This window comes from Equus quagga, chromosome 3 (assembly GCF_021613505.1).
Source record: "Equus quagga isolate Etosha38 chromosome 3, UCLA_HA_Equagga_1.0, whole genome shotgun sequence".
In the NCBI taxonomy this organism is placed as follows: Eukaryota; Metazoa; Chordata; class Mammalia; order Perissodactyla; family Equidae; genus Equus; species Equus quagga.
Genome location: NC_060269.1, coordinates 8401504 through 8545682, shown reverse-complemented (window position 1 = coordinate 8545682; position 144179 = coordinate 8401504). Strand labels below are relative to the sequence as shown.

Below are 144179 nucleotides of genomic sequence, written 5' to 3'. Positions count from 1 at the left end.
AGAAAGCTGTTCAACAAGAAGTGAATTGAAATTGTAGTAATGAATCATATTTTAGATCTACATATTTCAATGTGATAGGCAAAGCTGTAAATTATTAAGTATCAGGCTACATACTGGACTATTTCAAGCGTTTTGCATCAATGCACTCCTTTGCTGCTCACAACAAACCATAGAGTAGATACTCTTATGACCCCATTTTACAGATGTGAAAACTGGAACAGATGATATGATTAATTTGTCCAAGGTCACATAGCTATAAAGCAGTAGAATTAGGGTATGAATGCAAGAAAGTCTGCACAGGAGTATGTACACATTCTTAACCACTCTTGCAAATTCCCAATACTTAATCCATATTGGTGAATCAATGTGTCAAATAGATATTGGAGTTGGGGACATCATTGTGTGACATAATCCTTAATTCTTCCTTTCTCTCTGAAGCACACTTATGCTGTCTGGCCGCCGTGAAGGGCCAGGACTTTTCTTGGACTCCTCCATTCTCCTTACACAACCCCAGGCCATAAATACTGAGAATTTTCACCACAGAATTATCAGCTAGAAAGTTTTGGCTGACAATGATAATCCACCATCTTGCTATAACATCCGATCAGCTGTCAAGAGTCAGGGTCCTTCTGGTTTTAAGATTCCCTTTTATTATTAATAAGATCAGAAGCAGCTTCCCTGGGATGTTCTTTTACATGCTCATAAAGGCCTGCACGCTTTTTAAATTTTCTACTTCATTTCTCATCAGGATAATTTGCCCTTATAAAATTGAAATGTTCATAATTAGAAGCTGCCATACCTTGATACACTGAGATATCCCACAGGCATTCTGAAGTTGCATAAATGACTCTGGCACATGGTTTGTGGAGTACTGTAAGGACGTCTCCTGCATATTTCTATAAAACTCTCCTGGATTCTTTGGTGTGCAGGGGATTCAACCTAACAGAGTCGTGTTCCATGTACACTATTCAATGCTGACGTTTAAACACAGAGTGAAATAATCTGGCATTTTGTTAACTAAGAGAACCCAAAACATAATGTGTACTTTTACTCTTCAGAACCCAGGTACCAAAAGCTGGCCTTTCAACTGGGTTAATTATTATCTCTAAACCCACCTAAAAGACAAATGCAGAGGCATGATTTATTTAACGACCCATTCATATGCTATACTAATGCCAAAATACCAGTGATTTGCTTTGGGATTGTCTCTTTAGTCTCTGTTCTAAACACTCTTAGTTGAAAAGCATCTTCCCTGTGTTCTTTAACAAGGATTGAGCAGAAAGCCAGTTATTACCTGCTATCCTCGATGGAATTCTGTCTAATTGCATTTTGAAATTAACTACTAATGAAATGTGCAAATATACGGAGAGGCCTGGAAACAGAAGAAAAATTAAAACTGGGAGGATTTCTCTAAAGGAATGAAGAAAATACGAAAAGTAAGTGCACTCCAGAGGATTATATAAATAAAATATCACATAGTACAATATGAAACAAATGGTTTATGACCAAATTGAATAATATTCAATGGAATTTAGACCATTGCAAAATAGGAAATGCTTTTTTTACAAAGGATTTTTTCTTACTCTTTCACTGTTCCTTCATTTATAAAGCAATAAAAAAATCATCACAAGCACTGCTTAATGATTAAGATGACCTGGGGAGCTGCTGAGCTCCTGTGGGACAACAGACAATTGCAAAGGAAGAGCCCGGAGAGAGTCACAAGGAAGGGAACAAATCAGATGTGTGAAAGTGATTAAAACACGACGATTTGCGGCAAACCACAATACTCAAAAGTCAAGTGTTGAAAACTTAGTTGATCTCTGAGGGACGTTCCTGACCATTTCTCTAAAATCTTTAAGTTTAAAGAAATTATTTGAGTATTGTGGTTTGCCGCAAATCGTCGTGTTTTAATCACTTTCACACATCTGATTTCATAAGGAAGTTATCAGAATGTCCATTTGGCCTATTGAACTCTTTTATGATGTCAATTCTAAGATGCTTTTTTACATTTAAAAATTCCCCCTTCTGGGGCCAGCCCCGTGGCTGAGTGGTTAAGTTCACCCGCTCCGCTTTGGTGGCCCAGAGTTTCACCGATTCGGGTCCTGGGCACGGACATGGCACCACTCATCAGGCCACACTGAGGCGGTGTCCCACATAGCACAACCAGAGACACTCACAACTAGAATATACAACTGTGTACTGGGGAGCTTTGGGGAGAATAAAAAAGAAAAAAAAAGATTGGCAACAGTTGTTAGCTCAGGGCCAATCTTTAAAAAAACAGAAAACTCCCCCTTCTGTTATTTCATTGATTATGCTTTCTGTTCTGTATGCTTTACAATAGAATCCTGACAAATTATCATTCTTTTCAGATTTTTAGAAAAAATTTTGAATAGTAATATTAGTGAAAAAACCCCACAACTAGTTTTAAATGATTCTTTTTTTTTTTTTTTTTTTAAAGATTTGCACCTAGGCTAACAACTGTTGCCAATCTTCCTTTTTTTTTTTTCCCTGCTTTATTTCCCAAACCCCCCCAGTACATAGTTGTATATCTTAGTTGCAGGTCCTTCTAGTTGTGGGATGTGGGACGCCGCCTCAACGTGGCCTGACGAGTGGTGCCATGTCCGCGCCCAGGATCCGAACCCTGGGCCACCACAGCGGAACGCACGATTAACCACTTGGCTAGGGAGCTGGTCCCCCTAAAATAATTCTTACACACAGATTCGTTTTCATTAATATTTCTGGAAAAATAAGGTGATGCATGTCAATAAGCAAAGACTGGCTTTTGAGAACAATGAATTTTTTAAAATTTTTATAACACTTTCCCCTAAATAAAATCAATGCTATGTGGGACGCCGCCTTGACAAAACACCATTCTAGAACATTCATTCACTCAACACTCATTAAATGTTATTGGGTACCAACTACGTGCAAGGAACTCTTCTAGGTACTGGATGAACAAGACAGAGCCCCTGCTCTAGAGGAAATTACACTCTAGTGAGGGGACACTGAAAAAAAATACAACAAATAAATATAGAATATATTAGTGGTGCTAAGTGGTAAGAGAAAACTAAAAGAGAGAAGACAAGGAGTGCTTGTGGTGTGAGAGGCAGAGGAGTCATCTCTGAAAGGTGACATTTGAGCAGGCCCCTGAGTAAAAGGATTAGGCTATGTGTATCTGGAAAGTAAGCTATGGAGGGAGCTATAGATACCTGGAAGCAGAACATTCCAGGGAAAGGGGATAGCACGGGATCTGAGCAGAAACATGCTTGGTGTGTCTACAGAAGGCAAGTGTAGTTAAGCAGTGTGAAGGAGGATGCATTAGTTTGCTAGGGTTGTCATAACAAAGTACCCCCGAGTGGGTGGCTCTAACAACAGAAATTTATTTTCTCACAGCTCTGCAGGCTGTAAGTCCTAGATCAGGGTGTCAGCAGGGTTGGTTTCTTCTGAGGGTCTCTCTCCTTGGCTTGTAGATGGCTACTTTCTCACTGTGTCCTCACATGGTCTTTCCTCTGTGTGTGTCTGTGTCGTGACCTCCTCTTCTTGTACAGACACCAGTCATACTGGATTAACACCCGCCCTAGTGACCTCATTTAACTTAATTACCTATACTAAGGCCCTGTCTCCAAATGTGGTCATGTTCTGAGGTCCCGGGGATGAGGACTTGGACATGCAGATTTGAGGGAGACAAAATTCAGCCCACAACGGAGGGGGAGAGAAGAGCTGCTTTTGTCTGTTTGTGGTTTTGTTGTGGGGGTGTGTGTGTGTTGGTTTTGCTTTTGTTTTGCTTTCAAGTGATTATAGTGAGTCCAAGAGGCAAAGGAAGGAGAAGTGGGAGAGCAACTTTGGACAAGTCTTTCACAGAGTCTTGCTGCACAGTGGACCAAAAAAATGGGACAGTAACCTAAAGGCACATGACAAGAAGGGGAGAGCTTTTGTCTGCTCTGATTGAGAAAGAGAAGCGATAACTGTAGGGAAAAAAGTCTTTCGTACACAAGATGGCTGTGGGATTCACGAAGTGTTTAGACTTAAATAGGAAGATGAACAAGTGATTCCTTCTCAGTTCCTGCGTTCTTGGGCTTCTCCATCTGTTTAAATGCATCTCTATCTTCTATTGTCTCATGTTTTAAAATGTTAAAAAACACAATAATTTAAAAAAAATAAACCAAAAAATGCAAAGAAGAAAGGAAGACAGGAAGGGAGAGAAGTTGGTTGTTTACTGATTTATGAAGTAGAACTTTTGTCTTACAGTTGCCCCAATGAGTCTTAGGAAAGGAACTGTATTTGGAAACTACCTGTTGGTGGGAGTAGAGCTGGGATTCTGAAGACCAGAACCAGCCAGAACAAAGGATTTAGAGAAAAGGAGTAACTACTATTAGAAAACAAAGGGAGAGGGTCCTTGCAGATTAGAGAAGAGCAGAAACTGGCCACATGAAGGTGGGAGGATAAGAACCTTCAGTGGCGAGGGAGCCAGAAGGCAGCTTTTGATGAACAGAGAAGACGTAATACAAGATTTAAATTGTTTTTTTACTTCTTCTGGCCAAGATAGATTAACAGGGACCAGACTTACTCTCCTACCAAAAACAGTGAAAGAACTGGACAAAATAGAAGAAACAAAGATTTTTCAGGGAGTGCGGCACAGTGATCCATGAAAAAGAAGAAGCAAATGAAGTCAGCCCTTATGATTACCCTGGTTATTGACTGTAGAGGACTTTGAGGTGGCAGCCCAGGGAACAGGAGTCCAAGCAGTCCCCAAAGACACCGGTAGGAAGAGACAGAGTCGGGAGTCCAGAAAGGCCACACCAGCATTTGCAAGCAGAGCACTGGAGAGGAGAAAGCGCCAATGGACTCCCTGAAGAGCACGTGCTCATGAGCAAACCACACGCAGCCGGGGAAAGAACCACCAAAACCAACAATCACCAGAGCTCGCACAGGGCCTGGAATGGTTTCTATTCTCACTAGTCAGATGGGAAAAGCCTCCTAATTCATAGGGCACCAGGTAGAGCACCTAAATGGTACAGCAAAATTATCTCTAGACTAAAGGTGGCTCTTGGTCCCACTTTATAAAACAAACGAGCAAGAAAGCAAGCCTCAAAAAGATCAAACTGTTTCCACCTAACTTCGCTCCATCCTAGATCAAAGCTCAGAACAGCCAAGGGAAAATTCTCAGTGTCTGCCATCCAATCAAAAATCACCAGCCATGCAGAAAACTGGGAAACTACAACCCTTAATGAAGAGAAAAACATTCTGTCAATAGATTCACACTCAAAAATAACAGACATGATAGATAAGTGATCATAGACTAGGACATTAACTGAGTTATTATAACTTTTGTGGATTACAAGTGAAAAAGAGTAAAGATGAAGCATGTTAACTAGAGACAACAGAGAGATTAAAAAAGATCCAAATCAAATTTGTAGAGAAGAGAAAGACATCATCTGAGAGAAAAATATGTTACATGGGATTAATATGGGATTAAACACAGATTAGAAACTACAGAAGAAATGATTACTCAACTTTAAGACAAAGCAGTAGAAACTATTCCAAATGAAGCACAGAGAGAAAAAAAGACTGAAACAACAAGAAAAGAGCAGTGATCTGTGGGGCCACTCTAAGTAGCCTAATGTACATGTAATTCAAGTCCCCAAAGGAAGGGGAAGGGTGGAGATAATAGGGACCAAAACACACTAAGCAGTAATGGCTGAATATTTTTGAAATTAAATGAAAGTACAATCCACAGATCTTAAGAAGCCCAATAAATTTCAAGCACAAGATGTGAAGAAAACCATACCAAACTACATCAAAATCAAATTGCTTAAAAACAGATATAAAAAGAAAGCAGCCAGAAGGAATAAAAGACATATCATTTACAGAGGAACGAATAACCAAAGATTTCATGTCAGAACAAAGAAAGGGAAAAACACAGGAGAGCTCTATCTTTAAACTGTTGAAAGATAAAAAATTTCAACCAAAATTCTATACTTGGTAAAAGTTATTTCCAAAAAAGGTGAAAAAAAGACTTTTCTAGATATACAGAAGCTTAATAGACCTGCACTTTATTTTATAATAAATAATATACTATATATAATAAATATATAATATAATAATAAATATATATAATAAATAATATACTATACAATATATTATTTTATAATTTAATAATATTTACTATTTTATATTTTTTATATATATATATATATATATATATATACACACACACACACATAAAATCCTTCAGGCAGAAGAAAGATGATAATAGATGAAAGTCTGGGTGCTGAGGATTGTAGAGCAGCAGAAATGGTAAAAATGTGGGAAAATATAAAGGACAAATTTATTTTTATTGAATTTAAAAAATAATTAAAGTTTTAAAGAAAAATAATAACAATGTATTTAGGGGTTTATAACCATCTGTAGAAGTAAAATACACTTACAGTACTACAAAAAAGCCAGCTGTGACCTCTGGTCTTCTGCATAATCTGGTTTACCTTCTGACTCTTTGTTGCGCTCGTCTGTCATATTTATGCCATTCTTTTGTCAATTATATAAAAAGGAAAAAATGTGTTCATACAAGATCATTTCCACACATATTTAACTTTATTGAAAATCTAGGAGTGAGTGAGTGGGTTTTGAGATGTGGTCCCACGGGGTAGTCACAAACAGCAAAACAGCTTTTGTTTCTTTTTCTTTTACAGTTTTATTGACGTATAGTTGACATAAAAAACTGTACATATGTAAAGTGTACAGTTTTATGAGTTTTGACATGAGTATACTCCCATGAAACCATCCCCACAATCGAGACAAGGAGCACATTCAGAGAACAGATCAGGCTGTGCAGGAGTCCGGAAGGCAGCCCTTGCAACTGATCTGTGAATGTGCAGAAAACAGGAGAATTAAGAGTCTGTAACAAATTTTCCAAGATATTAAGGAAAATGTGGCCTTCAACTGACCAACAGATTATTTGAAATAGACTTCAGTTGTTTCCTATGTTTTTCTTTTCAATAAGAAAGAGAATTTTCTCCCAGTTGTCAAATATTGTGAAGGGTCTGAGAATTTATCCCGCTTGTAAGCTAACAAGTCAGCCTGCTGGAATTTCAAGGACATTGGCAGAAGACTTGAGCCTTTGGGGTCAGCGACAAAGACTTGATTACTCAAGACGCTGTAAGCATCACAAGCAACAGCAGATTTCATAGCAGTCCCTGAGTCCCAGTTTCCAGAGGGTGATATGAAGGCTGAATACCACCTGCACACACTGTGGGTTGCAACTCGGGAGAGACACCCTGAGCTTAGGGAGCTCAAATCTTTTATCATGAGCAGGAAGCAAGCCTGCCCTCTGCTCCAGAGGAAGACACTATCTCTGTCTTCCAAGCTATTGCTATACAAACATCCTTATAGAGTCTAGAACAACGGGTAGTTAGTGCCTCTGCTCACAAGATGTTCAGAAATGTGAGACAACCATATCATCCCCCAACAATATCCACCCCTCACTTCTACATCCTCTTGACTTCTGGTGAAATTTTTCATGAGTACACCATTGCATCGGCCACTCCGATTAATCTGACCCAGAGGGGCTGGTACCAAATCCATTAATTTGTTCCACATAACATATAATTAGAGCCTCTATCACAGGAGGAGAACAATCAAGGGCCTTAACCAAGCCCTTGGGGTCGTAAAGGCCAAAGAGCTTAGCAAATTCCATAAGTTCTTGGAGTCTATCTTAGAAAGTGTATGAGTCAGCTAGGGCTGCCAAAACAAAATACAACAGACCGGATGTCTTACAAAACAGAAATTGATTTCCTCACAGTTCTTGAGGCTAGAAGTCCAAGATCAAGGTGTTGGCAGATTTTGTTTCTTCTGAAGTCTCTCTCCTTGGTTGGCACCTTCTCACTGTATCCTTATGGCCTTTCATCTGAGCCTGCACATCCTTGGTGTCTCTCTCTCTTCTTATAAGGACCACTCATATTGGATAAGGGCCTCACCTTAATGGCTTCATTTTAACTTAGTCACTTCTCTAAATATCTCATCTCCAAATACAGTCACATTCTAAGGTACTGGGGCTTAGGGGTTCAACCTACGAATGGAGTGGGACAAGGGGGGCCACAATTCAGCCCATAACAGAAAATAAGGTGGGTTTCTCTTTAACTTTCTGTATTGACCTTTCCACTTGTCCTGAGGCATTAATCCAGCTACAGCAGGATGTATTAGTGATTCTAGCCAATACAGGCCAACAAGGGTAATTCCATCATCTATAGCAATTCTGGCCAGTGAGGTGAGGCTAACCTGAATGACTTCCAAGGCTTCAGCTGAAGCCAGGCACAGATTTCTTAGCACTTTTTCTTTTCTTTTTTTCCCAGCTTAATTGAGATATAATTCACATATAACATTGTGTAAATGTAAGGTGTACAACTTGTTGAATTGATACTTAAATATTGCAAAATGATTACCAGCATAGCCTTAGCTAACATGTCCAGCATGTCAAATAATTAGTATTTCTTTCTTGTAATGAGAACTTTTAAGATTTACTCTCTTAGTAACTTTCAAGTATGTAATATATTATTGTTAACTATGATCGCCATGCTGTGCATTAGATCTCCAGAACTTATTCATCTTGTAACTGGAAGTTTGTACCTTTTGACTCTAACTCCCAGTTTCCCACCCCCTCCAGCCCCTGGAAACCACCATTCTACTCTGTTTCTGAAGACAAGAAATAACAAGTGTTGGCAAGGTTGTGGATGAAAAGGAACGCTTGTGCACTGTTGGTGGGAATGCAAATTGGTGCAGCCACTATGGAAAATAGTATGGAGGTTCTTCAGAAAATTAAAAATAGAACTAACATATGATTCAGCAACCCTACTTCTGGATATACATCCAAAGGGAATGATTTTGAAGAGATAGCTGCACTCCCTTGTTCCTTATAGTGTTATTCACAAAAGCCAAGATGTGTAACAATGTGTCTGTCAACAGATGAATGGATAAAGAAAATATGGTATACATATGGTATATATATATCTCTATATATATATAGAGAGAGAGATATAAAATGGAATATTACTCATTTATGAGAAAGAAGGAAATGCTGCCATTGGCAACAAGATGGATGGACTTTGAGGGCATAAGTCAGATGAGACAGATACTGTCTGACCTCACTTACATGTAGAATCTCAGTTCTTTTTCTAACTGGATGACTCACATCACAGGGATAACTGCCAACAGGATACGTGTAAAATAATGAGTCAGTTAACCCTCCAGGAAGCTCCCCAGAGAAAGCGACAGAACTCTCACTTTGGAGAGAACCCCACAGTCATCTGAGGACTACCTGATCTACTGATGGTGTTTCCTTAAATGCTGGAAGGTCTCAGATCACAACCTCAAAGGTATAAGTAGCTGTGCTTTCAAGAGGGAGGCAAATTAATACCTGACTTCCACACAAGAAGTTCAGCCCCAGAGACACACGTGGTGCCCCTGGAAAGAAAGTGTTTACGACTCTTGGGCCCTACATCAGTTTGGGGAGCACAGGTTGACAGTGCCTCTAATGTGACCTCATAACCAGCATGTGGGCCTTAGGGTTCCCAATTTAGTTCCAACAACTGAATCCAGTCCTTTTTTTTTTTTGGAGGTGTTGTGTGAAAGCACTCAGTCCAATCTGTGATTTTGCCCTTCACCACCAGCTGGGTGGAATTTGTGTGCCCCACAGAATGACTGCGCAACTGCTACAGGACTGGGGCTGGAACAGCTATCTGGAGGCCCCCGTAGGTGTTTTGCATGGAAGGTTCGGGAACTGGGACCATTCTCTGCTATTTCCGATAAGTTTCTTAGTAAGATTAAGGGAACTGGATTAAGAGGAATCAGATTGTAGTCAGAGTTGTCTGGCAGAGGACAGCTGACCCAGTGGTAAGTTAAACATTATTACAACCATTTGGGGGAGGCTCGTTAGGTCATTTCTCCTTTGTGATAAAGGCTCTGGGACTGATTCTAAAAGAGAGAAGATCATCAGTGTCCTGCCCTCTCCTGGACCATCGAGGGATGGAGGAATTCCATTTCCAGGCGCCAAGGTTATTGTTCTTCCACTGCCACAAAATCGATGCATCCCATTCCAGTAGCTATAACTTTACCTTTTTCCAGTCGTTCCCTAATCATGCCTAGACCCTTCATCTACAAGAGTCAGGCCACGAGGGACAAGAGCATGCCTATAGAACTCACAGTGACCCCATTATGCCCCTTCCTTTGGCCCTGATGAGCCTCTGGAGAAGAACACAGCCAGCAGAAATAATCAACCAAGTATCATTCTTTTTATGACCGAGGACCGTGTCAGTCCCACAGAAGAAGGCAGACGGCTCACCCAGCATTAAGTGTGAATACTCCAGCCCCCTTTCGGCCAAGCTATACCTGGAAATCGTACCAATCAAGTCAACCTGGGGCTGCAATTAAGGGAAAGAAAGAAGCATCACGTCCAGGAAAGGTCAGGTTGGAATCCCAAATTTTCAAAATTGTTTATAGAACCCTCCTCCATTCATCCTGGTCATTCTCCACTCTGTTAGTTTGCTAAGGCTGCCGTATGAATGATCACAAACCTAGTGGTTTAAAACAGCAGAAATGTATTCTCTCATGGTTATGGAGGCTAAAAGTCTGAAGTTAAGATGTCAGCAGGGCCATGCTCCCTCTGAAGGATCTAGGGGAAAATCCTTCCTTGCCTCTTCCAGCTTCTGTTGGCTCCTGGCATTCCCTGGCTTGTGGCAGCATAGCTCCACTCTCTGCTGCCACCTTCGCATGGCTGTCTTCCCTGTGTGTCTCTCTGTGTCCGAATATCCCTCTCCTTTCTCTTATAAAGACACCAGTCATTGACTGTAGGGCCTACTCTAAATTCAGAATTATTTCATCTCAAGATCTGTAATTATATCTGTAAAGACTCTTTTTTCTAAGGTCACATTTTGAGGTTCCAGATAGATGTGAATTTTTAAGGGACACAATTCAACCCAATGTGCCTAGGAAGTGTGCAAGAGAAGATAACCCTTTCTAGGAATAGCCACATTCAGGACCCAAACTGCCTCACAGATACATGGACCAGGAGGAGGTAAGAGGTAAAATCAGAATACATTTTGAGCCAATTTTTGAAGAGGTCAGTTAAATTATACCACTTTAACTTAACCATTGGTGAGCCAGGCTCAGGCGTTTAGAGGAAACTGTGAATTGAGGGCCCCATTGAGCCAGTGACTTTGCTTCAAGAGTCTGAGTAGGCGTAAGCTTTCTCCTAAAGGGATAGTTGTCACTTTTTAATATAAAGCTGAGATGTCCCTGGAGCCAGGCCAGCTGCGGTCTTGGCCATTGCATTTCCACTTGACAAGAGAGGTGTATTGGTCCCTTCCCACCCTGTCAGTCAGAGGCTAGTTTATGCCTGCCAAAGTGAGACATCAGACCAGAGAGTCATGAGGCCTCCCTGGATCCGGCATTCAATTTCTATAAGACCACAGTAGCAAGCTAATAGCTGCTTTTTGAGAGATGGTGACCTGGTAGCCATGTCTTGGAGGTGAAAAATACAAAACCCCAAGGGATGCCTCTGGATGAAGGCTGTTTCCCATTGCTAGAGGCAAAATCAGCACAATAATCAGTCACAGACGCTAGTAGCCGAAAGGGATCACTTGCTCGTGGGGGCCCAAAGGTATTAACGTTTCTCTATGAGCAGCTCTCACTGCCTGGGGCCCTCCTCTCTGGCACCTGGGGAACAGGGATCTATGAGCACATAGCACATTAATCACTGCCATACATTCAGATAGGAATCTACAGCAACAGAACACTGACTTGGCCCCATAGAACAAGACCCACAAAGTCACGTTACCTTCCTATCACTACTGTGGAACTTGCCCAGACCCCATCAGCTGGATTTGGATGCCCCTGCTGACGTGGGACAGGATAGGATGGAGGTTTGATTGTCTGTCTCCACAAATCTATAAAAGTTGGAGTTCCTCCTGTTTGTGAAGCTCCCCAGCAGACTCAGACAGCTGCATATTGCCTCTGAAACCCTTTAGGGACAGGGAGACCTTGGATCATCGTTCTCCCTAAGTAGCTGAGATCAGGTAAAGGAGAAGGCCAGGGGATGGGAGACGTGGAGGGAGAAAGTGGCTCCGCACAAGCAAGCAAGGCATATTTGTATTCACTCTCACGCAGGGCAGCGGCTGCTCACAGATCCATCAAACAGGCTTCTAGTGTTTGCATTCCACTCAAAGCCCTGTATCAGGAAGCAAGGTCGTCGTTACTGGTACCAGGTATTTAGATTTGAGGACCCTTGCCTAAGCAGCCACAGCCACTTTGCTTTCTGGCTGGGGCCACTGGTTTGTGCCCTGTGGCTGACTTGGGCTTGACTCAAACGGTGTCAACTCTTGTCAAGGACTCCATCCAAACCAGGGCTTTTGCTGCCACATTGTCGTGATAACATCTCTCGAGTTTTCATTCATTTTAACATAAGGGATAAGGGAAGTTTGTAGGGCTGCAGATCTGACCACAAGAATCTACCTAGATTCTTTTGGATCAGGTACTCACTTCCCAGTGGTTCACTTTCATCAGCTTTATAAGCCCAATTCAAGGAAGTAAGAGCCCAATTACTACTCGACACCTCATTTATGATTTCCCGTGGGAGTTGACCTAGCTCATAGAAATCTTACCAAGAACACTAAAACTCCCTTATAACAGCCACAACCTATTGCAAAAAAATTCTGAGAACTTATGCTACTGGCTCTGAATAGATCTAAATTTGGCAGGATACACGGTGTCACAACACAGCCCAGCTCTTGCCATTCTTCCTTGACAAGCATTGCATGCCTGCTCCTCATCTCCCAGGTGAACCAATGAAAGTTATAATGATTTGCCAGGTTTTTGACAAGAGAGGTCATGAATTTCCCTCCTGTTGCACTCAGTGTAGGTACACGTCAGATAACTTCTCTGAAAGCGTCTGTATTTGTCAGGGTTCTCCTGAGAACTAGAACCAACAAGTGTGGGTGTGTGTGTGTATATATACACGTATATCACTTCTCTCTGTTTCAGAGAGAGACTTATTTTAAGGAATTGGCTCATGGGATTGTGGGGATAGCAAATCTGAAATCTGCAGGGCAGGTCGGCAGGCTAGAGACCCAGGGAAGAGATGATGTTGTAGTCTTGAGTTCAAAGGCATCTGTAGGCAGAATTCCTTGTTCCCTGGGGGACCTCAGTCTTTTCTCTTAAGGCCTTCAACTGATTGGATGAGGCCCACCCACATTATAGAGGGCAATCTGCTTTACTCAAAATTTACTGATTTAAATGTTAATCACATCTAAAAAATACCTTTGCAGCAACATCTGGACTGGTAGCTGATCAGACAACTGGGCACCACGGCCTAGCTAAGTTGACACATAAAATTAAGCATCACAGGGGCAGAACCTTCTGCCTACCCATGAAGAAGCTTTGAACTGGTTGTTACAGTAGGGCAGAACTGAGACTGTCCACCAGATTGATGTGGAAGTCTTCCCACTCAGAGGAGAGTTAACAAGCACAAAGACACGATTTGGTCTGCAATGAACTTCCCGAATTCCTCCTTATAATCAACCAATAAAGTAGAGGATCATGCCACACCACTTGGCCAAGACATTTGCTAGAGATTCCTATGGATTTCTCTCAAATCTCATTAATCGGCCCACGTGGCCCTCATCCTTCTTCCAGAAAGCCACATCTCTATAAGCACCCCATCTTCACCATCCAAACTGTCAAAAACTCTGAAAGCCATGAGACTTTATCTTACGTGCAAGTTGACAAGTTAGCTTGCTACAGTTTGAGGGGAGAAAAAAGGACTTTACTGCTCATGGCAGCATCTTAGTCCATTCAGGCTGCTATATGACAAATACCACAGGCTGAGAGGCTTATAAATGACATCAATTTGTTTCTTACAGTTCTGGATTTTGGGAAGGTCAAGATCAAGGCAGATTTACTGACTGGTGAGGACTCGCTTCCTGTTTCATGGCTGTCTTCTCTCTGTATCCTCACATGGCAGGAGGATCAAGGGAGCTCTCTGGGGTCTCTTTACAAGGGCACTAATCCCATTCGTGAGGGCTCCTCTCTCATGACCTGATCACCTCCCAAAGGTCCCACCTCCAAATGTCATCGCACTGATGATTAGATTTCAACACATGAATTTTAGAGGGACGCAAACATCCAGTCTGTAGCACGCAAGTAGGCAGCATAGTAACATATTTGTGCAGCTTCCTCGAGCCCCAGTTCCCACAAGGTAATGAGTGTAGGCGCAGGCAACAACTGCATATGCAGTGGCTTGCATTGTAGGAGCGAAACCTTTAGTTCAGAGAACCTGAATCTTTTATAATGAGCAGTAAACACATCTCCCTTTTACTCAAGAGAGAGACACTATCTCTGTCTTCTAAGACTCACAAGACATGCGAAAAATGCAAGAGACCCACAGAGAATGGTCTTCAGCACCAATGAACAACCTGGACTTTATTTCTTCCCAAAGGTGGGCTATTTTTTCATGACTTTTTCTTCTTGAAGTAAATGTATTTGTAAGCCATCTTGGGAAAGAGTGCCTGTCATGGGCAAAAATGATAGATTTTCTTTCAATGAGTCTACAGTGTGTTAAGGATATAGTATATCAGGTCAAATTGGAAACTGACTTTTTTACTACATGATGAGTATGAAGAACCAGTGAGTGAGCTCAAGCACAGGGGAGAAATGGAATGTGTGAGGCAGATGAACAAGCAAACAATAGACAATAAAACTTTGTGAGGGAGTGAAGATTCAGACTCAAATGTGTCAGAACGTACAGAATTTAAGCCATGACACATAAAGTGGGGAATGAACTCTACCAAACATCTGAGGAAAAATAACATGTATTTGTCATTAGTCATTTGAAAGAAAGATCAATTGTTTCTCTTTCTAAAAATGGAGCTTGTTTTCTATAACTAAATGACACTTGACCTCTGAATTTGGTTGTAATAGGACAGTTTATGAAATACTTCAGCAGTTCAGTCCTGGCTTGAGTTTCATATTATTATTTTAAAATCTAATACATCTGCTGAAACAATAACTAAAAATGAGATACCAAAATATTCCCTCTTGTTCCACTAAAGTTTCTTTTTTAAACATATACATATACACTCACACTTTAATATGCACATTCTTGGTACAATTTACAACACTGAGAAAGAACATTAATTAAAATTAATTTATATTTTATTAATGTAAAATAGCAATGAAATATAAATAAATATTAATGACACATTGGAAGAGGATCTTTTTTTTGCCTTTGATCCTTCCTTCCACCTTCTAAAGCAGACAGAGTAAATACCATTTTTTTGAGAAAATGAAACTGAGATCCAGAGTGGCTAACCAGGTCTAATTTCTCTACCAGTTAATCCAATGTTCCAGTCACTATATTAAGATCCTGGAAAATCAATTTATAATCTCACCAGTTTCAGAGGATAAGTTACTAAACATTGATATATACATCAAATGATTATATCACTGATCATATACAGATACATGGTTATTGCATTAGCCCCGCGACAGCTGGGTCAAATGTACAAGGACCGTGAAAAACCTGTCTCACATTAGTGCTTTATGGACCATGAAAATGCAAACACAAGTATATTTTTAGGAATGAATACCTCACAGCAATTTCACCAGCCCACATAGAAAACATTTTTTGGTAAACATTTACTTTTACATTACAAAAACTAGTAAACACCTTTGCCGTAAATTATGAAGTAGAATTTTCTCAAGAACTTCAAAATGAATGTTTTCTATATATTTTTATTTTATAAAACACACAAACATTAACTCTGTCTGTGATCTGATTTTTTTTAATTCCGTGCTTAAAAACATTTACTTTTACTTGTTATTTCACTACTTATGTTTCTCAAGACTATTTTGTGTCAACTCCGCTTTTTTGAGTAAAAATCTAAAGAAATAATTACAAACGTTAAGCTGAATTTACCTTTATTTTTTAGATTCAGTACCCTGTTGCCTTAGAGAGGTCATTACATCTCCTAAATTCATTACTGATGCTTATGCCACCTTCATTTCTTTAAAGCATAGTTTTGGACGTGTTACTGCCCTGCTTTTAAACTTCGAATGGTCCAAAGTCATACACACACACACACACACACTTTTTGTTTTTGTTTTGTTTTGTCGTTTAATTTGGTATAACGCCTTTGCTCTCTCACGTGGTTCATTAAGAATCACTTCAGCAAGGATGGATGATAATGTTTTAGGTCAAAGGATTCCTGCCCTATGTGACCGATCAGCCTTCATGGTGGGCCTCTTGCCTCAATGTAAAGGTTTGCTTAAAGCCTTTTAACCAGAAAACTCTGCTGATCCCACTCCTTGACATCAGTTTTATTCCGAGTGGGACAATACTTCACAGAATCTGGCACAGCACCTCCCCACCCATTATTAATAAAGGAGAAGAAGGAATAGAGAAAGTAGAAAGGAGACAAGGAGAATGAAAGGGATGCCTGACACATCGTTCAGAGACCTTAAAGGCATTGAACCAAGGCAATAGAAAGTCTTCTTAAAAGCTCAAAGCTGCTGGAAGACCTAAGGAGGGAAGTCTCCTTCAACTTTTGGTGGACGAACCTCTCCTTGTTTTGTCAGCCAGCCAACCTTATACCTCTTAACATTTTAAAATCTGTCCACGCCTTCAGGAGTAAGCATCACCGTCCGGAAAAAAGATCACCACTGCTGCCCATTGCCCTCCGGAGCCCACCTCCTCTAGTGGGGTGTGGAGCCATAGCTAATCCATGAGTGAAAACATAATGATCACACTACCGAAAAGAGCAATCTGATCTATAAAAAGTTCCAGGCAGGGCTGCAAAGATGCAGTTGCATTGACTTTGAAGAAGGCAGTTACTGTATTTTCCATCAAGTGCCATTAGAAGATGCTAAAATTGAGCAAGCATTTCTGCAGTACATCATGAATGTAATAGGTCCTATAAATTTAGCAGAGCATAAGCAATATCGGCTAGACGAAAGACCAAATGTTACCCAATTTAACTACATAAAAATATATATGCCATATTTAATCTGTTAACAATTACCATAAAAATTATTCCAACAAAAAAACATCTATTTTTTGTGGTACTGTAGCTTTGCTTTGTTTTGTTTCTTTTATGGTATTACCACCCAGTCAATTTTAGCTAAGTTACTCTTTTATTTCACAACATACTACATAATTGTTCAAAGGTTTTTCTTAAAATTAATAGTATATAGTAGATATCTGGAGGAGCACTGAGTTGACCATTCATTTTAATAACAAAATAAACTCCTTGAAATATAGTTTTAAATTATAAAATACGTGCTGTCCTTAGAATGTACAATATATTTTGAATGTTAAAGTGTTTCTATTGCTAAAGAATAAATCATTCTACTGACTTTATAATACCATGGATATTTACATACTTAAAATAACAGTTATTGCTTTCTCCAAATGCAGTTTCCACAGAAACAGTACACTTTACTTATTAGACAAAGAAGGACCAAAATTCACTCTGCTACACTAAGTCCTTTTAACCTCTGATTTCACTGAATTCACATTTATGTTAAATGCATTTCAACATTTAATACATTTTGTTTTGAGATCATAAAATAATTTCATATTTTCTTGACAATATATTTAGAATATTTACAACATCTTTAACATGTATACACATTTTTCATACATATTTTCACAAATACACATAGAGGAAGTAGGTTAGATAGGGACAGACATAGGTAATAATGATATGCTTTCCAAGTCTCTTAGCTGCTTTCTAAGAATACGACACTTTTAGAAATGCATTAATGTAAAAACGCAGTGGTTTTGTTCTGCATATTTGAAGAGCTGAGGTTTTAAGTAATAAAGATATTTTTAGGTGATAGGCAAGCTAAAGTTAGAGTACTTGAGTGTACCAATTCTCAATGAATGACATCGAATTCATCAGTGCTAAAGTGACGAATGTAGAAATGACTGATAAATATTTGTGACCTGGAAAAAGTGAAGGTAGGGAAGACATGGAAGCAGCATACTTCATGATATTTTTTTAAATGGCGCTTTGAGTTCCTTTTTTTTTTTATGCTATGACACATCAAGTGTTTACTTGATCACCTGGAAAGGGTTAAGTCAGAGTGAAATCAAACTAACTGTTAAAATCTGTAATATACATTGTTTATGAATATTCAGATGCATTTATCTCCATTCAATCATCAGTCCTTAGTCCAAGCAAAGCTCAGATTATCAATTTTTCACAGATGGAACCACCCTTCCTTTTTGGCATTCTGTACCTGAATGAATAAGCATCCTGCACTGGAAACAGAGCAGTAAAATAAACAGAAATAGTGATGTAATTTACCTTCTGTCCTAAACACCAATACTTATTAGGAAATGGTTCGGTAGCCAAAAGAAATCTTTGTTTATTTTTAATTTGGTCTTGGTATGAAGTTAAGTAAGAAAAGTGTGTGTATTTGATCAAAAGAATACAAAGCCAAGTTTTTAAGTGTGACAATGTGTAGCTTATCAGTTCCCCTAGGTTAGGAAAAATGGCAAACTATTTAAACTTACAGAAGAATTGGTTCAGGCAAGGCATTAGAATAAATGTCTTGATTATGAGAGTTGTTGAATAGCAAATTCAGGAATAAAGGAAATCATGGAAATGTTGCTACCCTAAAGAGAGGAGCCAAAGGTACAAACGTGCATTAAGCGAAGTCTGTCTGTGCACCACACGTGTACTTCCATCCTTGACCCTCATTTTTCTATCCCAACCACTTGCGTTTCCCCACGGCTTCCCCATGAGACTCCACCAAGCAACATACACTGATGGAATCCACATCCCTAATCCATGGGGTGCTATTCTCCAATCAAATTTAACATCTGGTGAACCGTTCCCTAAGCTTACTCTCCAATTAGAGTGGGTTAATCAGAAAAATACACTAATGATTGCTGATTGCTTCAAACATATTTTGAACTGTTGGACTATGGAAAGAAAAAAAGACAATCTTCTTTCCTTTGGTAAGTGTTCAAGTCTCCCTTTAGATACTTTGATTCTCATAAAAATCCTGTTGTCTGATTTGAATTATCCCTAAACTGCGAAAGACTCAGTTTTGAATGAGATGTTGCTTGTATGCTGGTTGGACTTCTAAAACAGCAAACAATATTAATAGTAAGATGTTTTGTACCAACTCACTAAATAGTAGCCTAAATTCATCATTCTTTACGAATGTCCAGGGACTATAATAGATCTGAGATTTGATAAAACACACATGTTTTAAAATAGGAAGAAATTAGCAAAATACTTGGCCAGATTTTGTTATTTTGCTTTATTGGGTGATGCTATAAAAAAAATTATGGTTTTCATTGTGGAATTAGAAAATGTCCAAAATGATCCAATTTTCATAAGATCCGACAATTTGAAGTCATAAATCAGGCCAAAGAGATTATTTCCTATAAGCACTTTCATAGAAAAAAATTGAAAAATCATATTAGAAAAGACAGGGAGATTTCTATAACAGAAACATAAAACTTTACTTATTGTCTCATTTTATCTTCAAAGGAATAAAAGCAGATTGAATGAAAAGTGGACTGAATAAAAAGTAAAATAAAATATATTGAATAAAAGCAAACCCCATTTATAGGAACTCTAGTCCCTGCCCTGAAATAAAAATCTCAGCAAAGAGTCCACACAAGCACAAGTGTTGGCTTCCACATGTTTCCAAGTTACTAATAAGTTATGCCACTACCTGACATCTGCTTAAATAATTCATGCACAAACAAAGAGGGAATAATCAAAGTCCAAAATTCATTTAGTCAGAATTTTTAAAAAACACATGGGAGAAAAACCAAAATTGATCTCTGATCTTGACCTTAGCATCTGCCTATCTCTTCTCTCCCCTCTCTGGATGTGTATTCCCTCCCCTTCAGAATTTGTCACTTACCTCATCAACCCTTCTCTACCTGTAAGTCTGCCACAAGAGCATCTGGCTCCCAGACAAACCAGAACAGTGCTCCAGTCCTGAGCATCAGCCTGTTGGGGATATCTAGCTCACAGAGCTGCTGGATTTCAGGATTTGGTTGCACACTGTCCACTCCAGATTGCCTCTCTTTGAGAGTTGGTGGTTCCAACGGTTAAAGTTTCCACCTCCTTTTGTGGGCTTAAGCACCCATGCTTCTCAATCATTTCCCTAAGCTCTGTCACTTTTGATAGAGACTTTTTACCACAGCTGGAGTTTCAATCTCGTGGTGCCCTGAAAGGCTGAACAGAATAGTTCCTACCATGTGTGGCCAAGGATACCAGAGTCTGAGCAGGAAGAGAGAGGATCCAGCATCTGTGGTGACCTACTACTTTCTGGGAACAGTCCTGGGCTCTCTATATGGCTTTCACTCAAAGCAACACGGTGAGTTATGATTCTTATTCCTTTTCAGTTTAAGAAATCAGGACTCAAAACAATAAAGTTTGCCTACTTTATGCTGCTAAACTGTCCATTGGAAAACAGAGGTTCTAGTTTTGCCTCTGCCACTGGGTGACTTTGGTCAACTCATTTAACTTCCTTAGTCCTCAACAGCCACATCTGTAAAGCACTGTCATCATATTGGGCTGATATATTGGAGACCTCATTATCTCTCAAATTTTCTGAAACTGTATAGAAAAAATTTAATTCTGTGCTCAAGATTGTGAAAGCTTGATGATGAGTAATGGGAGTTCATTATACTGTTCTCTCCTTTTTTATATAATTAAAATTTGCCAAAATAAAAAGTTTTTTAAATGGAGTTGCTCTTCACTAAAACACATAAATTAACAGTAATTTGGAAATTATCTTCATCTTCATATTTATTTTTCAAATGAAATAGATATGTAAAAACAGCTACTGATGGTATTTGAGTTTTTCCATCTGTTCCACATTTTGTAAACCAAAATCCTTCCATAATAAAACCAAACAAGAATATTCTTCTTCATTAAAAACAGCCCCAAATTTTCTTTGTCTTCAACGTTGCAGTTTTCCCTGAGGGGATGCGCAAGCCTTTAATTCCTGCAGGAGCCCGTTCCGGCGTAACTAAACTCTGTTTTATTTACAATTCTGCCAGATCTTGCCCAAATTCCTTTCTTTAAGGGGTGCACTTACTGGACAAGAGTTCTGTGTTCCAACACACACTTTCACCCCAAGTATGGGTGAGTAGAGTTTGAGTCACTGAGAGCTGGAAAATCCACTCTGCAAACCACACCATTTCTGTTAGGGTAAGCAATGTTCACCAAAAATGCTTAAGCAAGTCAACTGAATGACGAGCAACAATTTCCCACATTACCAGGCACAGAACAATGCAATGGTCTTTTTTTAAAGATCAGCATAAGAACAGTAACAATTATCCCACTTAAATATTATTCATTCAAATAAGGAATGCTGGGATGCTTAAAATATCAAGAACTAGCAAAACTCAACCAGATGTTTTATCATGGGTGATTTCATTCGTTTTTTGTAGTCCAAAGTCCCTGAACCAACGAAGGAAGAAATAAATGTTTTTAAGTTTTAAAATGTTTCCTTTAAATTTTCGTTTAGTTGTTACTCTTAAATTATCATATACAAATTCAGAAAAGAATGAGTCTTGCCAATCTTAGGACTATCTTTCTTCTGGAATGTCAATTCCCCTGCACTATTCAGAATTTGATGTGTGGGAAACAACATTTGATTGGTGAGGGGCTTTCTTTGAAGTGAAAAAGTAAAGAAATACTTCTTTATATGTCTTAAAATATTTGTAATCTCAAATCAATTTATTATTTACAGCTTATTTCTGATTCAGAAATAATTGTACATTAGACTTCAGATATATGATTTTGGTATTTCAAAATCTATTAGCTCAAAACCCCACCCAGGAGCTGGCCTGGTAGCATAGTGGTTAAGTTTGGTGCACTCAACTTCGATGGCCAAGGTTTGCAGGTTTGGATCCCAGGTGCAGACCCACAGTCCTCATCAAGCCATGCTGTGGTGGTGACCCACATACAAAGAAATAGAGGAAGATGAATACAGACGTCAGCTCAGGGACACTCTTCTTCAAGCAAAAAGAGGAAGATTGGCAACAGGTGTTACCTCAGGGCCAATCATCCTCACCAAAGAAAAAAACCCACCCAGAAACATAAGATAGAACAGACAGAACAGGAATGACACCTCCATTCCACAGCCACTTGGTTGGCACCAGCTCCCTCCAACACGTAAATGTAAAACACACATCTTTGGACATAAAAACAAAAATTAGTCAGAAGTACTCTAGTGTAGAAGCAAACAAATGGTTTTAAGAACAGCTGTTGCTGCTGCAAGGAGGGTAAATATTTGATTACATGACACAGAAAACAATAACAAACGAATATAGTTTAAGAAATGGCTGGGATGGGCATAAGGTACTTCCAAGTGGCATCCCCAAATATACTCATCCCACGAACGGAGAGAACAGAAATAATCTCTTGTCAATACTTAAGAGAAAAGACACAGATAAGAGCAGTTTTTAATGGAGAAGGGTTTCAGTCGAATGGTGTTTACCCACACAATAAGATATTAGAAATTAGAGCATTATTTTATTTGTTTATTTTTGCATCTTTAGACCTGGATGCTGCAAAAAGAAGCTATTTTGTAGGAAGGGATTCAGCTCTAAACAAAGAGTTAGAAGGATGGAAGGGGTGGCCCCAACTACAGAAATTCAAAACGGGATAGAAACCCAACTGAGCTCCCAGTGATGTGTGAGAATAGAGGCAGTAAATTGGAGGCCAAGATCTGTAGTTAAAAAAAACTTGTAAGATGCTGTGAACTTTATAATTTTTGTTCATTTCCCTCTCTCTATTAGCAGCAATGTACTTAAATCGTGAAACGCCTGTATTCTGGCTATTTTCATTAATCAATCTCCCCACCCATCAAGCACTCCATCCTTATTTATTCTGCTTGTTCCCCAGAGGCTGATCTCTATGGCATCCCCCCATAGCTGCCACCCCCTCTAGCTCCTGGTGGGCCTGGCCCATAGGAGGCACTCCCACATTTGGGAGGATGGAGAAGCATGAGTTCGGGGCATTTATGTATTCTCCCAAGTCCCTCGCTGCTGGATGCTGGGAGTTAGTTCCATCTCCACCGAAGGTCACAGCTTCTGTCATGTGGTCCTCTCCACACAGCTACTCTCTCTGCTTTCAGCTTCCCTTCCTCTCACTCCTTCTCTCTCCACCCTCCTCAAAATACAGCAATCCAAAAGTGATACCACATGCCTGGGTGAACTGAAAATCTTAACTCCATAACAAAAGATTTTCAAAATGCAGGGGAAGTTGATTCATACCACATGTCCATTTAAATAGCCTGTTGGGTTAGTGCACAAGCTTGATAGGTCTTGGAGTGAGTGTGACCAATGACTGAGCATTATCACAAACTTAATCTGCAGTTCCAGGTGAGGAAAAATTACTCCAGTCCCCAGCAGCTAGAATAGAGCTATTGATTTAACCCATTTTTTAAAAATCTAACAAAGACGATCAGAAGCAGTTAGCTTCACAGAGACAAAAGCGTATCTTCACCACTTTGCCTCAGGCTCTCTGTCATCAAATCCCTTTATAGTCTTTATATGCCATAGAACATTAGGCTGGCTCATTCATTATACTGACAATGTTATACTAAGTGCATCTGGTGATCAGGAATTAAGAACCCTAGATGCCTTAGTAAGACCCATGCATGTCAAGAGGATGGAAACTAAACCCAAGAAGTTTCAAGGTCTGCCACATTGGTGAAGTTTCTAAAAGTCCAGCGTCTAGGAAATGTCAAGATATTGCTTAGATAAAGTGAAAAGATTTTCTATACTTTCTATTATCTACCACAAAGAAAGAGGCACAACATTTGGTGAGTCTTTTTTGGATTTGGGGGCAAATATACCAGATTTGAGTTGTCAGTTCAGAGTGGGTTCCACATCAAGAAATGGCTTGCAGCAGGTCCAGTTAACTTTCCCTCACAGGGTTGTTTCAAGAATTCAATGTAATAATCTGTGAAAATCACCTAGTATAATACAAGGCACATAGTAACTCCTCATTAAGATTGCTTGAGAGAAAGCCCCCTAAAGAACGGCATTCGGGATGGGGAGAGAGCTGAGGGCAGGGAAAGAAGTCATGGTGGTTCACAAGCAAAGATTTTTCATGATTCAACTTCCCCAACGCCTTCACTTTACTGTATTCTAAGTAAGCTTATCTATAAGTTGCATTTTTAAGAATTCTTTCAAATGCCAGATGTTTAGTTTTGAATTCAAAAACATGAGTTAGCACAGCCAAGAAATTAATTGCCTATCACCCCCGCATACAAAAATCGAACTCTTCTAGCACAAATATTTTCATTTAATGTACAAGCTTCCAACCAAGTCCCTTTCTCCTACAGTTTTCAACCCTGATGGTTTATTCCACTCCTCTTGTTTTTATGTATTAGTTAATGGAGTAAAGCTTAAATGAAGTACAGAATATATTTTTGTCAAATTGTTATCATCACTTATTTTATAAAAGGAACATGATTATGAGAAAAAATTAGACTATTTAAGAATTGTAGTTCACAGTATTTTTAATAGTAAAACGAGTCCCACTCTTTTTTTTATTTCTTGGTAGAGTCAACTGTCCTGTAAGCGGACAATCACATCAAGATTGATGTTGTCCACCCCTGCCATCCCCTATGCAATTCTTTACAGCTTCACACCAAAGACAGTGTGTGAAGAAACACTACTTTGGGGTCTGTAAATATTGTGCTTCTGCCAATACTACCATTGGGAATACCTGGGACCCCGGGCAAGTCATTCACCTCACTTCGCATCTGTAAGTGTGAGGGTGGGAGAGACTCACCCACAGTGACTCATCCCTTTCTAGAACCTGCATCATGTATAAGACCTTTCTCTCACGTGTACCACAGGAGGTGTGTACCATGTCTACATGCAGGCCACAGAACATTGACTTCATTTATGTTCACCAAAGAAGATGTGAGACAATTTCAAATCTGAGAAGAAATAGGTAAGTAACACTGCCCTTCAAAGGCACTGAATGACTTATTAAGAACATTCTTTTCATTTTAGCAACAGTGGTCACAAGGTAACAGACTCTTAAGTGAAAAGCAAAGGTCTTGGTCCATTCAGACTGCTGTAACAGAAGTACTGTAGACCGGGTGGCTTATAAACAATAGAAGTTTATTTCTCACAGTTCCCGAGGCTGACAGTCTGAGATCAGGGAGCCAGCCCTGTCAGGTCCCAGCGATGGCCCTCTTCCAGGTTGCAGACTGCCAACCTTTCCTTGTATCCTCACATGACAGAGAGCAGAAAGAGGAGGCCAGCTCTCTAGTGATTCCTATAAGGGCACTAATCCCATTCATGAGGGCTCTACCCTCAGGACCTCATCTAATCCTAATTACCTCTCAAACGCCCCACCTCCTAAGGCCATCACATGAGGAGGGAGGGGAGGGTTTCAACCTATGCGTTTTGGGGAGACACGAACAGCCCATAATAGCAAATACCACTTCCCAAGACACCATCTTGAATATAATTTTGGTATCACCCATTGGATGTTTGCATACAACCTGGAGCTCATCTTTTACCTCTGGCCAGAGCACAAACACACAACAGCTTACACAAGTAATGGTGATAAAGCAGGAGACCTTTGTAATGAAGTCCAGCAAAAGAAGATACAAGTATTCTCTAAAAAATGTGCTTCTAACAATGGTTGTTTTGAATTCGCTGCTATTAATGTTCCTACACAGGGTAGGTATTCACCTTTATGTAAAACTGGAAGTGTTAGAAATCCCAGAAAACTCCTCTAGCAGTATAAAAGCATCTCTGTTCCATGTATAAAATGATTTGTCCCTGGTGAGCTGAGCTAATGACGCTGTCCATAGCACAGAGGTGGTAAAGAGACAAAGAGACGCCTCCATGGGCACAAAATCACAAGGGGAAAAGAAGAGACAGTTTCTCACTTCAATTGCTGCTTATCTATAACCAAGAAAATGTAACTTCACCTGAGAATAGAACTTGGATTTATTGCACGTCTATGTCCATCTAAAACCCTTATTCGGGGAACGGCTCAGACATAAGTGTTATTACACAAAGTTCTATGATGACAAATAATGTTAATGAGTGACTGACAAGATGTGATGCATTCAAGGTCAAAGTACCAAAAAGAATTTGCTAGTTTTGGGATTTGCATTTATTTTTCGAGGAAAGGAGGACTAAATAGTGGCCTTTCTGCGATAGGATGAGAGTTGGTCCCTTCCTCCTGCTCTCCTCTTTTCCACGCAAGCAAAATTTGAATCCTCAAGGAAATGCTTCAGAGTTCTAAGCTCTAAGCAAAAAGTTAGCTTTCAAAAATTCTTGCTTATGTGACTGTAGGGACTTCTCTGAGGAGGAGAAAGTTCCAGGAATTACCAAGTGAGAATAAAATCAAGGTTCACAGAGCAGCATAAATGAAGGATTTCTCATTGAAGTGAAAAGGAGCTAAACTATCTTTTACCTAATTAAAAAATACTAGATAAATGGATTCTGTTTTTTTAAGACATGATCATGTACAGCTAAGCATGGTTTTTCAGTTCCTCCTAAGCATCACCCTAAAGGTGTTTTTTCAGTTTCTCTCTTGAGTGATTTATAAACACATATATTTTAAAGTGATTTTAATAAAACTAGAAACACAAATTTCTGGCTAGATATAGAGAGCTGCCTAACAATTATTGCTGACTAAAATTGAAACAGCTTCTTTAATGAGGTACCCTCATGTGATTCATATTGAGTATATTTGACCAGTGTTCAGAATGGTCCAGTGGCTGGGAGATTAGACATAAGTAACCTTTGATGTACATTCCATTCATAGCCGCACTTCACAGTAGACAAACAGTAGAAACAACCCAAGTGTTCACCAAGTGATTAATGGACAAACAAATATGGTATAGCCATACAGTGGAATATTATTCAGCCATAAAAAGGAATGAAATATTGACACCTGCTACAATGTGGATGAACCTTGAAAACATGTTAAGTGAGAGAAGCCAGACACAAAAGGTCACATATTGTATAATTCCATCTATATAAAATATTCAGAATAGGTAAATCCACAGAGGCAGAAAGCAAACTGGTGATTCCAGGGTCTGGGGAGAACAGGAATGGGGCCTGACTGATTAATAGATGTGGGGTTTCCTTTTGGGGTGATGCCAATGTTTAGGAACTAGATAGAGGTGGTGGTTGCACAACATTGTAATTGTACTAAATGTGGCTGAATTGTATGTCCTAAAATTATTAATTTTATGTTATGTCAATTTCACCTCAATTTTTTAAAATGAAAAAGTTACAATTATTAGGACAGTTTGGTATTACAGGAGCAGAAATAAACAGCCCAATGATACAGAATAGAAAACCTAAAAAAATTCATATTCATATATGAAAAAAGTGTACATGAAAAATATTTCATTTCTATGATTCTATGATACACTTGTAAATTAAATTAAAATTCTGAATTAAATTTAGAATTACTGTTGTCATGTTCTCTGTAACAGAAGAAATTAAGTAAATTATATATAAAGTTACTCTGTTGATTTGAAAGAGAACAACTCACATCCCCAAGGTTTTGTCAAAGTGCTAGTGACATAAGCGTGAGAATACAGTTCAGCATGCCTTTCAAATGAGAATTACATATTACATAATTTCTTAAACGTATTGAGGGTCATAAGGGTGAGTTGATGGCCAGTTGTCAATTACCTATGACAGAGGAGTTATAGCAAATGACTTGATGAGTTGATAAGCTAAAAATCATTCACTTTTTGCTTTCAAAATTGTTATGACTACTTTCAGGATCTTTAACTCTGTTCTAAAATGTGTTTCCCTTGCTTTATTGTGGGATGACTCAGATGCTAGCTTGGAAGCAGGAGAAAAACAACTTAGAGAAGCAAACTTACCATGAAAGATCAAAGAGATGCCTGTAATTATTTCATTTGTGCAGGCCATCCCCTTGCCATGTCACCTTCTATGCACATGTCTCTAAGTCTTGCACTGAACTTAAATGTTTAAATTGATAGACCAGTGGTACCTAAGTCTCTTTTCACCTTTGTCTGCTTCAGAGTAAAGTTTAATTCTTCAGTTTTATTCATACAATAAATCATTATAATTGCTAACTAGGACACAGGCATTATTCCATGTGACAGGGACATAGCAATGAAGAAAATAGATTAACATCCTTGTGCTCACGCGTTTACCTTACAGGGGGATGCACGCTGATCTCACCAGCCACCTCTGTTCATCCGAATGTGCCCACTGGGAACTCTGCCCCCTGCCGGGTGGCGGAGCTTCAGTGCCAGGGAAACTTTATGACACAACGGAATGGGCTCCTCCTTCATAGTCAGGACCCGAGTTGGAGTCCCAGCCCCATAACTATAACTTGTGGGACCTGAGGAGATTATCTATCCTGTGTGAGTCTCCATTCTTACAACAGGGATTAACAAGACTAAATTCACAAGACTGCCAAAGGGATTCAATTAGATGATACAAATGAAAAGAGAGTTTACAAAATTTAAAATTATATATATAATTATATATGAATTATATATAAAATTGTATTTTTATATATATAAAACTTATAGTTTTATATACATACCTCTATTACAGAATTGTTACATTGTATTTGGGACCATTTTACATTTCCATGCCTCTCAAGGCATCAGGTAAATGGAAGGTATTCATTAAGGTTTGAATGAATGAATAAATGATTCACAAACAACATCAAAAACTATGTGAATTATATCTTCAAAATACCAGCATTACCTTTATTCTCTACATAGTGTCACAGTTGCCTACCATTATGTTTTCAAAAAGGGGCTTTTTAGCCATCAGGAATAGTTGCATCTACTTTTAAACAAAAACAACTACACAATTAAAAAATATGTAAGGCTGCCATTTATGTAGCACCAAAAAATATCAAATACTTAAAATAAATGTACAAAATATGTACAACACTTCCACGTAGAAAATTATAAACCTTAACGGACAGAAATTTTAAAAGAACTACATAAATAAAAGAAAATACTGTGATTATGCATTGGAAGAGACAATATTATAAAGAAGTTAATTTTACCCAAATTGATTTATAATGTCAATACAATCGCAATCAGAATCTCGGCAGGGTTTTTTTGGTTTTGGTTTTTGTGGAGCTAGACAAACTGATCCTAAAACTGAAATGGAAACACAAAACATCAGGAACAGCCAAAGCTCAAACAACCTGCCGAAGACCTTAACAGACACCTCGCCAAAGAAGATCTACAGATGACAAATAAGCGTATGAAAAGATGCTCCACATTCCATGTCATCATGGAAATGCAAATTAAAACAGCAAGGAGATACCACCACACACCTGTTAAAATGGCCAAACTCCAGAACACTGACAACAACAAACGCTGACAAGATGTGGAGCAACAGGAACTCTCATTCATTGCTGATGGGTATGCAAAATGGTACAGCCACTTTGGAAGACAGTTTGGAGGTTTATTTCAAAACTAAATGTATTCTTACCATACCATCCAGAGGTCGCTCTCCTTGGTATTTACCCAAAGGAGTCAAAAACTTATGTCATACAAAAACCAGCACACGAAGATTAATAGAAGCTTTATTCATAATTGCCAATACTCGGAAGCAACCAAGATGTCCTCCAGTAGGTGAATGGATGAATAAACTGTGGTACATCCAGACAATGCAATATTACTCAGCAGAAAAGAAATGAGCGATCAAGCCATGAAAAGACCTGGAGGGAACATTAATGCATGTTACTCAGTGAAAGAAGCCAATCAGAGAAGGTTGCATACTGTATGATTCCAACTATATGACATTCTGGAAAAAGCAAAACTATGGAGACAATAAAAAGATCAGTGGTTGCCAGGGGAGGAAGGGAAGGAAGAGATAAATAGGCAGAGCACAGAGGATTGTTAATGCAATGAAAATACTCTGTATGATATTATAATGATGAATACATGTCATTGTACATTTGTTCAAACCCATACAATGTACAACACCAAGAATGAGCCCTAAGGTAAAGTAAGGACTTTGGGTGATTATGACGAATCACTGTAAGTTCATCTTTGGTAAAAAGTTGAGCACTCTGGTGAGTGGTGTTGATAATGGGGGAGCCAGGCATGTGTAGGAGCAGGGGATTTATGAGAAATCTCAGTATTTTCCTCTCAATTTTGTTGTAAACCTAAAACCTCTCTAAAAAAATTGTTTTTTTAAAAAAAGAAAAGCCAAAGCACTCTTAAAGGAAAATAAGGTTGGATTTGTTTTACTGAAATCAAGACATTAAAAAGCTACAATAATTAATGCAGTGTTGTATTAGCACAAGGATAGGAAAATAGACAAATGTAACAGAGCAGAGAGACCATAAACATACCCACTTGATTTACGTCAAAGTAGCCCTGCAACACAATAGGGAAAGGATGGCTTTGCCATAAACAGTGCTGGCTTAATTGGACACCCATATGGGAAAAATTGAATCTTGACCTCTACTTCGTACCACACACACAAAAAATCCCAGCTAGAGTGTAGAGTTAAATGTGAAAAGGAAAGTAATGCACCTTGATAATACAAGCTCGCATATTTAAACCTTGAGTTAGGTAAAGATTTCTTAAACAAGAAGCAAAAAGTCCTAACAATAAGGGAAGAAATGATAAACCACTTTAATATGTAGAAATGTGTTCATCAAAAGATGGCATTAAGAAAGTTATATGCTACACATATAACTAAGAAGGGACCCTTACTCAGAATAAATAAAATACACATTCAAATGTCAATAAGGAAAAAACACACAACCCAAAGGAAAAATAGGCAAGAGACTTGCATCCAAATGACCGACAAATCTATGAAAAAGTGGAACAGTACTAGTCATCAGGAAAATTAAAACACAATGAGATACTACTGCATACCCATTAGAATGGGTAAAAACAAAAGGACTTTCAGTACCAAAAGATGGCAAGGACGTGGAACAACTGGAATTCTCATACTCTTTTGGTTAATGTTTAAATTGATACAAAGAATTTGGAAATCTACTTAGCAGTATCCTCTAAAACTGAACATATACATTTCCTATAAGAGGTGAGTTCCATTACTTGGATACTCCCAACAGAAATGCTCGCACATGTATCTAAAGAGGCATGTAGAAGAATTTTTAGCATTATTCATAACAGCCAAAAACTGGAAACAATCCCAATTTCCATCAACAGTGAAATGGACAGATAAATTGTGATATCTCTGTCAGGTGTAACAAAAACAGGAATGACAAAGAATGAAATATTGCTACTCATAACAACATGAATAAATCTTAGAGGCATAATATTGTAAGAAAGAAGCCAGGCATAAAAATATACATATCTTATGATTCGTTTATATGAATTTTCAATCAGACCACACTATAGCAGAGAAGGGAAAGAGCAGAAATTGGGAGTGCATGAGGGGATGGTCCTTCTGTAGTGCTGGGAATTTTCTATCTCTTGATCTGGAAAGTAGATAATTGTTGATCTCCTCATTCATATTTTGTGTACTTTTTGATGAATGGATTACATCTTAAGTTAAAAATTCAAAAACATGATAATTTTTTTTATTAAAAAGTTTGACAGACATAAAATACCATAGGGACAGGTATGAGTTAAGTTCAGGTATGCATAAAAGGTAGGTTTGTTAAGCATTTAGATAAAATTCAGTCTGTGGAGGAATATATTTCTGGTTTAGCAGAGAAAAACAAAACTATGTCTGACTAATCTAAGCTATTTAAACTTCCAAAAACCACTGAAAATTTTCCACATCAAAGACTGAAAAAAAAATTCTACCAACATAACTAGGGGTTGGGGAACATTTGTCATGGGTAAGAAACTGGGTCAGAACAGGGGGTAAAATAAAGGGGAAGAACAAATTGTACTCTCTGGATGAGCTAACATAAGAACCTGTGCAATTCGGCATTTTTATAAATAATCCTAATGGGATAAACAACAGACTCTTTGTGTTTACTTTCACTAAACTTTGTTTATCAAAGTCTGCCATCTTCCCTCATCTTTTCCTCAGAAATCTTTCTCTATTGGTCTTTTTGTTCATTTACTTCTTTATTTGTTTCCTAAATATTTATGGGGAATTATTGTATAGGATTAGGATGTACAGACACTGTGCTGGGCACTAAATTCTCAGTGGTAAACAAGTCAGCAGATGCCCACACTGATTTTGTGTCCTACTAGAAGATACAGACATATTCAAGAAAACAAATAAGTAAACAAGATAATTTCAGATGGTGAAAACTGCTATGAAGGAAATTAAAATGGTATGGGACACCATTAAAATGGTGAGAGATAGAGTGTAACTTATTCTGGGGTGGGAGCTATCACAGAAATAGGACTTAGGAAAGGCCTATCTGAAGAGGGGAAATTTCAACAAAGATCTTAAGGATAAAATGTATTCATGCATTTAATTCAGTAAATGCATATTGAACACCTACTCTGTGACAGGAACCATTCTAGGTTCTGGGAAATCAATGAATGAGAAAGACAAAGATGCAAGCTTCATGGCATTGACACTGAAGCCTATAAAAGGACTTTCATTGATTCAACAATGACTGCAAATAATTTGACTGGGGAAAACCTTGATTGGCTTATTAAACTTAAGAGGCTGGAGTGTCAATAACAAAGTGAGCTACTGGGAGAGTGGCCTGCAGTGGATTTGAAGAGGTCGGCAGGGACCAGAGCAGATGTGACTGTTTAGGTCGTGGAAAGAAGTCTGCTTTGTATTCTTCGCATAATTAGACGCCATTGTATGGGTTTTAAGCAGAGGTACGGCATGATTAGATTTCATTTAAAATCATACTTGCTGCTTTGTGGGAAATGTTTTGAAGGGAACAACAGTGGCCTAAAGAAACAAGTTAGTAAACTATACTCCAGGAAAGAAAGGATAGTGATCTGAACTGATAGGAAAGTGGAGATGGAGAGAAGTTGACAGATTTGGAGAATAAATTGGGGATACAATCAACAGAGTTCACTGAGGGGTTGGTACAGTAGGGAAAAGAAAGAAAGAACAAATTACTCTTTTCCTTCCAGGAGAAGCAACTAGATAAATTTTGATGCCATTTGCTAAGGTGGCAAAAAGGAGAGGAGTTTAAGCAGAAAAATCATGAGTTTCTGCTTTTTAATAGGTCATGTTTGAGAGGTATATGAAACGTCCAATTGTGGTTTCAGATAAGGAGTCTGAAATACAAGTCAAGAACTCCAGGATTAGCATAAACATTTGAGAGTCATCAGGATAAATATTGAATTTTTACCTATGTCAGTTGATGAGATCACCCAGCAAAAGCATGTTGAAGAAGCAGAGATCTAGGGCCCAGAATTAAGGAACCTGGAAATGTGAAGGCCTGTAGAGGAGGAGTAGCCAGCAGAGGAAACGAAGAAGATATTGCCATTAAGTTAAAGAAAATCAGCAGGATCGTGAAGCAGGAGTTAAAGAAGAAATTAAGGGAAACAAAAATTGTCTACTGTCTCGCATAATGACGAGAAATTGAGCAAGATGTAGACAGTAGAATGTTAATACTGACCCAGCTAAAAAATTTTCAGAGAAATGCTGGGCACAGAGTGGTGGGCATAGAAATCCAATTACAGTGAGTTGAAGTGAAAATGGAAAGGGAAGAAATGAAACAGCACAATGATCAACTAAGAGTGAGAGACAAGAAGTTACAGGTGGTTTAGAGAAGAGACAGCATGGAAGTTTCATTGTGAAAGTGGAAACGATCCCATTAGACGAAATGGCAGGATCGATGAGTAGTATCAAGCAGAAGTTTGAGATTTTAGATCACAGAGTCATGTGATCTTTCTCTAGCAGACTTTCCCAACTGAAGTTCAGTCATAAAGGCAAGTGGCAGCATTTTGCAAGGTGATTAAAATGGAAGAACGAGGGACAAAGGACTGAAGGACTGAATTTGCAACAAAGTAACTATAATGATGGACAGAGAAGGTAGGCTAAACACACACAAAAATGAACTGTGGAGTTGCCTGCTGAAAAGATGTGAGTAGGGGTTGGAGCCTTGATGTATTTGAAGTATTGTGGCAATAGAGATACTTGAATAAACATTGCAAAAAAAATAGACAGTGGTTATGGGAGAATGGAGTATTTAAAACCAAGATTTCAGAAGTGGTATATTTTCTGGGGCTGAAAAGACAGGGAGAAAGTGGTTGACCAAGAGAAATGAAAAGAAATTTGAGGATGAAAAGACCAAAGATCCAAAAAGACATCATTTTGGATGATTTATTTATGTGGATTCTGAAGTCACAAAGAAATACAGTGGATTTAGGAATCTATATTCTTCAATAAAGGGCCTTAATAAGAAACAAAATGGTGGAAGCAGTAAAGGTATTCTGTTTGCATATGGAACGTGGGTACATGTCACAGTGTGTGACTCAACTACTACTGAGTGCTTATCAACACTTTTTCTCAATAAACTACTACCTTCATGATATTACAAGTGAGCTCATAACTGAGAAAAGAATCTGCCAGCCAAAATATGTATAAAAGTGGTAGGCCCCATGGATGAGCCTTCAAAAATGATAAACTAAAAATTTAGACTTTGTCTAAATTATCATAGTTGGATTTAAAATTATTATTGTTGATTTATTCACCAAAAAAAACTGCTACAGTTCTAATATGTATTAAGTACCTAGAAGATCTTAAAATATTTGTTTATACTGATTTGTATTTCCAATAGATTATACTCATCCAAAAATAAAAATTCAAATGTTTCTTCTGCTCTTTAACACACAAAAATTATTTTCATACTCAGGTATATAAGCAACAGTGGCTGATTTTAAAATAACAAACATGCAGAGGTAGAGAAAAAAATGAATTTAAGGGCTTGTCAAAATTTATTTTAAAAATACACAGCAAACACAATAAAAAATTATCACAATTTCAGTAGTACTAGAATATTCTATGAAAGATATCTGTTCCTTGGTTTCAATGATGTAATCTTGAGATTAAACACGTGTTTTAATAAACATTAAAAACCTAGTAGACCATGGAAAAAAAACCTAGAAGAGTCATGAAGAAACTAACAGTAATCAAAACAAGCAGGTTACAGCGTATGCCTTATTCAATTAAAGTTCAGATAAACCAGCACGCACATGCTGCAAATGTAAGACGTCCCTAGGCATTAGTAACTTGTGTAACTAAACCTTCTGTAGCTGAGTTTTGTTAAGAACTCTAGCATTACCACAGTTTGTATTCAACATACCTTTGAATGAATCTTCTCAATTCTTGCTCTTTTCTCTCTTAGGTAAGTGAGCCAAGAAATTAGCCAAGTAACTGGCTAAAAAATAACTTAAAATGGTATTCATACTTGGTGTTTAAAGGATAAGATCAACACTGAAAGTGACATGTACATTGGGACCTAAAGCTTTAGATATGTTTAACCTCATTGAAAGAATTCTCATTTTAATTGATTTTCTAAGGGTTCATCATTACCTAATCTGTATCTACGTCCTAAATTAAAATGGATATGATAGAAAATAGATGATACATAGACAAATAACATATATTATGGGTTATCTCTAATATATAATTGATAATACACATATATATGCATGTATAATATATAGACACACATACAGAAGTCTTAACCAACAGAAATTTTAGTGGCGTTCTTAAAGCATCATAATACTATTGCTTATTTATTTAGTGGTTCCCCCAATTTTCAACTTAGACTAAACTTGCATTTTGAATTAGGATTCAGACTTCTTCCTGCTTGCCTAGAAAGAATAAACATATCCATACTCATGAGAATAGAGAAATTTGTATTAAGACAGGAGGAAGTAAAACTTGCTATACTTATAGAGGGAGCAAAGGGTGGCAAACCTTCCCAGTAGGGCCAATATGAATGACGCCCTGCAAGAACACAGTAAACAAATACATATGATGGACTGGGTTTTCATTTCCATTCATTCCATGCTTATAACGTCATAATACTTGAAAGAAAAGAAAAATCTGAACCACCACTGTGTATTTAAGTTTCCATAATGGTGAATAAAACTTTAATAAAATATGCAGATTTTATTTGATAATTAAGTAGAGTCCATCCAGAACTAACATAACAAAGACAAACTGTGAATGACGCTGTGAGTTACTGTCAGAGAGGTTTCTCTTTGTTCTTGCAAAAATAATACCGATACAATAAATTGTCTAAGCTACAGCTGGTCTACTGGGAAGTTAAAGGCAAAGTCGGGAGAGTGCTCCCTTCAGCATCCTCATGCATCCTCTAAATTCATTCAGCAACTCTCTCAGGAAATAGGACTAATAATAAAAACTATAGTGAGTTCTCAACCGTGTTAGTTGTTGTATTAGTGTGCCAGGGCTGCCATAACAAAATACCACAGTCTGGGTGATTTAAGCAGCAGAAATCTATTTCTCACAGTTCTGGAGGCTGGAAGTCCAAGATCAAGGTGCTGGCAGGCGTGGTTTCTTCTGAGGCCCCTCTCCTTGTTTGCAGATGGCCATCTTCTCTCAGTGTCCTCACGTGGCCTTTCCTCTCTGCTGGAGCATTCTTGAGATCTCCCCATTGTGTCCAAATTTCCCTTTTACAAGACTAGTCAGAGAGAATTAGGGCCCACCCTACTGCCCTCATTTTAACCTAATCCCTTCCTTTAAAAACCCCATTGCCAAATACAGTCACATTCTAAGGTACCGGGGATTGGCACTTCAAAATACAAATTTTGAGGGGCACACAATTCAATCCATAACAGTTACTACCGGTCTTATTATCATGATTGCTTTATTAGTCTGTTTAAGAACACTATTTTACTTAATCTTGATAGCTGTACTGAAAGGTCAGTATTTTCACCTCCATTTAACGAAGGGTTCTGAGAGCTTACTTAAGCCTTCTTAAACAAGAAAGCGGAGAAACTAGAATGCCTTCTTTGAAATTGTTTCTTCTGGACAGTAAGTACCAAGAAAAGTTCCAGTGTGGACTGACTTTCCCAGTTGTCACTCTTTCCAGTTTACAGCTAGAAAATTCGAACTCAAAGGCAAAGGGAATGCTCCCTTTAGTCAGGCAGAGCATCCACACACAAATAAACAACCAGAAATTGGTGGTCTAGCAAAATTCCACAATTCTTAGTTTCAAATTCTTTCCCCTCTGCTCAGAAGAACTCAAAGTTTCAATCCTGGGTAACTGGTGAGCATTTGTTCTTCATCACAGGACTTCTTGCATCAGGACTTGGGCTTTCATGTTTGGGAAGGAAAAGCCACCATGTTGAAAAATGGCCAAAAGAGTATCAAGTACATGAGACTGAAACACTGATACTTGCTTGGAAGTGAAGTGTGGTTTCCATGGCAACAGCTTTGGGAAGCAGAACAGCAGCTACAGATTTTTTTAACTGTGCTTTTTTTTTTTGTTTAACATGAACCATATATTCAAATATATCATAAGCTATTCAATTAAGCTCAACAAATACACTTTGGGACCCTACTCTGTGGCCTCTATATTTGGGAATGTCTTTATTTTACTTAGACTAAGCTCTTTTCAGGAGTTCCAGCACTTTCTCAAGTCCACAGGGATCTCTCCGCAGGCCTCTACGTCACGTTATTCTATCAGACCACACAGATGTCTTTTTTTCTTGCTTCTCTTTACGCTCTTTATTTCATTCCCTTCTCTCTTCTCTAAGGAATTAAAGAAAAAAAACAACTTTCTTACATTTGCTCAGGCAAAAATCTATTGAGTTATTTTATTCCTATTTAGAAGCATTTAGATGTAGCCAAAAGCTGTTAAAGAAATACATCAAAAGCCATGACTAAAATGGTGTATTTCATCCTCTATGTATTTGTGTTTTTTTGAAAGGAGTAAAGACATGATGTAAGAATCTCTAATGATGTAAGCTGGTTAGATATGTTTGCTTGTTTTGTCACATGATGTTTTTGCAAATTCAAGAACTATTAAATGATTTTATTGTTCTCTTGCTCCTAAACGCCATATAATAGAATAAGATTTTGAATTGATCCCTCTTACTGGTATACATGGATGATATCTATGGTATATTTTCTATATTTTTCCAAATGGATGACATTTTAGCAGATAATATCATTTCCTTTTAAAACAATATAACAACAACCAGAAAAACTAATTACAGAAAAACAAATTTCATTTCAAAATGAAAATCAATTCCACTACATAAGAACAAGTTAGGACATTTATGCCCAGTTTACCCATTCTATACTTCCACCACTGTATAAACTGTATCTTGTTCTTTGAGTATAAAAAGAGGGCAATGTTGGAGCCCAAGGTGACTTTCCGAATCTGCCTTGTACCATGTCACTCGTGGTCCCCGCGGCCTCTTCACATAGCCTTCCTGTGAACTATTTTGTTTTCACACTTCCACCCAAGTGACAACTCTAAGGCAGTTCTCAGGCTCCCATGTGGCACCATGCCTTCCAACATGATTGATTTTTAAACAGCTTATTTGCCAGTTGAAAAGGATCAGTAAATGAGATTAGATCTGGCATATAAAATTTATATATATGTTGGGTTTTATTATGCCTATAAGTTTTCTTTATACTACAAAATAGTTTGCAAGGGAACCAACTAATTCGTAATGAAATTTTATTAGCAACTCTGCGAAATGGGGGATGTTCTTTTTCTACTTCTATGTTGAATTCAACGCTGGCATTAAACTCAATAATGTATGCAAAGATGTAAACTTTGAGGAGGTTATTTTTAATACAAAATCCCATATGCTGACCTTTTAAATTTTTCCAGTTGGTTAGAACATAGGAAGTCAGCAGTAAATTCTTAAATATTGCACAATCAATCTATTGGTAACATGTTTTCATGATTTCTGCCAGCTGGCGCTAACATAAGAACTTTACTCACAAAAACTTTTAAGCGAAAGTTTAGTAAACTTATTTAAAAAAAAAAGAGGTCATTACAATTTGAAGGAAGAATTAATCCATAAATCTTACTAAGTAGAAGTCACCACACATATTCTGAGGATAAAACGAGGCCTAAAAAGGAAAGCTGTGACTTCAAGAAGGTTGCAAGATACTTTAGGGGAGGGGCATAAATGTAAAATATACAAACCCAAAAAACTAATCACTAAATCCCATTATTTTGAGAAATATGGTATTTGATGGATCAACAAACATTCTCTCATACTCTTTTGTAAAGTGTCTTAAGATATGTTTTTTCTAAGAGGCTATCCTACATATGTAAAATAACATCACTTCTAGGCCAATTGTTTTTCCATAAATCTTTAAAAGCTCTGAACCTTGGCCTTGCCAGATTTTCAAGACTTATAAAAAAAATTGGCTCAAAAATTTTAAAGAGAATTATAAATTGAAATTATTATTAACTGATAATAAAATGTATACAAAATAGTACATTATATCAACTATTCGACTGCATTGAAACTCAGTTTATTTAATTATATATAAATAATGTTTAATGTGGGATGTGGAAGCATCTTAATGTAGTTGACATAACAGAAACTTGACCTCTAAAAGTTCCTAGATTCCCTGAAGCTTTTAATTGGTCATGCCCCAACTAATGACAAATTAGTTGTCAAACTAATGACATTGCCAAACATTTTGAGTAAACAACATTCAAACAAGAAATCAATCTTTAATTCTATCGAATACGTATACAATTAAATAGCATGACCTTCAAAGGAAATAGGTCTCTACTGAATTAAAGTAGAAAGAATACAAAAAAAAAAATTTAATTTATAATAATCCTAATGATCTGGACCAGGTGGTAAAATTTCAGTAAATGCAACATCCAAATCAATGTAGCAGTAATATTCTAGTTGTTCCACTTTTATTCATTACCTCCACTTCCACGCCACTAGTAACTCTATTGGTTGACCAGTTCTCTCTCTGAAATGGGACCATCATTCTTACCTCCAAGTCTCAGTTCATGTTTTCCTTACAGGGAAAGTCTTTGCCTTTCTCTCTCAGATCCAAAGCCACCCAATTTTTCGACCTTTGCATTGAGACAAGAACTCCTATGCTAATTAATAAAAATGAATGTCATATGATTGTCATGAAAGACAGATGTATTTCTTCGATTTCTTTTCAAGTTTAAGAAGAATTTCAACTGCCTTGGTATTTTCAACAATTTCTTCATATCATAGCAAGGGAAGCAAAAGGGGAGATCTGTGCCATCCCCTCAGACACAGGGGTCCAGAACTGCCTGTGCTCACCTGAGATCCATAATTATGTGCTCTGCATTGCCTGCTCTCAAACCCTAAATCTAGGAGGGCTGCTCAACAGTAACCTAGTGCTGGACCACGTGCCACACTCTCTGGTGCTGGTCTGCCTTCCTGGGTTCTCATCTCTGCTGCCCAGGCTCTCTGCTTTGGATCTTGACCTAGGGTTCAGGGACTTTCTCCTTGAGTTCTGAATTGGTCCTCTCTCCAATCTCATCCTATTTGGCAACTTGGCCCTCACTCTCTCCACAGTCTGACCTCACTACGTCTTCATGCCTACCCACATCAGTGCCTCCCCCATCACTCAGAACTGCTCATCCACTTCCTCATGCACCATTTTCCTTTTTTATTATATTATTTTCCTCAGCTTCTGAAATCTTCTCTAGTCCTACTTGGCAAAGCTTGTTTCCCTGGTTGAAGGTCTTCATCATATATTATAACATTTATTATCAATCTTAAAATAATGGTTATCCTCTGAGTCACCATTTTTTGACATGTGTTTTACATATGATTTTCTCTACTCTTGCAGCCCTCCCAAAAGCAGGTATCATTTCCCCCTATTTAATGATGAGCAAAATGAGACTCAGCAAACTTGGACCCTGGTTTCTCTGCCTTCAGGTCTGCCCTCTGGCCATTACAATGGTAGCTCCCATACTAGAAAGCTTTGAAAAATAGGATTCTTGGGACATATCCTAGAACTTCTGATTCCAGCAGTTGCAGAGGCCACCCCAAGAGATTCCAACAATAAGACAGATTTGGGAGCCAATCTACTGCACATACTGCCACTACCCTACTGTCACCTCTATCGTTAGGCATCCCACCCCTGAATTGAAACTAGGATCACTTTTGAAACTGGCAGAACTGGCAGTGTGTTCTTACAGATTCATGAGGTGTAATTTTGCTCAGGCAAATTCCATGTTCTAGTCTGCTTACATGAAGAATATGTTACACACTCTAGATTGAATGCCACCCGCATTCTCTCTTCTCCTCTTTTGACCCAGACCTCCAATTTGAATAGCAGTTGCTTCACGTCAGGAGCCTTAGAATGGGAATTTTTCTTTGTAGGTCCCATAGTATTACACAAGAACCAAGATTATAACCATGAGGTCATAATCATGTGGACATCTTTAAGTTTCCATTATGTGTTGGTAAGAAATAATAATAATGTGACAGCATGGTCTTCTATAGTTATTAGCACAAAAAAGTATATGCAATTGTATTGCTCATATACAAAGATCAAACTTTAACCTAAGTATTCTAAAATAAATCTTTCTACTAGAAAATAACCATGAATACTTTTCATGATTTGAGGATATACTTTAATGTAATATACATTCCAACTAAAAACAAGGGGCAAAAAATCATTAACTCTTTCTTCTGAGGCCTTCTAGGCGTTTTGCAGCTTGAAGTCAAGAACTAATTTTTAAAAATGCAAATTGAGATATATAGGGTAGTTGCAATTGTTTTTGTTATTTGTATCCTTTACACCAAATGTATAGACGAAACACTCAGAGGTTTTGGAGAAGTAGCCAGTAAATTTTCAGACTGATGGATTAATAAAAATAAGAAAAAAAAGCATCTAGAAAGTTATTTTACCAAACATAGTAGTGACCGTAATTTTTTCCACATTTTTACAAGGGATGGAAATGAGGTATGGCAATATCCAGTAACCCTCTGAATCAATTAAGGGTTTACTGGAAGATACAGGGAGAACACTTAGGATGTGTGACTAAAAATTGTTCACTGGACACAGCAGTGCCCCATGATGCTGACATTCATGTTCCTACAACGCTTTTCCATTGTTACAGAATCTTCTTAGATGTCAACACTATCAATTGTGGTCTTCCTATAAGTCAATAAAATAATTTAAAAACTGATGTTTAAAAGTCCAAAGTAAAGAAGACCAAAGGAGGTACATTGTTTCGGTCTGGTTGTTTTATCTGTGGTAGAGCAAAAAGTAAATGGGCCTGGGCCATGGTTGGTCAAGACTTCACATAAAAATTCTAAGGTGAATATAGTTGATTTTGGAGTAAGTCCAAAGAAGGAAGAGGGGTCTACTTCTGAGATGGCAACCCAAGAAGGCATTATGCCAGGAAAGAGTTTAAAAAGCCAGGAAATGAATCAGAATGGTTGTGAATGGAGGGAGTCAAACACATCACTAAATCAGGAGGACCGGGCAGACGGGAAACCAGAAAAATGTACCCAGCTTTGGAAAATGCCCATTACAAATGAGATTGAGGCCAAATGAGCTGATGTTTTACTGGCTTATTTATCCGCCCCATTGTTCTTTTTACCCATAACATGCTGGGCCAGGTTAATTTCTATAAAGCAAGACATACCTACTCTATGGTGTTCCTTTAATAGAAAAACCATGTTTTCAAAATTCTGACCAGTTGTCTGGTATTGTGGCTTTTGTGAACTCTACAAAAATAGGCTAAGAAGGAGATCTCAAGATTTAATACAAATGGCATCTTAAAAAGATGGAAGGAAGGAAGGACCTAAGATGAAAATTTGGCATGTAAGCTAGTGTTGAACTTCTGACAATTATTCATTCACGTCTCCAACTCATGTATTTTCACTCTTGGCAAAGCAGGATGGTGCTAAGAGCTGGGGACTCTGAGCATATTACCACACAGCCGCAGCCTTGGGATTTAGTAATGTCAATTTAAAAGGAACAAGAAGTTCTCTAGTTCTCTACTCATAATCACATTGCTCAGAGCAAGCTGTTGGATGTAAATCTCGGAGATAAAAGACAGACCAATTAATCTATTTATACCTTGGAGAGCTAAGCAAAATGAGAATGTTTCTGATTTGTTTTGTTTTGATAATCTCCATGGGCTTTATGCCTTGTCAAAACACTGCCCTCTTTGTATAACAATCTGGTAGACAGTTTTATAAATCTTACATTTATAGTTTGACATTTGGACAAGGCATTTCTAAGAGGTATTTCAGGATTCTTATCAATTATTTCATAGATCATAAAATTAGTATTTGGTGACTTGCTTAAGATTTCTCTGCAAATCAGCAGTTAGAGTCAAACCCTCACCTGACTTAAACAATACTGTTTTCCTACACCATAAAAATTTTCTAGTTATAAAAAGTACATTTACTTTTTATCTGTCGCGTTTTCTCTACTGCAGGCTCTAGCATTGGTGGTGCTGGGGGAATCGGGACAGACGATGTCCAAGCTCTGTTTCATAAACCTTAGGAAAGGAGTCTGTAGGTGGAAAAACATTCCATTGAGATATTCATGAAACCCAAACTAAACTATAAGTCCCGGCATTGGGGGGTTTATTATTGTTTCTTTTTATTTAACAGGTAGTCATCGATAAAGTAATACCTCTAAACCTTTGAAAGCCAAAAATGTGTTTATTTCTCTAACAAAAAGGTGGGGAGACCTGGAAAGTAAGTTTTTTTCTGTCTGTTTGTGTATGTTTAAGGCGTATTTCATTTCCTAATTCTTCAGTTTTCCTTTATAGTTTAATTTCACTGCTTATTATAATACTGTTATATAAAGCACTGAGAATATATATATATATATACTTTAAATCCTCACAATAACCCTATGAGATAATGAATCATTGTCCTTTTTTTATGGATTAAGAAACTAAAGCTCAAAACATGCAAATAACTTGCCATGAATATTATTGCCTTATATTTCAACAGTCACTCATATTCATTGTTCAAACAAGTAAACTATTTCTGGAAGAGTTTTCACATAATATAAAATAACAACAAGGGGAAATTTTCTCCCAATTATTGATTTTTTAAGTTAAAATATAATTCCTGATTTAACATATTCTGATTCCTTGAGGTTGAACAACAAGATGCAATGTACATATGAGTTGAGGATCAAACCTAAGCTAAGCATTTTCATTAGAAATTGACAGATTCAAATAGAAGTCATTTTTTGAGAATTTTTCACCTTATTTTATTTGCATAGATTTTTATATCAAGTGAAAAAGATACAGCTGTCCATCTTCTTCTTTCCTCTTTTCTCTCTAAACCTTGATTTTTCCCTTTTCCAAATGTATTTTTTAAATTATATTCATTGATTTTATTTTAGTACCTGTGAATACTTGTGTAACAGCAACTTCTTGTTGTTAGAGCGATCATTCTCAATGACTATTACACAACCAGATATGGTCTAGGCAAGTCTTTCACTTGTCAGTTTTAAAATAACCCAGTCCAACGGAGGATGTTAATAAGAGCACACCCATCCACCCAGGTGTGGGGGGTAGAGCGTGATCTTTTCCTGAGACAGAGTTTAGAGCCCAATCTTTCACATGGTTCTGTATTTTTTTTTTTGGCAGTCTTTTCTATTTGCTTTTTCCACAGGGAACAGCAGAATTGCAAGTGTCTCATAACTTTCAAGGTAGATCTTCTCATTGTTTGCAAAAAATATTGTGATTTTAAAAAACTACTTGCAACAGTTTTAGAATATTCCCTCAGAGCCCAGTGTGAATCATAGGGAATCATTTTGTGGCCAAAGGCTGACTCTAATAATCTAACTAGGCTAGTAGGTCATTGAAATTCTTTCCCCTTACTTTAAGCTAATCTTTCCGCGGGGTGGGGAGGATGCCATAACCAAATATCAACAGAATCAGTTTTTCTATAGTTTCTAATGAGTAGCTAGAGCAAAGTAAGAGCGGCAAGTCTGTGAATTACGTTTTGGAGCTTAAAAAGAAGCCAATGCTTTGCCCATCTTCCTCCAGCTATGCTAGCAATGGTAGTGGACAGATGCTCTTTTTCTGCCCAGGTCCTCCTAACTTACTCTCTTCACTGGACCAATGTACAACGTAGATAAACATACAGCCTCTGTCTTTATTTTCTCATGGTAATGGTGAAGAATCCTCAATTTTCCCCCTGTTGCCCCGATGTCCTTCTGTATTTGTTAGCTCTAAGACTTGTGGGCGCTTGGTTTTTCTATCCACACAATTCCATTACGAACATTTGACCCTGTTTGTTCATTTCAATTATTATTCACCTCCCATTTTAAAAATTCTCTATGAAGTTAAAATTCTTATGCTCCTTTCATTTTCAACTAAAAGATAGATAGATTTATTTTTTGAACAAGAGAGGAAAATGTAGCAAAATGTGGTAGAAATTACACCGGACCAGAGGGTAAGGGGCCTGAGACTAAAACGAAACTCATTTATTCAGACGTTGCCCACAGTAAGTGTTTCTAGATCTCAATTTCTGTACCTGATACTGAAATAATAGGTGCACAAAATATTCATTGTCCCTATTCCCATGACAGAATCTGGTGAGGAAGGCAAGAAGTAATCGGATAATCACACAAATCAAATGTAATTACAATATGTGATAAATGCGTCAGGATGTAAGAGAACTTGACTGCACCAAGAGGTCAAAGAGGGCTTCCTGCGGGAAGTGATATCTGACCCAGATATGAAATCTGGGGTGGGCGAGGGAGCAGGGAAGACTGGTCTAGGCAGAGGAAAGAGTTTAAGGGAAGGCCCCGAGGCAACAGAGTACTTTAAATAAGGAACTCTAGGCCTGTAAGGGAAAGAATGACTGTGCCTTATCTGTGGGGAATGGGTTAGAATGATGCAAGAACAGAATCTGGAAGAGACCAATACAGGAATCCAGAATGTAGATTATGGTTTTTTGGACAAGAGGATCAGAGAGGTGTTTAGGAGGAAGAGAGAAAAGTAAATGAATTCAAAATATACTTTATTGGAGAGTAAAATCAGTAGAATTTCATGATAGACTGGATGTAGTGGATGACAGCGTCAGCAGGGTCTGTGGCTTTGGGACCTGCATGTTACCACCAACTGAAATGGAACATGTTTGCAAGGAAAGATCACAAGTTTGGTTTTAGACTATGTTTGGGATATCTTTGAACCACAGCTTTGACACTGAGGTTTGTAGGGCTGTCTATAAAATGAGAGAGATCATCTCTAAGATTCCCTTTCAACTGTATACTTTGATTTCATTCTGTCTCCCAACCTTACCTATAGGAGAAAGTGGGAAATTGAATGTCCTTGATCCAGTAAGTTTCCTGATGATAACCAGAAAATTTCAGAATTGGGAAAGAAGCAACTTTACCCTAATCTTGACTAAGTGTATTTTCAAAGAGTATTTTAGAGGAAAAGATCTTTGGGGTTCACACTGTCAACTATAGTTTATTGTTTTGGGGTCTAAACTGAAAACGGCATTAAATTCCCTATCCAATTTCTTCGCCAGTGGTTCTCAAAGATCTTAACAGGTCTCTTTTCCATTGGGGTGGGGAGGGGGTAGTGATAACAAAGAATTGGTAATAACACAATACCACTAAAAATAGAAAGGCAGTAAATACATAAAAATAAAAGGTAAATTTAAAATAAAATTAAAAATAAAAGTAAATTTTAAGGTCAAGTTACAAATGTACTAAATAGTACATGCATATCAGCAAGTGTAAATCATAATTAGCTCAAGGCAGCATCACCTTTGCAATGATAACACAGAGTCCTTCCTGAAAATGGCAGGAATCCCAACAATTGACCTGGGCATGTTGGAATTAGGGATTCAGCTACTGTGGTAGGCAGCCTCTAAGATGCCCCCAATGATCCCCACCTCCTGCCATTTCCACCATTGAATGAAAGATGGTCTTTCTGGATGGCACGCCATACCTAACTCCATATCTAACTCAAAGCCAAGAGCCCATCAGAAAAATCTTACTCATTTATACCATATGCATAGCAGATCATTCACTTTTCAGTTGTTCTGCAAAAGATTCAACTATCAGTAGGAAGAAGCAGTACAAACTTCAGCTACAACCCAAAGCACTTAATTTCCTACCCAATAAACATTATACACCCTAAATATACCTCCATGTCTTCTTATGAGAGCATCATTCACTGCCCCCCGCCCCTCCCCCCCCGACAGGAACTATATCTCCCCACCTGAACTTTGAAAAGTCTTGGGAGGATAGAAATAACATGTTAACATGGTAATCACACTTTGAAGCTCCTGTGATATGCCAATTGTTTCACATAATCCTCACAACAACTTTATAAAAGACATTAGCCCATTCATAAAGAATCTGGGACACTTAGACAAGTTAAGCACATTATTCAAGGTCTTATCTAGCAATCGATAGAGCAGGGCCTATATGCATGTCTGTCTATCTGATTCTGAACTGCCGCATTCCCATGGCCCATTTCCACCTCTAAGATGTATTGAAGAAGCAGCACCCAACCTCCCAGGGAGTCTGTATTCAGGTCCTTTTAGATGTCACCAGCTGTCATAAATCCATGTTTCCTTACCGGACCAGCAGCAGATTTCCTTGCATCTTTCAGGGTTGGGGATGTTTCCTATTGTTTTGGAATTCTCCAAAAAGTTTGGATTGTCTTTTTAAAGGATGAACCCCTTCAAAGGATGTCTTCCCAGTGGTACAGAATGGCTTTTCTTTGTACCATCTGTCAATTTCTTCTCTCTTTCTCTTCTTCTGTTGCCAAATACGTATTCCTTTCATATTATTGAAGTCTTCACGTTCTGTTCTTTTTTGGTTTTACTTCCTCCATTAACTCCATCAACTCTTCCATCTCTGGACATGAAGAGTGTGTGGAGAAGTGCTCCTTAAGCCTTTTCCCTCTCCCAAGCATGCTGTGCAGTCTGTTTATGATGCTGGTGTTCACCTTTGGTAGGAAGAGGAACTCATCTGCCAGCTACTCAAACAGCCTTCCAGATTCTGTCCTCTTAGTTAGGGATGACACTCCTTATGAAAATCTTGTCTCTTGGAGCACAGCTCTTAACAACCTGCTTGGCTAACTCTGCAATAAGAGATGGATACATACATTGCCTTCTATTTAAGTTGATTTGAGCAGGGCTTAATTTTGAGTTTCCACAGGCGGATGGAGCGGTAGGGATGGCAGGGTTATTTTTCCATTTGGGTTCCATATTCCTAAAGAGGAAAGAACCTCTGCTCAGTCAGCTAAACTGCACATTAATGCAGAAACCCAACGCTTTCTGGAAAGGTAACACAGACCTCTCAGGTGAGAAAGCCCTCAAGCAAGGAAACCGGCCTGTAAGCCAATGCGCCATTGCATTCTGCTGTCATATTGTCAGTTGTGAAAGAAGACTTGGCCAAATAGCCAAAACTCCATTACCCTCTATTTGAGTGTTTGCCAAAACATACTTGGAAATGGAAGAGTAAATTAATGAATATTAGAGTTAAGTTATCTCAGTGCACCTGTGAGAGACAGCAACAATTTTTTCAGCCAGACGTTTGATGGAATTTAGCAGCATCAAGAGCTTCTCAACCAATCTCTTATTTCCAAGGGTGGAAGGGGAGGAGATCACTGAGGCGTTTTTAGAAGCTATGAGACAGTATCAAGTATCCTAGGACTTTCATATTCACTGAAGATAATTAGACACAATGTAGGAAGGACCCTTGTTCCATGCAACATCAATTTCCAAGGCCCCCCTCCTTCAGCTAATATTTATTAGGTACTTGCTATGGAACAGGCACTGTGCTAAACCCTGGGCCTGGACTAGTGAACAAAATCTGACATAGTCCCTACTCCAGTTGGGGGGTGACATCAATCAAATACTCACACTATCTTTATAAGCTAAAATAGACATTCTGGACCAAAGGAATATGGGGTAGATGGAGGGCAGGACTGGGACATGACCAGATCTGTATTTTTTTTAACATAATTGCCGACAGTAGAAAATCAATTGGAGGAAAGCCAAGTAATTACTCAGTAGTAAAATGTTTTGATGTCACTTTGCAAGGGAACCAACTTTTTTTTTTTTAAAGATTGGCACCTGGGCTAACAACTGTTGCCAATCTTTTTTTTTTTTTTTTCTGCTTTATCTCCCCAAGCCCCTCCTGTACACAGTTGTATATCCTAGTTGCAGGTCCTTCTAGTTGTGGGATGTGGGATGCTGCCTCAATATGGCCTGACGGGCAGTGCCGTGTCCGCGCCCAGGATCCGAACCCTGGGCCGCCGCAGCGAAGGGTGCGAACTTAACCACTCGGCCACGGAGCCGGCCCTGGGAACCAACTTTTTATATTAGGTTAATAAAAATATACCTAGAAGAAACCTCATCTTATGTGCACTTGTCAGGAAATTTGTAAAAGAAGGATTACATTCTATGTGGGACAACATGTAAGCTGGGCAAGGTTTCGGCAAAGTTAGTCTATGTTCATGGTACTTTTGATGTTTTGTGTCTTCTTTTCATGCATGTTGTTTTAACTTGTGTAAGGTCTGAGTGGGTGGCAGGCAAATATACCTGGTTAATACTTGCTCTAATCATTTGCTTTATAAAGTTTCAGAATATGGTTACTGGGGGACTAGATTCAACTAGCTGTTATTTCTGAATCAAAAGATTAGGTCAACAACATGGATCCTTAAAAGAAATCACAACACAAAATATACTTTGTCATAATAGATTCTTCTAGTCTTTTCCAGAAAATAACAACTGACAAGAAATTCAGCTAATAGACATGACACAGAAATGTTAAAATTATAATAGCATGGAAAAATGATACCTTTTTATTCTTTCTGAGAAAGATTCATCCTGAGCTAACATCTGTTGCCAATTTTCTTCTTTTTGCTTGAGGAAGATTCACCCTGAGCTAAACTCTGTGCCAATCTTCCCCTATTTTGTATATGAGTCGCTGCCACAACATGGCTGCTGACAAGTGGTGTAGGCATGTGTCCAGGAACCAAATCTGGGCCGCCAAAGTGGAGCACACCAAAGTGGCCCCCAAATGATACCTTTTTATTGAAAGTGATTTAAATAAAATACATTGCAAAATGTATACTGAGACAACTCTCCCATTTCTATTTTTCCATCTTTATATAATATATATTTGCATATGCATTATCTCTAAAAATTCCATTATTCCTCCATTATTCCTCTACAATCTTTTCCTGTTCAACTTCAGATTATTTGAAACACCACTATTTGTTTATCACTCCCTCTACAGTCTAAAATTACGAAGGTTTTTAACATTATAAAGTATTTACTTCCTTCCTTTGCATTGTGACCTTTTCTACTTCACAAGGTATGAACTAGAAATTCTCTCATTATAAATGTCATCAAAGTTTACAGCAGTTGGGAAAGAATGCTTAACCAAAATCAGAATTATTTTCTACCCATCAGTTTATGAATTTAAAAAGCTCCAGTCACACTAGCTGTACACAGAGAACTACTGGTTATTTTACATTAAATTCAAATACATGTAAATTAATTGGATTGTTCCACAGAGAGATAGTGTATGATTAATGTATGATACTACATGGATACAATTTTTTGCTAAAACTATTAACATATCATCATAAAGGAAGTACAGATTCCTTAAATTAATTCATACCAAAAGAAATTTATGAATGTTACAAAACTAGTTTCCATGTGGTATTAAGCTGAAAGAGAGAAAATAAAATGCATTTATTTCTAAAAGTTTTTAAGGTGGATATTTTATAAACTACAGTCAGACTTATTTCTCTGAATTCTCAGTATGCTAATAAAAACATCTGCAGAGAATCTAATTTTTTATTAATTGTGGCAAGTGAACACAAGATAGCCACGAGGGAAAACTTGTCCTATAAAATCGTATTTTTATGAGCCAATCTTTGATATCACAAGGAAATTATATTACAGTAATGTTTAAAGTGATGAAGTAACTTTCTCATGGGGTTATTTTAACATGAAAATCTGACAAATAACATTTTAAAAATGAAATGAAATATGAAATTTTAGATATGACAATGCATTTTAAAAAAATCTTATTAGCAAAACTAGCATTCCCCATTCTGGACAAGAAAAATTGCAAGACATCTGCGTGTGTTTTAGTATTGCCGAAAGATGGTGTAATCGCCTCAGTTGACCCAGCGACTTCAAATCAAATGCTTCCGAAGAGGCTAGGGTGGGGGGCTAAGCAGAGAAGAGAAGGAAGGGTGCTCCTCAAGACTTCCATCATAGTATAAGAGCAATTCATTGCCAATTCCACTTATTTTCTGAAAATTAAGTTCCTTCTGAATAACTGAGTGTAAGAATTGACCTCATTAATAACGTACATATTATCGAATGCTATGGTTTTCAATTTTTTCCAAATTAAAATCTTCTAGCATTTAATTTACAAACAAGAAGGAAGAAACTTTAAAAAATAGTAATCAAGAGCATGTCGTGATCAAAAAAGAAAGCATTAAAGCAGAGGCAAGAGGCTGGCACTCTCACTGCCTCTTTAGTCACTGATTCGCTATGTGACCTTGAAAAGTCCACTAACAGCAAAGGGTCAGGATCAATGCAGGCTCTTCTTAAAGGAGAAGTGAGGATGGAAACACCAACAAGGACTAATTCCAGGGACCAAAATGAGAAAACGGGGAGTTGGATGGCTTCTCGGAAAGGAGATGCAAAACTAGAGGGAAGAAGTCTCCTGGGAATATAAGTTATGAGCATAATGTATACGGTGGAAAGTTAATTCTGATCCTTTTTCATAAAATAAAAATGACTTTTTGAAAGAAATCCCTTCAGTACTATGCATACAGAATTTCAGCATATTTTTGGCACATATCAGTAAATATTTGTGGAAAAGAAGTGAATTCAATGGAGTTTTTTCATTAGGATATCTTAGGATTAATACTCTCCAATGCTATCCACTTTTAAGGAATTACTTGATGCCGGATATTTTTGAGTCACAAACATAATACCATCCTCATAATATCTTGCTTTAAGACAGCACCAATTGCCAGATAGCCTTTTTGCCCCAGAGAACATTAGTTGACCATGGAGAATGAGATGATGCCGTGAGAGTATCATGCACAGTACCTGGCAGGATGTGATATGCTCACTGTAACTAACACTCATTGAATGGCTGACTGGTGCTGGGCCCCGTCTTTGTGTTGTGCATGCATTAACATATTTAATTCTTGCATCAGCCTTATGAGTGGGTAGTATCTTTACCTCCATCTTATAGCTAAGGAAACTGAGACAGAGGGAAGTTAAGTAATTAGTTACGTAGCTAATATATTGGAACAGAAATTTGAGCCTAGTTAGTCTAGCTCCCAAGCCACCTCTCTAAAACCAACAATTTTTTGAGCACTTTCTTATTTCAGAGTCTTGCTAATTTTCCAACAGGAGTCAAGTTCTCTAATTCTCATAGTTTCTCCCTGAGGTACTACTGCAATCTGCATTTTAAAGCAGGTGTTCAAACTGTGCTAGTTTTGTGTCCCTCTTTTTTCTCTTTTTCTCCCCCCTTCCTATTTCTGCCCTCTCTGCTCCTGCTTGTGCAGTGCCTGGAAGAGGGGTTGAGCCCCGGGGCACCCAGCCTTTTTCTGCACACTCTTACGTGAGCTGCCTGGTGCCTCCTTTCTTCTGCTTCATCTAGTCTGCTGTTGAACTCCTTTAGCGCATTTTTAGGTTCAGTTATTGTATTCTTCAGCTCTTTGACTCCTGTTTGGCGCTTTCTTATATTTTCTGTCTCATTGCTGAAGTTCTCACTGTGTTCATCCATTCTTCTCCCAAGTTCAGTGAGCATCTTTTTGACCATCACTTTGAACTCTTTATCAGGTAAACTACTTATCTCTGTTTCATTAAGGTTTTTTTCTGAGGCCTTGTTCTTTTGTTTGGAGCATATTCCTTTGTTTTCTCATTTTGCTTGACTCTCTGTGTTTGTTTCCATGTGTTCCTCCTCTCCCACTCTTGAAGGAGTGGCCTCGTGCAGGAGATGAACCTTATCATCAACCCTGCCCTAACCCCTGATTGTCTCTTGAACCTTTGTGATTGTCCAAGCAAATAATGTGTGAGCAATTTACACTAACCAAAACTATGAGAAAGTGATCCAAAAATCAGAATGCCATTTTATTATTTTGAACTGGATATAGCTTTTCCGTAGCCAGACAGGTTGCATTTGCTAGTGGACATGACTGCTTTCTGTTTCCTCTTGATGTGACTACTGCTAATTCAAGTTTAAGCAGTAAGAAGCAAATCAAGGCAGACAGATGTAATGATTCTCAGGAGACGTTTCATCCAGGCCTCGATAGAAGCTGAGAGTATGAAGGCTACAGTATGAAATGAAAAACCTAGGCCTGTCATGTTTTCTCTATTAAATTTGGCTGTACCCTTCTGGCAGGAGATCACCACACATAGGCGACAATTATACCACAGCCTATTTTACACTGATTACATTTTAGCCTTCCTTTACTCCCTCTAAAAGCTATGGGAGAGAACCTTCAAAATCATTAAAAGGATAACTAAACAGTGAGGAAGACCAAGCTGAGATTGAACAGCATGAAATTAAGCAGTACTTAGCAGCGTGGAAGCCAAAGTAAAGAAAATAAATAGAACTATTTACCTAAAGTCGGGGAGTAATTGCACCCACACTGCATTAGGACCCCCATTTTACACTCTCATAGAACATCAACTTCATAGCACTCATCACAGTTGGACTAATCACCCATTATCCATTCTCCCAGAAAACCACATCTCAATGAAAGCATGGACCTTGCTTGTCTTATGCCCTGCTGAGTCTGGCCAATGACTGACCAATTGACCAATAGTGGACCCTAGGTAGGGGATAGTTGAGTGAATATCAAGGCAGAAGGAAGGAAAGAACAAAATGTAAAGACATAGCATATCTTTGAAACTAGTTGAGAGGATGTGATGTGAGTGAGGGAATAAACAATAGAGGGGCCTGCCCACGCAAGTTAACAAAGGAAATGATCATCCACCGAGAGCATGATAACAAATAAAGACATGTTTGGTAGGAATGAAAGTAGAAGAAGGGCATGAGCCAACATTTCCCATTTTAAAGAATTAGGAGGCCCCAGATGAAACTGAGCCTAAAGTGTAGGTAAATAGGAGATTGGGCAATTAAAGTGGTTGATCAATCAAAAGCCAGAGCAGTACAGTAGACCTGGGCAAGACAGGGAGCTGATCTCTGGCCCTCCTCCAGTCCTGCTCCTTCCCAAAGGGGAGGGAGACCACCCAGAGTCTACACAGCCCCTTTTAGATCATATCTGGAATATCTGGGCCCCAAAATTCCATGCAAAGATCCCTTCTGCAGGCCTGTCCTTCTGAGGGAGAACCACATAGCTATAGTATGCTCCCTGGATCAAGGGGAGAGCAAGACAGAGCTGTTTTAGAGGGGTGTGGACAGTTTGGTCTTGTGGTGTAGAGTGTCTACACACTTGTATCCAAGGGCCTTGTGGTGCAGGAATAGAGACAAAGAGAAAGGAGCAAGCATGGGCCGGGAACCAAACTACCAACAAATGACATGGAACTCTGACAAGCTCAGGAATTCTAGTCTTGAATCCGGCTTCTAGATCATTGAATCATTGATCATTTGAAGGTAAATATACCTTCTGGCTCTCAAATTATATCTTTGTCTCCCATGTATGTTCCTTTGCTCTCCTCATAATAAAAGAGAATGCAGGATTTCTAGGGCAGAAACAAGTGGACACCAGTTAAATTGATGAAGTCAGAGATTTCAAATCAAAGCCAACTAGACGAATTCATTGTAGATAGGAGGATAAGAACCTATTTTAGTTAACAATTTATTAGCTTGATTTGTTACTATTAAATATTTAAATGTATGGCAGGTAGGTTTCCATTTTTAATCTTGACACGAGCCCTGCAATGTAGGGGCGGGTCTAGCCAGGATGTTTACCTCATGCTAGAAAGCTATGATTCTGAAATGATCTTTCACTACAGGTTGATCTTGGCTGGTTGTAGACTTCTTAGTATCCATAACTCTTATTTTTATGTGGAAAGTTAAGAGACTATTCCACAAATACTGGCTTAGGTTTAGAGTTCCACCCACTCTTTTCAGATGGACACTGAGTCATTCATTGCTCAGGAGTCTCCAGAGGCAAGGGGTTTTCTGAAGTCAGGGAAATGAAGAAAACCAGGGAGAGACGAAGAACCTACAGATAAAGGGTGCCTGATGGTTTCAAAACACTTTCATGAATCTTATCTCAATGTGGTTCTTAGAACCACCCTGTACAAGTAGATAAGGAAGGTGTTATTTTCCTTCTTGACGGTTGAGAAAACTGAAACTGAGAGAGCTTGCACCATGATGGAGAGCAGAACTAGAACCTGAACCTAGTCTTCAAATATTCTTTTATTTTTCAAGCAAGGAAAGAAGCGACATATTTGTAAAATTCGAGGGTTTTTTTTTTTTTAACAAGATATAGAAACCTACAGTGAATGTAATTTTACCATGACAAGATGGTGTAGTACTCTTTGAAAAGACATAAATTCCTCTAGTTGGCTTCTGTTTGAAATCTCTCTGACTTCATCAATTTAGCTGGTGTCCAACTGGCTTATGCCCTAGAAATCCTGCACTTTCTTTTATTGAGGAGAAGGAAAAGGAATGTAAAAGGGAAACAAAGGATATCATTTTAGGACTATAATTAAGCTCTTAATTTTTACTTGAGGTCACTGAGGCTCAGAAAAGTTAAGTGAATTGCCCTAAATCACAAAGAGATAGACGAAAGAGCTTGACCATGAAACCTCATCTGATTCGGAACTCTGCGGCTGCCCTTCTCTCGGTGTCCTGTGAAATTGTCTTCAGTCCCTCCAGTTAATTTTATTCTTTCTTCTTTAATTTCTTGTCACTCTATTCTTTTTAACACAATCTCTGCCCAGTTATTCAAACTTTCGTTTGAAACTGTATATAAGATATACAAATATATCTTATATATAGTTAAAATATATATATATATATATATATAATATATAGTTATAGTTCTGGTGTACAAAATATTTCCCATTTTTATTTTCCCTATCTCTTGTCCTCAGTTCCCTTGACACGGCAACAGGCAGCTCCAGCTGTAATCTGGAGAGTTAACCCCTCAGACTGGACAGCTACCTCTTGATTCTCCTTATGGAGCCTGACTGAGCCTGCAGGAGGCCTTCCTGAAGAGGACAGCAGACCGTCCCAAGGCTGCCTCTTTCACACCTGCTCTACATCTGGTTCCCAGGAGACACTCAAGCATCCTTTGCTCTGACAAACTCAGGGAGAGCGGGCCAGGCCCTGTAAGCCCCTCTCGTCCTCTGCTTCACTGGCAGCCAGTTCTGAGGCTTTCTCAAGTAGCAGCTAGACGCCAGACCTCTGAATCTCAGGGGGTCAGCACCGCCTGCCTTGGGCCCTTGTAGGCAGGTTTAGATGTTCTCAGGGCACAAGAACAACTTCATAAAAATGTCTCTTCACACACAGTCTCCGGCCTCCACACACTCTGACCATTTTATTACCACTGCATGGGTAAGAATGTTAAGAGTTGTCGAACTGGTTTTTAAGAATCTCCTTTGAAAACTGGCATCTTGTTCTGGCACACCTCTCTGGAAAATGACAGCTCTGAATCTTGGTACCTCAGTTAGAACTTCTGATTTCACAGTGAGTTGAAAGTATTTCATAATCAGTCATTTGCCACTGAAATTTCTATATCATTTAAAGACCAAAAATAAAATATTTTCCCACAAATGTGATATACAGTCAATTAAATTTTCTGTTGAGCTTTCTTTAATTTGTTTTTTTCATTAAGCACTCCAATTTCAACTAGACGTGTTTTTCTTTTGGTGCGTGCTACAAGATTTGGATTAATTATTTTTAGTGTGATTATATAATTATCCAAATGTTATGTTCATCAGTCTGAATGCTTACTTTTTTTTGAAAAGTTTCTTTTTATATATTGTTTTTCTATAGCGTCAGATCAAGTTTTGGCCTCTCCTGTCTTTCATTAATCAATATTTAATTATTTCTGTATAGTAATATGTTCTACTATGTGATAATGTCGGGGCCTTCATATTACTCTTCTTATAAAGATTACTGTATGCTGAGTTCTGAATTATCATCAGATTGAGGTTTTGGTTGGAATGACATTAAACTATAAATTAACTTAGAAATAATTATAATAGGAATAGCAAATTCAAACAAACATTAATAGTGCTTTTAATGGACCAAGCACTCTTTTATGTGCTTTCAAATATTAGCTCATTTAATTTTCAAAAGAACTGTGGTCAGTTTAATTATTGGCCCCATTTCTTCTCCTCTTCCTGCATCAACAGCTTTCTTATGACCACATGCTGGGAAGAGTGTATTTCCCACTCCTTGACTCTGGACTTGGTCATAAGATTTGCTTTGGCCAACAGGATTTAAGCAGATAAACTGAGTCTTGATATGCGCTTGCTTGGTTGGGCTTGCTCTCTTGAACTTCAGCCACTGCCCTGAGGAGAACGTGTGTCTATCCCACTGATCTTAGGAGGAGATGGGGAACACTTGGAGCAGAGTTGGCCCAGGAGATGCTCAGATCCATAAGAATAAATTATTATTGCTTTAAGCCATTGAGTTTTGGGGTGACTTGTTAGACAGCATTGTTTGGCAATAGCTAAGTAATATGCCACACTATGAAATAGGTACTATTATTATCCATATTTTACAAATGAGAAAATGAAACAAAGAGAGATTAAGTAACTTAGTAGCTAGCAAGTGGGCAGCATGACTCCAGAGTGCATACTTTTAATTATTTTTACAATACTGAGTCCTTATAGGATAAGGTGTTCCTTATCTCCCCACCCTCTTCACTCTTGACTCTGCTGACCTCCCCCACTTCCTGGTGTGCTGGTTCTCTGGTCCTTGGCCATTTGATATAGCCAAATTTGATATAGCCATCATATCAATTCTCTTATGATGGTCTTCTCTTGCTTCCCTTCCCTTTGTTCAACCACCTGGTGTAACTTAATCTTGGTTTCTTCACACATATAATGGTAATAATAGCACCTACCTGTGTAGGTTGTGAAGAGCACTGAGATAGCTCATGGAAAACCACTTAGCATAATGCCGGCACCATGCCATTATTGAGTAATATTCGATAAATGTTGCCGTGTTTGCAGTTACATTTTTCTCCCTACTTCTTACTCTCCTTGTGGGCCCCATTTAATCTTCCCTATCCTTAAATAGATCTGGCCTGGTCTCCTTTCTCACTCCTAATTCTCCACCTTTCCCAGGGAAATTTTACCCACCCTATCTAGATTCGGCTGAAATTTTCTGTCCTGTCCTGTTCCCTGAGGTCCAGACCCATGTATCCCCCTATCTCCTGTACTCCCCCTTTGGGATGCTGCACAGACCCCAAGTTCAACAACACCAAAGTAATTTTTTCATCTACTCCTCAAATCTGCTAGTCCTTTCATGGCTCCTACCATCATAAATGGCATGACCATTCAGGCAATTTCCCCAAAGCAGAAACTAGGTATAATAATTTATTCCTACTTCATCCTTATCCTCCAATCACCAACTTCTGTTAATATCTTATAAACTCTTATGAGTTTTATTCTTACAATTCATATTATTCTTATATTCTTTAATTCATATGACTCTTATAAACTCATTATTGGGAATATGCCACTTCCTGAGTGCTAGATCAGGCACTTAACTCTTATTCACTAGCCTTGACTCTGGATTTCACATCTGTCTAGCATCAATGACACCAGATATCAGAACACTTCAATCTCAGGAGGTCAGCGCCTTATACCTTTGCCCCACGCCGCAGGAAGAAACCAGGAATCTTGCCCAAAGATCTCACTATGGAGAAGCTGAATTCAGAACTTAGCTTTTCCTCCTGGTGTTTCCTTTGAGGGTACCTGCGTCCAGCAACGCCTGCACAGACTGTTGCCCCTGGCATTCACCCACTTCCGCTTTAATACCTCTGCCTTCTTTTCTCAATCCTAGTGGCTTGGCCATATCCCAACTTTAATTCTTCCTGCCATCTTACAGAAACTGGCTGCTCAGCCCTCAGATGTTCTGACTCTAGACTTAGCCACCTATTTTTCAGCTGTGTTTCCCATATTATATTTGATAGATGGTACCAACTGCATCCATTAAGCAATCCCATTGAAACTTTTTGATGCTTTAGATCCTAAATCAGTGGTTTTCAAAACTGTATTCACACCAGAATCACCTGGAGAGCTTTTCTCTCTGGATATTTTGATTTAGGTCTTGGGTGCAGCTGGGAATTTCCTTTTTTTATAAAAAGATTCCTAAAGTAATCAATGAGCAGCCAGGTTTAGGAATTGATATCTTAAACAGAAAGTAGAATTTTACTTACAATTTAAGCAATAAGAACAGATTTCAAAACTGTGGAAATTACCAGATTTCCCCATTGTAAAAATTTTGTTTAAAAATCTACTTTCACATAAAGATATTTGTTGTTGAATGAAAGAAAGATCTCTTCTTTGACAGTTCAGGTTTTCTGAGTTTCTAATGTCAAAAGAATTGTTACTTTTGGGTGGGTACATTTATACACAGTTGAAATTTAGGGTGTCTCACATTACTCACCTTTTCTTTATAAATATTACAGCTTGTTTTAACAGAGACTTCCCCAAAAAGGGAAGTGATCTTTACTTAGCAATTACTAAACCAGCTCCTTCAGCATCCTACTTTGTCTGATTCAGAGAGCTCTTGTTTCTTATGAACGGCCCAAAGCACCCTCTGTCCCAGAGTCTAATAAAGAGTTAATAATGGGGGCCGGCCCGGTGGCGCAGCGGTTAAGTGAGCACATTCCGTTTTGGTGGCCCAGGGTTCGCCAGTTCGGATCCCGGGTGCCAACACAGCACCTCTTGGCACGCCATTCTGTGGTAGGCATCCCACATATAAAGTAGAGGAAGATGGGCACGGATGTTAGCTCAGGGCCAGTCTTCCTCAGCGAAAAGAGGAGGATTGGCAGCAGTTAGCTCAGGGCTAATCTTCCTTAAAAAAAAAATAAGAGTTAATAATGATTAATAAGGAGTTTACTAAATGGGATCCACATCAAGATGACTCTATTAGGACAAATGCATGTTTTAGACTACTTGTGCATGAATTTAAACTTGGTGACATTCCTTCATCTTTAAGTACTTAATGCACTTATAAACCCAAACAAGCAGCACTTGAGTTGTCAATCTTTTTAATAGTCTGTAAATCCCTGTTGACTGTTTTCACAACTTTTTTAAACTACATCTAAAAGTTAGCTGTATCTTTTAAACATCTCAGTACAAGTTTAGTTGAAAACAAATACCTACAGAAGAAAGGAGGACGGTGTGGCAGGCATGCTGTCTTACTAGGCGAGAAAGTGTGTTTAGGTTTATGCAGTTGTAAGCGGGGGCAATTCTGTCCACGCCTCCTGGGGAGGGCAGGAATATCTTTGTGGTGAAGATTAATATGGATGTTTCAAAGAAATACTGTGCATCTAGCCATTCTACTGCTCGCCTGTGATTTTCTTAGCTTCTCTGTTTACTGATAGGCTCCTCATATGCATTCTCTCAGCCCACCCTCCACCCCTGACTGTCCACCACCCTTGGTCTACCCCCTGAAGAGCCTCAGGCCACACTATGGCACCTTATTCTGATGTCCCTTCTCTGGTGGTGACCATCCTGTCAATTACCCTACTCCTTCCTTTCTTTTTCTACTATCCAGTCAAAGAAGGTCCTATCTTGGGTCTCTGATTCCTTTGTCACTTATTTGCCTTTTAGTTGATTAATTACTTCTTTCCTAACTTTTAACAAATGCCTCTTTCCCATCACATGACATACTCATAGCGTCGTTCTTTAATCTAAGGAATATAGGTGCGGTAGAAATTTTACGCATCGTGGCAGTGGTGTGATTCTAGTCTTTACTCCCTCAAACCTCTCCCTGAAAATGTCCTGGGATATCTTTTCCTTTATTTTTCATCATGTCCTGCTGTAACCAAAAAACTTCGATAGACTCATTACTCTCAGGGTAAAATTACAACTCTTCAAACTTTGATGAACTGAAGCAACTCATTTTGAGCCTCTATCTCTGTAAATCCATCCCGGGAATGACCTTAGTAAGATTTACTGAAGTATTTTATCATGTGATGTCCTGCTTGAAGGACCTCATGGCTGCTAATGCCCCCACAATCAAACTGATACCCTTCATCTCTTTTCGAAGCCTTTTAATATCTGGTGTCACTTGAACTTGTTAACATGATTTCCCATACTTTTCCAGTCCAAACATGTCTCAGTCAGCTGGTCTTCTCTTTTCTTCTACCTGAAATGCCCTTCCTTTACCTTCTTCTTTCCTTTCCAAACTTTCTTCATCCTTTAAGGAATAGCTTCATTCCCACCTCCTGATTAAGCCTCACCTGAGTAATCAGTCCACATTAATTTCATCTCTAAGTAATTCTACTTGTCTCGTTTTTTAAGCTGAATCAAATAGTACCTTTAATGTTTATATAATCATTCTATATCTAGAGGAGTGTGTTTGTAACGTGATCACATGCAAGCCAAAATAAACCTAAAATGTGATTCCTTAAGGAAAGCTGATGCCTAAACTCCAAAATGCTGTCTTGAGCAAGTCAGGAAAGAACTACTAATTTATAGAAGATCTTTAACTTGGGATTTCATGAGGATGCGAAAACTGTTGTGTAGAGTGTATGAAACCCAATCCTATGGGAAATGAGTTTATGTACTTATAATACCAGTAAATGTACAACAAAGCATGGCATTCAGCAGCCTCTGATTTCACTCTCAAGATCTTCTTTACACATGTGGGAATAACTCTTATTACCTAATTCCCACTGTGGGTAGGGCCCTCAGCTGGTGGATTTTCCCCTCTGAGTCACAGCTCATTTGGTCTAGCATGGCATGACCATTCTTGTTTCTTGGCTCTCCTGACTAACTGTCAATAGTTCTTAGTCTTCCTTAGTGTTAGTCCTGTTTACTCCAGAAATGGCTTCTTACGGGCTGGAGTTCTGCCCTTCTCTCCTGAGTGTGGAGAGTCTTCATGCCTCATGTGGGGTTTAGAATTCTCTAACTCTGGCAGCTCTGTTCTGTGTGCTATGGGGCCGGAAAAGATCTTAAAACCCACTCGTGGGAAGAATATCTTTTGAAAAACATGAGTTTTAAAGTCAGAGGGATTTCTAAGTCTAAATTTTCTGCAAAAGGGGGATAACAAATAAAATAACATCTCCCTCATTTTAAAGGTCCCTTTCCTATACCATCTCACCCCCTAACGATACCCAGTCTAGTCAGGATTCTTTAAGATTTCTTTGAATTTTGTTCTTTTTTTCAGAACACTTGTCTGAATACTTATTCAGAATACTACAGAATAGTAGGTGACTGCTGGAGTTTTGGGGTACTCAGCTGCTCGGAACATTTCTCCCCCGCGACAGTGTAAGTTCCACCAGAGCAGAGGCTGCACTGGTTCAGCTCACCATCACGTTCCCATCAGTGTCCAGCACTGGCCCAGCTCCTCAAATATTTGTTGAAGGGACAAACGCCTCATACGGTGCTGGAGAAGGAAGGGAGATAAAGTATATAAAGCACTATAGAGATACTATATAGCATATATGTGTGCACGTGTATACGTGTGTGTATGTATCACTTTATGGAGTATAATGGTTAACACATGGTAAATATTCCGTAAATGTTGAATGATTATTATTTTTTATTCTTACTTGAAATCTCAACTGAAAATGGCCATCGTTCTTGCACAGCAAGATGGACACTTCTTGTGCTATGTCATTGACTATCCCCAACTAAAGTCCCTGGACCCATCTGAAGGTTTGTTTGCATCTTTTCCAGTCAAGCCCCTGGTTAGGTCTACGAAGCCCGGAGCCTTACTTCACAGTGCTTTTCAATCTCCCAATAGTGAGGTCACCCGTTACGTATTTGATGATTTAACTCACAGAATCACCAAGAGCACATTTCCAAACAGGTCTTCTAAAACCGACCCTCTCCCTACCGACTAACCAGAATGGCCTCGGGGAAGAGAATAAACTAGTAGAAGGCCACACTTGCTAGCGAAATTAACCACATGGAGCACATTGCAAGTTTCAAAGCAGCTAAGTTTCCATTTTACAAATGTTTTGCCTAGAAACTCAACAGGAGCTCTAACAACAGGAAGGAATTAAAATAAATGACTAAATGAAGCCTAGGTTTATGCTTAGGCAATGGGGAGAATCTGACATTTTATGCCCCAGCCCATAGTAGGTGTTCAATACCTAACTCTTCACATGGATGTAAAGATTAGATTGGTGGCTACGGGGGGGGGGGGGGGGGGGGGCGGGGGCGACAGGAGTAATAGGGCACATGTATGGTCACAGATGGTAATTAGTCTTCGGGTGGTGAACATGATGTAGTCTACACAGAAATTGAAACATAATGACGTACACCTGAAATTTATATACTACTACAAATCAATGTTACCTCAATAAAAAAATAAACTTTAAAGATATATAAATAATAAATAAATAACTGTTGAATGAATTTTGGGGGGAGAAAAAATATCTCAATGGCTCTTGGCATTGATTACTCCTCTATCGATGTTATAAATGCCTTTCCTGCCTTTGGGCAGGGCTTTAAAAGCCTATGATTCTGGTAAAAGCAGGCATATCTTCAAGATCAGGACAAGCTTTTACAATGGTTTTACTCCACATAGTTAAAAAAAAAAAAAAAAACGTGATGAAGTTCCTGGAATTCCCTGAATTACTGGATGGGAAACGGTGGCTTCCTTACTGCAGGAGCGCAGACTGGCCTCGCGGTTCTGGAGGGTGAACTGTCTTCCCTCTTCTTCCCCACCTTCTTGGCTGGAGACACCCTGTGGGTAAGTTTAGGGAGAGGTAATAGGAGGGAGCAATCTCAATCTCTTCTCGTAGGGAGAAGCTAATAAGGAAGTCAGGCCGGAAAGGCCAGCAATAGGGAAAGGAAATTCAACTTAAAAACTTGTGGTCGCGACTGTTTAAAAAAAAAAAAAAAAAAAAAGAGGCGGGGATAGAAGGAGTAGGAAAAATGGGGGAGAGGCAGGGGGAAAAGGGACTAGTAAAGGAAAACCAGAAGAGGAAGAAAGGAAGAGTGTGCTACGCAGGCTGCTGCTTCTCCTGTTCTTCCCCTCTCACTCCCTCCAAAGCCAGGAAAAGTTTGCAAGCGCAACATTCGGGACGGGAGAGCGGGCTCTTCATTCACAGACCCAGGAAGAGAAGCGCCCACCTCACCCTTCCCCATTCGCGCCGCCTTGGGTTTCCCTCTCTCCGGATGATGGAGGGCAGCCGGCGCGACCCAGGGAGGCGGTAGCCCTGGCGGATCCCCCGCAGCTCGCTCGCTCTCCCGCAAAGCCACCCCTCCCTCCTCCATCCTCCTCCCGGAAAGGAAAAAAGGAAAGGTCGAACCTCTAAACCGACCCCCCCCCCCCCGCCCCCTTCCTGGGGGAGCTAACGCAGAAAGTACAGTTCTGTGATTCACTGGAGAGAAAAGAGGGAGGAGGCAGCAAAGAACTCCGAGTGCCAAAACTAAGTAAGTTAGCTGACAAAACGCACGCAGCTTGCAGCGCCTCCGCCGGGTGCACCAACTCTGCGGAGACCAAGCGGGCTCGGTGTGGAGCGGCCACGGGGGCAGGGACCCCGCTGCGGTCCCCACGCGCTCCAGCGGCCCGGAGAAGGAATCGCTGCCCGCAGTTCCTGCAGAGGAGGGGAGGTAGCGCCGGAGGGAGGTCAGGAAACGGCCTTCTCTCTCACTTCGCCGCCTGGTGAGTGTCGGGAAGATTGACAAACGCCTTGGAGAGGACCGGGAGAAGAGAGAGCCCTGTGAAAGTGCAGACGGTGATCGGGCAGCCGGTCCGCTCCGGGCAGCGCCTCATCTGCCCGGGTAAGAGCGAGGCGCGGCGGCTCAACTTCCCAGTGTTTTCCAGGTGAGGGGACCGCTGGACGGGCTGATGACCCACCGCCATCCGTGCGCGCGCCCTCGGGGGAGCCCCGCTCCCCAACGTTGAGAGCGCTCTGGAAAATCCCCCGCCCAAGGGGATTCTCCATTCCTTAGTGGAATTTTTTCTCCCAAGAACTTTTGGGTGGAGGTATTAACTTTTTTTGTGGAAGCTGCTCTGGGGAGCGAGGAGGAGGAGGAGAAAGTGAAATCTGATGGAGAAGAGCGACTCCTTGCTTTCCCGACGGCCCATCCGTTAAGCCATCACTTCTGGAAGATTCAAGTTGTGGGACGTGCTGATCCTGAGAGGAGCGCAGGGCTTCTTTCCGGGTGGAGACCTCCGCCGCCTGCTCGGTCCACCCCTCCCGCGTGCATGTGTGCGCCGGCGGCGGCGCGGGGTGCGTGGTTCTGCGTGTCGAGCGTCAGCTGGGACCCGAGTGAATGGCCCCCAGGGAATGCGCGGGGCATCCGCCTCCGCCGCCTCCGCAGGCCTGGGTCTGGCCGGGAAAGATGCTAGCCATGGGGGCGCTGGCAGGCTTCTGGGTCCTCAGCCTCCTCACCTATGGTTACCTGTCCTGGGGCCAGGGCTTGGAGGACGAGGAGGAAGCGGCCTTCCGAGCTCAAGCTGGAGAAAGGCCGGAGCCCAGCACAGCTGCCACCTCCCAGCCCCATCTCATTTTCATCCTAGCCGATGATCAGGGATTTAGAGATGTGGGTTACCACGGATCGGAGATAAAGACTCCCACTCTTGACAAACTTGCTGCTGAAGGAGTTAAACTGGAGAACTACTATGTCCAGCCTATTTGCACACCGTCCAGGAGTCAGTTTATTACTGGAAAGTAAGTGTTACTGCTTCATATATTTATTCCTTGGAGAAATCTTAAGCACTTAATTAAGATCCAGCTCCTAATTTAAGGGAGTAGCCGAAAATACGGGGAATGAATGAATGAATGAATGAAATGTGGTATTGAGTTATGGTGGGTGTTAAAATGGATGCCCTATTAATGATCTGGAAAGTCTCCTCACTAGTCTAGAGCGGCTTTGCTTCCTCTCAGAGCCTGCTGTGAAGTCCCTTCTGAGTTTTTAAATGAAATCAGTGCTTGTAAACTCATCTACCAACCAAAGATGTCCGGAAGTGGTCTCCTTTTCCAAATCGATTTTGGCTCTGGAGCATGCTCACATTTTGTTTTAGGTGTCACAATCGAATTCACAGTCACTATCACCAAAAAGAAAGGCCAAAAATTTTATGCAACTCTTGGTTTGTTCTTAAATCTAGAAGTAAATAATCAAAGCCCTAGGTCATGGCAGAGAAGAGAGGTCAAGGAGACAGCTATAAGGCCATGTAGAATCTGACCAGGGTACACCTGACCCGGAGTCTCTGATAGGTTATTTTCTTTTACTGGATCGCTAACCAAGGCCATATGTATTTGCCAAGGCAGTCCTTCAAATACAAGGAAATTCAATGGTAAATGCTCAATAGGAGTCAAACTTCGTTTGAAGTTTTCTGCTTCTCCTCATATGTCTGAGAACTTTCTGAGTAACTCTAAGAGAAATCAGACTATTTGGATGCTATAGTGTTTTTAATATTATTGTCGCTTTGACAAACAGCTAAATCTTCTACTTAAAGTGTTGGCTCATTTTCATATTTTTCCTCTATCCTATCGGGACATAGGTTACTGTAACTGATTTGGGTGTCTGAATTCAGCCTAAGAAACGAGATACACTAGTAGATCCGGGGGTCAGGCTACCCCTGGACAGAGGTAGAAGAGAAGCCTTAATGGTTTCAGTGTGTCTTGTGATCTCGGTGTTAGGGAACCCTCGCTTCGGTGAAGTTGTCCTTGGAAGTGGATCCTATAACAGTAGCCAGTATCCATTGGAAAAATAAAGACTATTTTGTCAGAATCTCTGTCTTGCAGACACTTTTGCTTACAGCATGATTTCCACTGCTTAGCAAACTGTTAGAATTTAGCATCACTGCCAGAAAAGAAAAAAAAAAGCCCATCCTTTCCTTTCTTGATAGAAAGGGAGAAAAGAGTCTTGTTGTAGTTCAGTCATTTTAGAGGTTAATTGTGGCATCAGAAAGTCAAGGGCATTTGATATTTATAAAGGAACAGATTGTTGGCTGGAAAATATCAAGTCCATCTGGTGGCCTGGAAGTCAAGTTCTTCATGTCTAATCCCAACCACTCTTATATTTGTCTTATGAAATAAATGTCATGAAGGCTCTGAACCTCTTCCACTAATTTATAGAAGACGGATTTACTCAGATAGCCAACAGTAGTTGAAAAAATGTGTAACTGAATTATACGAATTTATCTTTCACAATAAAGCATATGTTTAAGGCTTTTCGCCAAACAAGACCATTTAGTTCCTAAACGTTAACAAAACTGATAAAATATCTGGGTTTTATCTTTTAATCTTTATGTCTACTTAATGACATGAAACAGAAATGAATACTTCCTAATTTTTCTCTGTTGTCAAAAGTTGATTCTCCTGTGCTTTCAAGGAATCAAACATCTCAGGGGATTTATTCTCCTATTGCAACCTTCTACTCAATGCAACAAGTTGTGTAACTGTTTTATGGACAAAAAGTTCAAATAGCTACTGTGATTTGATTTAATTTCTATTTGAATTAAACAGTTGAAGCCATTTTCACTTGCAGTTCTCCTTTTAGACAAATTGCTAGAACTTTCCTTTAAATGAACACAGATATAAGAAAGAAAGTGGTTATGGAAGCCTAGTTGTGGGTCTAATGGTAATAATGCAGAGCCCAGAGAATGTGGTCATTTGTCCTCTCCATGAGCACATGTCTATGCTTTCTGGATCCTCAAGTTAAAAAAAATTGAAAAGAAGCAGTAAAAACCTAAATGGAATTATTTTAAGGGGAAAAAAAGGTTATGTGAAATATGAGAGGATTCAAATGTCTGCACATTTATAAAAAAAAGAGTTTAAATAATTGAGACGGAAGCTACTTTTGATAGTATTAACAAAACAACCTTCCCTTTATATTTTGCTGGAGTCAAAATATGAAAATCTATTCCCCGTACTGCACAAATGTATAACAAATTCCGGATTTCTTTAATAATTTACATCATACCCATCTGGCAATATTGAACATCAGTCAGCCCATCAACAAACATTCATTGTGTGCAACGAGAAACAAGTAAGAAGTAAGCCCTAATCTCTGGACAGTGGTTATCAAATTTGAGAGTGCACAAAGAATCACCCAAAAATACTGGTTAATGCAGATTTCCAGGCCCAACCATCAGTTCCCCTTCAGTAGGTCTGGGTTTGAGCCCAGAAATCAATAGTGATTTACCAAGCATGTCAGGTTATTCTAACGTTGACACTATTAATATAAATTGAGAGTATTACACTACACGCTAGCATCTGTGGAGCAGTTACTATGTTCCAGGATAATGTGTTTTTATGTCATTAAATCTTGACGACAACTCTATGACATAGTTGCTATTGTCACCCCGTTTTATATAGATGTGACCACAGATTCCAAGAGAGGTAGTGATTCGGGGGTTCTGTGCGCTGGACTTTGAGAAACGGTACCGTAGGTGTCAAAGTTGGCCTGGTGGTAGAAAGGGCGAGAGAAAGTGACAGCCTGCGTTTGATTTATTTCATGATTTATTTCAAAGTCATTTTCTCACCTTTTTTTTTTTTTACAATTTTGCAGTAAAGACATGGAAAAATGACACCATCTCTTTAAAGAGGATACAGTGAAGGCTTCAGAAAGAATTATAAGTTTTGCAAAATTTACACATGCGTTTTATGTAGACTTTAGTGAAGGAAAGATTGGCAATCTGAACGGAATTTATACCTTTGGCAATAATTTTGTGTTTTTACTATTTTGTTTTTTATTTTTTCCACTTGGAATGCCATGATGATCATTTTTAACAAATGCAAAGGTAACTCAAATCATGTGCATTTGTTATAGGATATTTCATAAATTCATTTTGTTTTAAAACAGCCCCTACCTCTCACCTAGGGTAATCACTCTCCAAACTTCCAACACCTTAGATTAATTTTTGCCTGTTTCTGAACTTTATATAAATGGAATTATAGAGAAGGTACTTTTTCATGTCTGGCTTCTTTCTCTTAATATTATGTTTGTAAAATTGATCCATGTTGTCGCCTGTAGATACAATTCATTTATTCTCTTTACTGAATAGTGTTCTTTTGCATAAATACACTACAATCTTTTCAGCCATTCTACTGCTGATGGACATTGGGTTGTGTCCAGTGTTGGGTGATTACGAATAGTGCTGCTGTAAAAATACTTGGGTATGTTTTATTGGTGAACATGTGTATACATTTCTCTGGGATATCTATCAGAAAGTGAGATCGCTGGGTTATAGCTGCGTGTGTTCCGTTTTGGTAGATGCTGCCCGGCAGTCTCCCCAGGCGGTTCTACCAGTTTCCGCCCTCAGCAATACGCATTCTTAACGATGTATGGAGGGTTCTTTACATCACATCTTTGCCAACATTTGGCATTGTCTTTCTCATTTTAGGAATTCTGGTTGTTAGGCACTGGTATACCATTATGGTTCAAATTTGCATTTCCCTAGGGACATAAAATTGAGCCTCTTTTCATATTTTGTGGACTGTTTGGGTATCCCCTTTTAAGAAGTATCTATTCAAGTCTTTTGCCTATTTTCCCGTTAGGGGATCGCCTTTCCGTATTGATTTGTGGTAGTTATTTATATATTCTGTTCCTTGGTCAAATATTTGCATTGCAAATGTCTTCTCTCACTCTGTGGCTTGCTTTTTCACTCTCTTAATATAATAGTGTTTTTTGATGAACAGATAGTTCTAATCTTATTATAGTCTTGTTTATAATCTTTTTCTTTTTATGTCCTATTCAAAATATCTTCGACTAAATCTTATCAATGGTCTTTTTTTCCCTAAAAGTTTTATTGTTTTATTTTTATATTTAGATCTACAATTCATCTGGAATTAATTTCTGGTATGGTGTGTCAGAGTTCAAAATTTTTTTCCATGTACATTTCCATTTGACCCACACTGTTTATTAAAAAGCCCATACTTTCTCCACTTCACTGCAATGCCACATTTTTCATAAATCAGATAAATGTACATGTTTGGGTCTGTTTCTGGACTCTGTTCTGTTCCATTAGTCTCTTTGTCTGTTCTTGTGCCAATACTACATTCTCTTAACTCCTATAGCTTCATAATAAATATTACTGTTTGAAATGTGAGTCCTTATAGTTGTTCTTCAAAATTGCCTTAGCTGTTCTTTACCAGTTCATTCATTTTAATATGAAAGAAGGGAAGTATGGATCTATAGACGCAAATTGGTTGAAAGACTTGGTTTTGGGGAATACGAGATAGTTCTCTTCTGAATTATCCTATTTTCTACGTTAAATAACAAATGAGGTCATTAGCTGAAACTGAGGATCTGGAGACAGAGATAGGAAATATTCTTCTAGGAGAGTGAGAAAGTGAATTAAGTAGGAAAATGCTGTAAAAGTCCTGGGCAGCAATAAGAGCCCACTTGAGATTTGTGGTCATAAATTTAAACAGAGACCAGTCATCATTTGTTTGTTTTTCTCGCTCCACGTTCAGGTGCTTGTGTGCAGAAGAAGCGCCATTGAAGAGGTGGATTTAACTAGGTTTGGGGCTTTTCCAAATGAATAGAGCAGGATTGTGGACTCTCAACTTGGCAAGGAAAAGGGGAAGACTGTAAGGGATTTATGTTCTCCAAAAGAGTGCCAGAGTCAGCGGATCGACTGTGCGGCTGGGGTTGAAGTGAGGACACTGCAGGAAATCTGAAAAGATGGATAATGGTAACTGGAGAAGTGTATGCTTGGGATCAAAATTTTGTAAGTAGTGCAGTTTTGGGCAATGATAGAGGAAGGAATGCTAAGGGGAAATGGAGGAAACGTCTTTGGAAGTGAGGAAGGCAGGGAATTGGATAGGCAGGGTACTGGATGGATCGCTTCGGTGGATATTGAAATCATTAAGAACAATGAGAGGAGGAGTGGTAAAGAGGACAGTGAACCAGGTGCTAGAATCGTCTGTGATTTAGGGGTGAGGGAAGGGCCTGGAATGGGGTGAAGGACTCTAACAGGAAAGATGGTGAGTGTATAGTTTGTTGCCTTTCAAAAGTTGAGCTTTTAAAAGGAGACAGGAGCAAAAATTGTCTAGAAGTGCCAGTGAGGAACTAGGAGGACACCCGTCCCTCTTCAGAATCAGTGACAATTGGGGTGCGGGTAAAAGAGCAGTCCCAGGGATAGCCAGCAACGAGCTAGAGCAAGAAGGTGGAGGGAGGGTCCAGGAAAGGGATGAGGTCAGAGAGGATTTTGCTAATGACAGACTTGCAGTAACAAGATTCCTTGGAAAGACTTAGGGAGTTAGGAGGGGAGAAGGATTGAATCAGAGTAGAGGATGTACAGAGATACGTAGCGATGAGAATCTGAGGGAAAGCAGAGACATTGGAAAGTTTGGAGTCATGGTGAAGATTCAAATAAGCGGTGTTGAAAAGCATGGTGGAATTTTTTTCCAGATGATCTCTTAGGAAGTGGTAAGTGTTCGGTCTTAATTACAGCCTTTTTCTGGGGATTGATTGAGCTGGCCTCCTGACTGGCCGTCACCAACTACTGCAGCCACGCAGCCAGGAGCTTGGGGGACTGGTGTGGTCCAGGAAGATGGGATCCGTATAGGCCTCCTCTGTGGACTGCAGGGGGCGGTAGAGACAGGGGAACGTGTCTCCCAGGAGTTTACAGAGTCTTGCATTAGATGTGAAATCACCAATCAACAATTATCCTGGTGTTGAAACCCTAAAAAAGTCATTGAATTCTTTCAGGCGCTCTCACAGGAGAAAGATTCAAGGCCGCTAAGGGGAGCAGAGTCTGATTGTTCCATTTCATAGGCACGTGGGCAGACACACACACATTTTCTCTGGACCAAGATTGTAAACGTCAAGGGTCAGCCCTGCTCCCCCTTCCATCCACTTCTTTTACCCAAGGCCTAGTCTTAAGTAGAGTTATAGAACACTGGGTGTTCTCAACACACCAGAGAGTACTCAATAAATATCTGTTACTAAGAGTTCACTTCTACATTCATAAATATTTAGTTAATACACAAACATTTAGAAACATTTAAATGTTTATGGTTGGAAGTTTAAAAGAAATAGGAGTTTTTTTCCCAGCCTTGCTTTGGCTTTGGCAAACGAATATAATATGTGGAGAGAGTGGCTTTCAAACCTCACGTATCCATTTCCAAAAGAATGACTCCTTCTTTTCCTACAAAATGCTGTTTGTGCACTCTGCACATTTTGCTTTTATGTGCTTGACAAGTTTGTTATTGATGTTATAAGTTGCATGCTTTTCCCCCAGGATGCTCAGGAGACAGTGTTCACTCTTCACTGAGGTCGGCGGTGAGCCAACTTCAGAGACACTTTGTTTGGTAAATTCTTAGGTCTTTTGAAGGAAAAAAAGGAAAAGAATGACTCCATAGACCAGACCACTGGACAAACAGCTGCCTCATATTTGACCAGATGGACTTTCCTGACAGTGGGATCATGGTCAAGTAAGCTATTGGCATACCCTCATGATCAAAGTCCCTAACTTTAAATGAATCTTTTTAAAAAGACACCTTTTGAAGTGAATCCCTACTCAGGTAATTCGGTCGAGTTTCCTGAATAGGTGTTCTGAGAGGTGGAAATTTATCCAGGTGCAGAGGGTTGAGAAAATTTTGTTTCATCCAAATGACCTCTCCTGGAGATCAAAGATGGGAGGACTGAAAGACTTGGAGCCCCTGCTTCTAATATGAGCTCAGTATGAAAGCATCTTTTATTTCAAAGTTTGGTTTCATTCGGATTTTTTCCTATAGAAATATTCCAGAATCGATTTCGATGTCATCTTCTTCTGCATTTAACTTTGACGTAATTAGAGTTTGTGGTAATGTTCTTTCATCATTCTAGATATGAAATATTCCCAGAAGTGTTACTTCATTGAGACCTTCCTTTCCCTGTGTGGTCTATTGCAAAAAAGACTTTTTGCCTGTAATCTTTGCTCCCTCTCTCTTCTAATTCACCCAGCACATTCGCTTTACTCCAACCTGACTCTCATTACATCACCACCCTCAGCAAACACCCCCGGGGTCCCCCGCCAACTACCCCAGAATGGGAAAATAAATGAATTTTTACCGAGGACCTTCTTGTGCCAGTTGCTTCTCAAACATCCTGTCATTTGATCCTCACATCCACCCTGAAGGTAAAATATGTTTATTATTTTGAAAAATATTTATGAAATATTTAACAAATGTCCTCATTTTATGGATGACATATGAAAGCTTTAGAGTAACTATATCCATTGGTCAGAGTCACACAGCTTCTAAGCAGTGGGGTCTTATATTTGAACCTAAACTTGCATGGCTTCAACAAACCCTGACTGTTTTCATCACCCACTTCTGCCCGCTACGAAAATTGTAAGCACCTTCTCCAGTCTTTAAAAAAGTTTTTAGCCTTGTCTTCCTGTCTGTCTTCAAATGCTCTGCTCCAGAGAAAAGATGCTTCGCTGTTTCTCATGCACATCTTGTGCTTGACTTTCTCCCTCCCTTTGCGCATGCTGTTCCCACTCTTTGGAATTCACACCCTGTCCCTCTTTGCCCAAATGCCAACCTCTAATTAAGATTTAGCTAAAATACCATCTTCCCAATACAGCATTCCATGACTCCTCAGCCAGAAATATTTATCCCAATGATGACTTACATAATTTTTTCTATTACTGTCTTGTTAGACCTCATTTTCCACTGTGTGCACAGCTGTTTGTGAACCTCTTACCTCTCCTGCTGGTCCCTCTGACAGCGAGACTGTGATTTATTATCTCCATAAATCTCACAGCACCCCATCCAGTGCTTTTTACTAATAGGCACTAAATAGATGTGTGAAGAATGAAAGAATGAATAGATGAATAAACGATTGTTTATTTCCCTCTGGAAGGCAATGTGTATAGAATTTATTGTGAAGAAATCTGAATTACAATGCTGATTCAACAAATGCCTGACCGTGACTTTGAATAAGTAGTTTAGTCTTTCTGAGACTCCATGTTTTCCTCTGTAGAACAGGAATAAGGATATTATTTGTCTTACCAATCTCAAAGGTTATTCTGCTGATCGATTGAGGTAACATATGTGAAAACAGTTTGAGGGACCGCCGGCCCTATGGTATAGTGGTGAAGTCCAGGGCACTCTGCTTCAGTGGCCTGGGTTTGCAGATTTGGATCCCAGGCACAGACCTACACCACTCATCAGCCATGCTGTGGCAGCAACCCACATACTAAGTGGAGGAAGACTGGCACAGATGTTAGCTCAGGGCTAATCTTCTTCAACCTACAAAAGAGGAAGATTGGCAACAGATGTTAGCTCAGAGTGACTCTTCCTCACCAAAAAAATAAAATAAAATAAAACAATTTGAAAACTTTTAAGTAGTATATAATTTTTAAGTAAAAATTCTTTTCAATTTAGAGCTACATCTTCATCATTTTAATCCTGTATGAATTTTAAAATAACTATTTGTTCTTTTTAAAAGCTTTCTGGGAGTATAGTCATATCTCTTTTCCAGTTTCAATCTTTTAGTACAAAGACTTAAAATTAAACCCCATATGTTTTAATTTTAATATATTTTTTCCACCACGATTTTTCACATGATATTTTTAGTTCTGAGATTTCCAGGAAGGTATTTTTTTTTAAGTTTCTGCACTTGGAGATTGTGTGTGTTGTTGGTTGTCATGCTTGGCAGAATCTGATGGAAGCCTGCTAAGCCTATGACAAGTGAAAGCTAATGTATATTTAAACAGTGGCATGAAGAGTGTAACACTAAATGACGAGAACTGAAAATAGGGTAATGGGAAGCCAAGTGATTAATTACTTCAGATTCCTTCAATCCACAATAATTTTAAAACATTTTCTTGAATATCAGTCATGTATTAAGATACAGCTTTGAATGCCAGCTCAGCCCAGGGAACACCACTCCGTAGGTATGCAATCAATTATTTGGAATTGAGACATTATTTTAGGCTTCTGTGGGATTGGAGTGCTCTGTGATCACTGTTTCGGCAACCTCCTAAGTGGTTATATTCCCTGCAGCATCTGAATCCACACTCCTCCCCAGGACCTGCGGGAAATCTCTGCAGCACAGTTGAAATCATGCCACTCCCCTGCTTCACATCTTTGAAAAGCTGCCGCCACCTGTAGACTCAAGCCCAATCCCTAAGCAATCCGTATAAGGCCTTCAAAATCTGGCCTCTGATCTATTCTGGTGGAGTCTCCCAACACTTTATACCCTCTTTAGATTATCACTGCCAGGGTACTTGTACCTTCCCACAAGAGCTAGGCCCCCTAAACTCCCTGTTTCCTTCAAAGCAGGATTCCTTTTGCTAGAATGTTCTTCATTCTCCTCTGGGAAAAAGCCAGTGCACCCTCTCAGACCCTCTCTCACCCTCATCTCCTCTCCCGTCCTCCTCTGATCATTTATACACCTTTACACATTTTCTTGGGTACGATAAGATGTAGGGCCAATGTAGAGTGATAGAATTCTTAGGATTTAAAGGCATGTTGCACGTCATTTTTTCCAACCCCTTCATTTTGTGAGAATGAATGGAGCTCTTCTCTCCACTGACCAAACAGAATCTATAGTAGCATGTCTCCATCATATCACCGACACCAGTCTACCAGCCACCTGGGCCTGGTGGGAGGCAAGCCAGAAGATGATCACGAAGTCGTTGTCGCCTTACTGATGCATACATTGATATGCTTTTCTCAAGACTTGGCTGTCCTCAGGCTTGATGGAGAGGGTGGGGGAACCAGACCTGGATGAGAAAGAGGCCAGGGAATCTGACAGGACCCTGTGAGAGTACTGGATTGTTCCATGCACGATGTGCAAACAGGCTTGATAAGCATGGTTTGGCAACATTCATTGTCCAAGAGGATCCAACCAGGAGGTAGACACAGAAGCAGGAACCTGAGTGGCAACCAATGCTTGATTAAATTAGATTCATGACTACAAATCCCAAATTGGCACTCAAAATGCCCAGCGATCCTTTTACCTTCCTCTAGGGTGTGTCCCATTCTTCAGAGCTACTATTTCAAAATTTCTCATCTCAAACTGCCAGTATCCTCTCATCAGCTCAATACCTTACTTCAAAATTCCAGTGAGAGAAAAGAAGCATTAATGAGCTCTCTTTCGTATTAGCAACATAAAAGTTACCAATCCACTGGCATTGATCACCTTCTTCTCTGCCTTCCTTGGTCCAGTGGGCGTTGAAGCACACACACCTGTCACTGACTCATGCTCCCCAGGGCTACTTCTGCCCTCCTCAAGGACTTGATTCCTATACTTTTACCCTTTCTCTCCTTCATATTTAATTGTTCTAGCTCTATGAAATCATTTCTATCAGCATGTAAGTGAATTTAAGTTCCTTCTATCTAAAAACAAACAAAAACAAAGCAAAAACTTACTTGACTCAATTTCTCTGCTCTCCTACCTAGAAAAAATTCATGAGTCATCTATACTTGCTAACTCCATTCCAATAATTAATTTATACTATATTAATCTAGACTATAATTATCTATACTATAATTTTGATAGTATAATCTTATACTACAATATTAATTATATTAATGTATGTCATAATGTGTATTCTAATATCAATATATACTATAAATTATATATAATTTTAAGATGTTTAATAAATCTATAATTTATTAACAATTTATAAAAATATTGTGCCATAAGCTTGAATCTGAAGAACTCAACAATTTTTAAATTGTTTTATCAGACTTTAAAAAATGATTTTTAGAATGAGTATCATGAGGTTAAAGACTGTGTTATATCCTTTGAACATGTCAGATTCTTGCACAAGATAAGGCCATAATAAATGTACGTGAACTGAGTAATTCAGACTCATCAAATTAAAGTTTAGTTTAGTTTAGAAATTTTTTAACTCACTTGAAAATGTAAGCGCAAATACTTGAAATCAGTTTTTTACTTTGATCCTAGTTTGTTTGTCTTAGCAATGCTATAAAATCTAATGTAATCATACCTCTTTCTAGCTCAAGGATTTAGTTGAAGATAAAATCTTGGTTGTAGAGATGTAACATTTATTTGGCACTTAACAAGTGTTAAGGAATATATTTTATACATATATATGATTCTCTAATATATATTCTCTAATCTATCTATGTAGGTATATATCTTTTTCTCTCTCTCTATATATATATATATTCTCTAAGCCCCATAACTCAGGGGTAATTATTATTATCCACATTTTACATGTGAAAGAAATCAAGCTCGCAGAAGTAAAGTATTTTGACAAAGACTCAGTAAGTAATGAGGCTAGAATTCTAATCCCAACACTATGGTTTTTCCACAACATTATTCAGATGGTTGACAAGATGGGTTATCTTTAGAGCAGAAATAAATGAATATCTTATTCAAAGTAAATAAGAGGAATATCTTCATTCAAAGTAAAGCAACAACAGGCTGAATAGATACTTATTCTAAAAGCCAGACACTCGTTTCAAACTGGCTTTCCCATACAATCTGGGGAAACTGGAATACGCTCTTGTTCCTCATTTGCTTTATATGTAAATTACAGATAACATTATTAATTTACCTTTCAGAATTTGTAAGAACACTTAAATTATTAACCCCCTGGAGAATTTGTTAAAACATTCGTTCCTCTGGGCCCGTCCCCAAGAATTCTGTTTCGGAAGGTCTAGGATGGGCCCTGAGATTCCACGTTACTAACAAACCACCTGGTGCTCATGTGATGATGAAGTCACTGGTGGTCTGGGAACCACACTGAGTAACACTGCAATACAGTTTTTCGTTTTTTTGAGGACGATTAACCCTAAGCTAAGATCTGCTGCCAATACTCCTCTTTTTGCTTAGGAAGACTGGCCCTGAGCTAACATCTGTGCCCATCTTCCTCTACTTTATATGTGGGACACCTGCCACAGCATGGCTTGACAAGCAGCGCACTGTCTGCACCCGGGATCCGAACCTGCGAATCCCAGGCCGCAGAAGCAGAATGTACGAAATTAACCGCTGTGCCACCGGGCCAGCCCTCTGCAATACAGTTTTTATTGTTTTAATGCTCCATGACTGTTTATTACCATCTTTATCTCTCTTAGTTTTCACCATTTATTCAACATCTACCATATACGTATGACTGTTTAATTTGAGTACTCTCCATGTAGTAAGCACAGTTTTTCCTCCTGCTCTAGAATTGAAAGCTTGTTTCAGGTCACATAGATCTGACTCTTGAAGGAGACATCTTCTCTATTAACATGCTCTGCTCTCCTATAAAGTGAATGATAAAAAGCTTCTTATTTTGAGCAAAGCAATTGGCTCAAGAGCAAGAGCAAAATCAACTGAATTTCTGAGAACTAAATCATGAAATCAAAGATGCTAGGAAATAAAGACATTTTGGCAAATTGCTCTTTTCTTTTAGAACCTTTCTAACGCAATGCCAACTTGAAGAAAATGGATGTTTATTTCGGGGTCTTGTTTAAATCAGTAAACTATGAATTTGATTTAATTTGCATCAATTTCAGGACACGTACATGTATATGCTAATTTTCTGAAGGCTTATAGCTAGTCTGAATTAGCTGGGGAACTCACTGTCATCATTTACCTTTAAAAGAAACTTGGGTCTTTTGGGTCAACAGTCTTGAGATTTGCTAAAATAATTCGATGATTTGGTTCTAACGATGGAACTCTTCTGATCTCTTTTCTTTTCCTTTGTGGCTCTGAATGATCCCAGATGACAAAATAACAAAACAGAAAACACAACTAATTTAAAATAGAGTTTTTTTGAGACAAATGTTAATATTATGTCATTTAATGCTCACCACAAATCTGTGAGGCAAGTGAGTGTTATTATTTCTCAGTTTTATAAAGGAAACTTCCAAGGTAAATGTACATCCTTACAAGTTCCACAGGGGAGAAAACTATGCATTAACTAGTTTGTCAGACTCATGTGTAAACCTTCATAAAGCTTCCCATTACCAGTTAATGAGATAATGACCCCTGATTTAATTTGGCTTCTTGTTTTCCTTTCCCTGAAATTCATTCATTATTCATTCATTCATTCGTTTGGTACTGAGCACCTACTCTTTGCCAGGTACTGCCCTAGGCACTGGGAAACATACTGGTGGACACAACCTACAAAAATCCCTGTTTTCATGACATTTATATTCTAATGCAAGGAGACACAAATAAGTGAAATATATAATATGCTAGAGGGCGATATGCTCTATAAAGGAAAATATAGCAGGAAAGGGGACAGGAGTCACAGGGTTAGGAGGGTGATATTATGGAGGTCAGGGAAGGCCCCACTGAGTAAGCAGATGAAGGAGGGACCTTGTATATCACTGCTGCAGGAATGCAGGACAGTAAATGCCTAGACCCTGTGACAGGAGCATCCCTGGTGTGTTCAGGTACCATCAAGAGGCCAGTCCAGCTAGGCTGGATCAGAGAGAGGGCAGGGGAGCGTAAGAGGAGGTGGGGCCAGAGTGGTTAAGAGAGCCAGATCCTGTAGTGCAATATGGGCCGAGGCAAGACGCTGACTTTCACTCTGAGTGAACTGGGAGCCATTGGAAGGTGTGTGAAGCAGAGAGGTGACGTGACCTCACACGGGTTTTAACAGAATCACTTCTGTGGTTGTGGTAAGGGTAGATCCTAGAGGTAAGGTTTGCAGCAGGAAGACCTCACAAAGAGACCATCCCTCTAACTTGTGTGAGAGATGATGGGTATGGAGAAGGGTGATAGGAAGAGGTGGCTTCTAAGTATATTCTGCAGGTAGAGCAGACAAAAGTTTTGGATGGACTGCAAATGGGTTGGGAAGAAAAGGAGGAATCAAGGACAACTTCAAGGTCATTCACTTTGCTATTAGCAAAAATAAATGTGCTCATTCAAGCAGATAAGTTACTGCTGATCACAAATTACAGGAACCTCTTCAGCAATTATATTCACACTTCAAAGCCCACCAATAAATAATAGCCTTTGTTTCTCTCTCCTCCTTTGCCTAACTCCCTGAGGTTGTATAGTTTGATGGGTTGCAGTAATACTATATATTTTTTTCATTTACAACATGGTTCAGGGAAAAGAACATAGTAGGTAGGTAGGAAGAGCTGCATTTGAGTTCAGGTTCATCCAATTACTAATGTTGCAAAAGAAAGACCAAGCGGCACAAGCGAATGTGGAGGAGGGGCCTGTGTCAGGGCGAGGACAGCCCTTGTCTGGTCCAAGGCTGTCCCAGGATGACGTTAACTGGGTGAATTCTCCATTCCCATCACTTTACCACCTTAGCTTGCAGGCAAACCCTGCACGTTATTAGCACAACAAGAGTTGCTCAGATGGTTGGTGAAAAAAGGCAACCAGCAAGAAGAGCCAATGTATGAACTCAACATTCCTCTCTCTTTCCATCACATTGAAAATGCCGCTACTCAGAGTGAATATCCACTGCACACACACAAACACACATGCGCATGCGTTTCTCCCTTCTCTTGGATGAGTATCAAGGCCAGAGAGTCTGGGCAGTCCTTGGTGGCTGGCTCTGCACCTATATTTTTAGAGTTATGCTTTTTAAGGATTTACTTCTGGTAAGATTTTTTTTAGTTTGAGGTACACTCATTTTGTTTCTCAGTTTAAAATAGCTAAAAATAGAACATCTGCTTTCATTTTTAAAAAACGGCCATTTTAAAAAACTTTTCCACATGGGTGATCTCTTCTTTTTGTTCTCCCAATCAGTGAAGCGCTCTCTAGACGGTTTATGAACCACACCGCGTAAGTCATAGTACTGCTGGCTTCTGCTGTGGTTTCTGGGCCAAGGAGCTAACAGCTGTGCAGACGCAGAGAAAAGCTCGCTTTCAGCACGGTTCACCTCCCTCCCCCCTGCTACGGAGATCAAAGGTCCCCCCTCCCTCTGATGTAACTGTGAGCCCAGAGTTTCCGTTTCTTGGATTTTGAGGACACAAAATCTCTTACTGGTGCCAAAGAAATGTTTTAATTATTCATTTCTTAAAGATGCTGAATCTCAAGAATCTTTTACAATTTCAAATCTCTCCTCTAAATCCCTTAGTTTTGCAACTCTGTGGAACTTTGGTCAAGCCGTGTTGTCTTGTCATGTGAGTGTGACTTCACTTCCCAAGGGCTGGAGGGCTTCCCCAGCTCTCCCCCAGCAGATTTAGTTTCACCTCCCCGGCTATCTACGCAGGAACCACAGTCGTCTCTTTCTCCGTCACTTATTTTTGACCTCGTGGAGCTGGCCACTTCACACTTTTGTCTACCATGGGGAAACTGATTTATTTCCTTGTTGGACTTGAAACTTGTTCTGTGATTTACAAACATTTTTTTTTGCTCTGGAACTTTTTATTCAAACGAATTCTTTGATGGAAAAGCCCAGTCTATAAGACAGATGAAGGCAGGACTGCTGGCAGAGCCTCAACCTCTCCCTTCCAAGGCAGGCTGAGGGCGCTCTGCCCGATCTCCAGCGCTCCTGCATCGTTGTTTGAGATAGTCAGGCCTATCCAATCTACTCTGAGAGTAACCGTCCAATATATCCAAGAAGATAAGCTACTGACTTAATGCTACAAATGAGTACCTTGTTGATAATGCAGTCATTCTCAAGAATATAGGATATAGATATCAAGCTACAAAATGTAAAAATAATGACACAGCAGCAGCAACAGCAAAAAGCCACCAATCTCTTAAACACATCTTTTATAAGAAAATGCTTTGATTACAACATTTTTTAATAAATTATGATGTTTATTTTGATGCTTTTAAAGAATCGATTATAGCTTTTAAAGATGAGGCAGTTCAGTAATTATCTTGAGGTGTTGTAAAATGCCACAGTGGAAGGGGCATGAAAGACTTCAGCATCCAAGTAAGGTGCATGGAGGTACGTGGAAAATAACGATCGAACAACAAGGTCTGCACAGTGGAGATGACTTCTCAGGTAATACTAAACTCAAGATTTTCCCTTGTCATCAAATACCATTTCAGTAGCCCGACAGAAAGAAAAGAGTACAACGAAGCTATTATTCAGTGAGGAAGTTGAAGGTAAGCGTGCTACAGCACAGTTATCCGGAACTAACACTTAAAATGTGTTCTCCTTCTGTGTGTGTCCTATAAAATGCCCACTATAACTCCACTGCCTCATTAGTATTTCTCTAACTCTGCAGCAGGGAATTAGTAGGACATGGTCCAATGAGAAATGAGAAGCTGGAGAGACATAATAACAGTAAGAATGGAAAAGAGAACAAAAATTCAAGAGACAGTCAGTCATAGAAGGGACATTACTTAATGCCCGAATGAGCATAGCTTGAAATGAAGAAAGGGGAAACTAGAAGACGTTCAGAAAAGTTCTGTTTGGGTGACTGGTAGGTCACAGCAACATTAACCAAAATGCAAGGTGGGGCATATTCTGACCTTAAACTGTGCTTTTTGGCTTCATCTTTGCATTCCATCTTTCAAAAACCAAATACCTCTTAATAATATGCAGCCATGTAAACACATTCTGGTGAAACAGTTAATCCCATGTTGACTGCAGTTGCCAAATGGCTTAAAAAAATCATGCTAAATAAAGATAAAGTGAAACAGCGAGCTTCTGTAAAACGTTTAAGTGCTACGCAGGATCTTTGTACCTATATAAATAAAAAGATAGCAAACGGAGGTTCCTCTAATAAATGTTGAAATTCAAGAAAGGTAAGACATAAAAACAAATGAAGTGCCATCTCTCTCTTACCATGGCCTCTCCGAAAAGCTAGAAGTTCTGTCTCCCTTGAGACTGTGCAATTGCTCACAGCTTCCCCTCTGCCCTCACCTTCTAACAGCCAAGCGTCTCAGGGAGCTTTATTACTATAACCCGTGTTTGGCCAGAATGATTCAATATTAAGGAATTGATTCACTGGGTCAGAGCTAGTGTGTCCATTTGAAACACTCAACAGAAGGTTTGTTAAAGGAAATGTCTTGCATATTTAGAGGTAAAGCTGTTAATGGGACAGGACACTGCACTGAGGGTAAACAGAAATTGTTTCCCCCACAGTGTGCTGTTGGCGTATGAGGTTTATGTTCTGTGTGAGCCACTCAGAAACAGCAATCTGAGGCAGATTACATAACATTTGCCTGAAAAAAAAAGTTCTTTTCAGACAGTTCTAGTTAGTATTAAAATTTTTATAGTGCTTTTAAGTCACTATTTTAAGAAGGAAGACATTGTTTTTATCACCCGCTTCCAAAACACAAATGGCTTGGGAAGAGGTTATTTTAAGGGCTGGTGGAGTAGAAATGGAGAGAGTGGGTATAACCTGTGTGAGGGGGTCTGGCCTTGAAGCAAAGGCAAGAGAGAAATATTGTGGTATTTAAAAAGTAGCAGGTTCAAAGAGAGGGTATTTTTGAAATAGAGAAACGCGTGCTTAAGATGTGGGTGAGGGCACAGCAGAAAATATAGTGGAAATTAGTGGAAAGTGAATGAGTTAACAAAGAGGAGAGGTAAATTTGAACCACAATCACCCTCTTCTCAGTCTATTTGAAATCTTATTTATCCTTGAAGATCCACATCAACGTCTCATGGTTCTCCAAATCCTCTATGCCCTGAGCTCTGTTATCTGTACATTTGTATATCTGTAACAGCTAAAGACAAAACATCAGGTTAATATCCGTAGAGAAAAATATAGCAAATCTATGATGTGAGGGCCTGATATCTGTCAAAGCTAACGGTTTAGAGACCTTCTTTAATTATCTAAGTTGTCTGGTTTGGAGAACGTAGTACAAACAGAAAAATAATGAATGGATTCCATAATTTCTCCACACATGGGGAAACATTGGACCATATTCTCTCAAGTCATAACATCGATAACACTGTTCATGCTACTGGTTATGCACATACTGTTTTACTTAACACTAATTTGGCTTCTATAACTCTCTGCCCAGTTAGACTGGATTTTCACAGCACAATGCTTTCTGCCCAGGAACATTCAAGAAGGTGGCTGCTTTTTCTTCTCCTTTTTCACCAGGCCGCCTCACTCAGTTCCAGTTGCATCAGGGGAACTGCTGTTCAGCTCTCCTTTCCGTGGCAGTTTGGAGGGAGAGTAAAAGGAAACAGAGGCTCCAGGCAGTGGCAACAGCTGGAAGGCATCTCTAATTAGATTCCAGGCGGACTTGGGCTGTATTTATAACTTTCCATATGCTGGCTTACGGTTCCTTTTAAAAAGGCTCCCAAAACACCATGCAAATTTCAAAAGATTTGCTTACTTGTATATGTCATTCAACATGAAGTTGTTTTTCTTGTGCCCCTTAGCATGGAACATGGAACCGTAATCGCGGAGTCCTAACTTAGAGGATGTTCTCAAGAGAGGATGTCTTAGAAGGTCTGTGTGTTTGACTGATTTATTATTTATTCATAAAAGTTTTAAGACTGCCATTATGTCATAAAATTAAAAGATATATTTAAGTCTTGTAGATGAAATTCTATCTGACTTTTAAGTTTTTTCTCACATATGCGATTTGTAGTCTTTTTTTACAAGTTAATGTTACTTTTTTCTTAAGAAGCATAAAAGAAGCAAACCATTGTGTTCAATATACAAGCTAATCAGTGGCCATGAACTGTGAAAACATATGTTGTGCATTTGTGATTATGGTTTTGTGCTCAACAGTAGAGACAGGGCTTGGAGTTGTTGCTTCCACGTTCCCTCCTGGAAAGATTGATTTCAAGTTTTCCTACTCAATGGAACTAAAAATCACATTTGTTGCAGAAGAACTTAAAAGGCCCATTGCCATTCTCAAATACAGGGTCAGTCTACTTAATTTTACAATTTGCCTTCTGATAAGATGTATTTCTTATTAGCTTTGCAGTGATAATGGATTTATTTTTGTATTCACTTTTCTCAGGAGAGCTCTCTGAAATTAACTTTTTAAAATAAGATTTTTAGAGGGCTGGCCCAGTAGCGTAGTGGTTAAGTTGTCTCGTTCTGCTTCAGTGGCCCGGAGTTCACTGGTTCAGACCCTGTGCACGGACCTACACACCACTCAACAAGCCGTGCTGTGGTGGTGACCCACATACAAAATAGGGGAAGATCGGCACAGATGTTAGCTCAGGGCCAGCCTTCCTCACCAAAAAAACAAAGATGTTTAAAGATGCTAATAAAGATATGTAAACAAAATGGTGATAATACCTCTTGGAAAGCTGAATGAAAAAGAACTGTCACCATCTCAAGGCATCAGACATCACGTTGAAGCCTTTATTGCTATTAACTTACTCTGTAATGAATCCCCCTCAAAGCTCTTCCCCACCAAACCTAGCCTTGCCTAAAAACCTTTCATAATCATGAGCTGCCAACAGTTATTAAAAACATTAATTATTCTAAAGTAAAATGCAGTCTTTAATTTATGATAAGATACATAATTATGTAGTTTCATCTTGCCCTTACAATTGCAACAGCCTGTGAAATGGTCCACTGCCACCATTCTCTTCCTTCCACCGTTTTTCTCCACTCAGCCCCTGGAATTGTCTTTCTAAATTGCGTATCGGATGGTGCTCTTCACAATGTGGAGCCCGAATCTTGGCACAAAAGACTCCTCACAAACCAGCTGCTCGCTATCTTTCCAGACCCCTTTCTCACCACTCTTCCAAGGACCCTGTCATCTGCTTCTGCTGAGCATGTCACCACTTCATGAACTTCTCTCTTTCTCTTACTTCTATGCCTTTTCACAGGATATTCGTTTTGAAATGCCTTTTATCCCTTTCTCATCCTGTGTATATGTGATTCATCCTACAAAACTCAAATCAATTTTACTTCTTATGCTTATTCCTGCAGATGAGTTTCTCCTTTTTATTCACATATTTTATTTACACTACTGGTGCCATGGCACTTATCGCCATGTTCTCCATTGTGATCTGAGCTCTTCAGAGACACAGGCCTTGTCTCATAGACTTAACCTTGCCCTGTATCTGGCATTACATGGCATTCAATAAGCTGTCAATAAATCTTCATTAAGTTAATGTGTGTCCCACTGATTTCTAGTATATTTGTAATATTTCTAAATATTTTTTATTTTAATGTCTTAGTTCCCTTTCTCCTATAATTTCTGTTAAATGATGAATAATTAATTCTTTATGTTCTAAGAGAACAGTATATTAACTATACCCATGTGAAGGGGAGGCTCCTTTATTATTATGAATAATTCGGATCCTAATTTTTTTTATTCTGAGTGTAGGTTTTCATACAGTACGTTTTACCTCACTTTCTTTCAACATCACTATCCTCCCCAATATTATCCTCATATTTTTAGAAGAAATTAAATACAATATTTTAAGTGGTTTTTTCCCAGCTTGGGCATATAGCTCAATGAATATTCAATTCCAGTGCTGCTTTGAAAAATTACTATGTTTCAGTACAAGTCTGTTTTGTTAACTTGTCCCATCTACTACTCATCCAGTCTTGTTTAAGAGATGGGGTTCAATGAACTTTTGGCTATAGTTTAAATTACATCTTATTCCAGCTAATTAGAGAGAAGCCTAAGTCAAGTCAGCTGGAAATGCAAAGACAAAGAGAAGAGAAAGGGAAAAAGAGAAATTGTCAGCAGACTGTGAGCCAAGTAGCTACTGTTTGGGTATTGTTGGCAAAGAAGCATAAATATATGCTGTGCATTTTCCAGATATTTTATATCCATTTGGGTTTTATCATTAAAAAATAATAATAAATTAATATATCCTCTGGAAAAAGTAATCTTATTTCTCCACCATAAATTTCAAATCAAATCTTTTAAATTTATAAAATTGCTTTGTCCTTACTGAATAATTAATTTTTACTAATTATAAATCATAAGCTCTTTTTGCCATATTTCCTTAAATATATTAAATATATTCCTTAAATATATTTCTGATTAAAATCAGGATGCAATGGCCAGAGGCTGCGTTATGTACTTAGTCTCTTCATAATTAAGATGGCGCATCATTATGCGAGAACAATTAGGGAACAGGTTTTACTCCTTCTGGAGCAGTTTGGACTTAGTCCATTTGTTTATATTAAGTTACAGTTAAATGATAGCTAGACAAACCCCAAAAGGTAATTTTCCTTAAAAAAAAAAATCTAGAGAAGAAAATTCCAAAGCCTTTTCTGATTTTAAAAAAGTCATAGTTATTTTCAACCACAAAAGCAGGAAAGTTTCCTTTATAACCAATTTGAAATTCTAGCTAGACTTCTTCTGTCCTTCCTCATACTCAGTGGGATTAGAATACTTACCATAATCTATCATTTTCATAATTTATAAATACCTTATTTAATTCCTTAGCCTTTCTTTCCTGAGCTTTTGTTTTTGTGGAGTGCTTGCTGTTCCATCATGATTGGATTACACATGTAAGGAGAGCTCCACGTGATGAAAATGCTAGGGAAGCATGTAGTTTTTATCAACTATAAATGGTTTATTTACATATATTTATATTATAGTTTATATATAATAAATGCATTTTTGTAATGCAAAAAAGAGCATTTTGTGACAATAGCTAATCTCTTGACTTGAAAAAATAACAAGATAGGGGCCAGCCCGGTGGCATAGTGGTTAAGTTCACGTGCTCCGCTTCAGCAGCCTGGGGTTTGCAGGTTCGGAACCTGGGCGCTGACCTATACACCACTCATCAAGCCATGCTGTGGTGGCTTCCCACATACAAAGTACAGGAAAATTGGCACAGATGTTAGCTCAGCAACAATCTTCCTCAAGCAAAAAGAGGAAGATTGGCAACAGATGTTAGTTCAGGGCCAATCTTCCTCACCCCCCAAAAAATAATAAAACATTAAAAAAATAAACAAGATAGATAGAATAGATAAAATAGGGTAGACTAATCCAACCAACATTGCATTCTTCCTAATAGAAGTGAATTTACATGAAATTTTTTCACATAAATAAAAAACAGATCAATGAAAATCAACAGGTTGCATGTATATCTACTAGGTGATATATCATTCAAGTTCCTAATATTTGGGCTTTTGTAACCTATAAAAATGATACTTTTGTATCCAGTACTTTAATAAAAAGATGATACAATGTCAAGAAGTGGTAAATACTGTGAAGAAAAATAAAGCAATGTAAGGAAAAAGAGAATGAGAGGAATTGCCCTATTTCTATAGGGTCCTCAGGGAGGTGTCTGTGGAGAGGCAACATTTGTGACCTGAATGAAATGAAGAACAAGCTAAGCCACGATTGGTCCAGGCTGAGGGAGCAGCAGTTGCAGAGGGCCCGGGATTAGAGCTGGCTTGGAGTGTTTGAGAACTGGCGGGTGAGCTGGTGTGGGGCAGTTGAGCAGAACTGGTTAGCGGGCTGGTGTGGAGTGCAGGAGCAGAGCATGGTAGGAAATGGGGACAGACACAAAGTCAGGGGCCAGACTATATACGGTCTCGCACTCATGGTAAGGACTTTGAAACTTAACCCAAGGGTAATGAGACACCACTGAAAAGTTTTGAGCAGAGATGTGACATGATCTGATTTATATTTCAAAATGATTTTTCTAGCTCTCAGTACCTCAGTTGAACTGTATGAGGCAGAGGATTACAACCTCTCAGAATAAAGGATACTGTGTCTCCTGGGGTAGAGTAGAATCTGCTTTCTCTACTTATAGCCACTTGCATGTTGGGTTAGGTCAAAGGGAGCTGGTCCACAGAGGCACATGTTGACCTGCAAACAAGCTTCTATTGCAAACAGTGGGCTCATGCACCTGCACAAATGTAGTCTGACTCCCTGTTTCCAAGGCAGGTTTCCCCACTCCCACCCCAAACCTAGCCCAAGTGTTCATAAGCAGGGAACATCACCACATCTCACTGCAGTGCCCAGGAGCCTCCACAGCTTATTCCTCTAACGCTGGCCAGCTGGCGAGTGTGGGGCCTTGTCCCCGATCCCCAGCCCACTGGTGGAAGAGTTTAGGGGAGTTAGGGCAGCGTCTTACATAGGCAGCCCCTAGGTCACGTGCAAGCCCTTCCCTCAGACACTTGTCCACAACCATCAAAGGAGCAATTAGGACTGAAGAGTCCATTTATTTTGGCCTCAGGACAAGATCAAAATCTATAAAAAAGAGACTTGTTGATTGTATTCTTTGTTTCTGATAAAATTACAAAATTGTCACTTGCAATGTTCAAAAAATAGCACTATTTTAGCTATTTTGACCTTATAAACTATTCCCTATTCAATAAATATTTTCCTATTTTGCCCCAAGAAAGAGTGAACATACTTGCTTTAAAAATTTGAGCAATTATAGGGGCCGGTCTGGTGACACAGCAGTTAAGGGCACGTTCTGCTTCACCAGTCTGGAGTTCACTGGTTCGGATCCTGGGTGCAGACATGGCACCACTTGGCACGCCATGCTGTGGTAGGCGTCCCACATATAAAGTGGAGGAAGATGGGCATGGATGTTAGCTCAGGACCAGTCTTCCTCAGCAATTTGAGCAATTGCCTTCAGCTTTTCTTGAATTTTTCCTGTAGGAATATTTCAGGCCCGCATATAATAAGTATGAGCTCAAACATCTTAATATGAAAACATGTTAACTATCCTAGAGATGACATTGTCTAAGGAAATACATGGTTATCTGTTTTTCCCTCATCTAAATGAATATATATCTTTTATCTTTAGTTCAGAAACAATGATAATTGGGTCAGCATTTTAATCAAAGGTAATCAAAATTCTTGTGCTTTAAACTTAATTTTCTTAACACCTGTGGTTTAAATCAGTGCTCCTCATTCTGAGGGATTCCGTCATTCACGATGTGCTGGCCCATTTGGGTGGAGTGCATATCTGTAACTACGAGGATCCCTGGGTACGGTTGTAGGTATTATCTATGGCTACGGCTCCCTAAACTGCAAGTTTCAATACATAGAAAAAAGTATTTCTCATCAAATAAAATCAAGTGGAACCAAATAAAAGTGTTTAAATAGATTTCAGTAACATTTCCAAATTCTCAGTTTAAAAGGGTCAGTTTCCATACTACGAATGGCTCAGAGATATTATCTTCATAAAATATTAGACCATAGCCTCTATTGCTGGAAGATACTAAAAGGGAACATTTTCTAAAAATTACATTAAAAAGTCTAGTCACAACATTATTATTCTTACAATGTAGAATTGGTTAAAAACATTTTGAAGAGAGGCGGCACAGCATTGTAGGAATAACACTCGATTTGGAATCAAAAACCTCATTTTGGAATTGAAAGTTATGGTTTAAAATGTTGTCTTTTGCGATGTGAACGTAAGTAATTCGTTTTACCTCCCTGAGCCTCGGTTTCCTAACCTGCAGACGAGGATTGTAACAGTTGTGAAGGTTAAGTAAAGCCGTGTGTAGACTGGAAGCCGCTCTGCAGATGTTACTCATTAGTATTTTCACGTTATTTGTTGAGTTGTACCCGTGTGAATCTGGTGCTTGGAAATACCACCAGACCACATCCGAGTAGTTGCTGTTACAATAAAAACTCTGGCACAGGCCCTGCTGCATGGCCTAAACCTGGGCTTCTGAGCATGTCTGTTGATTTTTTTTCCCCAAATTTCCTGTTAAATTATATAATCATTTAGATTACCGTGAAGAGTAGATGGTTAATTGGTTGAGTTATTGTGTAAATAATAACCAGTCTGCGCCCTTATTTTGATAGATTTTAATGAGAATTTGGAGCAGGGGAGGTAAGAGGAGTACATTTGCCATAACTGCTCCAGGACTTTCTCAGACTAGGTGTCTGCAATGCTGTCGGGTCTGGCAGAACTCTGAGAAGTGGCTTCAGTGTGCTCCTGACAAGGAGTGTCTGTTTTTCAGCTCCTGTTCCACCCTCCCATTGTCTCCTGCCTGTGTTAGGAGTACCTTGATCTCCCTTTCCTCAGATTCCTCCAATAATTAATTTCATCCATCTGGTATAGACTCAGAAACAGATGCTGTGTGCTCACATATGCTAAAGAAAAGAGTCGACAAGTTGGGAGGGGGGATAAAAAAGAACATAGCTGTTTGTAGGGGGAGAGAAGGGGACCAAAATAACACAAGACTGGTAAATGCACAGAGCATAGCAAAGAGGAAGCATGGCTGCATTAGAACAACTTGGAAATCAGTTCTAAGAGGTTCCGGACATCTGGCTCCTGGGGTATAGGTGTTGAATGTCCATGGACATTTTAGAAAGAGCACAAACTTAAAAGGCATGGCTCTATTTTCAGCAAGTGGACCATTGGTGGATTGCTGCCCAGTGTGAGCTGGCTTCATCTGCCTCTCTGCTATGAGATAAATTCCCGCCTATTGGTAATACCCATACATCAAAAATGCCCATAATAACCACGGAAATCTTTGTCCTTGGGACAGCATGTGCAGTGAGAGTTAAAGGAGATAGATGAGAACTTCTAAAGTACAATCTGTGTCTAACTTTAAATGAAATAAAGGAAGATATTTTAGTTTTTTGAAACACAGAGCTTCCTAGGTTTTTTGTTTGAGACAGAATTTGAAATAAACATTTCACTTATTTTCTTTTACAAATATTTAAAATCTGTATACCTCATAAGGGATGAAAATATAAGCAAATAATATGTGTCATAGATTTATATCCCATAAGCCCAAAATTTTCTTGTATTTCATACTCCTTGCAGATTATATTTTTTAAGAACAGACAGAGCTACTGTGGAAACATTATATATTAATTTCAAGGAAAAATCTGTCTTGATTGTAAGGGATATTTTTTATACGCTGGGAAGAAGGGAGACAGAGGAGGGAGATGGTTGTTAATAGATTTCCATACATTCAAATATCTAATGGATATATTCAGATACCTAATGAGATGTCAGTGACTCTAGGAAACCAGAGAATGTCCCTTCAGAAAACCTAAAATAGGTTTTGGTGGTAATACAGTATTTTAATTACTTCTCTGCTGAGAAAATCATTAGAAACCTAGGGCCATAAAGCTATAAAGAACCATACTTGTTTACTTAGTCCTATAACTTGCTCTAGAATGCTTCCAATATATTTAGAAATATTGCCTTTTCGAATTTCATATTTCTTGAAACAATTTTCTCAAACTTATGTCATGCATCTCTGACATCAGTGACCTTGCCATCACTTTTGCTACCTTTTGAATCTCTTTTTTCCCCAGAACACTTTATTTCCATCCAAGTTATTTAACATTCAGCACTTTCAAAATCCTTTTTTTATGCTACCCTTGATCATTTTTTTAGTTTTATAGATACTAAAATTGAAAATATTTGTTTACCCCTTTAAATATTTCCTCCCTTAATTAAGCAGCATGCATTTTTGCTAGGTGGATCAGGTACCAGATTTATGTGGCCAATATTCGGCGCTAAAAGGTGCAGGTCCTATTTGAAGTTCAAATTATTACTGAGAATTTTCATTGCACTAGATTTGTATTAAAGCCATAGATCTAAAAAAGAAAGCGATTTATCAAGTTTGCAAAGTATACATTTGCCTCAAGAGTTTAAAGAAAATAGAATGTATTAATAGAATACATTTTGTTTTCATCCTCCTTAAAAAGCAGAATGAACTTCAAACTGTGAAGGATTGATGAAGTATGATTACTAGCAAATAGAAGCCCAGGATCAGTGAGAAGATGTGTCAACTCTCCACAAGTTCTAAGAGAGAAGTCCAGGTCTTGGAAGCAGATGGTCACAAGCTTTGACAAGCTCTCCTCCCAGAAGTGTAATTCTTGAATCAGGATCCTGTGCAGTCTTTCAATAGAGAGAGTACTTGCTTTGGAGCTCAAGAGACCCCTATCTAGGCCCCAGTTCTGCCATTTAAATTTCTTAAACCCCAGTTTCCTTTTTATGAAATAAGGATGACATTACTTTCCAAGGGTTGTTCCAAGAATGGGAGATGTTGGTTTATTGCTCCCTATGTAGTAGACACTCAATAAATTGTAGTTATTATTGCTGAATCCATGCTCTTTTGATCTTTGCTTTGGATACAGACTTTAACCAGACCCCAAGACTCATGCTATCAAGACTGTTTTCTGATATTGACATCCAACTTCCTAAAAATGTCATTGCTGGGTCCGCCAACTAAGTGCTGACTGGCTGACCCATCTTGATTGTGTCCCAGTTCTGTCCCAGCTCTTATGTGAACCGTATCTAAACTGGAATTTTTGGATAAGCCTAAGTGGTTTGCCTCTCCTACAGCGGGGGGGCCTTCTCTGCCTGTAGGTCTCTTGGTCCTTCTAAGCAGCTGGCAGTCTGCCCATACCTATTTCTCAGCCCTCTGTTGCCCTCTAGTGACTGCCTTCAGCACTCTCTCTTCCAGGGCTTTATCCTTGTACTGAAGCGCTTGGTTCCCTGGGTGAAGATTGTAAGAACAGTTAGCTGAACTGAGAATCCACAGAGGATTAAGTTGCATGCCATATTTTCAACATTAATATGTGAGTGAAAAAATTGAACAGCAGCCAATGAAGACTCCTGGAAAGCAAAAATGTCAGGACATTGAGGACGTGCAGTATGTCAGTGTCAAAAAGAGAAAAGTCTAGATTATAGAAATGGGACCAATTAATTGATTATGGTGCCCTGATAAAAAAATGCTATGTGACTAGGCAATTGATTGTTATTGAGTAAGTTCGTAAAGGATCATTAGAATCTACCTTAGGTTCATTGAGAAGAAATCACGCCCCATAATATCCTTTAACTTTCTTCTGGCATGCCAACATCAGGGGAAGTTATAGGTGTGCTATATCTCAGTTTCAACAAAGCCTATGGAGAAGACAATCCTTTTAAATTAAAAAAAAATTAGATTGAATGGTAAGTGAAAAGTTGAATGAGCCATTCAAAGTGAACTGAGTAATAAATCAAAGTGAACCTGAGGGCAGGTCTCCAGTCGCAGTTTATAAGCCTTTGCTCTGAGTTCGTGCTGTCCCCTCTAAATATTTAACACATGATCCAGATGAGGACATATATTTACCAAAATTAACAGGGGCGGAAGAGCTAGCATATTGGATGACAAAATCAAGCATCTTCTAGGTCTTTAAATGGCAGGAAGAATGAGAGAAAATGTCAAGAAATGGAAAATGTGTAGATTCACAAATCAAAGTGTTCTCCCACAAGATGCAGGAAACCCGGCTAAAGAAAAGTATATATGAAAAACAATAACTTAGGGTTTTAGCTGCCTGCAGGCTCACCACGTGCCAACCGTGTGATGAGCTGCCAGATAAGCTAATGTGAGTCCTAATAAAGTGTAGATGTCAGGTCAAGGAAGGTAATAGTCTCTCTGACTATTCAGTCCATATCTGGTGTGTTGTTTAATTCAAAGTGCCAGATTTCTAAGAGGGACACCGACTGACTGAAGTACGTGCCAAGGAGGAGATCTGGCAACCACAGAGCGTGAGGATTGGCTGAAATCGTGGAGACAACTCAGAAATATGGTAACTCTCTTCACGTATTTGAAGAATTGTAGTGTAGAAGAGATGCTACATTTATTAAGATTCCAGACAAGTAGAGCCTGGATTCATCCAAGGAAGAACCTGGTATTAGCAAACTCTTCAAGAAATAAAATGAGCTGTCTGATGGGAAATTGAACTTCCCACCACTGGACGCATTCTGGAACAATCTGTAAGACTAAGAAACAAGTCTGGCTCTACAGCTTTACTGTTTGGGGTTTCTAATGCCTTTCTCATAAATCTTTAGCTTTTATGACTCTGGTTCCTTTCCCTCTTTTACATTTGTTTCTTCAAACTTAGAAACTTTCATTTATTTTCTTTTACTCCCCAATCCCTCCTCCCAAACTTGCTCAAAGTTGGACCAGGAAGTGCCATAAACAGAATGACAGGATACCGTGGCCAAAACAGGGTGCCAGTGCTTCACTTGTCTGCAGATTTCTTTAAGTACAGGATGCCGTCTCAGAGCAGATTCCAGAGAAAATAATTCCCATTCCTGTGCCTAGTCATGGTATAATCAGAAAAGCACAGCCTCTTAATATGCAGGCCTTGAATATCGGTGGCTATAAAAATAAAGAGAACACAGCCACTTCAGCATCAGCCGAAGAAGCTGATATGCAAAATTTTGATATTCGTATTACAGAACCAAACAGAATTTATCTAACTCCAGAACTTGCAGGCCTTTTGAAGCAAAATGAGTTCTCTCTTTTTCTCTTGTTCCCTGCATCCCTTCCTCCCTCTTTTTCTCTCTCTCTCTTTCAAGATTTATCTCACAGCTGTTGCATAACGTTTCTCGGCAGAATGATTCAGGGGCTGGTTCCTGTGTTTCTCTGGAGCTGTTTCCTTATTACAAAGCATACCGATGCCAGGTCGGGGCTCATCTGGCTGGTGTGTCTACATCTGCTGTGCTAGGAATAGCCTTCCCTTCACCAGCTGGCAGTCAGGCAGCCCTGAGGGGGCAGGGAGGCAGGTTTGGGGGAGCATAAATGGAATGGAGAGGGGGCAGAGCAGAAAGGTCCTTTCTTCTCTGTGATGGATTTCCTTCAGGGTGGCTCCGGGCCGCTGAAATGGCTTCAGAGGGAGGGAAAGGGAGAAGCTGTTCTTTGAGGAGCTGATTTCTCCTTTCAGCCAGCCCAGGATTCCTGCTTCTGTGCAAATGCTTTTCAGTACATTTTATAGAACTTCTTATTTCCTGAGAAACCGTATAGTTTGCATCTGTGTAGCATGCGTTTCTGTGGCCCCCTCTAGTTTTGGCATTTAGTGTCTGACTCCATTCCCAATTAACGTAGGGAAACCGTAGGAAAGAAAATACCCCACACTTTTTTTTTTCATCTAAAGACCCTTAAAAATCTTAAAAATCAAGTGGAGGAGAGGCCATGAGCCATGAAAATAATGATCGACTTCTGCTTCGCAGAGGTGTTGGGGTGCGTGAGGAGCTAACACGATACATGTGGAGTAGATACTCTGCAGATTTCAAAGCGCATTACTACTGATGAGACCATCAGCTTCATCTCTTCATTGCTTCATATTTAAAACAATGCTAATATATCTAACCCATGGGGTAATTAGGAGGATTAAATAGAAAGAAGGAGTAAACCCCTTCGCACGGGGACTGGCGTGGAGCGAATCCTCAGGGACACTCGGCTCTTCACATCATTCTGTCTGATTTTAAGTTGGACGTTGAAGAGGCCATCAGGAAATGCCTGTGGAATGAAGGTGGGCCCGTTGAACATCAGTCTTAGTTCAGTGCATGCAGATCTTGACTTTGTTCAGAAATGGCAGGTTCTAGTGTGGGCTTCCTCAGCTTTAGTCCATGTGCCTTGTTTTTTCTCTTTTGATGAAAAGTCAAGCATAAAGGAAAAAGATGGTTTCTGGTGTTCACTGTGTCTTCAGTAGCCAGAAAAAAGTGCCATCAATGAGGTAGCACATTTCCTTTAGGTGGACTTTAAGAAACTCTTCAAGCATCTGTTGCAATGGAGACAGACAGAAAATTCTGAGAGCGAAGCCAAATATCATCCAAGAAGTCTGGAAAAGGATGTGGAACAGCTACATCCAATGCGTCCATGGACGTGCACAGGGCTGCACTCCTCCTTGTGCCCCTGAAGTAAGATAATTGTCATATTTCCCAGTATATACTTTGGAATTTGGTTCTAAAATGTGATTGCCTAGACCCAGATAGATAAAATCAGGGAAGCACAGTAAAATTCAAGGCTATAAGGATACCATTAACAATATGCTTGGAAAAAATCCTAGAATACAGCGTTCTTGCAACTATTATCAGAGCATTATAAAGTATAAGCGTTTGGTTTTAAAATAAAACTGCCAAGATATTATAAAATATGACCTTTCATATTGCTTTAGGGTTCCAGAGAATGCTCAAATCTTTGTTAATTGTAAAGAAGTTTCCGAAGAAAAAAATAATAATTTTAAAGTTTTTCCTTGTTCAAATTTCTTGGTGATTATAAACCATCTGGGTTTACTGATCTATAGTTATGAAAGAACATAAATTTCAACAAGTAGTTTCCCTGCTTAGGCGCATATAGATAAGATATTGAACGAAGCCATAAATCACTCACAGCATATTGCTTCCGTAGGGGAGGAAGAATTCTCCTCTACTCTCTTTGGGTCTCTGGCCGGGCCTAGGAATTAAACTGACACAAAACAGATTAACAGGAGAAAAGAATACAAATTTTACTGAATTTTTACATGGACATGGGGGCCTTCACAAGAGAATGAAAACCAAAGAAGTAAGCAGAGCAGGAAGCTTTTAGACAAAGAAACAATATGTTTGTGAAGGATTGATAAGACAAAGGGGTTTAGGCTAGGGGTAGTAAATGGTGAAGAAGCAACAGCATTTGTTCTTACAGCCTTTTCCGCCCTGAATTCCCCTTCTCTGATGACAGAGATGTCTCCCTTCCTCCTGGTCCCGGGAGGGCACCTTTCACACTGAAGTGTCATCTCCTGCTTTCAGGGAAAAAGGATGAAGTCAGAGGGCCCTTCCTGCATCTGCCAGTCTCTCAGATCCCTTCAGCTTAAGATATTTAGTACTCTAAGAGGCCATATTTTGGGGTAGCGCATCCTGAGCCCCATCGCTTCATAATATAATGAACAAAATACTATATTTTAACATATTTTCATTGATAAAAAGTTTTAAAAAATAAAGTTTAAAGACTTACTTTCCAAATGCTATAATTAAATGCTCTATATCCAGATAAATTTGGGGATATGTTTTACCATATTACACTTATCCAAAGAAAATATAAGGTTTCTCAAGTTAAGTGATCAAAAGGAAAAGGCAAAATTTATTAAGTAACTTACAAAATACAGTCCATATAACTTCTTTATTTAATTGTTAAGCCAGTTTATTCTCTGCCAAATAAAGAAAAAACTGTTTTTCACTCTTAAATCACAAAGTACCTAACATCACAATTTGAAGATTTTGAATATATATGAACATTTTGAATATATATGTCAATATTGTATAAAATATCTTATTAACAAAAAAGTCAAATGTTTTCCACCTAGTTCATGAAATTGATGAGAAGTAAATTCATCAATTTTTTTAAGTGAATCATCCGATGTTGGATACTACTCCATTTTGCTGATGCCTTACCTCTTATGCATAAAAATTTGCTTATATTAACTTTTAAATTACATAAATAACTTTAACTGTTATTACAATAGCCTTAAAACTTGTATAAATGAAAAACAGTAAATATGTTTAGCAAGAAAAAGTAGGAACCCAGAAACCACTGTATAAGAAAACAAAACAGCTATAATTCAAATCACCAAAATAATGCTAATACTGCATTTGTTTCCACATGGCTGCCCACTGAGCTCAACTGTAATAATGTGTGTGAAAATAAATTGCATAATTTATGCAAATACAAAATAGAGATGCATCATTATTGCTACTATTAAGGTCAAGGAGAAATGTAAATTTGTGTAAGTTAAAATAGAACTTGGCGAGTTTGGCATATTAAATATATAAATCATATTTGCTGACTTGTTTTTGTGCCCATGCATGTATGTGTGTACTGTGTATGTATAATACCACCTTTCTTGATTTCTTTTTAACTCTAAAATGTTCAAAGGAGACCACGTGCAAAATTTGGGATGCTGATCCACTGTAAAACATGACCTGTTTAAATAATCTTCAATATCTCAGCATTCTTTTCTTTCTGGTACAATTTTTTATACTCCTAAAGATGCCACTTGATGTGCAAAGGAGTCTTCTCCGTGTGAAACTTCTACATGTGTCTGCACTGTTGTATTTACACATAGTGACGTGCAAGTCATGAAAAGATGGTGGTTACATTTAGGATTTCTTTTCACTTTAATTTTGGAGAGCAAGCCCAGTCCCTATTGTTTCCAGTTCTAGGAAATTATAGAGGAGGTGTAAAGAAAGTGGTGAAAAAGACAGTAAGAGGAGTTGAAGGAGTAAATTCTGGCTCATGTTTAGTTCCTTTCTCCCAACCAGGGGAACATAGAAGTGATTTACACCTCCTTTATTTTAAGCTACTCATCCCAATAACCACAAGGCACATTATATTTATACCAACAGGCAAAAGTGACTCTTAGGGAGGAAAAATTTAAAGAGTAGAAAGAAGGTATTTTGTGAGAAATTTCTTTCCTAAATTACTCTGCCTGCAACCGTGAACAGATTGACATTTTTAAGCCCCCAGGATACTCTGCCAACAGCCAAGATAGTTGGTTCAAATTAGAAAAGAAGCTGTGTGGAAGTTACTTGGGAGAATTATTTTTCTTTTCATTAGGAAGAGAGTAAGCAGAAACCAAAGAACAAGCAAACTGCAAGTATACAGGGCACTTCTAAACAATGGTGCTTGTATCTATTTTTGTGAGTGTCAGATACATAAAAGTAAACTGCATTCAGGATTTTAATATGAAAATGGAGCAACGGGATTTATGATAACAATGAAACTAGTTTTCTCATAGTTGTTCATGATGCCTTTTTTGAGAGAATGACGAAAAAACAAATTTCCCCTAGAATCTGAGTGTCTTGGGAACATACCATATATACTCAATCACAAATAATGATATCACCGATATCTCTACTGGTCAATTGTAATCTTAACTATTCATAGTTTACTTATTTCTGTCCTCTCCTTTTTCATTGTCAGAAATGGGCATCTTAAGAGAGACCACCATAGAACTAATCACAGCAAATAAGTTTCTATTGGGACTTCAAAAATGTCCCTTGATTTTTAGTGCACTATTGTTGCATGTGTTTAAAGATCAGCTGAGGAATATTAGCAATTTTAAGAGTTTATTTGAGCAAAAATGTATTCATACTGGGCAACATCCAATCTAGCAGATAGACAGGAGCTCTGAGAAGCTGCACAAAATGAAAGACTTTCACAGGCAGAAGGGAGCAGGAGCAAGGAAGTAACGATACTAGGCAAAGAGCGGGTTGATCATTGGAAGGTTACTTTTCTTTAGAGGATGGCAGGGGTCTATCAGGCAGATTACCTAACTAGTGTTGGTTAGCTGACTCCTGATTGACTGGTTAAAGATTCCATTTCTGGGAGAGCCGAAACTGTAATTAAGGTGTGTCTTGGTTTGGTGACATGGAGCTTAGCATAAAAGACACCATTTGGGGCTTGTTCTCTTGTTTTTAGCATAGGTAATTTCAAAAAATAAAAATATTACTGTCATTCAAATATGAAATAAACATGTCAAAGATTTTAGTAAACTCATTAATTAAGGAGAGAACCGTTAAGATGTAAATATTAGTTCAAATGAGAACTTGAGGAATAATATATGTGCAATCACGAATACGGAAATGAATTTGTTAATAAGTGGAAAGCTGGTTAATATTCATAGGGCAATAAAATATAATGTTTGGTGTCCTCTTTTCTATAGGACAGAAAACAGTTGTATCTCTACAGGACAAAATTCATTTGCACTACTGTGGACAAGAATCACTAGTATTAATTTTCTACCCTATATAGTTAGTCAATAGTTAGACTCACACCCGTATAGAATTGATAATCCCCAGAGGATCTGATAGAGCACTCACCTCCCAGTGTCACCCCTGAAAGGACACTCAGAAATCTCATTTGCCCATTTCCAGGCCTTGGACAATATTTCCTTGATAACGTCTATAATTTCATTGAACATGGTGGTCTTAACTATTTTTCTTTTAGCTAATGGATCCCTTTTGGTGACTAGATGACTCTAAAATTGTGAGACCATTTTTCTTGAGGAAATCAAAGAGATTGATGTAGTAGTCTCAAACTTTTAAGACAGAGCTATTGATTTCTTTGTACATTTCTCTCCTACTTTTCCCATTGTCCACACAGTTGCTTAATCCCAAATCCTAGAAATCATCTTGGTTCCTGTTTATCCATCTGCTCCATCCCAAACACACAGACCCCACGGATTTATACATGTACATACTCATACACACACACCCCCTGTCCAGCCCTGTCAGTCTACAAGCAAATCATTTCCTCAGTATCTCTTCTCCAAGTCTCGTGGTTCCAAGCCTTAGGCCAAGTCACAAACATCACTTGCCTGGACTAGTGCAGCAAAATTCATATTGTTTCCTCTTTTGCCACCAAAATTGCATTTTCCCCAATTCAGCCAGGGAGATTTTGAAAAACTTAAATCAGATTATATCACTCCCCTGCTTAATATTTTCCAATGGCTTACCATTTCGGTCAGAATAAAATCCAAATTCCATAGCATAGCCAACACAGCCCAACGTATCCTAGTCCATACCTACCTCCCTGGCCTTGTTTCCCACCATCTTCCCTAATTCCTGTGCTCTGGCCACACTGCCTTTCTCTCCGTTCCTGGACCTATCTCTCTGATTCCTAGCTCAGGGCCCTTGCATTTACCGTTCCTTTTGCTTGAATGTCTTTCCCCTGGATATGTTGACTAGCTTCATCTCATCATTCAGGTATCATCTCAAAAGCTACACCTTCAAAGAAACCTTCCCTTTTCCCCCTATTTCGTGTACCTTTCTCTAGTTACTCTACCATCCGCTTGTTTTAGTTTTTTCCATAGCAGTCATCACTGCAGAGAATTTTCTTATTTGCTAACAGGTTTACTTGTGTATTATCTGACCCCACTGTGGGGAGTGAGTAGCCCTAGCTCATGTATACTCCAGTGCCTGGCCCAAAGTAATGCTTAATTAATATTTGTTAAACGGAAACATAGGTAACCCCAGTAAAATATGTTGGCAATATTTATAGAGGAATTTCTGCTCAGTTTAGGAATCCAGACTGCTACACGTAATGTGATGGAGCATCACGGAATGGCGCTCAGGACAATAATGGATCTAGCCCTCCAAGTCACTGTAGAGCATAAAAGTGGCAGAGATTCCTGCAGAGGGCTTCAGTGAATGCTTTAGGACTAGGAGGCACAGGTCACGTCCTCAGATGTGGGCTGCGGTGTGAAGCATGGATTCAGGATCGTAGGAGACGCAGGAGAAGAACACGAGCAGGGAGAGTTGAAATTGGAGCCTGTAGCACATGCTGACTCCTCTCTGTCAACTTTTAAATAGTTTCTGAGCATCTCTGAGCTCCCAGCAATGAACTTTGGTGAAAAGGATGCTAGTGACCTCCAGATAAGCCCTGACACTGCTCAGGATTGAGGACGTGTTGGAATCCACCAAAGAGATTCAAAGTCTACCGTTGTGAATGAATAGCTTGTGATTCTTAGCAGAAAGATGTTTTGCACTCCTGGTTGTTATTGACTATCTAGGTAAATTTCTGACTCATTAGGCAAGATATTTTCTTCACGTGTATCTATTAGCTGCACCAAAGGGTTAATCATTCTAGGCCATGATGAAACATATGTCTTGGGTGCTATTTAAATAAACATGTGGTAAATTGTCTTTGTATTTTTATGACTCTTCCATTTTAAGGAAAAGCTCTGGAATTCTAGCAGCACTGTCCATTGTGTATTTGGCAACTTAAAGTGAAGATCCGAAAAGATCTGTCATATCCACTGCTTGCCAAAATCTAAGAACATCCCTTAGTCATTGTTGATTGTGTTCTACTTTGTGCTTGAGGGAGACAGGAAAACTCCATGGCAGGGGTGGCATTTGAAATGGGCCTTTAAATATGGAAATGGTTGCAGAATAAGGATTCATTTTGAATAAAGTCACAGGAGTATGTTGTGTGGGGTTTATTTGGAACAGTGAGGAAACTGGCTCTTGAGGAAATGAGCTCTTTCGTTGCTTGGGTGTCTGAAAAATCGCAGCCATCATTTCAAGGGCTTCGTATTCTGAGATGTCTATACTTGTGTACTTTCTAGGTAACTGGTTTTTTGGCAGCAGGATTCTATCACTGGGCTTTATTTGTAAAATATGGACCTGGAAACTGCTTGATAAATTAATTTGAGCCCAAAGACATGGGAGGTTAGAAGAAGGAGTGAAAACATGAATTCAGAGGATATTAACCTAGTTTGACCAGGTCTTCAAGTCCTCCATGATCTGATCCTTCTTTGCCTTCGTTGCTCACTACTCATCCCTTATGTTCCAGATAAACTTGACTGTTCTTGTGCTCTTCAAATTCAAGACATTTACTTAAGATTCCTTGTAACCAGTATCCGGTCTTCTTCCTTCAGTGTCTCAAGAGTTTAATCCTATTTCAAGGAAGTCAGGTCCTTGACACTTTCTCTAACCTGCTCCCACCATTATCCCTACAACCCCACTTTCTGGAAACATGACATCGTTTCCTCACCTCTCTAAACCTCTAATTTCTAGTCTGTAATAATAATAGAACCCACCTCAGACTTGTGCTGAGGTGATAATGAATGAAAAGGTTTTGAGCATTCTTGTTTTGAAGTGGTGCACTCTTAACTTGACAAGATTGACTTAGCATTCTGTCTTCTTTACAGTAATTTGTATACACGATTTATTGCTTCATCTAGATTATAATTTAATTGAAAGTGGAAATGGTACATTATTTTTGTTACCAGCAGAGAGTTCAGTGTGATGCTTTGCACATTAGGCATTTAATTCATGTTTTTAATTTTAATTAAGTGACATTTTATAAATTTTAATAGCACATTTGTCTTGAATTATGATTATTTGGGGACTTCTTGGCAACACACCAATACCAGATACTCTATTTTGTTGCAAGTTTTCTGCGGGAATACAGGCCATGCCTTCCCATCTTTTAAACTCTTAGTAGGTTTTCTTCCCTCTGGTAGCAACCAAATATTTGCTGAACTAAAATATAAACACAAAGGAAGCAACTGTGGTATTCTTTAAAATTCTCTGAGTTGCCAGAGAGCTAACTTTGGCTTGCTTTTTATGTAATTGACAAGGGTTTGTTTTGTTTTACTGATTTTCATGACTTAGGAACTCTGACTAGTACATCTTATTTTCAGGGTATGAAGTTTGTTTTCATGTTGCTATGTACATCACATTTACATCTAGAAAGAAGTCATTCATTTCTTCTAGAAATGTCTGTGAGCCCTACAATGTTCCTGGCCCTGTGAGGAACACAGAAGTTGAGAGGTAGAACCAAGTGGAAAGATCTGATTGCTCTCTGTTGGTGAACCTTCAGAGGCTCCTCAGCTGCAAGGTGTCTCCTTTTCCCTGTGACCCCGGGGGTGTACTTCAGGGAGAGCATTGAAGAAACTGGAAGAGAACAAGGAAATCGGTTATGTAAAGCACTCCTCAGAACCTTACTCCATGACTAATCTGCTTTAAACATAAATACCCAAATTCAAGTATGCGTGCCACCTGTCAGAATATTTGGACTTAATGTGAATTTTTTTCTCTTATTTTTAATTTATAACCCATTTTGAATTTATTCTTTAATGTATCTCTCTCATAGAGCCAATTCTAGGCCAATTTTTAAAGTGAGTGAAGTCCATCTTTGGTAACTCCACCCTTCTCTGAGTCCTCTGTCTTTATCCACATTTTCCAGGCATTCAGGGTTTTCCTGTTGCTTTAGTCCAAGAGGATCTAATTCTCACTAAGGTTTCAGTGTCCTTTAGATTCAGTAATCTTCCTATGTTCATAGACTTCAGTGCAATATACCTAAAGGTGGGGATGTGAACATATGAACAGGCAATATTAAAGATACTTTAATATGGAAAAATGAAAGACCCCCGAATAGCCAAAGGATTCCTGAGAAAAAAAAAACAAAGCTGGAGGTATCATACTCCCTGATTTCAAAATATACTACAAAGCCATAGTAACCAAAACAGCATGGTACTGGTACAAAAACAGTCACACAGATCAATGGAACAGAATTGAGAGCCCATAAATAAACCCACACATTTATGGACAGCCAATATTGAACAAGGGAGCCAAGAGCATACGATGGAGAAAGGAGAGTCTCTTCAATAAATGTTACTGGGAAAACTGAACAACCACATGCAAAAGAATGAAAGTAGACCATTCCCTTACACCATGCACAAAAATCAACTCAAAATGGATTAAAGACTTGAATGTAAGACCCAAAACCATGAAACTTCTAGAAAAAGCATAGGCAGTACACTCTTTGACATCGGTCTGAGCAGCATATTTTCAAGTACCATGTCTGACCGGGCAAGGGAAACAAAAGAAAAAATGAACAAATGGGACTAAATCAAACTGAAAAGCTTCTGCACAGCAAAGGAAACCATCAACAAAAAGAAAAGACAACCTAACAATTGGCAGAAGATCTTTTCAAACCATGTATCAGATAAGGGGTTAATATCCAAAACATACAGAGAACTCATATATCTCAACGACAAAAAAACCAACCACCCAATTAAAAACTGGGCAAAAGATGGGGCTGGCCCCGTGGCCGAGTGGTTAAGTTCGCACACTCCTCCGCAGGCAGCCCAGTGTTTCGTTGGTTTGAATCCTGGGCGTGGACATGGCACTGCTCACCAAACCACCCTGAGGCAGCGTCCCACATGCCACAACTAGAAGGACCCACAACGAAGAATATACAACTATGTACTGGGGGGTTTTGGGGAGAAAAAGGAAAAAAATAAAATCTTTAAAAAAAAAAAATGGGCAAAAGATCTGAACAGAGATTTCTCCAAAGAAGATATATGGATGGTCAACAGGCACATGAAAAGATGCTCAACATCATTAGCTATCAGGGAAATGCAAATCAAAACTACAATGAGGTATCACCTCACTCCCATCAGAATGGCTATAATTAACAAGACAAGAAACAATAAGTGTTGGAGAGGATGTGGAGAGAAGGGAACCCTCTTACACTGCTGGTGGGAGTGCAAACTGATGCAACCACTATGGAAAGCAGTATGGAGTATTCTCAGAAAATTCAGAATAGATCTACCATATGATCGAGCTATCCCACTGTTGGGGATTTATCCAAAGAACTTGAAAACACAAAGGCATAAAGATACATGCACCCCTATGTTCACTGCAGCATTATTCACAATAGCCAAGACTCGGAAACAACCTAGGTGCCCAGCAAAGGACGAATGGATAAAGAAGATGTGGAATATATACACAATGGAATACTACTCAGTCATAAGAAATGATGAAATCCAGCCATTTGTGACAACATGGATGGTCCTTGAGGGTATTATGCTGAGTGAAATTAATCAGAGGGAGAAAGTCAAATACCATATGATCTCACTCATAAGTAGAAGATAAAAACAACAACAAACAGACACATAGCAACAGAGACTGCATTGGTGATTACCATTAGGGGAAGTGGGGGGAGGGCAAAAGGGGTGATTAGGCTCAAATGTGAGGGGATGGACTATAATTAGATTTTGGGTGGTGAACATGATGTAATCTACACAGAATTCAAAGTATATTACGATGTACATCTGAAAGTTGTATAATGTTATAATCCAATGTTACTGCAATTTAAAAAATAATTAATTTAAAAAAAATTTTTAAAAAGACATTAATATTTCATTTGAAATAACCAAATACTGCATTCTTAGAGGTTTTTTTTTTTTAATTTTGCTTCACTATTATTCTACTTTTATGAGCTGCAAAATAAAAATGGTTTGGTATTCGAGCTATAATAAAATATCTTCATCTCTATGATTAATGACAGTGCCCCTCTAATTACTTTTAGATTAAAGAAAGCCTACAGTGAATCTGATTCAGATTCTAAAAGAATGTGTGCTAGTGTTTTTTAAAATTTTAATAACTATTTTGTGATCAGATTATTTCAGTGCAGTATAAAAAATTGAAACCAGATTATTTTTTTTTTACATTTTTTTTTCTTTTCTGCTTTATCTCCCCCAACCCCCCCTGGTACATAGTTGTATATCTTAGTTGCAGGCCCTTCTAGTTGTGGGTTGTGGGACGCCACCTCAACGCGGCGTGACGAACGGTGCCATGTCCGCGCCCAGGATCCAAACCCCGGGCCGCTGCAGTGGAGCGCACGAACTTAACCACTTGGCCACGGAGCCGGCCCCGAAACCAAATTATTTTTTAAAAATTAGTCCATGGTTTCTAATTCTGGCTATTAAAAATTTGTCTTCTTTATGTGGTAACATTCTCTAATCAATTCTTTATGTTTAATGAAAATAATATTTTTCTGTGTTTATGAGTTATAGTGGGGAAGATCATATTATTGTCTTCATTTTATGAACAAGGGTTAAAAACACTATAATTTTATATCTTGTTTGTCTGATTTTCAGTGTATAAATCCCAAATAGCATCCTGACCAGTGCCACATAAACTGTGAATATTCAACAAGTATCAGCTCTTAGTGGTGAGTCCATTTTTCAAGGCAACTTTCCTCAAATATGATAGTTAATGTTATTCCCTTCTCCACTCTGCCATGCCTCTACATAAAGCGCTCATGCTCTACTATTTCAGCCCGATGCTGTGCATCAGGCACTGTGCAATGCACCAACAATACAGTGATGAAGATGTCAGAAGAGGCCCTCACCTGCGTGAAATTTACATTCTAGTTCTAGTAGGCAGCAAATGGGGGACAAGTACCAACCAGTGAGTAAGATAATTTCAGGTTATGCTAAACAGGAAATAAACAGATTAATTCACTAGAGAATGCTATTTAACAGTCAACCTTCACTCATGCATGTATTAGCCAACTTACTTATTTGTTAAGTAGCTATTATATACACCAGAAATTACGAACTCAAGTGCCTGTGTGAAGTGTGTAAAGCAGCTACCTAATGGAAGTTATAGATGTGTTTCTCAAATGCTCTTCAAATTTTTTTTATTGGCCAAACCAGATTCCCCTTTGGAATACATCTGGCCCTCTGCTGTCTACCTCTACCTGCAAATATCCTATTTATTATGGTAGCAGATCCATCCTCTTTCTTTTGAATGCCAATTTGATCCCTAGACATACAAGTACACAAAATTGACTCATTTATTCATTTTCCCATTCACTCAATAACTTTTAAAGTGACATCTTTATTTCAATCTGCTTCTATGAAGCAGCAAGGCACCACTCAGACTCTGCCCTCCAGTAAGTTGTAAACCATGTGACATATCTTTCTGTCTACCCAGCCAGAATGTTTCCTGCTCTTCAGAGCACCCAGAGAATTTTCTGTCTTGCATATATTTCTATATATGTCTTGTCCTCCTTACTTGGCTCTTTATTTCTTATACATCTTGGCATTCTTCATGACATCAAAAGTTGTGCCTTACCCACAGAAGTTGCTCAGTACATGTTAATTACATGAGCGAGGAAAGGTCAGACTAAGTCAGAGCTGTTGCCCATATGATCACGATGTTTTCTGTAGGTTAGGGCATCATATTTTTGCATTTATTTACATTGAGAATTATGGTGAGGATATAGTAGCACCTTCCCTAATGATCTGCTCTTATTTGACATTTAATTCCCTCAGTTTATATCCTGAATTAATTACTTAAGCTTAGAAAGAAAATTTAAAATACGTTTCAAGTTTTCAGAGAGATTAACTTTCAGAAGGAAAGTAATATGAAATCCAGATACTATTAATTGACATTTTAGGGAAATTTGAGAATCATGGTCTACACTTAGGATAAATGGGAAAGTAGAGGACTCATTGAGCAAGTAGTCAAAATAAGGACATAGAGGATTCCTGTGTCAGATTTGCTCTGGAAAACTGGCTTTCTTTGCTCTTACTGTCTTGGACCAGTTCACATTCCAGTACAGTAGAAGATAAACACCAAGGTTTGAATACACAATTTTATATTGTTTATTGTTTTGAATAATTTACGTCTTTCAAGGAGGGAGGTAAATAAAAAGTTTGATTTGGGTCTTGTTAAGTATGAGGCACATATTAGACGTTAAAGTGGAGTTGTCAGGGAAGCAATTAGACACAAGAAACTGGTTTTCAGAAGAGAGATTGTATCTGAAGATATACATGAAAGACATTAAATGCCATGAGACTGTATGGGATCCAAAGACGAACCCCAGACACTCCAGAGTTAAGAGTTCTAGTGGATGAGAGAGAGTCAAAAGGATACTAAAAAGAAGCAGCCAGTGAAGTAGGAGGAAAAGCAAGAGAGTGTTCTAGAAGCCAAGTGAAGAAAGCATGTAAAGGAGAATCAGATGATCAACTTTGTCAAAAGCTACCCAAGGATCAAGTGAGAGGAAGACCGAATATTGACCATTGGGTTTAACAACATGGAGGTCAACAGTGATCTTTGAGTGGAGTAGTGGGAAGAAAAACCTGTTAGAATATTTTCAAGAGAGAATGGGAGAAAACTAGATGAAGACAAGTATCAGTAAATATATCAAGGAGTTTCAATATAAAAGTGAAGTGAAAAAACAGGGCAGTACCTGGAAAAGGAAGTAGGATCAGAGAAAGCATTTTGTAAAATGGAATGAACAGCAGCAACAGCATATGTAAGCCAATGGCAATGGTTCAACAGAGAGGCAAAATTTGCTGATGCTGAAAACAGAGAGGCAGAATTGCTGGACATATGTTCCTGAATAAGCAAGAGAGGGTGAGATCTAGTGTGCAAGGCAAGGATTGGCCTTAGCCATGAACACAGGAAGGAAGGCAGAACATATGAGCACAGAGACAAGGAGATGGTAGATTGGGGTGGGTACCCTGTGGAAGTTAGAATAGAACCTGAGTGATTCTGAGTGAAGTAAGAAGTAACTTTACAAGCTGAGAGACAGGAGTTGTTAGAGATCTGAAGAGAAGAGTATGGGGTATGAAATATTTATCTAGGAAAATGAGAGAGGTGATGAACAAGGAAAATAAAGTAGGATTGGTGGCCAGTGCTAAGGGCCCACCTGAAGTTAGAGAGTGTGACTTTAAAGTGAGATCAGCACACATCATTTTAGATTTTTCTCTGGGAATGGCTTAGGCAGAGAGTTGAATTTAGGCATAATTAGGTTTTTACCAAAAGAGTGTGATAAAGTTAGAGGGAAGGAAAGAGAGTTGCACACATATGCATGGAGGTAATTACAATGAAGGCACTTGGAATTTAAACTAGGCAATGGATATAGGGATAATGCAAAGTAGTAGAATCAATGGATTACTAGTCTCAGTGGGCACAGGTTTTGTTTTTTAATTAGGATACTAGAAGGCATGAGCAGGAAAAAAAGTCGGAGTCAGTGGTTAGAGAATGCAGTATTTGAGATTGTGATTAGAATGGGGTTTCCATAAATGGTGATGATAAGATCTTCTACGGCAGGATCCCAGGAGTTGGTAGCTGGGGAGACAAAATCACGGGAGGAGAGGATGTCAAGGAACCAAGAGTCCAAGGCATTGGAGAATCATTCATGTGGACATTGATGTAGAATTGAGGAGTGTTTTACAGTAAACCAAGAGCCAAAAATCTTCAAACACTGAAGCAGAAGAATGATATGACAGGGGGCTGGAAAAAGGAGGTGCAACAGATTCTACAGTCTGATCCACGGGATTCAAAGGTCCGGTTTATGGAGGGGAGAAAGAGAGAATTGTTTGGAAGTGGTAATGAAATGCAAGTAGGACATTTACCCCTCTTCCAGGTCCAGTGCTGTGAGAGGTGTGGGAGAGAAGAGCCATCACTTGACAGGGCTACGGGGGACCGAGTGTCTTCAGAAGACAGCCAATTCTCAGTGGCAACAAGAAGATAAAGGTCACTTTCAGAAGAGCTTGAAGATACAAGGAACTTTGCTTATGACTGCTCCAAAGGACAGTGTGTTGAGGAAAAGCCAGAAATGGGAGCAGAAAGAGGCATATACAGAGTCTTAGGGGAATTACAGACTAAGACATGAGGAGACCCGGGTTTCATCTGGTGTGACTTAAATAGGAGTAAAGGACAAATGGGATTGGGCTGAGCCAGAGAGCAGTGGGGACTGTCAGTGTTGTAGGGGAGGGTCTTGCTGGTGGCCTGCAGAGCTGAGAATATACTATTGGAAAACAAGTGTGTTTAACAAATGAGATAGAGTCTTGATGTTTATGAGTGGAAAGGTAGAGTGTGAATAAGAGTAGGGTTTTAACTTTTGCTAGAAAAGTCTGCCTTGGGTCATTCACAAATTGATAATATTCTGTAGAAATTTAGCCTAAGATGATTCTTAGCTTATAAAAGAAAAAGCTTGTTTAGGGAATGATTTTTATGAGTTTTGTCAGATCTAGGCTGATACAGTGGTTCCAGGAATTCAGATATACATTGTCATTGACTTCTTGGGAAAATCTGGAGTTTCACATAATACGATTTATAGATAACTTCCTTTTCCCCATTTTTCCCTTCAGTTCCCCAAAGTCTAAGCTTCACTAATAATATTTAGCTTTATCGTGGTAATGACAGGGACTTAGTACTCTGGGTGAACTAATTTTCTGGTCCATGCATCAGCTTTAATTATTTAAAAATACGCTTACATTCTTAAATCCCTTGCTTAAGAATGAAGATTAGATAATTGCCAGCTGTCTAAGTAATAGCACATTAAGTCTCTGAACTACATATTTTCTTTTTCTCTCATTTCTTGCATCCCTTCCTTTTCTTCTGACTTCTGGTGAGTTCTCCTCATTGCCACTTTTGAGGCTGTGACGGTCAGTTCCCATCCTGGTTGTTGGTTAGTTATTAATTCTCATCATTCTTTCCTGGTTGAGATTAATAATTTCATTGCCCCTATGTTTGCATGTCAGTTTGTTTTGACTCAGATATTAAATTGCATTTTAATTTCTCCTGGATCATATTTCCTGCTTTTCAATTCAATTCTAATTTTTATCTGTTTATTTGTGCTTACAATTATTACTTTATCTTGCAAATATTCTGAGCTCCTTGGCATGAGTCCTTAGGTGCATGTATAACTTCCTCAGAAGAGAAGCATATTTAACCTCTCACCATTCCAAAATAGTCTAAAACTTATTTTTAATCATGACTAGGGAAAAATAGTTTCTTTGATACATTTACTTTAAACAAATTTCAGTAACATAATAAAATGAGGAGTGGAGCAGGGGAAAGCACATCCATTCTTGCTTTAGGATGGCTGTCCTCTCTTCTAAGCAGGTGGAAGCAATGGCCACTCCCTTCGTAGCTCAGTTGGCCTCTTTCATCTCTATCCTTGTTGGCTTTGGTTATCGCATTCATTTCTTTTTCCTTTTCTTTTTACTTACTCTAGGATTGTGGTAGGTCCAAGAGGAGATTAAAGTTGTTAATGAAGAGGAAAAATTCATTCTTATTATTTTTCTTCTTGCTCAAAATGTTGAATTTGGGCCAAAGCGAAAGCAGCTAAACCATTGACAGTCTTTTATTTTTATGCCTATTTATTTATACTTCTATTAGCTATAGTTAATAGACTCAGAAACATATGTGGACTACATTGAAAAATCACATTAAAAAGCAGTACTTAATTGTTGGTATTTAATTGAGTGGTATTTAACTTTTAAGCTTCCATGATTCAGAGTGTGGTATTTGAGTTTTCAGCCACTGCATCAAAAATAGATCTTTTTCTTAGAAATAGAGTCTTAGTAGCCAGCATCATAAGATAAGGACATATACCAGGTTACTTATTTATTAACCTAAATAACAAATTGCGATATGGTGTATAATGCTAGTGTGTTGGCATAACCACCACATTCATTCTCTGCTTGAATAGAAGCCAAATTATAAGCAGAAACTGGTTAGTGAGCCTGAACTGGTGGACATGCTTATGATTCTAATGTTTCATGGTTTTCAAAATTTGTTTTCTTGATTTCAAACAACTTTGAATTAAAACATTAGCAGATGTTCCCAATGTATTTATATGTATTTATTTAATCATGTGTTAAATATGCAAGTAATATTTAATATGCATTATAAAAAATAATACCCCCAAAACGAAATTTTATAAGAACAATAAAATGTATATTGTTTGTATGTATAGTGTTTCTATCTTTCCTTTCTGCCTTATGCATGCCCTGAGATGAGCACATCCAGTTTAGAGACCACTGCCCAAAACTTACGTCTTTGCCGTAGAGATAAACTTGTCACAGGAGCTGGACAGATAGAAGAGTCTGATAACCGAGGCGCCCAAATGACAGAGCAGTTTCAGAGGCACAAAAATAAGGACTGCCTGTCTGACTTCTTTTTCTGGATGACTTGCAGATCATTGGTCCTCATTCTGAGTTACACCTTCCTTTTTATATAGATGCTAACATCACTGGTAATTAACAGTGGGTGTTTCCACCAAATAACTTTTATATATACCAAAATTCTTCCCTAACCTGGTTAATGTGTAGTTTAATTCTCACAAGGTACATCTTTTTCTTCCACTGAGTTTGTGAGGATGTTGCTGTTACACACCCCTTCACAGCAGCCTACACGGTTGCATTGTGTATAGTGATGCTAGTCCTCATTCTATGGAACTTCCTCTGATTGAGCAGACATCGTCAAAAGTGAGGTGTATGAGGTTGGCTTCTGGTGTTCCAACCTTCCATTTCAGTACTTCCCTCGCTCATCCTGGACTCCTCTGCCCTGCTGCGCAGTCCCCTCCTGGTATACTTCATTTCCTAGTCCTGCCTTTTGTGGACAGCTTCAGGGCTCTATACCTGTCTTTCCCACATTCAATTTTGGAAACTTTATGGTTCCCCATTCCTTACTAGACGAACTGTCTCCTTGCTGTAACTTGAAAGCTAGAGCATCTTGATACTATAGAGTTCTACTTGCAAAGTCACATCAGCAGACGCTCCAGTTAGCTAGTTTTATCTGTCCTTTTATTACACAAAACCCTACCCCACATCCTGAACCCTGGTTCCCTACCGTATTGAATTACTTAAAATTCCCCCATTGTGCCTATTCACATCATTTGACCTCTGCATGAAAAGTTCTTTCCCACCCTTCTTCAACTTTCTATTCTACACTCAGGTCTCAGCTTAAATATTTCCCCAGGGAATAGCTTCTTGAACTGAGAACATTTGAATCCCCATATCACACTGTCATCACCCCTATTTAAGCACTTAACACACTGACTTGAAATTATCTGGACATTTACCTTAACTTTTATTATTTGGCAATAAACTCCTTGAGATAAGCCGCCATGTCTTGTTCACTGTTGTTGAAGCAGCACATTGTTGGGGAAAGAAAGAAGGGAAGGAGAGAGGGAAGGAGGAAGTTAATCACAAAATTAAAGAAAACTAAAGAGCTCTGGGTCTTCCATTTTTAAACAGACAAGTAAGTATTTGCTGGAAACCTTTCATAATATGAAGGATAGGGACATAAATTTGAAGTTTTATAGTTATAACATAAAAGCAAATTATCTTTGTTCCAAGATATTCCTCTCAATGTTTCTGCCTAATTTACTTCTTATGGTGCTTTTAGAATTTTGTATCACTTTGATATATAGATTTCAAACATATACATTGCTCTGGGGATATATTTCATATTTTATTGATTATAAGATGCCATTAATAGTAGAAAACCCAATATATTAAATAAAACCATATTAAATATGTAAGTTAGTTATAAAGTACATCACAATTTTGAAATTAAGTTGTAAAAAACGTGCATTTTAGAATTGGTGACTGTGGTAATATTACTAACAGTAAAATCTAATAATATATAATAATATATTTCTAAGACACTCTTAAAGGCATATTTCTTTATTCTAAGTAATAGTTTGTCTTAGTGAGGGTTCTCCAGAGAAACAGAACCAACAAGATGTGTGTGTGAGTGTGTGTGTAGAGAGAGAGAGAAAAAGACAGAGAGAGAGACAGAGATTTATTTCAAAGAGTTGGCTCACATGATTGTGGAGGTTGGCAAGTCCGAAATCTGCAGGATAGGCCAGCAGGCTGGAGACCCATGGAAGTTGATGCTGCAGTTCAAGTCCAAAGGCAGTGTACTGGGGAATTCCCTCTTCTTCAAAGAAGGTCAGTCTTTTTCTATTATGGCCTTCAAATGACTGCAATATGTCCACCCACATTATGGAGGGTAATCTGCTTCATTACGTCTGCTGATTTAAATGTTAATCTAATCTAAAAAATATTTTCATAGAAACATCTAGTGACCAAGTGGTTAAGCTCGCGCACTCCACTTGGGCTGTCCAGGGTTTCACCAGTTTGGATGCTGGGCGCAGACCAAGCACCACTCATCAAGCCATGCTGAGGCGGTGTCCCACATAGCACAGCCAGAAGGCCCTACAACTAGAATATACAACTAGGTACTGGGGGCTTTGGGGGAGAAGAAGAAGAAAAAAAGAAACATCTAGAATGTTTGACCAAATATCCTGGTACCATGGCCTAGCCAAGCTGACATATAAAATTAGTCATCACATAGTTCACTCAACATTTTTGTATTCAGTGAGACAAATTGCAATTTTCCATGGAGTACAGTGGAAAGGAATTTGACTAGTACTAAAGCGAATTGCTATAATATAATCAAACAAAACTGACATGTTTGATAAATCATCAGATAGAGCATTCTAAGTTAACGTTACATTGTTTCAGGGTATTTTAAAACTCTTTGACAGTGTCTAATTATTATCAAACACTACTTTCTTGTTTTCCATAATATGTGAGTAAAAGTATGAAGACTGCTCTAAATATTATCATTTTCCCCCTAGTGAAAATATAACAATGATTAGTGGGAGTTGAATCTACCATTAGTTCCATCAAATAACTACAGAACGTATCTAGTATATTTGAAAAAAAAAAAGCATAATGATAGAGCTGATGGTATGATATTATGTTACCCATGCCATAATTAATCATGGAACAATAGCTAATCATGAAAGAATAATTCGAATATTTGTTAATAATCCTCCTGTTTACATTTCAAATACGAAAATTTCTTCGATTGCAAACTCTTAGCAATTGAAACTATTTAAATTGAGTAACAATATTTGATTTGGTCTGGTTTTTAATTTCACACCAAGGATTTCAGCTTAGTACTCTCCTGACATAACATCTTTGACTAAAGCATGAGGTTTTACGTAAGCAGAGGGCAGCCCTTGGCAAGAGAAGCAAACACAGGGGGCTGGCCCCGTGGCCGAGTGGTTAAGTCCGTGCGCTCCACTGCAGGCGGCCCAGTGTTTCGTTGGTTCGAATCCTGGGCACGGACATGGCACTGCTCATCAAACCATGCTGAGGCAGCATCCCACATGCCACAACTAGAAGGACCCACAACGAAGAATACACAACTATGTACTGGGGGGCTTTGGGGAGAAAAAGGAAAAAATAAAATCTTTAAAAAAAAAAAAAAAAAAAGAGAAGCAAACACAGAGACCTTTCCTGCATTTTAAGTGTTCTTGCCTGCAGTAGACATTATTTTCCTTTCCTCACAAACTATATTGTTGATTTTGCTTTCACCTTTGGATGAGGAAGATGGGTCACAATGTAAAAATCATCTGCCCTATTCATGCTGTACAAGCACGATGGTTGTTATTTGGTTTATTCTGAGAACTATTTGAGAATTCACTGATATTTGCCTACTTGTTTGGACTCATCGCCCACCTGAAGTTTTCACTAAGGCACCCCATTCCTGGTTGCTGTCCGCCAGGCTCTGTTTGTGGCTATTGTGAAAGATGAAATTTTGTGTTGCATTTGGATTAGAAACTATTGGGTGCAGCCTCTATTTTAATAGTTTGCAAAACAGAAAACTAAACTCTAAGTGACCGTAGATTTCTGACTAAGAAGAGCAGCTACGCCGTGTGGCGAGTTTAATTAACATAAGGTTGTGAGATTATTCCTGGAATGATGGGGTAAAATCACTAAGCTGCTGGTTTCGTTCATAGACTAGATGAGCAAGCCTGTTTAATCAGCTTTGTGGTTAACCCAGCCTCTTGGTTAAAAGTTACATTCCTGGTAGATTAAACAAATTTTGTAGTTTCAGGTGAATAACTGAGTATCTCCAGCTCCTTCTCCATGAACATTAAACAGAGGAACTGCCACTCAAGATAATAAGAAAAAAGAGTGCGTCTAAACCAAAAGAATCTTACCTAAATCCTTTGCACACACCTCCCCCCTCCCAGGCTCCTAAGAAGTAGTCAGGTTCTTTGTACTCCTCCTTTTGTTACTGGAATGAGTAATCAGCCCAGTTTCTGGAAGTTGCAGAGCACTTGTGTCAACAAGATTCTTTTCTCTCAAGGCTTGCCATCAAAAATTGTGGTTTCTTTTCACTTTAACCAAAGCTGACTTAAAATTTAAAGCTTATAATTTTTCTTTCTACACTCTGGTTTCCCAGTGGTTTCAGTTATGGAAATTTAAAAATGTGTGTCTGTGTATCTGTTTCAGAAAATTTTAAAGAACATTCTGCTCTCTTTGATGAATCTAATTCAACTCCATACAATGTCTACACAGTCCAGCCGTTTCATGTACTAAGCTCAGCTTTCATGCTCCAATATGTCATTATTGGTGCCATTGCTTTTTATCTAATACCTTCTAAGCTCGTCGGTAGCCCAGATTAAATTGTTGAAGAATGTGAATGTGGTTATCTTGGACCTTAGGGCTATTTAAAAATTTTTAAACTTCATTCTTATTCTAAAGTGTGATAATGTACATTACATACCTACCAGATTGACTTTCTCATAGTCGGCATTCAAAACAGGCAATGGTCATAACTCATGAGCCCTCATGGATTTCATTCGATCTGGACTTTCACGCTAAGTGGGCGCCACTCCTCAGTCAGCCTTCAAAAAGACACATAGGTCCCTGGATTCTCTGCGATTTCTCTCTTTAAACAAAGTTTTCATTTTAGGAGAATTCAGTCCATCTTTCGGCTTTTACTTGCTAATAAAAGTTGGTGATTCATAGAACATTAGAACCGAAAGTCCCTGAAGGCTCCCTAATTCCAGACTCCTTATTTTATATAAGAAGTTTTACAGTTTTTTGGAGGGTTTCCTGATGGTGGCTACCATGTTTCTTTGGTTGTGTGACCAGTAGTTAGTCTAAACTGTTTCTGCAAATGTATAAATAGTCCACAGTGTACAAGGATGTTGCAAAGTGATCCCGGATAATTTTTATGTTTGTACTTTGTTTTATGAATGTGTACTTTAAACCAGCTCACCTATACCTAATAGCTACTGAATACTTTTCTGAGAATATTTTGATATTTGAACATTCATTCAAACATCAGCATTCTGTAGAAGCCTTTTCATCCACACAGAAACTGCCCAGTTATGAGAGCTCGAGAATAATGATGATCTTTGGCAGAATGGTGGTATTAATTTTTCTAAATCTCAGAAGCCAGCTGTTGGCTTTATACAAAAGAATATGAAGCTACTTTCTCTTATTAAAATTCAAAAGGGTATAGAGCACTGTATTCAAACACAATAGGAGGTGCTTCCTTTCTAGAGAACACATTTCTACTTCCTACTTGAAATCTTTAATAAAACTTTACCTTATTTTACTTTACAGAACATGATTCTTGTTCGTAGGAAACTTTTTCAACATCCAGATTATCTCTGTGGGAGGGAGCCACAGGACTCTCTCTTGCTCCTATCTTACTTAATAATGATAACCAAACTTGTGTAATGCTTCATTCTTTGTAAAGGGCCTTGATACATGTTATCTTACTTAACTTTCACAACAACCTGAAAAGAGGCAAGTGTCATGATTACAACCATCTTAAGTAAAAGTCAGATGTCATTTGGGGCAGAGCTTTAGTCAACCATGATCCCCAGCCCACCTCCATAATCAGGGCAGCCAAGGCCATTCCCATCATTTCTTTGCCTATCTCCGACTGCACTCTTACATTTGCCCAGCTGCCAGCTTCCTCCCTTGTCACACCGAGCCATGAATCTCTACCTTCTCCTTTCTCCACGAGATTCTTCAAGATTTCATACGATTCTCCTCAAGACGCTTTTCTGAGGCACTAGTAACTTTTCTAAAACTGTGGGGTCATGTTGCCTAGCAATAGTTTTCTGCCATCTCTCTGGCTCCGCACCTCACAAACTACCCCTTCCTGAAGCCCACAAGCATCATGCATGTCCCTCCACCTCATAGTGATGGTGAAGTTAGGTTTAGGAAGGGTAAGTGATGGATCCAAATGATGGAGCATGACCTGAAAGCCATGGGTTCTGACTACAGATCCAGGGCTCCACTATTACTTCAACAATATCAGCAACACCATTTGTTTAGTAATCCTCATTTACATTATCTGTGTTAATCCCTTGAGTAACCCTGTGAGGCAAGTATTATTGTTCTCTTTTGCAGAAGCAGATGTGGATTCAGAGGGAATTGACTTACCTAAGGCAACGCTTATTTGTTGTCACTCAACTTCACCCTTTCCTTTGAGATTTCTTTTACTTAGGGTAGAATGGATTTCAACTCCTAACCCACATCCTGTGGGAAGTCTCCCAGGGATTTCTGTTCATTACTAGCAGTTCACAGTCTCATGGGCACCTCTTCCTACAGCTGAGCCCTTGATCTCAGCGGAAGCTCATCTTCTGCTCTAGGACAATATACCGCTCAGCTTCAGTGAAACCCAGATTTGAAAAATAGTCCTTTTTTATTTATTTATTTTTGACTTTTTGTAAAAACCGAAGCCAATTATTCCAGAAGTTGAAGGAAACAATATAGAAAATTTTCACCACTGATAAGAATTTTGCCAGAATTGGCATACTATTTTGACTTTAAAAAATGATTTTTTTCATCTTGCCACAGAGTTAATGATGGATTCAGTATTGGAATGTTTGTTCCTAATCTTGTGTTCTTTTTGCTACAAACTACTTTTCATAAAATTATTTCTTATTTAGGTTTAGTAATGGTTGATAGATGTATTCAGAAAATTTTAACCATAGAATAATTTAGACATCAGTGGTCCCCAAACTTTTTGGCCTCAGGACCCTTTTGCACTCTTAAAAATCACTGAGGACCCCAAAGAGCTTTATATGAGTTAAAACCAATTGAAATTAAAACTGAGGATTTTAAAAAAGTATTTATTTATTAATTCATTTTAAAATAACAAACCAATTAGATGTTAACATAAATAATATATTTTTATGAATATAACTATATTCTTCAAACAAATTTAAAAAATAGTGAGAAGAGTAGCACCATTTTTAATTTTGCTAATCTTTCTAACCTCTGGCTTAACAGAAGACAATTGGATTCTCATTGTCATATTTGTTGCTGTTGAAGTATGTAAAGAAAATTCAGCTTCATGGTTGGAAAAGGGACATGTGTTTGAGCCTTGTTTTCAGATACATGTGGATATTCTTCTTTGATGCCACACCAAAATTTGGCAAGTGGTCTTTTCTTAGAGATTCTTACTTATTACTGTTAGGACAACAACCAAAGGCTGGAAAATGTGTTAAGTCTGCCAAAACTTTAATCATCCCATTGAACTCTGTAATTTTTTCTATTCTGTTTCTACGTGCCAGATACTGTCCGGCACTTCGCATATGTCAGCTCATTTACTCCTCAAAATGACTCAGTGAGAAAGGTGCTGTTATTGCCCTCAATTTATGGAAGTGAGGAAACTGAGGCATAGAGATGCTCAGAAATGAGTTTGCCTTTTTAGTTCTCAGCTCCATTGTTTTATGGGATAGTAAAATAAACCTAATAACAAGGACAGGTAACAGAATTGCTAAGTTATTGATAAGCATGGGTCATACTGAACACTCCAATAACATACCGATAAATTACAGACCGAGCTATCTTGTCCTTTAGTAGGTCAGAATCACTGGTTATTCCCTTAATATCGCTCCAATGATATTGTCATGAAGGATCTATTTTTGTTAACTTGTTTCTAATATAATTCTTTCTGAATATGACATCTAAGAACTACATTAGTATAGCTTCTGAATGTAATTTTTAGCTAATCATTACACTTTTGCATGCACTTTCCCTTATATTACTATAAAAATATCATTAAAATAATTTTGAGAATCTGTGTTTTGAGATCCTAGTAGAAAGACAGCTAAAACAACAGTTAACATAGCTTTTCAGGATTGCATGACAATTCAGGATGTTATAACACAAATTTTTAGAGGAGTTGGCGGGCAAAGCACAGCTCACCAAGACACATGATTCCTCTTGATGGTACAGGAGAGGGGGCAGCAGGCCCTAGGAGAAGCAGTATGGAAAAGAACAAGTTTTGCTGCCATAAGTCTTGATGGTACTTTCTGGGAGCTTTCTCAGATACGGTTGTCAGCTGAGAAACGTATGATCAGTGAGAGGTATGCTTTCCCAGGCTCATACGTGCAGTATTCATGTGATATTTTGGAAACCTATCTGTTATGGTATGAGTAAAGAATAAGAAAAAAATTGGGTGGAATATCCCCCCTCTAGGAGATGAAATAAACATTAATTAATAATACTAAAGTGCTCCAAAGACAATTTGGGGGAACAAGTTTGTCTCTCCTGCTGAACTATATCAAGATGCATGTACTAAATTAATACTGGCAAGGATGACTCAGGCAACTAATAGATTGGCTGGTTTTTGTTTATAAGTCATTACAACTCAGCATGCCGTAAATATTCCTGTAGATTCAACACCCATCCTTCTTTTTACAAACTATCTCCTTTCAGAATATTTCTTTTGTAAAACTAAAGCTAAGTAATTGGTAAATAACATGGGTCTCCCTAAAAAACAATGTAAATATTTCTTTGCATCCCTCATGGACATTTAAAGAAACTGACACAGGAGTCGAGTAAAAGGGGAAATAATGCAATTGCATGGGCTGACCTTCAGTCGACAATTGGAAATTCCCATCTGACTGCCAGGAAGAAACAGAATGGGCAGGAGACTGGTTCACAAGTCCAAGCTATGGTATCGTCCATTGTCTTGGTTTGGTTTTGGTCTCATCACGTGCACATAACAGTGCAGTGGGAAGAGGAGGACATGGAGTTGAAGAATGATGGAGAAGAAGGGCGTGAGAAGAGATGAGATGTAGTAATAATTAGTTATAACCAACATTTGTGTAAAAGTTTATAATTTACAATATGTTTTATATATTTTACTTCATATAATCCTGATTAAAAAAAAATCCTGTGGCATTGTTGTGTTGCTCTTACTAATATCTCTTTTAAAAATGAAGAGACAGGTTCAGGTTAAGTGGCTTGCTCAAGGCTTCACAGCCAGTAAGGAGCAGGATTTGAATCCATGCATTTTGATTCCTAGTATGGTGGGCTTTCCTCAATACCACCACATGGGCTGGACTGTTTCCACAGTAGATGCCAGAAGACTTCCTATGATGTCAAGCCAGTGGGCAGAATGTCCAGAGATAAAGTAACCTTCTACTAACCACCCCCACCACCAACCTGATTTCTAACAGATGTAAATTACACATTTTCCCACATGCCACCAGGCACTGGGTAGTTGCCCTCCAAAGTGATGTTAGACTGTGGATCCAACACTGACCACCAGGGACAAACCTTTTGCAGAAAATAGAGTAGTCTCCCTGTATCCACGGTTTCGATTTTCTCAGTTTCAGTTACCCAGGGTCAACCACAGTCCAGAAAGACTAAATGGAAAATTCCAGAAATAAATAATTGATTAGTTTTGAATTGTCGTGTTCTGAGTAGCATGATGAAATCTGCCACCATCCTGCTCTATCCCACCCAGGACGTGAATCATCCCTTTGTCCAGCAGATCCATGCTGTATCTGATACCTGCCCGTCAGTCACTGAGTAGCATCTAGGTTATGAGACCAGCCGTCGAGGAGCTGTTATTTTACTTAATAATGGCCCCAAAGCACAAAAGTAGTGATGCTGGCAATTTGGATATGCCAAAGAGAAGCTTTAAAGTGCTTCGCTTAAGTGAAAGTTCTCAATAAGAAAAGAAAAAAAAATTTACGCTGAGGTTGCTAAAGTCTAGTAACTTTTTTTTTGGTCAGGAAGATTGACTTTGAGCTAACGTCTGTTGCCAATCTTCCCCTTTTTGCATGAGGAAGATCGTCCCTGAGCTAAGAGCCATGCCAGTCTTCCTCTATTTTGTACATGGGGCACTGCCACAGCGTGGCTGACCAGCAGTGTGTAGGTCCTCACCTAGGATCTGAACCCTCACACCCTGGGCCACCAGAGCAGAGTGCATGAACTCAACTACTACACCACAGGGCTGGCCCCTACAGTAACTTTTATTACCTATATTGTTATAATTTTTCTATTTTATGATTAGGTATTGTTGCTAATCTCTTACTGTGCCTAATTTATAAACTTTATCATAGGTAAAAACGCATAGGAGAAAACACACTATATCTAAGGTTCGGTACTATTCGTGGTTTTAGGCATCCTCTGGGATTGGAACATTTTCTGTGCAGACAAAGGGGTACTACTGTACAGAAAGTTGCCAGAACGAGTGTGAAATAGACACTGTGATCCTTCTAGTTAGTGCCCTTTCCAGGCTGTAGGCAGTGAGCCCTCTCCTGAAGAAAATGATCTGCCTATGTAATGATTGCTTTCCACTTTACTAGTAATTTTGGGATAACTTTTCTGGAAAAAAATTATCTTTATCATAGAGAGAGAGCTGACCAACTGCTTTTCATATTCTGTGATGACAGAAAAGAGGAAACTACTTCACCTGCAGCCGGAGGGATCCAGGTGAACCATGATGAAGATGTGCTGGGGGCGGCAGAGTGGCGCGGCTTTCTGCCCGGGGGTGCGTTTCAAGGCATTAGATTTTTATCTATCAGGGATCTTCAGGGCATATTTATTTTTATTTCCAGTTTTAAAAATTATTATTATTGCCATTGTGAAATATTTTAAACGTACTAAAATTTCTTCAGAATAACACAACAAGTACTCTGGATATTTTTCTACGTAAAGGAGAAAGTTGAATGAAAAGAATTATTTCATAAAATTAAGGCATCTGTAACACGCTGCTTTGCATGTGGATGAAACATGATCTATAATAATTATTAGAGCATGAGATACATTCTAATTTGCTAAATTTCTTTCATTTAAAGCTACTTATAACTTAAACACTTCAGAATATATCAATTCCACATCCTTATCTGCCAGAACTAATTGCTTATTAATTCTGCCATTTTAATAATAAATCCTAAGCTAATCAAAATAGTTCAATATCTGTATTCAGGATAGGCCCAATAGTCATCATTGTTAGAATTTAGGAACGTCACCAATAGAAGGTCAAAGTCGCAAATAGATTAGAAGTCCATGAATTTATCTTTTAGGAAAAGAATTGTTTAATACATGTCAGTTGGTGGCTGTGTCCTATATCTAATGATGCCTGCATGAAAATGCAATGGCTCTAGCCTTGAGCATTTGGTCATACCAATTAATGCAGTTTTTACTCAGTCATTCTCTTTATTGTATTTGAGATTGCTTTATAACGTGGATTTTAAGACTTCCTTTGAAAATAATGCTAATTAACTGAAAGTGTAGTAAACCCAACTGTCCTAAGGAATAAAGTACATTCTTTTCTAAACTTTCCCTAAAACATAAAAATTACTCTGTATTTTTGATACTTACTATATCATATGTCCCACAGAGTTACTTATCATAAGTTCCCACCATCCTTTCTGTTCACCCACAGTACAGTGCCTGGAACATTGCAGGTTTTTAATAAATGCCAATGGTGGAGACTGCCACCATTTTCTCTGCTAAGCCATCTTGAGCTTGTTTGTTTCTGCATGGCTTGCAGCTAAGACATTGATCACTTCCACATGAGTCTGACTTGAAATACTTTTGCTATGTGTGGCTAACTTCGGGTGCAAAGATACTCAGTTATTTGAAAGATAATCTCTAATCTTGCCTAAGAGGAAGTAATTCTGATCAAGAATGCAAGAGTTCGTCCTACCTTGTTGTTGGGCCAGTTCCTAAAGGAGCCATCTGGGGAGCATAAATGTCAAGCTCTTCATTTTTTTTTCTTCCTCGAAGTAAGAACTACAAAGAAAATGTTGGACTTCTTAAACATGGCAGTCCTATTTCTAGAGGAATAACTAAATTATGGATTGATGCATATAGAGCAAAGTGAAAGATGACATTTTCAAAATAATTGAAAGGATTTTTTCCCTAAGGAATCTATATCTTAAATTGGGAATCCTAACTAATATCATAGGATATTGGTTAAGGATATTTTCCCTAACACATACACATCTTGTCTCTAGGGCAAAGTTGGTAACATGAAATGTGGTCTAATATTTAAGCTACTCTCTGGTCTACACCTCTAAGTACATTTTCTGTTTAGAATAGAGGAGATAACTGCACACTGTTTAAATAAATTGATGTAATAATACTCTGTGGTAGTAGTGAGAATAGCAAGAAAAATGGAAATTTTATTTTGACAGTATGTGTACACTTTGCTTTATGGAATACATGTGTCCTTCAAACACTCTCTGTAAATTAAATAATTTCAAATGTATCTCTGGAGTTCCCTCTTAAATTTACTCTGTAAATAATTTTACAGATAAGAAATCCATTAATCATATAAGTGAATGTTCACTTAGATGTTTGGTAGTCTTTAATTTATGTATTGAACTTTATTTTTTTTTAATAATAGAGTGTAGAAAGTATGGGTCTTCAAAAGGAATAATTCTAAAAGAGAAAGAGAACACCAAAAAAAAGAGTCAGGAGAAGATCCTCTAGTTGGGGACTAAACTTACTTTTTGATGGAAACTACCAAGAATTCACACCCACTATAGATGAGGTTAAAAAGAAAGTTTCCAGAAAGAAACCACTTAGCATGTGATTTGCAGCCGTGTGTCTAATGAGACCAGGAAAACTGTAATGAGGTAGCAAAAGCTTTGATGTCATAAATGTTAACATATTGTGCATGAGCAAGGCAATTGCAAGGACAAACAGCAACTCTGAGGACCAGGAAAGATTATTCGAAGGCAGGCATTTAAAAATTACTTGACAAGTTATCCTTTTGCTTGTGTGGTAAAAGGGGGCATTTTCTCTGGCTTTTAGGGGGTAATTACAGAATTCATTTAGCTCATCCCATCCCCTTTCTTCTGGTCTAAAGGTAGTCTCCTGAGTAGATGTCCCTACTAGAAAGAACATTCCTTGATGAGATGAATGAGCATTTCCATTCATTTAGCATTTAGATTTCTTTTTTCATTTTAAACTAATTAATCACCTTGGTAAAACTGGTTCCATATTAGTAAATTAGTCTGAGTAGAGTAAGCTAGTTATTTTGAAAAGCAATCATCTAAATTTCATTTATATGTAAATTTGTAAAATGGAAATCGAAAGCTTCCTCTTCTCCCACCATTGTTATCTCCCTGGGAATAACCATGTCTAGCAGTTTGGTGTATATTTTTACATTTTTTTCTTTCTCTTTCTCTCTCAGTGAATACATACACACTTTAGTACATTCATTCATTCAAACAACATTTATTGATGTCTTGTTACAAGCCAAGTATGGTTTTAGGTGATGCAGATCCAGCAGCGAATAGTCCCTGCCCTCATGGAACTTACACATTTTTTATTATAAAAATGGAATAATACAGTCGATACTCTGCCATGGCCAGATGTCTCGCACTCAACAATGCATCATAATCACTTCTCCACATCAGCACTGGGAGCTCTGCCATATTCATTTTTTTCCTTTACCATCTCCATGTCTTGAAATAGTCTATGCTCACCATCTAGATGTTTTCACTTTCCATTTATGTCTCAACTCACTAAAATCTGGGCTTCTTCCCCCACCATTCCGCTAAAATATAGTTTATCAGGTCATACATGCTTATTGCCAAAGCCAGTTGGTGCTATTCAGCTCTCACCTTCTTTGGCTTCTCTGCAGTACATGATGCAGTCGACTCTGTAGAACTCCCCTCCACTACTGTAGCTCCCACGGTCACTCAGACTCTCTCACTGGTGCTCCTTGCTTCTCTTCTAGATGAGGGTATTTCCTGGGCTCCATCTTTGCCCCTCAGTCTCCATTCCATCTTTAGATAGTGTCTGTGCTCCCATGAACTCACCTGCCACCTGTATGCTAATGAACCTCAAATCTTTATGTGATTTCATCCTGTACATCCCCAGATGGATATTGTACAGGTGCTTCCAACGAAATGCAGAGCAGGACTCATCATCTTCCCATCCATTCCTGTTCCTCTTCCTGGATTTCTTAACTCAGAGCAAAAAACTTCCTTTCACCCAGCCACCCAGACCAGACTTTTTGGACTCATTTTTAACATTCCCCTCTCCCACGCTCCCCATGTATAGTCTGTAATCCTATCAAATGTCCCTCTTTGTAATCTCTGATCTTCTCCTTTTCTCATCCACTCTGTCTACCCATCGCAGTTTGGACCATCAACTTTTATCTCTTACTTAGATTAGGGCAAATTCCCCACCTATGTCTTGTTCCACTCCAATCCAGCCTTCACATTACAACCAGAATGATTTTTCTAATAGAAAAGTTTTATTATGTTATTCTCTTTTCCATAGTATTTCTGTGGCTTCCTATGAGCTCTACATCAAGTACAAAACCCTGAGTACAGCCGTATGCTGTAACATAGCTCGCCATAATTTGGTACCTACTTGTCTCTATCGTCTCATCTCCCATCAAGATACATCTGAATCTCCGTTCTCATATTCTGAACTGTTGATCCACAGGGTGCCAGACTCTCTCTCTCTTCTTTTGCGTTTGAACATTCCACTCCTCTTCCTGAAACACTCTCTTTGCCTTCCCTTCAACTCTCCCCATGGATGGCTTCTCCTCCCTCAAGAATCATCTCAGATTTTACTCCCTTGTGACTGTGCTTTTGTCTGTGTTGTTCCAGGTGTTTTAAATATCTGACTTTTCCCCACATTCAGCTAGATACTCCTACGAATGCACTCAGATCTTACATGGCCCCCTCTGAGAGCGTTTCCTGACCCGCTATGAGCGTTCATAGAATGCTGTGGTTGTCTTTGTTGAGGTTTTTATTCCTGTCAGGATAATCTTCTAATTGTTGTCTGTCTCTCACGCTGCACTGTGTTCTTTGAGAGCAGGAACCATCTTACTCAACTTGTGACCCCCTAAGCTAGCAGTGTCTGGCTCATGGCAGGTGAATGGGTGTTCAATAAGTAATTCATTCTAAACCATGCCCAGTTTTTCATGGTGAAAACTGAAACATCATGAAAACATGAGATGAAAAACTAAGCATAGGCTTTTTATGACACCCTCCCCCACTTCCAGCTTCCACCAGAAGATATAATTATGCGAAAGACAAAGTTAAGGCCTATAAATAGAGTTACAGTCTTTGAGACAGAAGAGTCTTTTGGAAGGAAGTGATAAAGGAACACCTTTCAGAATATGGAAAATTAGTTATATTTTTCTAACTTATAAATATCTGAGTGACATTTGATTTGTAAACTACAGTCTCTTCTACCTGTTTCTTTCCCATCAAAATATCAGGTCCTACTCCACTATTGGCTGGTTTGGTATCTCTAGCCTTCTGGACTTTAGAGTCTGCATGGAACTATTAGGATTCATAGTTTCTCCTATAAGTATTTTGTACTTATAAGGGCACATTAAATATGTAACTGGATTAAAACAATAATATTGTATTAGACATCTTAGATGAAGGAGAACTCAAAAATAACTGCTACTACCCTCCCCCAGTGATATAAATTAATATTTAAAAAGATTACAAAACTCTTTATGTATTCTAACACCAAGCCAAAAGGCCCTCTTAGCTTTTTTCTTTTAAGTTGGCAGAAAAGTGAGAATAATGGCTATTGATTTTAACAGATTTGGCATTGACTCTCGACTTACAATTGTTCATATGGAATTTTCTTCACGTGGTAGCCAGATGGTGGCAAAAAAAATCCACTAAATTTCAAAATTAGTTTTTTGGCCAACACGATGATAGCATTCAGAATATATTATGTAAAAAACCTATTTTTAAGCTTACTTTATATTATTCAAAGAAAGAAGTTAAATATTTATTGATGCATCATGGAAACTTCTTTATCAAATACCTGTACGTATTATCCACTTGGTTTTGTAAAGCTGCTTGGAGGCGGCATGGAGTTCTCTATAGAGACGTTAAGATATAGTTCTTGACCCATGGATTCTTATAGGTAGAAGGAACCTTAGAGGCCACCCAGTACTTCTTTTCCAATTCAGGTATATCTTTTATAGAATCCTTGGCAAGGGGGCATCCAGCCTATTTTATTGGGTTTTGTTTCTTTTCTTTTCTTTTTAAGAATTTTCTTTTTTTTGCATTGAGTTGAAATTTGCTTCCATGAAATGTTATCTGTTAGTCCTAATTGTATACTTTGGAATAAAACAGAGATCAGCTGGTCCATCCACTATTCACCAAATTATGAAAGCCACAAAGCTAAAAGTCATTCTTGAGTTTTCCCTTTGCCTCCCCAGCAACCCTCCCATCATTGACTTATTTAGTCCTATCCTCTCTAAATCCAAAGCATACATTCGATCCATCTACTTACTTCCATTTTTACTGCCACCAGATGGTGGTCCAAGCCACCATCATCTTTGACCCAGACTACTCTAATAGTCCTCTAAACAATCTCTGTGTTTCAATTCTCACCTCTCTGCAATCTCCTTTCTGTACCAGTGGTCTCCAAATTGTAGTCCATACACCCTAGAGCAACACAGGATGATTCATTAGGATGCAAGAAGAAATACCAGAAATTATATTTGTATTTACTTTTATCTCATCTTTTTAAATTTCTATTTTGTGTACATTTTATAATGTTTATAAATTGGTACAATAGTTCACGTTTGTAATTTATAAGTAAATAAATGTATATATATTGGAGGAACACGCTTAAATATTGAATGCTATATTCCAGATATATTCTGATTATCAGAGTGGTATTATTACTTCTCAGAATTTGCACACTGTGTTCATATAATGTAGGATCTTATTAGCATTTTAGCTCTCATTTTTCTCTTTTGCTTTTTATTAAATTCATAATCTGATATATCCAACTTCCCAGATCCGTTTACATAGTCTGAACTAACTAACCTATAAACAATTTATTTTTTTAACTAAAATGTAACATCTTCCATTTATCCCAATTAGGTTTTATTACACATTTTTAAAATGTTTTGAAACAATCTCATACTTATAGAAAAAATTTAAGTACAACACAAATAACATTTTTCCTGAACCATTTGAGAGTTAATTGCCAACCTGAAGCCCTTTCATCCTGTATATTTCCTACAAACAAAGATTTTCTCTTACATTAGCCACAAAACGACTGTAAAAATCAGGAAATTAACATTGTTATTCCCATGTAATCCTCAGACCTCATTTAAATTTTGCCAGTTCTCCAAGTATGTCCTTTATTGTACCCATTCTAATTCAGAATTGTGTGTTTCATTTACTTGTCATGTCTCCTTAGTCTCTTTCAAATCTGAAAAGTTCCTGGTTCCTTCTTTGATTTACTTACCCTTGACACTTTTGAACATTTTAGGCCAGTTATTTTCTAGAATGCTTCTCAGTTAGGGTTTGCCTCATGTTTACTTAGGATTAGATTCAGATTATGCATCTTCAGCTGGAATAACACAGAAACAGTGCTGCATTCTTATTGCATCCTATCTGGTGGCATATGATGTTGACTTGTCCCAATTTCTGATAATGTTAACTTTCATCATTTGATTAATATGGTGCTTATCAGGTGTTTCCACTGTATAGTTACTCTTTGTTTTGTGGGAGATAACTTTGAGACTATCAATATCCCATTCCATACCAAACTTTTATTTACGTATTTACTTATATTAGTATGGACTCGGGGTTTCCTGTGTCATTCAGTGGGTATAATTTGTTACTCTCACTATTTATTTTGATGCTCACGTTGCCCCAGATTTGGCCAGTGAGAGCCCCTTCTTCAGGCTTCTGCATCTTTTTGACATGTTCCCTTCAATCTTTGAGCCCTTTCTTAACTTTCCATCCATAATTCATCCTCTTTGTTTCAACAACATTTCAGGTCACTTTGATTACTTTGAATCTTGATTATGGCACTATTCCCCCTAGATAGTAAGCATTTCTTCTATTTATTTATTCAAGTCATAGATAATAATCATCAATGAGTTGAGGCCAAAAAGAGGGCCCAGTTGTGCTGTTCCAGAAATTACCTTGCAGATCAGATATCCTCAAACACTTAATCAGGATTTTGTAGTATATTTTGAAGAATTATTTGATTGGTCTTGAAGTTAGTTGCTGCTGCCAAGTCGAAGTCACTATCAAACCAAAGACTCTACAAAGCTCTTGCCTAGATTCCAACCAGCTCCTTCCTGCAATAAAAGAATTTGTCAGCATTTGGTGCTGTTGTCCATGACTGACAGCACTGTCTCTATCCCCATCTGATCCCAGGGTTGACAGAAGTCATACCTTCAAGACACTCCCATTGCTGGTAGGATCTTTACTTCACACTTAGTGATACCAAGCTTTGGGGAGAGAAAGGGAAAACAAAATAAAACAAAAACTTAGTTCCCGGCACACTTTATACACTCAATAATATTGCTTAACAGAGCAAATTAATAAATACTGAAGATTAATCCAAATGAATTAATCCAAATTTTAAATGAGTCTAGTTGTTCAGTTAGCTGTCAGTGTACTATGGAAAAGTCTCCAAAGCCAAAAGTCTGGATTCCGGTGTGGAACCTCAAGACTCATGGCTGTGCTATGAAATTACTCTGAGCATCAGTGTCTGTTGTTGCTGTTGCTATTAGATGGAACTAATAAACGAACCCCCCGGCCGGCTCCACAGAGTTGTGGAAGCCAGAGAAGATCACGTAAATGAAATCTTTCTATATGGTATTAACTAGATTAAAGTGTGAGATTGTCAATCTTATCACCAGTCAATAGTGCTATTATACAGTTGATTTTCCGTTATTTTATGAGAAAAGAATCATGGGCAAATTTTGCAAATGCCCATTGGTTTTCCAAGTTATTTACCTAATACTGATCCTTTTTAAAAAAGAAAGTGAAGCTAACTTTTCAGGACTTTTCTTTTCTTTTTGACTGTACCTAATTTGTTCTTTTTGAAATGCCCACAAATCATCTACTTAAAAAACTAACCTCAAGTTTTTGCGGGATCAGAATAAGCCTCACTATGTGTTTTATAAATCCTTCCTCTCTTTAATTAGGAAGTTAGAATAGATTCACTTCCCGAGACTGATGGCGTCTTTCCTCTGCTCCTTGATTTTTCGAGAAGTAGTGATATTAACTCTTACAGAGAATAGGGAGCATCAGGCTTAGGCCCTGTCGTTCAAGAACTAGTTTCCCCACCTGGTGGGGCAGGCTGGAGGAGTGGGGACATCTCTGTATCTCTATTCTCCCATCCATAAAATGGACATAAAGAATCCCGCATCTCACTGTTGTAGTGAGGATTGAATGCCATAGTGCATGTGAAAGAGGGCCTACAAATTATAAAACTTTATATAAATATGTTAGTAACGCATGATTCAGAACCCTGGGATAAGGATCGTAAAGGCTATCATTTATTGAATGGACTCTGCTGACCAGATTCTGTGCTCTCTTTTGATGCTCCAGCAACCCAATATATATCATTATCCCTATTTTACAGGTGTGGAAACTGAGGATCAGAGGGGTTAAGTACTGTCCAAAGTCACACAGCTAATAAGCAGAGGAGCAAATTCAAACCCAGGGCTGTCTGACCCTAAAACCAATACCCTTAACCCACGCCCCAAATTCTACCCCAAACTCCCTCCCATTTGGCCCCAGAAGCTTGAAATCATTTAATTAGGTGCTGCCCTGAAAATCTCTCTTCTGTAGGAGCTGCTGCCAAAACTTTCTGCTGTTGGTTCTAAATTTTCCAAAATGAAAACCATTCTACTCTCCGGAGAAGACAGAAACCGCATAGTTGATTAAAGGCTCTGAACTGTCTGACTGATCTGCCAGCCTTACACCATCTTCTGAAAGCCGCAGACCTCTTCTTTTGTACTCTTTTTTGTGTGCACATTTCCTGTATTTCACACTTTTCAAAAGCCTCAGTTCCTTTGCCTTTAGTTCTAGGTGAGAAAATGCCCAATTTAATTAGAAAGACTCGAATTGGTTAGCGGTTCCATAAACTGAATCGATACTCCAGCCAAGTACATTTTCTGCGTAAGATAATTATTTAGTTAATAACACATGCCCATAAATCCTTCCCTAAATTCTTACCCATGTAGATATCTCTTTGTTAAAATTTCCTCAATGTTTGTATTGATTAGTGTTACCGATTTCTCCTGTCCTTCTACAAAATTAGTGGTTTCACAAGTAAAGGTTTTGGATCCTGAACCGGATCAAAAATTATCGAGGACAATAACACCTTCTGAATTTGGTGCTAAATAATGCTTATGAAATGCTTATTTCTTTGGGGGCTTATTATGTTTTAAATTACCACCACTGTGATAATTGTGAAACTCTGACAGCTAAATGATCAGCAGAGTAGACAGGGCCCATCTGGATGCTGCTTGGCATTAGTGACCAGATATCTCGACAGCTACTAAAAACCATCAACACGTTACTGCGATGGATGCCTCAAAAGAGCTCACAGTTGCATTATGCTATCATTTGAACATTTAAAAATAAATTGAACTATTCACCCAAGGCACCTATAACACATTGGCCTTTCAGGTTAAATCAATTTGAAAAAAGTTTTGTATTTGACCTCAATATTACTCTTTGTAATTTGATTCCAAGAATATTTTCACATTTACCCTAACACTCTCTGCAACTTTCAGTTTCTCAGATTTCTATATTTTCTATTAAAAAGTCTTTTCAAACTTATATAATAAGTATAGAATCAAGTGCTTTTAAAATGTCATGAACTAATAGGCACATCTTGACCCAACTGAAAATTCACACTCTTGTGTGATAATAACCATTCTCTGGAAAAAAGCCCTTGGGAAAAGAACAGTGAGAGAAATTAACATTGACTCAATTTTAGTGTATAGAAAGTGTTAGGGTACCATGTTTTCTTAGACTATATTGTAAGTGAATGTCAGTTTTTTAAAAAGGAAACGCTGTGGGAAACATATGAAAGGATTCATTTCCTGCTATTCTGGGGAAAATGTAATCCTTTCTCAGCAGCAGCTAAAACATTTACTCTAAAATGGTTTTTCAACCATAATGTATTTGAGTCAGAAACATTCTCTTTCTCTTTACAGAGATCTAACAGGTTGGAGACTAATTATAAAATATTTTTGACAAACAGATTTTTGTATAATTTCTGCGTGTATTTTGAGTACTTCAGAATTAGCTTGACATAAATGATCTCAGGAAATGATTTAAGAGCTAATGCGAGGTCCCTAGACTAAAAACAATAAAAATAATAATGATGCTCTGAAATTTATATATCCTTTCTCTTATGTTAGTTTCCTAAGTCATACAACTAATTTTAGTTATAATTAATTTTAATCTTTTAAGATTAAAGTTTACTCAAATTAATTCCGTTACAAGAACTTGAAAAACACTTTGAGATAAGTGATGAAATCTTAGTTTTAAAAGTCCTGATTTAGAGTTAAATGTATTTCGAAGGTTGGATATGAAGCTAATTAGGGAAAGACTTTTGAGTCAATAGTAGAAATGCTAAATTGGTCATATTTTATTTGGGTAAAGTTTCTCTTCATAGAAACATTATTTAAGAATCATTGTTTTATGTAGAATATCTGTTATCCTGCACTGACAACATTTTTACTCTTTCATCAAGGTATCAGATACACACCGGACTTCAGCATTCTATCATAAGACCCACCCAACCCAACTGCTTACCTCTGGACAATGCAACTCTACCTCAGAAGCTGAAGGAGGTTGGATATTCAACACACATGGTTGGAAAATGGCACTTGGGTTTTTACAGGAAAGAATGCATGCCCACCAAGAGAGGATTTGATACCTTTTTTGGTTCCCTCTTGGGAAGTGGTGATTACTATACACACTACAAATGTGACAGTCCCGGGATGTGTGGCTATGACTTGTATGAAAATGACAATGCTGCCTGGGGCTATGACAATGGCATTTACTCCACACAGATGTACACTCAGAGAGTACAGCAAATCTTAGCTTCCCATGACCCCAGAAAGCCTATATTTTTATATATTGCCTACCAAGCTGTTCACTCACCGCTGCAAGCCCCTAGCAGGTATTTTGAACACTACAGATCCATCGTCAACATAAACAGGCGGAGGTATGCTGCCATGCTTTCCTGCTTAGATGAAGCAATCAACAATGTGACTCTGGCTCTAAAGACATATGGTTTCTACAACAACAGCATTATCATCTACTCTTCAGATAATGGCGGTCAACCCACTGCAGGAGGAAGTAACTGGCCTCTCAGAGGCAGCAAAGGAACATACTGGGAAGGGGGGATCCGGGCTGTTGGCTTCGTGCATAGCCCACTTCTGCAAAACAAGGGAACGGTGTGTAAGGAGCTTGTGCACATCACTGACTGGTACCCTACTCTGATTTCACTGGCTGAAGGACAGATTGATGAGGACATTCAACTGGATGGCTATGATATCTGGGAGACCATAAGCGAAGGCCTTCGTTCTCCCCGGGTGGATATTTTGCACAACATTGACCCCATTTATACCAAGGCGAAAAATGGCTCTTTGGCGGCAGGCTATGGGATCTGGAACACTGCGATCCAGTCAGCCATCAGGGTGCAGAACTGGAAACTGCTTACAGGAAACCCTGGGTACAGTGACTGGGTTCCCCCTCAGTCTTTCAGCAACCTGGGGCCAAATCGGTGGCACAACGAACGGATTACCTTGTCCACTGGCAAAAGTGTATGGCTTTTCAACATCACAGCTGACCCGTATGAGAGAGTGGATCTATCTAACCGATATCCTGGAATCGTGAAGAAGCTCCTGCGGAGGCTCTCACAGTACAACAAAACTGCAGTGCCCGTCAGGTACCCCCCCAAAGACCCCAGAAGTAACCCTCGGCTCAATGGAGGAGTCTGGGGACCATGGTATAAAGAGGAAAACAAGAAGAAGAAACCAAGCAAAAAGAAGGCTGAGAAAAAGCAGAAGAAAAGTAAGACAAAGAAGAAAAAGCAGAAAACAGGCTTCTTTCTAAATTGCCCTTCAGGTGTTACTCGAGGATAAGTACCAATTTTTGACTGTCTGGGTAAACTTATGTCAATTCGTTCACCTGTTTTCTAGGGAAACAAGCAAATTTGGCTCCATAATATCACTGCCATAAGCATCAGACTTTTCATGCTGTGCCACTCCAGAGACTTCTGCCACGTGGTTGCCACATGGAAAACTGTTCTTGGTGCCAAAGGTGCTACTCTTGTGAGCCACACTTGTGAGGAGAATGGAGATGCTTATTTCTCTTGCTCCTTTATAGAAGGTGGTCAGGAATGAGTTCAACTGCTGTGCCTCAGTCCGTTGACCAAGCACTAGGCTTTAAATCATTACAAGGGACAATAACCTGCAATCGATGAACATGCTAATTGGATGGGTATTTACAGGGTAGCGTGATTAAAAACTACCTTTGATAAAATATAGTCAAAGACTGCCTCACCTCGAAGGCCTTGAAAAATATATTTTCTTAGTGAATTTTTGTATCTCTATCATATGACACTTGAGTTTTTAAATTAACTCTATTTCATGTATCATTTCCTTTCCTGTGAAAATAAGCTGTTTTTCTCACGTGTGAGCAGCTTGCACCTCATTTGATCATGCATGAGAGAATGGCAGATAAGAATGTTCAAGCACCATGCCAAAACGTGAATGTAACGATTTTCTAAACACTTTAATAGAAAGACATTTCAGCATAAAGTATGTAATTTATTTTTACAGAAAAAATATTAATTATTTTGTTTTCATAAAAGTTATGCAAATGATTTTTAATTATTTTATTTTTATTTTCTACACACCATTAGAAGAATTTTATTTCATATCTTCGAGATTAACAAGCACTGTAATACTATGTTACTGTAATACTGTGTGAATTACAGACTATAAAATGAAAATCATTCAGAAAAAAGGGTAGTCATTATTGTTTGACCATTATTTTGAATGTAATAAGATGAATATATTCCTTACAAATTACTTGGAAATTCAGTGTTTGTACAGAATTGAGAGACAACTTTATTGTTTCTATCATAAACACTTTATTTATGTATCTTAATTATTAAAATGACTTATTTTATGGCACTAGCAAATTTAGTGTGGCTTTTCTGATCTAACTTCTAGATAAAATTGTATTATTCATCTTAACAAACAAAACTCTTTACAAATAGGCAACTGAAGGTATGATTTGCTAACAACCATAGTAATATAATATGGAGTTTGCAAATAAGAGATGTTTCCACTTAGCTATTACATGGAGAAAGATGTTCTCTTGTTAATAAATAACATTTCTAATGATCCTACTCTTTAACAAAGTGGACATGGTGGGGAGATACAGAGAGAAGAAGATATGGATCCCACTTGGGGTAGTTAAAAGTCCAGTCTGGAACTCACACATGCAAACATGATGAGGAGGATTAAAAGAGTAAGATTTGTAATGACAGGTGTCATGGGTCGTCAAGGAGGATAGATAGATGTGGTTCGCGCCGCCCTGGCATTTTCTTTAAAGTGCCCTCTCCTAACTCAGAGGCCTCTAAGCTCATAGTTTACCCTTGAAAACTCACAGAGACCAGGAGCTGTGGCGTGTGAAGTGACACCTGTGATAACAAAATGTGTGTGGTGGTACAGCAGCATTCTGTTAGATACGTTTGTATCAGAATTCGCAGGACTGCCTCTCACAGTTTATAGAAATCTATACAAGAATCTATAGACCATACTGAAATTACTAACATGGACAAAAATGATAAAAAATTGTAATTTTAACATTTCACTTCTAGACTATATCTTTCCATTCATTATATAGGATAAAGTACTGCATCTTGAGTTTGTGTTTTGTTGACTGTATATTTAAATAGCCTTAAAAATCAAAGGCATATTGTCAGTGTTGTTTTTCCTTTCTTAGTGGCACATAGAATAATGATGTGGCTACAATAGATGGTATCTTATAATTCAACAAATAGAGTTACCATTACATTACAAAAGAGTTCTGGGGAAAAATAAGTTCGGGAAATGTGGAATTAAAGGGGTCACTCTAACACAGACTTTCTTAGAGTTTTGAAAATCCTAGTCTGCCTTGTAAGGTCTCTAACAGAAGGAAATTTTTATATGGTATTTTCTAGTTTATTTCATCATGAAACCCTTCTTTATAGCTCATTGCACAGGACTAGGGTTCTGTGGAAGTGATTTGAAAATTGCTGGTGTAAATGTAGAATCTTCTAGAAGTCTCAGCAAGACAAAAAAGGAGCAAAGAGGCAAGTTAGGATTATGAAAATTAACTCACATTTGAACACAGTAGGCATTATGTAACATGTTGTGATTTTTAAATTCTCTATAAATGACCATAACTTTCTCGATGAAAATAAATTAGCCCACAGTCTTCTACATGGAAGTGGCTTCATGGATGCTGTTCACTGTTTCAAAAAGAATATCTGCACATGATGCTGGGTAGACTGCGATTTGAGAGAGGTGTGTGTCTTGCGCTTGTGAAACTGAGATCCAACTCAGTAGTCATGTATAAATAACGAGCAAGAATGTTTCCAAAATGCTGTCAGCAAATGACTAGGTTTTTCAAGATGTCCAGGAAGGAAAATACTGCGCACTTGACGGTTACGCCCTGATCATTAAAACTATGTGAATATTGGACATTTATCCTCAGGTGTCATTCTCCTAAACTGTGATTCTCAGGCTGCATTTCTAGAGCTGTCTGTGGCTCTTTCCAGTGTAAAATGCACCTCTTTTAAAACCTCTGATCCTTTTGTTAGGGTAACAAAGGAAACTTCTGGATTGAAAAATAAGTATCCCATTTGCTTTGTCAGAAAATAACTTGTGGATAGGACTACGTGTCTTGGAAGAGAAAGGATATAAAACATTTTATTCAAATAAAAAACAAACCAACAAAACTTTGCAGTGCCTTTCAGTGGCCTAAAACAGGCACCCAGGTCTGTCAGGCCTGTCCAAACGACTTGTTGCATCTGCGCTTACACACTCTTTTATTGCTTCTTCAAAAATTGAGTAAATGTTACAGTTCGCTTGACCAGGTCTCTTTAAAAATTTTTAAGAATAGAGGAGAAACTGTGCCATTGATAGTCGATAAAGTATACAGTTAGTACATTTCAATATTTGATATCTCAGATACATGAATTTGGCATCAGGAATAACTTTCTAAGCATTTTATTCATGGGAGAATTGAGCACACAAATTGTGAATTTGTCAGTAGCAATCAGACAGTGTGCTGTTGGCAGGAATAAGCCGGCTTGCCAAAAGTAGCAAATAAAATTCCTATGTTATAAATTAATAACTTCATTGTTCCCTCTTAGGGAAAATTACTTATTAAAATTCATTAATTCATTCAACAAATAATTATTAAATCCTAGTACTTGTCAGGCCATGTTCCAGATGCTTGGGATGCATCAATGAACAAAATAGATAAAAATTCTTAACCATGTGCAGGTTGTGTGCTAGCTGAGTTAGGCAGACAGTAAATAGTCAACGTAACTAATTAGTGCATTATATACACTATAAAGTAGCATGAGGGAGAAAGAGTAGATCAGGGTAAGAGGCGGACTCATTCAAGGCCAAGTGTATCCATCCACTCATTCAGCGTTTATTAAGTGCCACATGTAATGACACACGCTGGATATGGTGACAGGTAACATGGAACAGGGTCCTGCCTTCAGGTCGTGTACATCCCCTGGGGGACACAGCCACAAATCAATAACCAAACACCCTCCTCTCCCCCACCTTTCTTTCCTCCTTGATCTTTCTCCACAGCACTTACTACCCTTTACTATATTTCATATTTCATTTACACACTTTCTTGATTCTGTCGCCAGAGGATGAGCTTCTTCAGAAAAGTGATTCATGTCTGCTGTTTACATCTGCATTGCCAGGATATAAAACAACGCCTGGCTCATAGTCAACCCTTGATATATATTGGTTGAATGAATAAATAAAATAATAACAGAAAATATCCATATATTCAGATATTTGCTGGATTTCCATTTTCCATTTCTTACACAGGATTTCACAGTTGAAAATAGAATTAATCATCCTTAGTAACTTTCTTCATAATAATAGGAATGATGTGAAATGCAGACATTTCTAACACTATAAAAACATGTCTTATAATTTATGGTTACAGGAACAGAGTGTTATAGCAAAAGCCAAGTAAAAATCACGCAAAATTAAGAGCAAATTTTATCTATACAAACTTTATTGCCCAACATGGTAGAACACGATTATTCTAACACTGCTTTGAATACTACAGAATACATTCACTTAAATGAGAGTTTCCAGAAAGGAGAGATGGAGGCTTAAATTGTGAATAATTCTTTGTAGCAAGTTGTGAAAGGGAAAAATATAAATAGCAAATAAACCTCTGTCTTCATAGAATTATGAAGCCACATGGACTACACCTCACATGCTTGGGTATTTTATTACAAAGCTCTCCCATTTGGCAGAGCAGGAATTCTGCTTCTTTAAAGATATGACTTTCTTAAGCATTTTATTGGTTGTAGCCTCTCCGTGAAGTCCATTGATTTGTCAGCTCTGGCAGTATTAAACACAGGACAGCAGAATGTGGTCCTTGGGAGTTAGGCAGACAAACATATTTACCTGAGGTTCCATTTCACAGCTATGATTTGAAATTTCCTTCCTCTCAAATTTGCTACAATCCCATAATATTCTTGGTCAACTGATTTATGCTATTTTGTGTAAAATCAATCCCAACAATTGAAAATGAGCAAGAGAATAGGCTCATTGGAAATGTTGAAATATTCACTCTTGGCAAAAACTCTGTAGCTGATCATTATAAAAGGGGACCATCTTATGTCATGAATCAAAGTAAAATTTGTCCTTCAGAATAAAAATCCAAAAACAATTTTCAATATGACATATTAATCTCTCTAGAAACAATACTTTAAGAATTAACGTTCCTTCAGCCTTGAGAGCTGTGAATGACCGCCGAATACTTTCACCTGAACTTGTAAATCCTAAACAACTACGAGAAAAAAGTTTTCTATGACCAAGGTTAAAAAAAAACCCACGAAACCTTGATTTTATTTAGTATCTGAAACTGTATTTTCTCCTGTCCTCATCACCAGAACATCCAGAGACTCCTTTTCAGCAAAAGTAACAGCACAACTCATCAGTCATGGAGACTCATTCTGTCTCGAATCCATGTCCTGCTAACATTTCTCTATTTTTAGCTTTTCTTGACTGACATAATCAATCCCCTCTAGCACCTGGGAGGGAGGGAATTACAAGCATTTACCATCTACTTAATTTCTACTATGCATTCAGACTTAGTAGCAACAAGACATGGGAGTTCAGAGTGGGTCACCGCAAAACATGTCACCTTGGCATATTGATTATCTTTAGTTAAAGACACTTGAGAAGCAACAGGTGCAAGAAGGGCACTCTGACCTTCCTTTGTCTTCCTGAAAGCAGGACATAAACCTCCCGTGTGAAAGGTGCCCTCCTTGTGCCAGGAGGAAGGAAGACATTCCTATCACCGGAGAAGGGGAGTCGAGGCTGAGAGAATCCGTACAAACTTGTTAACTAACCCTCATCTTTCCAGTCACTTTTCCACAATTCACTGTCCTCGCCCAAACCTCTTCGTCTTGTCACGTTCTCAGAATTTACTACCCTTTGTCCAACCTCACACATAAGCGTTCAGCTCTAACTGCTTCTTTGTGTTTACATTTTCCTGTGAAGGCGGCCACGTACATGTAAAATTAAAATATACAGGCTTTTTATTACACTTGTTTTTCTTTTCTTCAGGTTTTGCTTAAAGCCCTAAGAGTTAATTTAGCATTTCAAAGATTGCAGTCACAGCTGCCAGGGTAAGCTATTACATCCCAGCTGGAGAGGTGGCTGCAGAGACAGTCAGACCAGGTGAGGGGATGAGTGGAGGTTTCCCCCTTATTTTTGGCTGTGGTTCCATGCCTGTGCTCTTCTCAGCGTCTGGGCTATGGCCGGGCTGTTTCTTTCCGTCCTCTCACCCACAGCCATGGCTCCACATTTTACCTTCTGGGCGCCTTTATCATCCATTTCTGAGTCTCACACCCCTCCCTGCACTGCACTAGGCACATAGATACCTGTGTCCCCCAGAGTATTAACATCTGAATCCCTCCCGTCCTGAAGTCCCAGGCATGAAGGGACAGGTGTGTAGAGCCACCGCAATCCCTGGAAACAAGAAGCCCTGAGCCCCACCCCTAAACCTTAAGGCAGCCGAGATCAGGGTGGAAGGGGAGTGAGGGACCTGGGGAAGCAGATGAAGTGTGTCCACAGGAATAAGTGAGTGTCATCTCCCTTCAGGTTCAAGGCCCTTAGCGGCTGCAGTGCCCAAAGCCTGCCTTCAGCTTGGGGAACTAATTAATGCTTCCTCCTGTCCGGAGGAGAGGGCAAGGAGCAAAGTCACTTCTACTGTTTTGGCCTACCCAAAGCCCACCTTTGGGAACTCCTGCTCTTTCTCATCTAGCACAGGGGGAGAGCAACAGCGACGTCACATTCTCTACCCACCCACAGCCTAATTTGGGGACTTCCTGGACCCTTTCCTCCCGGGCCTGGACAAGAAAGCAAAAACCAAAAGCACCATTTGGGCTGCTTGTTCCAATCCTACTCCGTGTCCTCAGCCAACAGATGTCTTCCAGTCCTTTCCACACATCAGCTACTGGTCTCTGTTGACTTCTCTCAAATCCTGTGAGTCAGCCTATGGGGTTCTCCCCTGTCTCTTCCAGCAAACCTTGTTTCAAACAGGATCTCATCCTTGTCAACAAAATTAATACATTTTTACTTTGTGTATTTCTTCATTGTTATCCTGAAAGCAGCCAGGAAGTGGCTGGAGCAGAGATCAGCATCATTAATGTTACTTACTACAGTGACTTCACCAATTTCACAGAGGTGACACAGTGAGAGCCACATGTTTAGGACTGCATGCCTAGGAGTGTCTCACAGGAGGGGAACCCTGAAATTATGAATCTGGGGTTTTATATAGAAACAGGATAGCTCCTTTTCCCTCCTCCATTCCTGAGAGAGAAAGAAATCTTTGCTCCCTAGTGTTTTACATCCTTCATAAATGAATGTAAATGAATTCTCTCAGGAAGACAGACGGGAAGTGTGTACCCCAAGTGCAGAGCATTTGGCTCTGAAAGATGTAAGTTTCAACACCCTTTGAGTGCAGGTCGTTCCAGGTCTAACACCTTTTAACTTCCGATGCTTGTGGCTTAACATAGGTGTCAGTAACGTTTTCTTAGAAAGCCCTAACTGTGCAGAACCATGAAAATATTCACTTCCTGACACAGATCAGTGGCTGCCTGTGGCTAGGGGTTGGAGTGGGTATTGACAACAAACAGGTATGAGGGACACTTCAGGAGTGAAGTATTTTAAAACTGAATTGTGGGGATGATTTTACAACTGCATAATGTACTACAACTCAGTGAACTGTATACTTGCCATGAAAAACTTCTGTGGTACGTAAATTATGCCTGAACAAAGCTATTAAATGCAAGCCACAGATTGAGAGAATTATTTATAATAACTAGAACTTAACAAAAGATCAGTTTCCAGAATATATCATGATCTCCTACAAATCAAAAGAAAAAAACAGAACGGTCCCTCACAAAAGATGACACCGAAATTGCCAAAAAATATATGAAAATGTGCTCAAAGTCATTGGGCATTCAGGAAACACAAATTAAATTCATAATGCTGTAGCACTACAGACCCACTGGAAGGCTAAAATGAAAAAGAGAAAACCACGTGTTGGTGAGTAGGAGGAACGTCGGGGTAAGAGTGTTGCTGAGGTGTAAATTGGTGTGACTGTGTTAGAAAACTGTGTGGTTGTATCAATGAAAATTGAACATACACATCCCCATGACCCAGGTGTTTCACTCCCAGGTACATACCCAAGAGAAACATTTATAGCTCTTCACCAAAAGTCACACAAAGGAATAGTCATAGTAGCACTCTTTACAGCACCCCAAATATCTACCAGTGGTAGAATGCATAACTAAATTGTGGTATACACACTCATAAAAAGGAAAACACTCTGTTCTTCCACTCTACTCTCCCCAATACTTCTGACATCAGATGTGTAGGGTTTTCCACACCAAGCAACACTCCAATTCTTGATGGACGCCACCTGGGCATTCTACGTTTTAACTCAGTTCTGACGCAAGCTGCCTGGAGTTAACACAGATCCCACCGGTGAAGGGCGTAGTTCGACAAGACTGCCCCACCCCCGACTTCTGACGCCAATCACAAGTCCAGGCCTCCCGTAGTACCTCTGGCCGACAAGCTGTAAATCGAGGATTCCCATAACTCCCTCTTCAGGTTCAATAATTTGCTAGAAGGGCTCATAGAACTCAGAAAAACAGTTTACTTATTAGATTAATGGTTTATTATAAAAGGATACAACTCAGGAATAGCCAAATGGAAAAGATGCAAAGGGCAAGGTGTGAGGAAGGGACACAAAGCTTGCATGCCCTCTCCTGCTAGCCACACCAGCCAGCACCTCCTTGTGTTCAGCAGCCCATAAGCTCTCTGAATCCCTTAGGGCTTTTTATGGAGGCTTCATTTCATAAACATGATCGGTGAAATCATGGGCCACTGATGATTAACTCAAACTCCAGCCCCTCTCCCCTCCTCAAGGTCAGGAGGTGGGGCTGAAAGTTCCTCTAATCAC

The 144179-nt window shown here is 38.7% G+C and overlaps 1 protein-coding gene across 1 annotated transcript; it reads left to right on the top strand.

Annotated features, from left to right (window-relative positions):
• Window positions 1–64421: 64421 nt before the first annotated feature.
• ARSJ (arylsulfatase family member J) lies at window positions 64422–136561 on the top strand. Its single transcript, XM_046655643.1, has 2 exons — window positions 64422–65690; window positions 134125–136561. Exons 1-2 carry the CDS (start codon window positions 65293–65295, stop codon window positions 135521–135523), a joined length of 1797 nt encoding a protein of 598 aa, XP_046511599.1. The 5' UTR covers window positions 64422–65292; the 3' UTR covers window positions 135524–136561.
• Window positions 136562–144179: the final 7618 nt, after the last annotated feature.

Excerpts from the sequence above, each read along its gene's own strand:
- ARSJ (XM_046655643.1), top strand. The coding sequence starts at position 65,293 with ATGGCCCCCAGGGAATGCGCGGGGCATCCGCCTCCGCCGCCTCCGCAG. Across the intron at positions 65,691-134,124 it reads AGTCAGTTTATTACTGGAAA|GTATCAGATACACACCGGAC; the intron begins GTAAGTGTTACT and ends TCTTTCATCAAG.